Raw genomic sequence first — 142,245 nt, 5'->3', positions numbered from 1 at the left:
ATACCTTCCTCAAGACTTTTAAATTAGTGATAACTTCTCATCTTACATATATCCTTATACTTCAGTTTGTGAAATGTGTGTTGGACAAAAGCATGAACTGGAAAACACCTATCAGATTTAGTGGCAGACCTCTGCCAAAGGAGTTCCAGGATAGCAGTGAGCCAAGAAACTAGATTGCAGTGCATTGAGGAGGGAATGAGCAGCTACGAAGAGGAGGGTGTCTGTCTCTTTAAACCCTTGGCCTGTGAAAGGCTGACAGTACAGAACACTGGCTGGAGTGAGGCTGACATTGACAGGAAGCTGCCGAAAGAGAGAGGGATGCTGGAGAAATAAAACTCAACTTATGGCACTCACATCAAGGAAGTGGGAAGGGATGGATCCAGAGGGACAAGCCAATGGAGACAGGTGAGCAGGGTAAGGAGATGGTATCCTCCTCCTTGATGGAGAAGCTTTTTCCAAGAACAATGGAATAGGTGTGCGGGGCGTAGGGAGACTTGGAAGGACCCCCAAAGGGAATAGAAAAGGAGAGCCTCTTGGCCACTAGGATGGTGTTAGGGAGCCAGGGGAGGTTGGAGCCTCTCTGGAAGTGCCCTGTGGCTGCCCAAGTGAGGGGAGACAATGAGTACACATGTGAAGAAAGGATTTCCTGTGGGAAAACCAGATTCATGTCCTTCCTGCCCAGAGTTATGTTCTTCAAGGAGTTCAGTCCTGCACACACTAGTGAATAATCCTTATAAATGTCCACGTATGCCCCCCAAGTACGTCTACCAAACATAGCTCAGTCTTACATAAAACAGTGTACACATGTTACTAATCAGATGCTCTCATAAGGAATCATGCCACTTTGAGAGGGCCCGAAGCTCTAACAACTTGAGACCTCCTATCTGGGCCGTAGCTTTCTCATTATAAAGTTGGAAGTGGTAGGATTAGCCTGGATGGGTTCTCATTACTTCCCAACTCTGGTATTCTGTGGTTCTAATGGTAGTTGGTAGCCCTTGGCATCACTCAAGAATAATCCTTGATGGCCAGTGTGCAGCACTGCCTCCCTGTGGGCACCCCTCAGTCTAACAGCCACACAGCAAGTCCCCAGCCTCCCCAGCTCTGCCCCATTGTATCCAGGTAAGCAAGGTGAGCCCTTGCTGTAAGCATCACCCTGGTTGCCTTCCCATGACCCAGCTTCTGAGAATCTCCTTGCTGTGTGCATAGCCCTTTTCACCCATCTCTCCAGCTCTTCGTGTTGGGCTCAGCCCTTCTTCTGGTAGTCTTCTGATTCCATGTGGCCACTCTCTGCCCAACCAGTCATGTAGATGTGGCTTGTGCACAGTCTAGAGACTATATAAGCAGGCCATGATGGTTGGTTGTGATCATTTTTAGGTATCATGCTCTTGATAATGAACATATCCCTCGATTTGATACTGTTTTGATGGGAAAATCAGTTTTATCCCCTCACCATCCCTTTGTGAGCATACACCTAGCCTTAAGTGCTTAGAAGTGGCTGTTCTGGCCAGGCGCAGTGGCTCATGCCTGTAATCCCAACACTTTGGGAGGCCGAGGCAGGAGGATCACTTGAGCCCAGGAGTTCAAGACCAGCCGGGGCAACATAGGGAGACCTTGTCTCTACAAAAAAAAAAATTAAAATAAATTATAAGAAGTAAGGCCAGGCACGGTGGCTCATGCCTATGATCCCAACACTGGGAGGCTGAGGTGGGAGGATTACTTGAGCTCAAGAATTTGAGACCAGACTGGGCAACATGGTGAGACCCCATCTCTACAAAAAAATTTAAAAAATTAGCCAGGTGTGGTTTTGCACACCTATATTCCCAACTACTTGGGAGGCCGAGATGGGAGGATTTCCTGAGCCCCTGCAGTGAGCTATGATTGCACCACTGCACTCCAGCCTGGGTGACAGTGAGACCTGGTCTCAAAAAAAAAAAAAAAAAAAAACAATTCTGTGGCACCCTCCTGGAGACGGGTCTGTTTTTAGCTTCCACACCATTAATAGTTTAATCTCTTAAGTCACAAGTAAGGAAAGGGAGTCACATACGACAGCAAAAGCCCGCAGTTCCCAGCAAAAGCCAGAGGCAAATGAGAACCCACAAAGAACCCAGAGTTCACACCACAACCTGTGCGCTGGTCGGGGTGACCCATGCTGGACCTCCACAGAACATGGGGCCATTCAGCTAACTCAGTAAACACTTGCTGAGCATCTGACCTGAGCCAGGTCCTGTGCTGACATCTAGGACTTTCTACCCTTAAGGAGCTGTGGCTTTTTCTCTAGTTGGTGAGACAGATGGAAACCCCTTCAGTTCCACTACAGATATTTATGAAATACCTGTTATATGCCAGGCACTTTCTGAACTCAAGGTACAGCAGTGAACCAGACAGGTGTTATCTATGCCCTCCTGGGGCTTCTAAGCCTTCAGAGAAGATAGACACTGTACAGGTGAGTTAAGTGCTCCAAAGAGTATGGCTCCTGGTGTGTAAGGGCTCATATATCTGTTGATAGAAAGGATAAAGGCCATGTCATCTTTATTCTTTCTCACAGGGCCCAGCATGGGGCCTAACACAGTTAGACTTAAGTAAATGGATTCAACTCACTGGTCCCCAGCACTGTCCTCTGCATGATGTTACCGAAATGGAGACAACCAAAACTAACTGGACAACTTAGTCAACTGGACTGGGAGACTGCACTTCCAAATGGAAAGGTTTGCAGTGGCTCCTTTGGAAATGTGGCTTCAAGGGTGGAGAGGAGGGAAGTGAATGTGGGGCTCGCATTATAGGCTTTGGGGGTTACAGAGCTTGCTGGTGTTGCTTGCCCTTATGCTCTGTCAAATCTCAGGCAGATGAAACAAGATGTAAGCTTTCTAAATTATCAATAGAGGGCCTGTCATTCAAATGGAAGATAAGACCAGAGAAAATAAAAGTCCACCAAAATAATGCCAGAGAAAAACAACCCTGGTCTTTCAAAAAACCATAGATACACTTTCTTAGAGAAGTTTAGGCCAGGTACAGTGGCTCACACCTGTTATCCCAGCACTTTGGGAGGCCAAGGCAGGTGGATCACTTGAGCCCAGGAGTTTGAGACCAGCCTGGCCAACATGTCTCTACCAAAAAAAAAAAAAAAATTAGCCTGTTGTAGTGGCACACACCTGTAGTCTCAGCCACTCAGGAGGCTAAAGCAGGAGGATCGTTTGAGCTCGGGAGGCAGAGGTTGCAGTGAGCCAGGATCACGCCACTGGCTGCAGCCTGGGCACCAGAGTGAAAACCTGTCTCAAAAAAAAAATAAAATAAAAAAGGTTTAGTCCAGGAGGCCTATTTGTGTTTTGAATCAAAATTCACTGCTTTAGAAAGAAACTGCATGGATTTCAGTGTTCTCATCTGTCATAATCTCTCAGACTTGTTTCCTACCCTCAGAGAGCTTCCATTTTAAGATAGGAAAGAGAAGCCCTGAAACAGACCAGTGTAACTTAAGTTACAAAGAGGCATTCATGTGGGTCTATGTGTGTGGAGAGAGGTCACTTCTAGTGTCACTGGTGGTGGAGACCCAGGAAAACTTCACAGAGGAGATGGCATTGGAATTAGCTCTTGAAGCATAAAGAAGACTAATAATTAGGATAAGAGGAAATGCATCTCAGGAGGAAGACAAATATAGGCAACAGCCTGGATGTAGGATAACCTAGGACACACTTAAGTAAGAAGGTCTAGTATAATTTCCCTTGACTCTAGTTCACATGAGGGTAATAGAGGGAGGTAAATGAACCAGATCACTGAAGTCTCTGAATTTCAAGCTAAAGAGTGTGGTTTCATTTTCCTCATCTATAAAATGAAGATAATATCTCTGTCTCTTGCAAGAATTAAAGTGAGGCCAGGCACAGTGCATAGCCCTCTTCACCCATCTCTCCAGCTCTTCGTGTTGGGCTCAGCCCTTCTTCTGGTAGTCTTCTGGTTCCAGATAATGGCTATGATTCCGGCACTTTGGGATGCTAAGGTGGGAGAATCACCTGAGCCAGGAGTTTGAGACGAGTCTGGGCAACATGGCAAGACCCCAATCTCTAGCTGGGAGTGGTGGTGTGCACCTGTGGTCCTAGCTGCTTAGGAGGCTGAGGTGGGAGGATCGCTTGAGCCCAGGAGAACAAGGCTGTGGTGAGCTGTGATTACACCACTGTGCTCCAGCCTGGGCAACAGAAGGAGACCATCTCAAAAAAAAAAAAAGTTCTGCATTAGATGTATATGTATTAGATATGTATATATTAGTCATTAACTACTTGCATAATGCTTTGTAAAAAGCAGCTGACACAGGCTGGGCGCAGTGGCTCACACCTGTAATCCCAGCACTTTGGGAGGCTGAGGTGGGTGGATCACGAGGTCAGGAGATCAAGACTGTCCTGGCTACCACGGTGAAACCCCATCTCTACTGAAAATACAAAAAAATTAGCCACACGTGGTGGTGGACGCCTGTAGTCCCAGCTACTCGGGAGGCCGAGGCAGGAGAATGGTGTGAACCTGGGAGGCAGAGCTTGCAGTGAGCCGAGGTCGCACCACTGCACTCCAGTCTGGGCGACAGAGCGAGACTCCATCTCAAAAAATAAAAAAAAGGCAGCTGACACAATGGCAGTGGTGGCAGTGGAGAACCATCGAAGATTTTGACTAGGGGGATGAGTCACTTGTGTGGAGATGTGTTTTAGATTAACACAGCGCTGCACAAATTAGCAATTAGCACTTTTGTAATGTTAGTACTCATAAATTGCTTTTCTTTCCAAGGAATTAAAAGACATGAACAGACATGGTAGGCGGTTACATCAGTCAGGGTTCTCTCGAGAAACAGAACCAATAGTAGAGATTTATTCAAGCTTGCACAGTTGTGTAGGCTAGCCAGTCTAAGATCTGTAGGGCAGGCAGCTGAGGCAGGATTTCTGTCTTAAGGCAGAATTCCTTCTTTGGGAAACTTCAGCTTTTGCTCCTAAGGCCTTCATCTGATTGAATGAGGCCCACCCACATTATCAATGTCAGTCTCCTTTATTTCAAGTCAGCTGATAAATCACATCTACGAAATACCTTCCCAGCATCATCTAGACTAGCATTTGACCAACCAACTGGGCATCATAGCCTAGCCAAGTTGACATATAGAATTAGGCATCACAGTGGTCTTTATCTCGAATATGGAAACTGAGACACAGACTGGCAAACTGACACAGAAGCTTGGCCAAATTAGAATTCCTAGAACCCGGTACCAGGCCTACCAGGTAACTCTTGTGCCTTATAGTTTTATATTATTTATTCCTGCTTTTTACATAAAATTTACCATAGACATAACCAGACTGAATATCTATGGGTAGATTGTGCCGAATGCTGATGCAAAGCACTCTATTTTGGGGAGGAAAGAGAGGACTGACGTCAGGTCAGGCCCGCAGGTAGAGACACAGACTTTGGCTTGGTGCGAAGAAACACTTCCAGACTGGAGTTTCCACCAGTGGGACAGGCTGCCTGGGACACACACAGCTCTTGGTCCCCGGAGGCAAGCAACAAAAAGCTGAGCCACTTAACATGGTGCTGTGAAGGAGATCCAAACATCCAGCCAACATGGACCAGGGGCTGAGAAGAGCCTCCCTCCGAGCCTGTATGAATTCCGATAACCCCAGATACTAGAAATGTCCCTTACAATTAACTGCATCCTTCAGAAAAGTCCTTGCTCCTCTCCCCACCCCTTCTCCACCACCAGGGAGCCTGCGGAGATTGGAGCAGAATGGGGAACCTCCCTGAGATGGAAGCCATCTGCAGGCCCCACTCACTTTTCCTCCACCGGCGCCCTCTTGCCTGCCAGCCTACCCTGGTTAACCTTCCTGGGAGGAGACTTGTCAAAGTCGCCTCCGCCTCAGCCTCCTTTCGCAACCCTGCCTCATCTTCCACACCAAGTCTCAGGGGGCCTGCAGGACCCACCATCATCCTGGAGAAGTCATGGGTCGCCAGCCACCTGTCTCCTGTGCCTGCACCCAACTAACCATCGCTTCCTGCTAATTTGCATTGACAACCTTCCTGCACTTGGCTGCTCAGGGGAGTTTTCTGGTTTTATCTCCTCAATTAACTTTGGCCTCCTGGGTCACTCTGGATTTCCCACTGCAGACCTGACTGTGGAAGACTGTCTATATGCTCCAGAGGATTCTTGTCTTTTCACGAGCCCTCCCTTCCCATCTGCAAGCCAGGCTGTGCACACAGCAACATCTTGCAAGGGAGTCTCGGCCATGGCAGGATTTTTGAAGTTCTGGTGGGTGTCAGAGCTGCAAAGGGCCAAAGGACTGTCTAGTCCACTCTAGCCCACCCGACTTTGCCTCCTCTCCTCACTTCACAGATGGGAAATTGAGGGAAGAACTGAGAAAAGGCTTGCGGTGGTCATACATCAAGTCAGAATAATGGCCAGACCCAGGCCTTGGTGCCCCCTCAACCCCCTCACACTCTCTCTGCCACATTTTGTCAACAGAAAACAATTTGCAAACTTCATCAAGTTAGGAGGGAGTGAAAAATGTGTTTAAATATTGAGCTTCAACAGCCTTGTTACTTCTAGGCACCTTCAGCTATTTGCAAGAATCTCTGGGCATGGCATGATCCAGGCTGTGGCATGGGAGTGAGGGGCTGGACGGAGAAGAGGCCTCCCTCCTGGGCCAGGAAGCCGACTCCCATCCCCTCCTTTAGCACCGTGGACTGAGCACCTCTAAAATAACACCTCCCATGGAGTTACGATGCGTCAGGGAGCAAATGAACTCTGAGATGCAGGAACTAGACCTGAGGACAGGAGGAAACTGGGAAGGGAGTGGGGAGCAGCAGCAGAGCAAACAGAAAAGATGCCCGAAGGAAGCGAGTTCCTAGGCCACCAAGGGCCAAGCCCCCAGCACGTGCTATAGATTATCTTGGGGTTCCCAGGAGAAAGAAACTCTCAAGATCAGAAAGTCACTGTTGTCTTGGAGGACTTTCAGAGATAATGAAGTCTAGAATGCTCTTGGTACCTATGGGGAAACTGAGGCCCAGAGAGAGCCTCACATCCCATACTGAGTTGGGGGCAGAGCCAGGACTACTGCCCAGGCCCGACCCCAGTGTGAGACTCTTTCCACAAGGTGGGGAACCAGGGCATGGGAGCAGGGTTTGCAGGAGACCTGAAGGAGGGGACATCTATGGTTGGGTGTTGAACTTTTTGGAGCCCTAGAGGCCAGTGAGGCAGAAACACCACAGAGGAAAGCTGGGGTTTCTCTGTGACAACAGACTCTTGTGGTGCTATGAAGAAACTGGTGTGGTTGTGATGAGGAAAGAAAGGCTGTGAAAGTGAAATTTCCAATGTGTGAGAGGAGGAAACTGCAAATGTGTTCTCCATCCCATGCAAATTATCTGTGGCCTTTTGTCCTGCACCTGCAGTGGCTCACAACATACACAACACCAGGGCTCAGACAGGGCTCAGGGTCCCGCAGAGTCTGAACTGGGTCTTCCAGCTCCAAACACAGCAGGAGCACAGGGGCAGAGAAAGTCTCCCTCCAGCTGTGGGGGTGTCCTGAGATGCCTGAGCTGCACCTGTAGGGTGTCTGCCCTCCCAAGGGCCTGCCAGGATGAGAACGGGCAAACCTGGCCAAGGTGACCCCATTAGGGACTACCCTCCTAGGGACAGCACTCAGGGCCGTTCCCAATCACCCCGGATTTCCTGTCCTGCTCATCTCCTGCCACGCCTCCTTTTGATCTACCCCCAAGGCACCCCTACCTTTTTATTCTGTGAAAATTTACTCATGCTGTGGGCCCTGCTGGAAATGCCCTCCTACTGTTTCCCCAAACCCTGTCAGAAATTCCACGGGGAAACTCCCTTCCCTTCTGCTGCAGGCACCGTCACTGTGTCTCTCAGCTCTGCCCCCCAGCCTCTGAGTACCACCTTATCCTAGCCCTTAGCTACTGGCTTGTCATTGTCTCTTTACGTTCTCAGCCTCCCACAGAAGCCTGGGAGCTCCTCGAGGGCAGGTATCTGATTCATCTCTGTATCCCAAAAGCCCAGCGTTTTGCTTGGCACCCATTAGAGGCCAGGAAGGGCAAACCTCCTGTCAAATCCCGGGGGAGATGTTGCTAATCAGTCCTGAACACCGTTCCCTTGGAGACTCAGGCTTCTCAACGTGGTGGGTAGGCCCTGCCTGTCAGCCAGGACCTGCTCTCCCAAAAGGGCGCTCCAGAAATGTGTGACTCAGTTCAGCTGGAAGCTCCTGGCCCCTCAGAGGTTTGACGCCAGCCCTCTGGTGTGTGATTTCTGAGATACCAAGGCTTACTTCCTCATGACGCCCGCATGCTGCCTCAGCTTCACTCCTGAGACAGTCCAGGCAGGAAGCACAGAACTCCTCTCAGTTCTGTACTCACACTCGATATTCACACTCATACACACGCAAGTATGTACACATGCACATATGCACACTTGCACCACCCATGCTGCCACATACACAATAACACATGCACACGCTTGCTCACACTTGCACACACACACAAACACACCCCCATCAAATCTTTTACGGGATTCAGGAGTTTCAGTGAAGATTTGGGGGCTACGAGGACAGGTTACATGACACTGGGCATAGCTTCCCACTGTCCTTGCAGCTCCCCCTACCCACTCTCTCTGTCCTCTCCCCCTCAATTCCCTCCATTGTTCCAGCACTGCCCCACCTCGGTCCCAAATTCTCATCCCTCTGTTTTATAGAGCCATTCTACTGTCTGCTCTGGAGTTGGGAACTGTCCATACCTGTGCCTGCAGATCCCAAACAAGGGAGTGTTTCCCAAAGAGGCATTTGAATCACATGTTTCTCCGTCTTGCTTAGTATCATTATGAACAAATGAATGGCTGTAACAGAAGAATGTCTTGTCACAGCTCTCCATTTCCCATTCTAAACTAACACAATTCTGGCCAGACATAATGGCTCATGACTATAATCCCAGCACTTTGGAAGGCTGAGGTGGGAGGATTGTTTGAACCCCGGAGTTCAAGACCAGCCTGAGCAACATAGTGAAACCCCCGTCTCAGTTTTTTTAAATAAAAGAAAAAAAGGAATAAACACAATTCAGTGACAAATCTCGTGTTTTGGGCCCTACTCAGTGCCTGGCACTGTGCCAGACACTGCAAATACAGAGACAGTAGCTCCCCCAAGAAAGCACCACAGTGCCTAATAGCAAACACACACACATAAGCAAACACTAGGCTGGGCACAGTGGTTCACGTCTGTAATCCCAGCACTTTGACAGGCCAAGGTGGGAGGATCACTTGAGCCCAGGAGTTGGAGATCAGCCAGGGCAACATAGACCCCATCTATTAAAAAACAAACAAATAAAAAAGCACGCATGGTGGCCCATACCTGTAGTCCCAGCTACTCAAGAGGCTGAGGTAGGAGGACATCTTGAGCCTGGAAGGTCAGGGCTGCAGTGAGCCATACTCATGCCACTGCACTCTAGCCTGGGTGACAGAGCAAGACCTTGTCCCAAAAAACAAAACGAATAGTGACAAGTGAAGGATGTGACTGAGGCCATCCTAGAGGTAGAGAAACAGCCTTTCTGCTGTGATATGAAGGACAGTCAACTTTCCAGGTGATCAAGATTGGGAAGGTCATCTCAAGCAGGAGGAGCAGCACGTGCAAGGACACAGGAGTGCCTCACCTATTCTTGAGCTTCATATAAATGGAATCATCCAGTGGGTACTCTTGTCTCTGACTTCCTTAGCTCAGTGAGTCTGTAAGATTCACCCATGGGGAGAATACTCTAAAGCTTTGTTTCAAACATTGAGAATTGGGGTGCTAACTTGGAGGAGCCCAAACTCAACACAACAGTTTCCTAATCACCCCACCACAGAAGCAGGGCTCTCATGAAAATTAGCTTTTATCCTCTTCTTGTAAAAGCTTCCACAGAACCTAAGCCTCAAGGAGCACAATGTATAGCAAGCTCCCCCGCCGCCCGCACTGAGCAGCAAGAGTCTCACTCTAGTCCACAACTTAAGATGTTCTATTAAACCCAGGGTGGATTTTCTATGCCCAGTGGTTTTCCATTTTGTCTTTTAATTTTTACTTTAAGGACTTAATTTTAACAAAAGAGCCAAATTACCACCAAGCTTTGAAATGAACTTTAGAGGAGTTAAAAACAGGCTTTGGAATATGAAGCTTTAATGAATATTGGAAGACAGTAATTAAACAGCCACTGTGCCCTGTCTCATGCTTTACAAAAGGCAAGGAACAGAGAGATCAAAGACTGGAGGTGTTCGCTTCGGAACCACTGGAACCACCTGAGGAGATTTTTTTTTTTTTTTGAGACGGAGTCTCTCTGTCGCCCAGGTTGGAGTGCAGTGGCACGATCTCAGCTCACTGCAAGCTCTGCCTCCTGGGTTCATGCCATTCTCCTGCCTCAGCCTCACAAGTAGCTGGGACTACAGGTGCCTGCCACCACTCCTGGCTAGTTTTTTGTATTTTTAGTGGAGACAGGGTTTCGCCACGTTAGCCAGGATGGTCTGGATCTCCTGACCTCGTGATCCACCCACCTCGGCTTCCCAAAGTGCTGGGATTACAGGCGTGAGCTACCGCGCCCAGCCCACCTGAGATTTAAAGTCTTCTGTGCCCAGCCTGCACCCCCAGACCAATGGCATCGGAATCTGTTGGATGGGGACACAGGCACCACAATTATCTCTTAAGCACTCACGTGATTCCAATGTGCTTCCAAGGTTAAGAGTTTCTGGATTGATTGACAGTGAAGTGATGAGAAACTGATAAAGGAAAACGGGTGAAGCTGAAAGAGAGAGGTCTTCACACCAAAATACAGCTCAGCTTTGGAAGGAACCTAGAGGGCTACACCCAAGCCTGGTGACACCAAGGGACATTTCCAACCTCTGAGGAAGGAGTTCTGTTATGGGCTAAATTATGTTCCCCCAAAATTCATATGTTGAAGTACTAAATCCCAGTACCTCAGAATGTGACTGTATTTGAGGCTGGCCCTTTAGAGGGGTGATTAAGTTAACCTGAGGTCACTATGGAGAGCCTCAGTCCAATCTGACAGGTGTTCTTAATACATAAGAAGAGGAGACCGGAACACACAAAGAGACCCAGGGGTGCACAGGGACCACATGAAGAGGCAGCCAGAGGGCAGCCACCTGCAAGCCAAGGAGGAGACCTCAGCGGAAAGCAACCCTGCCGATGCTTTGGTCTTAGACATCTGTGGATGACGTCACTCAGTGTTATTTTGGTGTAGCAGCCCTCGCAAACCAATGCAAGCTTCATTTCAGCACTTTGGTCTTATGTCTAAAGAGTCTTCTCACAAGGTTACTTCTTCAGCCACTTCTCGGACTCTTCCCTAACAACTAATGAGGATCCCCTTAAATACTGATCCACTAAGATGTTCACAGAATATTCCTGATAATTATGGATAGTGGAAATGTTTGACAATGAGAGAATGGAGAAGTAAATGATAGCAGTCAGTTCAATAGAGCATGAAGAAGCCATTAAGTTATCAAGATTTTTTTAGCCTCTTCCCTTGTCTTCTAACAAGGTTTCTTTTTTGTTTTTTTGTTTTTTTTTTTTTGAGACAGTCTCACTCCCATCATCCAGGCTGGAGTGCAGTGGCACAATCTTGGCTCACTGCAACCTCTATCTTCCTGTTCAAGTCATTCTCATGCCTCAGCTGGGATTACAGGCATGTGCCACCATGCCCAGCTAATTTTTTTTTTTTTTTTAGTATAGACGGGGTTTCACCATTTGGCTAGGCTTTCACCATTTGGCCAGGCTGGTGTTGAACCCCTGACCTAAGGTGATCCACCCACCTCGGCCTCAAAAGTGCTGGGATTATAGGCATGAGCCGCCTTGCCCGGCCGACTTAAAAAAATCTCAATAGAAGGCCTGGCGCAGTGGCTCATGCCTGTAATCCCAGCACTTTGGGAGACTGAGGTGGGCAGATCACCTGAGGTCAGGAGTTCGAGACCAGCCTGATCAACATGGTGAAACCCCGTCTCTATTAAAAACACAAAAATTAGCCGGGCGTGGTGGTGGGCGCCTGTAATCCCAGCTACTCAGGAGGCTGAGGTGGGAGAATCACTTGAACCCAGGAGGTGGAGGTTGCAGTGAGCCAAGATCACACCACTGCACTCCAGCCTGGGCAATAGAATGAGAGTTTGTCTCAAAAAAAAAAAAAAAAAAAAGATTTTTAAAGTTGCACTTTCAGCACAATCTCTCACCTACGCAAAACCGCATTGAAAATGCCCTTCAGTAAGCGGATGGGTAGGTAAGTTCTGAGGTATTCACAAAACAGAATCCCACACCACCTGCAACAACATGGAGGAATCTTACAAACATTGAGCTGCAGGGAAAAGAAGTCAGACACAAAAGATTCCATTTCCCTAAAATTCAAAACGGCCAAAACTAAATCTGTGCTGTTAGTCAGGATAGCAGTTCCCTTGGGGAGACCAGAACGGGGTACAAGGGAACCTTCTGGGGTGCGGAAAACGTTCTGTGTCTTCATCTAGGAGATCAAGACCCTCGTCCTGAGACCTCCTAACCCCATACCAGGACACTGAGTATGTGTCTACTTTCTTTGCCCCCAATGTCTAGGTTACCTATAGGTAGTCCTGTCTCTCCAACACATATGGGGACACCCACAGAGAGTCTTTAGCTTCACAGTTGGTGCCTTGACCTACCCATCTGCATCCTAAACCCATACAAGGATGTATAAATATAGAAAAATGTATTGAGTTGTAATTGTACTTTATGTAGGTTATTGTCAGGTTTTTTTAAGTGTTTTAAAAGGCAGTGTAAAAGAGCTGGAAGTTAGTATGTACACAGATGGCCATGGCATTCAGCTGGGGCTGGTACAGGGTCTGTGGGACTGGTTAGGGGTGGGGCAGGCGGCTCAGTTCTGACTTGGGTTGGAAGAGTGGAATCTGCGCAGGCTTCCCCTAAGGAAGTGGCTCTTAGATGAAAGCAGAATGAATGGGGAGAAAAGCATCTCAGACAGGCTTGTTCAAAGGCTCATAGGCAGGCCAGTGGAGGAGTCGTCCAGGCTGAGAGCACTGGTCAGGGTCGGAACATGGTTGTGGTGGGAGAGGAGACGGATAGGACAGAGACAGGGACACCCAACTGCAGATGAAGTTGTCTGATTCCAGGAATGATCCCAGCATGGCTGACCAAGGGTGGTCTGTGCTGTCGATGATCTCAAAGCGGGGTCGGGTAGCCATGCCAGCTTGGGGCACAAGGGAGAAGATATGATGTACCACAGTCTAGATGATGTGGTTGAGGTCCCAAGTCACTGTACGTGAGAATATTGATGGGTAAACCAAGGCACAAGCTGGAGAGCTCAAGACTTTGTGTGTGTGTGTGTGTGTGTGTGTGTGTGTGTGTGTGTGTGTGTGTGTAGGAGAGAAGGTAAAATACATAGGTAGGTAGACACAGTGTCCTGGGATAGAGTGAGGGGATATCAGGACAAGGTCATGAGTCGAGGCTTGGAACCTAGGGCAGCTTAGGGGTTCTTAGCTGATCTGGTTTCCCCTTGGGTTTTGTTTCATTTTGTTTTGTGAGTGCGTGTGTTTAGAAATGGAGCCTTGAGGCCGGGTGCGGTGGCTCACACGTGTAATCCCAGCACTTTGGGAGGCTGAGGTGGGCAGATCACCTGAGGTCAGGAGTTCGAGACCAGCATACCCAACATGGCAAAACCCCGTCCCTACTAAAAATACAAAAAATTAACCGGGCATGGTGGCAGGTGCCTGTAATCCCAGCTGCTCGGGAGCCCAAGACAGAAGAATTGCTTGAACCCAGGAGGCGGAGGTTGCAGTGAGCTGAGATCACACCACTGCACTCCTGCCTGGGCGATAAGAGTGAAACTCTGTCAAAAAAAAAAAAAAAGAAAAGAAAAGAAAAGAAAGAAAAAGGAAGGAAAGGAAGAAATGGGGTCTTGCTACGTTGCCCAGGCTGGCCTTGAGCTCCTGGGCTCAAGCAATCCTCCCCCTGCAGCCTCCCGAGTAGCTGGGACTAGAGTGTGTTTTTTGCTTTTAAATAAGATCAGATTGGAAAGGATTCTTGGTGATTCTTTTCCTTACTTTATGATTTGTTTTGTAATGGCCTTTTCTTGCCCCCCACCCTCACCTCATTTTACAAAGGGCAACACTGAGACCCAGAGAAGGGAAGAGAGTCATAAGGGAAGGGAATGTGGCTAAATCTCCATGGACCAAGCATGCAAGGGTTTGAGGGTGTCTGCAGCTTAGTCTGTGCCGAAGGCTGGGCTGTCAGGACCAGGACCTCATAAGACATCTGCCCCCTGCCACCGGCCACCCGGGAGGCCCTTGAACCAGTTATTTTGGGACTGCCATCTGAATAAGATACAGAAATGTGCCATTGTGTTTACGAAGATCAGCAGTAGTTCCTTCTGAATCTTTTCGGGGTATTTTGGCTGGGTTTTTCTTAATTATCCAGATTAGCATTAGGTAAATTCCCACATGTAAAGACGTCTCATCTTCTGAAAACAGTTGTCAATGTGGAAGTGGACTTGTGGCTGGCTTGCCCCCTAGACAATGAATAGGCAGAGGACACTGAGACCCGGCCAGCCCCATCCAGCCCCACCCTTCAGCCTATGAAGTCATTTCTCATGGCATAAACAACCCGAGGCCTTCACTCTGCCCTGTCTTCCCCCGGTACCCCTTTCTCCCGTCTCTGCCCAGCCAAATCCTGTCATGGTCAGCGGCCGGCTGCAGCGCCACCTCAGTGAAGCCTTGGGGGAGACCATGCCGTCCCAGCGAGGGGTACAGTAAGGATGCCACAGTCACCCCACCCTCAGGGCCACCTCATCCCGGCACTGGCACCGGCACTGTCCTCTGTGGCTCCCAGCACTTCACACATTTGTATGCTTTGCTTGAGAACAACAAACACTAAAGTTGCAGAACTTTATTTAAAAATGAAAATAAAACTGCGTGATTTATATAGACACGTATATAGATGTTTGGGAATGTATGTGTGTATACATATGTAGAGAGAGAGCATATAAATAAATTTATATATATATATATATATTTTTTTTTTTTTTTTTTTTTTTTTTTTGAGACAGAGTCTTTCTCTGTCACCCAGGCTGGAGTACAGTGGCATGCTCTCGGCTCACTGCAACCTCTGTCTCCTTGGTTCAAGCGATTCTCATGCCTCAGCCTCTTGAGTAGCTAGGATTACAGGTGTTGGCCACCACGCCTGGCTAATTTTTTGTATTTTTAGTAGAGGCGGGGTTTCACCATGTTGCCCAGGCTGGTCTCGAACTCCTGACCTCAAGCGATCCGCTTGCCTCAGCCTCCCAAAGTGCTGGGATTACAGGCGTGAGCCACCACACCTGTCCTATATTTATATATTCTATATTACCTAATATAAATATATAAATGTTGATATATTCTATATTACATAATATAAATTTATAAATGTTTATATAAAGAAATATGTCTTTGCATATTCATAGAAAGAAATCTGGAAGAATACACACCAAACTGCTCCTCTTGCTTATCTCTGGCAAGTTGATTTTGCTTTCATACGAAGCAGTGTTTGAATTTGTTACAGGAATGTATTAAGTTTTTAAGCTCTTAGCCAATATTTCTGAAGACGAAAAGTGTCCTGGATATGCATCTGTCTTCTCTCTTGCTGGACAGTGGGAACCTGCCTCTGTCCTCTAGGCTGGGTCACAGAGCAAAGTGGGCAGATGTTTGTGAGATGAATTACAGAGAGTGCAAGGATAAGCCCCAGCTGCCTCCAGTGAGGCCCGGGAGTGATGGCTTCTCACTGCTGCCCTGCAGTGCCTGGACCGGCACTTAGGGAGTGCTCCCTAAAGGTTTACTGAATGAAGAAGGAAGGAAGGAGGGAGGCAGAGAAGGAGGGCAGGGAGAGAAGGAAGGGAGGAAGGAAGGGAGGGAGGAAAGGAGGGAGAGAAGGAAAGGATAAAGAGAGGCAGGGAAGGGGGGAGGGAGGGAGAAAGAGAAGAAGGGAGGGAAGAAGGGGTATGAGTGATCATAAACCCTGAATTTGTGTATCTGAATTAATGACTGTTTAATGTATAAATGTGGGAATCTAATGAAACACTGAAATACAGGGTACCAACTGGATGGATGGTGGAAATATTTTATTACTAGGCGTACAATTGTTTTCATTATAAAGTAACAGAACTGTATCCCAAAAGTATGAAAAATAGGCTGGGCAAGGTGGCTCATGGCCATAATCCCAGCACTTTGGGAGGCCGAGGCAGGTGGATGACCTAAGGTCAAGAATTCAAGACCAGCCTGGCCAACATGGTGAAACCCCATTTCTCCTAAAAATATGAAAAAAATTAGCCGGGCGTGGTGGCGGGCGCCTGTAGTCTCAGCCACTCAGGTGGCTGAGGCAGGAGAATCGCTTGAACCTGGGAGGCAGAGGTTGCAGTGAGCTGAGATGGCGCCATTGCACCCCAGCCTGGGCGACAGAGTGAGACACTGTCTCAAATTTAAAAAAAAGAAAAGAAAAACTTAATCGTTACGTCACCCTAACAAATCCCCTATTTGTATTTTTGTGCATTTCCTTCCGAGTAGGTGAGTGTGAGCACATATATCTTCTCTACGTGTTCGTGGGGGCTGCTCACACCATTTTATATCATACTTCTGTTGTAACTTCCTGTCATATCCTAAGCCTTTCTTCGTCCCGTTATAAAGTCCTCAACCTCTTATTTTGTAAGTGCTGTCAACTACATTAAGAGGACATATATAACTTATTTAACCAGTTATCTCTTTTTATATTGAGGTAACCTCTCATTTTTTATTATCGTAGCGTTTATGATTTTTTAAACTACTAGCTTTTGCCTAATGCCTTCATAATTTTCCCTGGGTACCACTCAGAGATGCCTGGACACCTCAGGTTAGTGTCCCCAGAAGCAGCCTGAAAGTAGCTGGGCCACAAACTTTGTTACCATGAGTTAAGCAGCTTTTGCCCCAGAGAGTAAATCAGTGCCCTGCTTCCTTTATTGAGAAAGTCTTGCTGTGGAAAAAGTCAGCGGGACTAAATAGCCCGCTGAGTGACAGTAACGTACATTCCAGTGCGAGCTTCTTATTCCCCTTCTTGGACATCTAACCAAGCATTTGCAGAGCAGCACAGGTCTGCAGGTGACATTTTGAGCAGCACTTGTCTACAGAGCTTCAGTAGGCACAATTGGCTTACTGTAGAAGGTTTACACCTGGGTGGATTCATGGTTGGAGTTTGGAAGAGAATAAAGTCCCTGCCATGAGCCTGGCACCGTGCCATGGCCTTCCCATGTAACAGTGCTCAAAGGGTGCCCCTCCCACCACTGGGGCCTGCTGTTCTCAAGTTCTTGAGCATTTGCCTCATGTCCTTCCCAGGTGCTCCGGCTCCTGTCCGGGCTGCAGATCTCCCGTGCATTGCCGTGTGTGAGCATGCACGGCCAGGGCTGCCCCTAGAAACAAGGAGAACCAGAGCCACTCAATTACAGGGGCCACCATGATAACTGTACTGTTGGCATCTTTCATAGGCTCCTTAGGGTATTGCTAAAAAGAGTAATTTTACAATTGAATTTCAATTATTCTCAGAAAACAGGAATAAGACCCCCACATGAAGGAAGGATTGTAAGGATTTTTAAGCTGAAAGGTAATATGCTCAGGTCTGCATTTTAGAAGGAGCAAACTAACTACTCTATGGAGAATAGATCAGAGAGTTTGAGACCAGAGGTGAGGACTCCAGTGGGGACGTCAGGACTGGAGGTCCCAGGAAGGTCAGTGGTGGCAGTAGTAGGTGTGAATTTTAGTCCCAATTCTTCCACCTCCCTGCATCCACACTCTGGCTATATGAGACTTTGGGCTTGGTCTTGTGACTTACTTTGATCAATGGAATGGGGCAGATGAGTCTTGATACCAGGTCTGAGAGCTGATGGTAAGAGACCTTACATATTTCTACTTTTCCTCTCATGCATCTGCCATCACTCTGAGAAGAACCTGTCCAGCTTGGCCGTGGACCCTAGGAGGATGAGGGACACGTACAGCAGAGATGCCCACCAGCTTGCCAACCCCTGAGTGAGCCCAGCCAAGGTCAGTAGAGCTGCAGGCCCTGAGAAGGAATGCCTGTTGTTGCAGACCACTGAGATTCTGGGGCTGTTTGTTACGCAGTATTGCTGCAGCAATGGGCAACTGATACAGTGGGCGTGGAAAGAAATTAACAAAGTCAAGAAATACTTAAGTAAACAAATGGAGTTAGTGGCCAGTCAAGTGAGTGGGCAAGACGGAGAGAGCCTCAGAGAACTTGGTTTGGCTCAGGTACCTGGATGGTTGAAGGGCACAGTGCCTGTGGTAAAGGACACAGAGGAGGAGACATGGCCGCTCACAGTAGACCTACATTAAGAGCACTCTCTCCTTCCCCCTACACTTTTTTCTTGTTTCTGGAGGAGGCCAGGGCCTGTGTCTGAAGAGATAAGCTCCACAGGGACAGAACCACAGTGTGGGATTATAGGCACCCCTGCCACAGTCAGCCACCCCCACAGCCTCCGGCTCTGTCAGAGCTTCTCCTCCAGTACGGACTCATTAGAACAACCGCTGATGTGGACAAGGGGGTGAGCCAGACTTCCCGGCCATAGGGGCCAACTCAAGAAAGGCCCCCAGATTTCCCAGGGCCTCCTGCAGAAAACACAGCCTGCATCTCGTTACTTTCATTTGCTTAAAATACCTGCCTTTGCAGCAGTGAAACCACCCAAAATACTCACTTCTTTATTTCCAGCTAGATAAGTTGAACTCAATTTGCATTGGATAATTATTTTCAATTAAGTGATAACAATCCTGTTTGGTGCAAAAGTAATCTTGTCCAAAGGCCAAACAGTTTATCCCATCCAAGAAACAGGAGGCAGTGATAGGAGGAGGCCTATTAGCATGCTTGCCATGAGGATGGAGGGGTCAATCCCCACCCCTGGAGGGATGCCTCAGCCAAGTCGTTCGTGGGGGACCCTGACGCTGTGGGCCGGGTGGGACCATTGACCTGGTTTGCCCTTTGACAGCCCCCGGGCCAAGCAGCCACTCTTTCTTCTTTCTGGGCAAAGAAGGAGGCACCTCCTGCCAGCTGCAAGGAAGTGGAAAAGGCAGCTGGTCAGAGAAGGGCCCAAGACAGAGGCCAGGACCCAAGTTCTGGGCCAGCCGTGTGTCCCTGGACAAGTCATCCCCCACTGGGCCTCAGTGTCCCCTCTGTGTGGGGAGCAGTGGGGTTAGATGGGGACAGTTCCAGCTCAGATGTGATTCTGTCCTGGTTATCCAGAGCTACCTAGGTCTGAAGCCAGGTTTTCTGTAGGGAAAAGCCCCACTTCCTGTGTGATGTGTGTGTTGTCGGGGCAGGGATGCTCCTCCACCAGGAAAGAGGGAGCAGGCGCTGAGTTCTGGAGCCTCACAGGGGCCCCGCCACTCTCCTGGTCTTACGGCAGTGTCACATTCTCTGCAGGCAGCTGGAGTTCCTTACTTTCCTCCACAGCCTTCCCTACTGTTGCACATCTGGGCAAACCCCCTCCCCACCGATCGAGCCGCCGTGAACATCTTGGTCAAGGCTGCTGGTGTATTCAAGAGCAGACCCTGTCTCAAAAACCCAAAAAAGAAAAATGAAAAACAACCTGCCTGCCAATCTTTCTATTGTTATTTACATTGAAAAACATGAGGATCGAGGTGGTCCAAACAAATAACTCTTGTGAATTTTTGCAGCCAATACTTCAAATATTTGATACTTGAGTACCCCATGCTGTGTGCTCTCTGTGTATTCACTGACATGCAGTCCTCCCACAGCAGGAGAACTAAAACTCTTGTCACTTATAGACAAGAAAACCGAGGCTCAGAGAGGCTAAGTAATTTGCTGAAGTCACACAGTGGAATTCTGACTTTTTGTTGGTTTCAATTGACTTCCACACTGCATTTTTTCCTTCTTTCCTTCTTTCCTTCCTTCCTTCCTTCCTTCCTTCCTTCCTTCCTTCCTTCCTTCTTTCCCTCCTTCCTTCCTTCCTCCTTCCCTCCCTTCCTTCCTTCCTTTTTTTTTGAGACAGGGTCCCACTACATTGTCCAGGCTGGTCGACCTCCTGGACTCAAGCGATCCTCACCTGGGCCTCCCATGGTGCTGGGATAACAGGTGTGAGCCACCATGCCCTGCTGTTCCGCATTCTTTTCTCTACTTAATGGTGGCAGCGGCCCTTATGCTTCTCTGGCACACAGTGTACCCTCAGCCAAGCCGAACTGAGAAGCTGGACAGGAGGAGGGAAAGAAGAAACCATCTGAGCTGCCGTATCTCTTAAGTACAGTTTTCTGTATTCAAATTAGGCGACACAATCTCCATGAATAACATTACAGTTCCCAAAGGATCACACCCAATTTAAATGTATAAGAGGCCATTAACGGGTGGGGCTAGCTATTAGAATTTAGCTCCAGTGTCATTGTGGTGTGGTTCTGCTATTAGGCAGGCGCAATGGGGATAATAGAAGCGCAAGGCACACTCGCCCCTGGTCTCCAAGGCTCTGGGTCCTCAGACTGGCTGAGTACTGGGGACCAGGGTCACCCAAGAAGCCCTGAGTGGCCCTCTTGAGGGTTAGCAGAGCTTCTCTCTGTCCAAGCCAGGTCAGGCTCTCTCCCCTGACCCCAGCTCCACCGTCACTCAGAGGAGTGGCCTAAACAAACGCTGCAGGTGAGGCTCCCGAGCCCCTGACATGGATGTTTATGGAAGAGGACTCTTGGCATCAGCACCTGGGCAAGGTGGGTAGAGGCAGGAGTGGGCAAATGGGAAAGTCTAGCTGCCATGCAGGCTGAGCAACAATGGGGCCAACCTCAGGGGACACCTGGAAGCCCGAATGTCCTTTCAAAAGTTCTGAATGTGGGCTGGGTGTGGTGGCTGATGCCTGTAGTAATCCCAATACTTTGGGAGGCCAAGGCAGGCGGATCACTTGAGGTCAGGAGTTCGAGACCAGCCTGGCCAACATGGTGAAACTCCGCCTCTACCAAAAAATACAAAAATTAGCCTGGCATGGTGGTGTGCACCTGTAATCCCAGCTACTCGGGAGGCTGAGATGGAAGAATCACTTGAACCCGGGAGGCAGAGGTTGTAGTGAGCCAAGATTGCACCACTGCACTCCAGCCTAGGCGACAGGGCAAGGCCTTGTCTCAAAAAAAAAAAAAAAGTTCTGAATGTGGAGTTTCATGCAGAGACGGCCAGGCCTTTGTACCCCCATGCAGATCAGTGGCTGGATGTGGGCTGCCCTGGGAAGGGTGTGACCTCAGGCTGGGTGATCTCGGCAGCTGAGGCTGTCCTACAGGGCTGGTCACTTAAGGCCGTATGCTGACCGCCTGCCCAGCTGCTGGGCAGCACGTCCTTCTTGGAAGGGGATCTGGGCAGGTGGCAATGACTGATGCCCACCAGGGCTGTGGCCTTGTTAGTCTGTGGGATAACACAGACCCTGCCTCAGTGGCTCCAGGGGAAAAAGAGACCATCTACGTGAATTGTTTAGCTCAGGGCACAGCACACAAATAAGAGCTCAAAAAATGTCAGCCACTCTTGTTATCCCCATCCTGACCCAAATCACAGGATGACCCTCCGCTCTTCTCCCTCATCCTCGCATCCCTCCCCAGCGTCCAGCAAGTGTCCAAGCCTCACTTCCACACCTCCACTAATGGACAGGTCACTACTTCCCAAGGCAGCCCAAGTCACTGTTGAACAGCTTTTTTTTTTTTCTGTGGTAAAATATACATAACCTACATTTTACCACTTTAATCATTTTTAAGTACAGTTCAGTGGCGTTAGGCACATTCACGTTGTTGTACAACTATCAGCACCATCCATTTCCAGAACTTTTTTCCCAAACTGGTACTCTTTACCCATTAAACAATATTCCCTCATTCCTCCTCTCCCCTGAACCGCTGGCAACCACCACTCCCATTTCTGTCTCTATGAATTGGACTGGACTGCTGTAAGCATCTCATATGAGTGGAATCACACAGTATTTTTTTTCCCTTGTGTCTGGCTTATTTCACTTAACATAATGTCCTCAAGGTTCATCCCTGTGACAGCATATGTCCGGATTCCCATTTTTCTTTAAGGCTGAATAATAGTCCATTGCTTGTACACACCACATTTTGCTTATCCATTTATCTGGCCATGGATGGATAGTTGGGTGGCTTCCACCTTGTGGCTATTGTGAGTGATGCTGCTGTGAACACTGGTGTACAAGCGCCTATGTAAGACCCACTTTAGCAGGGCATGTGGCTCACGCCTGTAATCCCATCACTCTGGGAGGCTGAGGCGGGCGGATCACTTGAGGTCAGGAGTTTGAGACCAGCCTGGCCAACATGGTGAAACCCCATCTCTACTAAAAATACAAAAATTAGCTGGGCATGGTGGCGGGCGCCTGTAATCCCAGCTACTCAGAAGGCTGAGGCAGGAAAATTGCTTGAATCCAGGAGGCGGAGGCTGCAGTGAGCCAAGATCATGCCACTGCATGCCAGCCTGGGCAACAGAGTGAGACTCTGTATTAGAAAAAAAAAAAACCTGCTTTTGTTTTTTTGTTTTTGTTTTTGTTTTTTGGGGGTTTTTTTGATAGGGTCTCGCTCTGTCACCCAGGTTGGAGAAGGTGCGATCATAGCTCACTGCACCCTCAATCTCCCGGGCTCAAGCAATCTTCCCACCTCAGCTTCCTGAATAGCTGGGACTACAGGTGGGCACCACCACACCCAGCTAATCTTTTTATTTCTTGTAGAGACAGGGTCTTGCTATGTTGCCCAGGCTTGTCTCGAACTCCTGGCTTTAAGTGATCCCCCCACCTCAGCCTCCCAAAAATGCTGGGATTACAGTGATGAGCCACGCCGGCCACTGCTTTCAATTATTTTGGGTATGCAGAGGCAGAGCTACTGGACCATATGGCAGTTCTACATTTAATTTTTTGAGGAACTGCCATCTGGTTTCCCACAGTGGCTGCACCATGTTTCTCGAGCAGCTCTGAGAGAAAACGTTCGCTTTCATCACGCTGCATTCCCATGACGTCCTCACTGGCCCTTGGCTTTGCCCTGGGGACAGCCCTGCTGAGTCTTTTTTTTTCTTTTTTTGAGACAAGGTCTAGTTCTGTTGCCCAGGCTAGAGTGCAGTGGTGCGATCACAGCTCACAGCAGCCTCGAACGCCTGGGCTCAAGCAGTCCTCCCACCTCAGCCTCCTGAGTAGCTGAGACCACAGTTGAGTGCCACCACACCCAGCTATGGTTTTTTTCATAGAGACGGGGTCTCACTATGTTGTCCATGCTGATCTTGAATTCCTGCACTCAGGCAATCTGCCCACCTTGGCCTCCCAAAATGCTGGGATTACAGGTGTGAGCCCCCGTGCCCGGCCTCTGTTGAGTCTTGATGCCAACTCAGGAGCCCCGCTGAGCCCTCTGCTCTGGGCACGTCACCCATTCCAGTGCTCAGGGCCCCGACTGCCCACTTCACAGAAGTGCAGTGGCATTTTCTCTTGAGGAACCCCACCAGGGGGAGAGGGAATGGGGTCTCAGAGTCAGGAGCAAGCTCACCTGGCACTTCGAAGGAAACGCAGGCCCTCCTGCCCACACTCCTCTCCAGCGGGGCCCTCAACTTCCCCCAGCCTTCCTGCCCCTCTCCTCTCCTCAGGGCATCACCCTACCAACAGGCGAAAGTAATCTGTGACCAGGAGTACTCTCCTAGGAAACTCTGAAGGCACTTGACACGCTTGAAGAGGTGACACAGATTTAAAGTTGTCGCTTTGCTCAGTCAGTTTACCGGATCAGACCAAAAGTTGCTTTGATATTCAAAAATCTTTAAAAGTATCTAACTTCAATTCTTTTTTTTGTTTGTTTGTTTTTGAGACACAGTCTCACTCTGCTGCCCAGGAGTGCAGTGGCAGGATCTCAGCTAACTGCAGCCTCCACCTTTCTCCTGCCTCAGCCTCCAGAGTAGCTGGGATTACAGGTGCACACCACCACACCCAGCTAATTTTTGTATTTTTAGTAGAGACAGGGTTTCACTGTGTTGGCCAGGCTGGTCTCGAACTCCTGACCTCAATGATCCTCCTGCCTCAGCTTCCCAAAGTGCTGGGATTGCAGGTGTGAGTCACCGCGCCCCGCCCTCACCTCAGTTCTTGAAGGGATTAACACTGCATCTCTTCACCATTTCTGAAGGTTCCTGATTTTACTGTCCTGAGACATTTCTACCTTTATTAAATCCTCCCCATGGGATGGTGGTGGTGGGAGAAGGGACATCACCACCAACAACAAAGAAAATAAGAAGCCAGATGCAGTGGCTCACGCCTGTAATCCCAGCACTTTGGGAGGCCGAGGCGGGTGGATCATGAGGTCAGGAGTTCGAGACCAGCCTGGCCAACATGGTGAAACTCCATCTCTACTAAAAATACAAAAATTAGCCAGGCATGGTGACACATGCCTGTAGTCCCAGCTGCTTGGGAGGCTGAGGCAGGAGAATCGCTTGAACCCTGGAGGCAGAGGTTGCAGTGAGCCGAGATCAGGCCATTGCACTCCAGCCTGGGGGACAGAGTGAAACTGCGACGCAAAAAAAAGAAAGAAAATAAGACAAAATCACACTTTAGTGGAAAACAAGTGGTGACCACTCTGCACAGCTCTTCGACTCCTCAACGCCTCCTAAGGCAGCTGTGCCAGGTGCTGAGTCCACATATTTTCACCCTGTGCTTCTCACACTGGGACAGTGTACTTCCAGCAGCACCGGCAGCCACACAAAACCCACTCACAGGCTCTGCCCACAGCAGGCTGGGAGGCACCAGCTCTCCTGGCTGAGTGCAGGCTGGGCCCTGGGAGCAAGTGCCTCCTGAAACTTCTCACCCTGATGGCAGCATGCCTCACCCTAGTCCCAGCCCAGAGCCTCAACCTTGCTGGAAAGGCTTAGCATCCGCTAGGAGGAATATTAGACCCAACTCAGGAGAAGTAAGTTCTAGTTCTGGCTTTGCCACCAAATGTGGACTCTCATCCTCACTCTCCGCATTCAGAAACTCACAGGTTAGAAGTGATTATTTCCAAGGGCGGGTGCGGAGGCTCACACTTGTAATCCCAGCACTTTGGGAGGCTGAGGTGGGCGAATCACTTGAGGTCAGGAGTTCGAGACCATCCTGGCCAACACGGCAAAACCCCATCTCTACTAAAAATACAAAAAGTAGCCAGGCATGATAGCAGGCACCTGCAGTCCCAGCTACTCAGGAGGCTGAGACTAGAGAATCACTTAAGCCCAGGAAATCGAAGCTGTGATGAGCCATGATCACGCTGCTGCACTCCAACCTGGGCGACAGAGTGAGACCCTGTCTCAAAAAAAAACAAAAAACAAAAAACAAAAAAAAAACCTCAAACCAAAAAACAGACAAAAAAAAAAAAAAAAGAATATCACAGGAAATTTGGAGAAGAGAAAAAGGAAAAACATAATTACCCCATTCATCCCTTAATACCATCCCTGAGCTATTCGGTGTGTTTCCCTCCAGAATTTTCCCTGGTATGAGGGGCACGGGCTACTGCTGCGCATCTCCTCTCCGTGGCGCATGGTGGAGGTCATGCTGCTCATGGACACGTCTGCCCTGCTGTCTCCACGTGCTTCCCTCTCCAGGCTCAATAGTACCTCCATATCCAGCAGCTATTGCTACATAACGATCTAACACTCAACATTCAACGGGTTAAAATAACAAGATTTGGCTAGGTGCGGTGGTTCACGCCTGTAATCCCAGCACTTTGGGAGGCCGAGGCATGCAGATCACTTGAGGTCAGGAGTTCGAGTCCAGCCTGGACAACATGGTGAAACCCTGTCTCTATTAAAAATACAAAAAAATTAGCCGGGCATGGTGGCACATGCCTGTAATCCCAGCTACTCAGGAGGCTGAGGCAGGAGAGTCGCTTGAACCTGGGAGACAGAGGTTGCAGTGAGCTGAGATTGAGCCACTGCACTCCAGCCTGGGCAACAGAGCAGTCTCCATCTTAAAAAATTAATTAATTAATTAAAAATTTAAAAAATACAAGATTTATTATTGCCCAAGAGTCTATGGTCAAGGGAACAGTTCTACGGGTCTGGGCCTGGCTCAGCTAGTCTTGTTTATGCATCTGTGATCAGTTGCTGGGTCCCCTGGTTGGTGTAAGCTGGCACTGTTCACATGTCTTGGCTGACTGGTCATGGCCTGGGCAACTGGGGTGACCAGGCCACACAGTGTCTCACCCTCCATCACATTCTGCTGGTCAAAGCAAGTCGCAAGACCGGCCCAGAGTCAGAGTGGGAGGGACTACAAATTTCAGGGTCAAGGGCATGCATACATGGAAGCCAGTAATCGTAGTGTCAATCACTGCTCTTAATCTACCGTAATCCCTAATTTTCATACCTGCCATTTTTGGTAGCAATACAGTTTTTCATAGATGTACATTTCATAGATTACCATTAAATAGGATGTACCACATTTTAATTTGTTTAAAATTTTTCTCTTATAACACTTGTGTGAACAACTTTGGTGGAACCTTCGCCTTTGAGATCAGGAAAAGCAGCGTTTCCCACTCTCAATCAGAAACCCAAGGTTAAGTGAGAAAATTGAGCCCAAGTGTCCCGAAGGCCCTTTAGAAGCAGCGCCACCTGCAGACCTTCCCGAGTTCCTCACCTGACCGAATTCAAAGGTGTCAGACCAGGAGTCTCAGACCAACTCTGAGTCCAGCTGTTGAAATCACTTTCAGTATCACTTTCCGTCTCTGGGCTTCAGTTTCTCCATCTATAAAACTGCAGGGTTGGACTAGAACAGTCTTTCTCAAATGATGTCACTCTGGTCTAAAAGCCAAAAAGATGCCAGTGACCGCCTTCTTGAAAGTATTTTTATTGATTGGTTGACTGATTGATTGAGACAGAGTCTTGCTCTGTCGCCCAGGATGGAGTGCAGTGGTGAGATCTCAGCTCACTGCAACCTCTGCCTCTCAGGTTCAAGTGATTCTCATGCCTCAGCCTCCCAAGTAACTGGGATTACAGGCATGTGCCACCACACCTGGCTAATTTTTTGTATTTTTAGTGGAGATGGGGTTGCACTGTGTTAACCAGGCTGGTCTTGAATTCCTGACCTCAAATGATTCTCCCACCTTGGCCTCCCAAAGTGCTGGGATTACAGGTGAGAGCCCTCGTGCCTGGCCTATTTATTTTGAGACAGGGTCTCACTGTGTCACCCAGGCTGGAGTGCAGTGGTGCAATCATGGCTCACTGCAGCCTTGACCTCCCTGGGCTCAAGCAATCCTTCCACCTCAGCCTTCCAAGTAGCTGGGGCTATAGGCAAGCACTACTATACCTGGCTAATTTTTTTTTATTCTTTCTGTATTTGTAGAGATGGGGTTTCACCATGTTGCCCAGTCTTGAACTACTTGGCCCAAGCGATCCTTCTGCCTTGGCCTCCCAAACTGTTAGGATTATAGGCGTGAGCAACCACGCCTGGCCTGAAAGTATTTTTAAATGCATAAGAAAAAGACAAAGCAGTTCCATATCATTCTAACTGCTCGGCGGTGATCCACCTTTTAGAAATGGTGTCGTGCTAGGAGCAGGGGGCACGGCGTGAGAGGCTGGCACCTACGAGGGCGATGTCAGACTCGGGAATCCAGGCACGGGCAGCACATGAGGCAGCTATCATAACAAGGCTGAGGATGATGGCTGGTCTCTGTTTGGTGTCTTGTCTTGTAATCCCAACATGTATTTGTGACCTCGCTCAATGTTCATTGTCTGTTAAATGCACTACACAAATTTAATTCCCATGGTCTGTGGCTGAGCAAAGGAGGTTTCAAAAGAAAGTTGTGTGCATTCTAGTTCATGAGCTCTTGCTGTTATTTTTAAAGAGCTCCATGGAACAAATGGGTGGACTCCAAGCACCCTTTGAGCTCTAACAGCCTAGAGAAGAGGTGGGAAGGGGGTGCCTCTTTTCTCTTCCCCAGCTGAGTTCAGAGGTCAACAGTCCTCACAGCTGGACATGGGCAGGGTTGCCCAGTAGCTTAGGGGTCACTGGTCATAATGGCATCCTGCATGGCAGAGACCCTGGGAGTAGCATTTTTGGCAATGTTTGGGTTACAGACCTCCTTCCGAGTCGCCTGGAGAGGTCTTTCCCGCTCTTTGTAGTGGATGTATGATTTTGTTTGCAAGTGTCCTTGGGAGAACCCTCCTCCCACAGCATGAGGCTGTTAATCCTGGTGGCTTCTTCCTCCAACCCAGGCCCTCTGAGGAGCACTCTGCCCCACCCCTCAGCACGTGATTGGTTCAGAGGCAGGCATGTGACTCAAGAAGCCAATAAGAATTCTTTTCTGGGATTGTTACTTTAGTCCCTGGGTGAAAGGAGGACTCCCCTGGATAGAGCTGTCTTGCTGGGACGTTCTCTATCTGTCTGCCCACCACCATCTTTCCTAACTCATAGAAGAAAGCGAAGCAGAGAGGCAAGAGATGGGAGGGTGGGGAGAGGCGGGGGGAGAGAGAGAGAGAGAGAACTGACAAGGCTGCTTGAGCCCCTGCATCCAGCTATGCCTGCTTCCCCTCAGACTTCCACACTTCAGGAGCCAATGAATTCCTTGGTTGCCTAAGCTACAATGAGTTAGGTATCTCTCACTTGCAACCAAGAGTCCTTTAAGGCCCACTCAACAGGGCTGCCATATACAGTGACACCCCTTCGCTTACACAGTACTCAGTCTTTTCAGATGAATGAAGTAAATTGTTCAGTCATCACCTCCTCTCAGAAGCCTTCCTTGATTTCCCTATACAGAACCAGTTACTCCCTAATCTATGCTTCCAGGAATCTTGTAAAAATATACACTGTGGCCCAAGTTCCTCTGTGTATTTATGATAATATAAATTGAATATAAGAATATAAATTGAATATTCAATTTATATTCTTACACACATGCTTATCTCCCCATCAGAGTGGGAGATCCTTGGGGTAGAGACTAAATCTGATTTATCACTGTTTCCCCAGTACCCAACCAAGAAAGTGCTTAGGTGTTTATTGAGTGAATTATAATCAAATCTCACTACAACAAACAATTGGGATGTCTCATCTAATTTGTTATTAAGAAAATTCTCACCTGAGTGGGTGGCTCACACCTGTAATCCCAACACTTTGGGAGGCCAGTGTGGGAGGATCACCTGAGCTCAGGAATTTGAGACCATACTGGCAACATAGGGAGACCCTGTCTCTACTAAAAATAAAAAAAAATAATAAAAAAATTAGTTGGTCATGGTGGCACACACCTGCGGCCCCAGCTACTCGAGAGGCTGAGGTGAGAAGATGCCTTGAGCCCAGGAGGTGGAGGTTGCAGTGAGCCGTGATCACACCACTGCACTCCAGCCTGGGCAACAGACAGAGACCCTGTCTCAAAAATAAAAAGAAAGAAAAGAAAAGAAAATTCTCAGCTGAGCACTGTGGCTTATGCCTGTAATCTCAATATTTTGGCAGGCCAGGGGACTGAAGCTGCTTAAGTCTGCTGACTGGCCCCAGGTCACACACAGTGAGTCTGGGTCCCACAGGGACCGGACGTGCTGACCTCTGTGGAGCTTTGCGCCCAATCACCCAGAGGCAGCAGGAGGAGTTTCTTTTTTGTTTTATTTTGTTTGAGACAGGGTCTTGCTCTGTTGCTGAGTTCAGAGTGCAGTGGCACAATCATAGGTCGCTGCAGCCTCAGTCTCCTGAGCTCAGGAGATCCTCCCACCTCAGCCTTCCAAGTGGCTGGTACTACAGTTGTGTGCCACTATGCCTGACTAATTTTTTTTAATTAGAGATGGGGGTCTCACTATATTATTGCCCAGGCTGGTCTTGAACTCCTGGGCTCAAGAGATCCTCCCACTTTGGCCTCCCAAAGTGCTGGGGTTACACATGTAAGCCACCATGCCCACCTCAATCAAGATTTGTTTCTTTTCTTTTTTTATTGAGATAGGATCTCACTCTGTTGCCCAAGCTGGAGTGCAGTGTACAGTGGCATGATCTTGGCTCACTGCAGCCTCTATCTCCTGGGCTCAAGGGATCCTCCTACCTCAGCCTCCTGAGTAACTTGGACTACAGGTGTGCACCATCAGGCCTGGCTAAATTTTGTTTCTTTTGTTTTGTTTTGCAGAGACAGGGTCTCACTATGTTGCCCAGCTTGGTCTCAAACTTCTGGCCTCAAATGATCTTCCCACCTTGGCCCCCAAATCTGTGGGCTACAGATGTGGGCCACTGCACCCAGCCTCGAGGTTTGTCTCTTAAACTATCACCCTCCAGGGGCTGCTCCGTATCCATGCACCTTCATGCATTTGGCTCTGGGCTCTACCCACCTCCCCTCACCCCAGATTCTGCCAAGCTGGTGCTTAGGACAGTGGCCCTCCCACTTACCCTGAGGCCGAGATCTCTGACATGTTTGTGGGCCTCACTTCCCAGGTGCCTCCCAGCCCCACATGAGCTGTCTCGTAGGGCCAAGATAGCACTTTTGTATGGGGGTCTGTTTCAGAGGCACAGATGGCTCCAAACACGTCTTCTGCATCTGTAAAAGATAACAGGTGTGCATTTAAAGAAAGGAATTCATACATATTTAATGATTTAGCTTAAGCAACTGGGCAAATATTCATTTTCTTAAGATGGTAATACATAATTAACTGATAATAAAATTAATTGGGTAAAACAGTCTAAAAATAATGCAGTACTTATTACATGAGGGAATATAACTGCATTGAAAGAGGTTTAATTGTTCCAGAGACTGATGAGTCCCCAAAAGCAGCAAAGGGAAGAGGTTTTTCCACCTTTGGAATAAGGGCTCTGAGCGGGCGCTTCCTGTTCACCCTGTGGGAATAGGGTGGGAATGGAGGGTGGAGAGGAAGATGGTTTCTTGCAATTTAACAGCTTAACAACGGGTTTAGAGAGCATCCCAATGTCTACTCCCAACCCTAACCACACATCTTCACCCCTGCCAGGTCAAAAAATACAGAAAAGAAAGAATCTACCACAGATATCCTTTTATTAGATCAGAAGAGAGAAAGCTTGTAGACGCCTCGTGAACTCACCCCTTCCACTGAGAAGTGCCAGACCCTGGGCTGGACACTGTGGGAGAGGCCAGCTGGGCAAGTCTGTCCTTCGGGGAGGTCTGGGGTGTTTGGGGAAGGGAGATAGGGACACACAATCCTCACAACAACTGCAAAAAGAAGTGTGAGCACGTGGGGGCAGAGGGAGCGTCAGTCAGACGGGAGGTGATCGGGACTGGAGAGAGATGTCCCAGAGGAGGTGGCTTGGGCAGGTGGGCTTTGACTGGCGTCTATGGGAGAGGAGCCCATAGGAAGAGGAGAGAGCAGGACAGCTGGGATTGAGTTGGGCTGAAGCCGGACCGGGGAGGGTGTGGCAAGAGATGAGGCTGAACCGGTGGGCTGGAGGAGGGGGTCCCAGGAAAAGCAGCTCTGGTCCCACCGTCAGCCCTGCCTTTTATTATTAATCTCTCTTGTGAATTCAGGTGGGAAAAGGCCTGCTGAGAGTAGTGCCAGAATTCACAGGAGAAAGATTCTGTAATTTCTTTGAGCTCTGTGACTCTGGACAAAGTATTCAGTATTAATGCAGTTGACCATGACGTCTTCTGTGTGCGCGACTGACAGACCAAATTACCTTTCCTTATCTCCTGGCGAGAAAAAAGGACCATTTTCTTGACATATTTCATAATCATTTCACCTGCTTGCCCCCTATGGAGAGCGCCGGTGACCCGGCCCCCTCCCCTCCCACACAATGCAGGAAGTATGTCATCTAATAAGCCCAGTTTCTAAAGAATGTTTTTAATCTTGGAATAGTGAGTGTGATTTTTGATTGTATTTTTAATTCTCTATCTACTTTTTTAAAAGCACACGCTTTTGTGCTAATTCTCATCTTAGCTCATCAGGGCCAGGAGGAAGCGTGGACATCTTCCATTCCATGGATCTGTTTAGCATTTGACAGGTGAGGCCCAAAGAGAAGGCATGGGCCAGGACCCCTCAGGGCAGCTGGGGGCACACCAGGAATTCTGGAGTCAGGGCTCTATGCTCTCCATGCCCAGTGGGCACCGTTCTCTAGGTGGTGCCCCAGCCCGGTAACTACAAAACCTCAGAGCATTTTTTTCTAATTGTGGTAAAATACACATAACAAAAAATCTACATCTTAACCTTCGTTTTTTTGTTTGTTTGTTTTTTTTTTTTTGAGATGAAATTTTGCTCTTGTTGCCCAGGCTGGAGTGCAATGACACGATCTCGGTTCACTGCAACCTCCGCCTCCTGGGTTCAAGAGATTCTCCTGCCTCAGCCTCCCAAGTAGCTGGGATTACAGGCACTCGCCACCGCTCACTGCTAATTTTTTGTATTTTTAGTAGAGACGGGATTTCACCATGTTGGCCAGGCTGGTCGCAAATTCCCGACCTCAGGTAATCCACCTGCCTTGGTCTCCCAAAGTGCTGGGATTACAGGCGTGAGCCACTGCGCCTGGCCACATGGGAAATATTTGTGATATTAAGTATAAAAAGCCGATTGTGGCTGGGCACGGTGGCTCACGCCTGTAACCCAGCACTTTGGGAGGCCAAGGCGGGTGGATCACGAGGTCAGGAGTTCAAGACCAGCCTGGCCAACGTGGTGAAACCCTGTCTCTACTAAAGATACAAAAAAATTAGCTGGGCATCGGGGTGCATGCCTGTAATCCCAGCTACTTGGGAGGCTGAGGCAGGAGAATCGCTTGAACCCGGGAGGTGGAAGTTGCAGTAAGCCAAAATCGTGCCACCGCACTCCAGCCTGGGTGACAGAGCGAGACTCTGTCTCCAAAAAAAAAAGCAGATTGCATAGCCAGGTATGGTAGCACACACCTGTAATGCCAACACTTTGAGAGGCCAAGGTGGGAGGATCACTTGAGGCCAGGAGTTCAAGACCAGCCTGGGCAACATAGCAAGACTTGATATCTACAAAATATTTAAAAATTAGCCAGGTATAATGGCACATGTCTATAGTCCCAGCTACTCTGGAGACTGAGGCAGGAGGATCACTTAGCCCAGAAGTCTTATGCTGCAGTGAGCCGTGATCGCACTACTGCACTCCAGCCTGGGTGACAGAATAAGACCTTGTCTCTAAAAAATAATAATAATAATTAATTAAATTTTGTAAAAAGCAGGTTGCAAATTGGTATATATAGAGAATGGCTCCCACTTACATGAGTAAATATATAAATGTCAGTGGGTATTTGCAAGGATATTTACCACAATTTGACCAATGGTTATTCCTGAGTAGTAGAATTATGGATGGCTTTCTTTTTCTATTTTCTTTTTTTAATGAAAAACGAATAAAATAAAAGTTGTCCTGCTAGGGCTACCATAACAAAATACCACAGACTGGACTGGGTGGCTTAAACAATAGAAATTTATTTTCTCACAGTTCTGGAGGCTGGAAGTCCAAGTTCAAGGTGCTGGCAGGCTTAGTTCTCCTGAGGCCTCTCTCCTTGGCCTGCCGACAGCCACCTTCTTGCTATGTCTTCCCACGGCCTTTGCCCTGTGCACATGTGTCCCTGGTGTCTTTCTTCTTTTAAGGACATCAGTCATATTGCATGAGGGTCCCACCCTTGTGACCTCATTTTACCTTAATTACCTCCTTAAAGACCTTGTTTCCATATACAGTCACATTGGGGTTTAGGGCTTCAACCTATGAATTTTGGGGAAACACAATTTAGTCTATAACAAAAGTTAGTTTGAAAAGAAAAAGAAAGTAGGCCAGGCATGGTGGCTCATGCCTGTAATCCCAGGAATTTGGGAGGCCAAGGCAGGCTGATCACTTGAGGTCAGGAGTTCAAGACCATCCTGGCCAACATAGTGAAACCCCATCTCTACTAAATAAATAAATAAATAAATAAATAAATAAATAAATAAATAAATTAGCCAGGCATGGTGGTGAGTACCTGTAGTCCCAGCTACTCAAGAGGCTGAGGCATGAGAATTGCTTGAACCAAGGGGGTGGAGGTTGCTGTGAGCTGAGATGGTACCACTGCACTCCAGCTTGGGCGACAGAGCAAGACTCTGTCTTAAAAAAGTAAAGCTTGTTAAAGCAGTGCTCTTACAAAAGGACACACACAGTTCTTAGGACGAATTTTGTCAGTTTCACCCAACAGTTAATTTCTGTGCTATGCAACCTTTCCCAGAGCTTAGAAAAAAGTTAAAAATTTTCCAATTAATTTTACACACTTTGCATAACTCCAATACTAAGACGATTTTTAAAAGAGCACAAGATAAAGTGTATCTATCTAAAATCAAGAATCAACATCATACTAATGATAAAACACTAAACCCCGTCTAGAGGAGTTTGGATTAGAGTCAGAATGAAGACAAGGGTGTCAGTTAGGTATCAGCAATGCTAGCTGCTGTGAGGAACATAACTCCAAACCTCAATGGCTGAACACAATGGAAGTAAATTACTTATTTACACAAAGAGCAGTGAGAATCCCTGGTTAGCCAGCTGCCTCCCATGTGGCCATTCAGGGACCTCCACTGCTTGTGCGTGCCATCCCCCAGAGCCACTGCCAGCTCCTCTGACGGCAAACAGGAAGAAAGACAGTAGAGGATCTCGTGGGAGGTTTTATGGGCCAACCGGGCAAGGCACCTGTATCACCTCCACCCACAGTCCAGTGGCTAGAACCTGGTCACGCGGCCACTCCTAACTGCAAGGGAGGCTGAGAAATGTTACCTCCTTCCGTGCCCAGCAGGAAAAAGAAACAGGTGACGTTGCAGCATTTCTTGCAGAATACCCCACTGTCGTCTCTGGGACCTTTGTTGACAAATCACTGATGTTTTCTGCACATCCTGATTTGCAGCAGGCAGTGACTACTACCTGAGCACCATCCCAGTTTCAGAGATTAAAAATGTGAAAAACTTGGAGTTGATGAAACACTCGATAGGAATAGTAGGTGAAGCTGTAGGAGATGCTGCGCTTGTAAAAGGCCCACGGATGAGCCAGGGCTTTCCGGGGATAACCCCAAGGCCAAAAACATAAATGATAGACGAACTATATAAAAACAAAAAAATCCCTTATATCAAAAAAGAACACTGAAAGGAGAAGGGCCCACTGTGGGGGAAATATTTGCAATGTGTGATAGAGAATGAGCAGGCTTGCTATTTAAAGAGCCCTTACAAATCAAGAGTGAAAAAGGTGAACAAAATGGACAAATAACAGTAACAGGAAATTAATAAAAGAAGAACTAAAAATGGTTAAATATGTTAACTATGTAAAACTATTTAGTAGTCAAAGAAGCACAAATTAAAACTACCATGTAATACCATGTTTTACCATCAGATTGGCAGAGATGTGAAAATTGATAATGGTGTTTGCAAAGACTGGCAAGTAAAGGCTATTAACCCTCTGGAAAGGGAAAGATGGGTGCCCTGTTTACCACTGTGGGTGATACGGTCTTGAAAACACTTATGCCTGTTGACCCAGCAGTCCCACCTCTGGAATTTATCCTAAGGAAACAAATGAAGAGATGTGAAAGACATATGTTCAAGGCTGCTAATCTCAGGGGAGCTTTTAAATTTAACTTTAATTTGTATCAAGTTATACATGCACATGATTTCAAAGGTCAAAAAATTCTACAAGATTTGTTACAAAAATCAGCAATTCCCTGAAGCCACTCCCCCAGTCATGGCCCTGCTCTGCTTTTTCAGTCCCAGAGATACTTTTTTTTTTTTTTCTTTTATGAGACAGGGTCTCACTCTGTCTCCCAGGCTGGAGTGCAGTGGCATGATCTCGGCTCACTGTAGCTTCGACCTCCAGGGTACAAGTGATTTTCCCTTCTCAGCCTCCTGAGTAGTGGGAACCACAGGCATGTGCCACCATGCCCAGCTAACTTTTATCATTTATCCTAGACAGGGGTCTCCCTGTGTTGCCCAAGCTGGTCTTGAACTCCTAGGCTCAAGCAGTCCTCCTGCCTTGGCCTCCCAAACTGTTGGGATTACAAGCATGAGCCACCATACACAGCCTCAGAGATACTATTTCAATCCTTTAAGTATTTAGTGTATTTTCTCTAAATACCATGCTTATATTGCTACTTCTTGATTTTTCAGGTTTATACATTATATAGTGATTTTTCATTATGGAAGGGGAGAATTTGGCTCTCATCAATCACTCACTCACAATACCCCCCACCCTGGAACAAAACACATATTAATACATGTATTCCCACCCCCCACAGCCTCCCAATATAGTTATTTGTCATTCTGATCAGATCAATATTCGTTATTTGCTTTATTCTGACTGCAAATCTGTTTTCAAGATTTTTAGAGTTAATAATTGTCTTGCTTTTTTTTTTTTTTTTTTTTTTTTTTGAGACAGAATCTCTCTCTGTCCCCCAGACGGGAGTTTAATGGCACAGTCTTGGCTCACTGAAGCCTCCACCTCCCAAGTTCAAGTGATTCTCCTATCTCAGCCTCCTGAGTAGCTGGGACTACAGGCACGCGCCAAGCCCAGCTAATTTTTGTACTTTCAGTAGAGATGGGGTTTTGCCATGTTGGCCACACTGGTCTCAAACTCCTGACCTCAGATGATCCACAGCCTCAGCCTCCCAGAGTGCTGGAATTACAGGTGCGAGCCACTCTGCCCGGCCCAATTGTCTTGTTTTTACCATTGGCTTGGTTTACTAATTTTCATCACTAATTTAACTACAAACTCTTTCTTTCAGAATTTTGAACATATTCCTCCATCATGTTCCGGTTCCCACTGACGCTGTTAAAGAATCCAGTGCCATTCGGATCCATGATCCTTTGTATGAAATCCACTTTTTCTCTGCAAACTTGTAGGATATTTTCTTCATGCCAGATACTTGTGTTCTTCAATTCTGGGTTTTTGAAAACAAAATATTTTTAAAATTACTTTCTTCTTTCTTTTTTTTTTAGGACAGAGTCTCACTCCGTCGCCCAGGCTAGAGTGCAGTGGTGTGATCCTAGCTCATTGCAGCCTCAAACCCCTAGGCTCAAGTGATTCTCCCACCTCAGCCCCCCAGGTAGCTAGGACTACAGGTGTGTGCCATCAGTCCTGGCTAATTTTTTAATTTTTTTTGACAACACTTATGCCTATTGACCCAGCAGGTGTGTGCCACTATGCTTGGTTCATTTTTTATTTTATTTTATTTTATTTTATTTATTTTTGCAGAAGCCATTGATACCATCTAGCTAAGCTAGGTTGAAGATACTTTGGACTCGACAATTCTATATTAGGATACATGCCCTAGAACATCTCTCCCGTGCGTGCACAAAAAGATATTGATGCCTGTAATCCCAGTGCTTTGGGAGGCCGAGGCAGAACGATCACTTGAGGTAAGAAGTTTGAGACCAGCCTGGGCAACATAACAAGACACTGTTTTTACAAAAAAAATTAAAAATGAGCCGGGCATAGAGGCATGCACCTGTAGTCTTGGCACTCAGGAGGCTGAGGTGGGAGGATCACATGAGCCCAAGAGTTTGAAGTTACAGTAACTATGATCGTGCTGCTGTATTCCAGCCTGGGTGACAGAACAAGACACTGACTTAAAAAAAAAAAAAAAAGACATTTACAAGAATGCTATGGCAACGTTGTTTATAAGGACAAATACAAGAGAAAGATATAATAAATACTTATTGACAGGGGAATGAATAAAGATGGCACAGTTATACAAAACATATACAATATTGAGTAAATACACAAGACATACAAGGATGCCATGACATACACAAGACATACACAGCCAGCCATGGTGGCTCACACCTATAATCCCAGCACTTTGGAAGGCTGAGGCAAGAGGATCACTTGAGCTCAGGAGTTCAAGACCAGCCTGAGCAACATCACGAGACCTTGTCTCTACTTAAAAAAAAAAAAAAATTGGCCGGGCGCGGTGGCTTACGCCTGTAATCCCAGCACTTTGGGAGGCCAAGGCGGGAGGATCACAAGGTCAGGAGATCGAGACCATCCTGGATAAAACGGTGAAACCCCATCTCTACCAAAAAAAAAAAACCCAAAAAAATTAGCTGGGCGTGGTGGCGGGCACCTATAGTCCCAGCTACTCGGGAGGCTGAGGCAGGAGAATGGCATGAACCCGGGAGTCGGAGCTTGCAGTGAGTGGAGATTACACCACTGCACCCCAGCCTGGGCAACAGGGCGAGACTCCGTCTCAAAAAAAAAAAAAATTAACTAGGCTTGGTGGTGTGCACCTGTAGTCCTGGCCACTCAGGAGGCTGAGATGGGAGGGTTGCTTGAGCCTGAGGAATTTGAGGCTGCAGCAAGCTATGATTGCACCACTGCACTCTAGCCTGCGGGACAGAGCAAGACCCCATCTCAAAAGAGAAAAAAGGGGAAAAAATTGCAATCCTACTTAAAATTGCAATATTCCACCACCCCTGCCTCTCCAGCTTCCCTTATTTTTTCCCTCTGTACTTCTCACGTTGTAACATATTAATAATGTATCTCAGTTTCATACCTTTTGTTTATGGTTTGGCTCACCCCACCAGAATGTGTGTCCCATGAGAGCAGTAATCCTCTCTGTTGTTTACGGATGTTCCCAGGGCTTAGGATGGTGCCTCACATACAGTAGGTTCTCAATACGTATATGTTTGTGAGTTTATGAATGAATAAAAGACAGAAACCGCTACTGAAAGTTTAAAACCATGCAAAGCAATACCACTTATCATTTATGGATAAACACGCAGTTCAGGTTTGGGTTACCCCTGGTGACAGAGGTGGGGAACAGGATCAGGAAGGGGCACCCAAGAGTCTTCCAGTGTCCCCGTAAGATTTATTTCCTAAGCAGGGCAATAGAGATGGAAATGTTTGTTATATTATTATCAACAAGTTTTGCATGGCAGAGAAATTCTACAGCTTGAAAAAAAAAAAAAAAAAGGAACAGCCAGCACCTGCAGCAGGTGTTAGAGTTTCCCAGGGTTTTTCCACATGACCTCATGGGACAGGGGTGCACAGGGGGCTTCCTGTAAGCCCAGCTCAGAGCCAGGTGGGGCCTGAGACTGGGGGTTCTTCCAGAGCTCCCTAACAGGGGGGAAATCCCAGTCAGATCAAGAGAGGAAGGGGCAGCCTAGGAGGCCACCTCTTCTGGGTGAGATGGGGAGAGTGGGCCAGAATGAAGCTTGATCTTACACTGTTTTAGTAATAGCCCAACAAGTTCTAGCCCGTTGCCCAGGTAGAGCCGATTTATCAAGACAGGGGAATTGCAATAGAAAGAGTTTAATACATGTAGAGCCGGCTAAACAGGAGACTGGAATGTATTATTACTTAAATCAGCCCCTCGAAAATTCAAAAATGGGTCTTTTAAGGATAATTCAGCAGGTCTGGGACCAGGGATTGGGGAGTGCATATTGGTCAGACTGAAGATGAAATCATACGGGGGTTGAAGTCAATTTTTTTTTTTTTTTTTTTTTTTTGGAGATAGAGTCTCCCTCTGTCACCCAGGCTAGAGTGTGGTGGCGCATTCTCGGCACACTGCAGCCTCTGCCTCCCGGGTTCAAGCAATTCTCCTGCCTCAGCCTCCCAAGTAGCTGGGATTACAGACATGCGCTACCATGCCTGGCTAATTTTTGTATTTTTAGTAAAGATGAGGTTTCACCGTGTTGGCCAGGCTGGTGTCGAACTCCTAACCTCAAATGATCCGCCCACCTCGGCCTCCCAAAGTGTTGGGATTACAGGCGTGAACCACCGCACCTGGCCTGAAGTGGATTCTTGCTGTCTTCTGTTCCTGGGTAGGATCGCAGAACTGGTTGAGCCAGATTACAGGCCTGGGTGGCACCTGTTTGTGCATCAGAGTGCATCAGCAGTGCAGGGTCTGAGAAATACCTCAAGTGCCAATCTTAGGTTTTACAATCGCGATGTTATCCCTAGGAGGAACTGGGAAGGTTCAGAATCTTGTAGCCAGCTGTGTGACTCCTAAACCATAATTTCAAATCTTATGGCTAGCCTGTTAGTCTTACAAAGACAGTCTGGTCCTCAGGCAGGAAGGGGTTTGTTTAGGGAAAGGGCTGTTAGCATCTTTGTTTCAAAGTTAAACTATAAACTAAGTTCAGCCTATGCCCAGGAATGAACAGGGCAGCTTGGAGGTTAAAGGCAAGATGGAGTTGGTTAGGTCAGATCTCTTTCTCTGTCATAATTTTTTTTTTTTTTTTTTTGAGTTGGAGCTTCGCTCTTGTTGCCCAGGCTGGAGTGCAGTGGTGCGATCTTGGCTCACTGCAACCTCCGCCTCCCAGGTTCAAGCAATTCTCCTGCCTCAGCTTCCCAAGTAGCTGGGATTACAGACACCTGCCCAGCTAATTTGTTCATATTTTTAGTAGAGACGGGGTTTCACCATATTGGCCAGGCTGGTCTCAAAGTCCTGACCTCAGGTGATCCGCCTGCCTTGGCCTCCCAAAGTACTGGGATTACAAGTATGAGCCACCGCGCCCGGCCTCTGTCATAATTTTCGCAAAGGTGGTTTCATCTTTATCCAAGAGTGGGGACTTGCCGCTGGATCCCCCTGTGAGACACACGCTGCTGTGAGTCAGCTCTGGATTCCACTTTAGGACACCTGGGAGCTGTCCCAGTTCAGAATCTGATTCCCTGTTGGAAGCTCTGCCCAGAATTTCTCGAAACTCAGTCTGCCTCCTGGCCCCCACCTCCATGAATAATGGGGAGAATAAATGTGAACCCGGTTTTGTCTACATCATAGGGCTGCTGTGAGAATCAAAAAGGGTGAAAAAAACCTCCCTGCCGGTAGAGAACAGTCTAACTGCAATTGTGCATTTTTTCTTAACCATCCCCCTATTGTTTGATTGTGTTTGCCATTTTCTCTGCTATAAACAGCACTGCAATGAACATCTTTACATGCCTGCATATGGGTGAAGGGAAAACTTCCCCTTTTCCCTCTGAAGGTTCACTGAAAATCACCTGACCAAAGGCAGATTAGTAGGAGAAAAAGCATACACATTTATTAACATTCATGGGAGAGAATTACAGTGTGATTACCCCAATCCCCCAATGGGGTACAGAAGCTTATGTACTCTTTTTCCCAGGGGAGCAAGGAGATGGGAAACATAGAGCATTGTTTTGAGGAGCAGTAAATGATTATTAAGGAGAATGAATGGATCAGGGAGACAGAAATTAACTTGTGAATGGAATGAGTCTGAGAGGCAGACATCTTGTGGAAAAGTCCATCCAGCTGTGGTTGGACTTCTGACTTCTTTTCTTCCGGCTTCTTTTCTGCAGTGGATAATGGGGTAACAGACGGACAGAAGGCAAATGTGTTTCTTTTGGCAAGACACTTTCTAGGTCAGATAAGGAAATTCCAGAGAGTCCCTCCAAGGACTTGAGGGGTGAGAGGGAGAGAACGAGACAAGGTTAGAGAGGCCTTGATGCTGAGGCTTATTTGTAAGGCCTTTCAGTTTTCAAAAGCACTCAGCATGCCCAAGTGCCACATTTTGGGGAATCATTTTCTGTACCCCAACACTTATATTTTTGGTTTGCTTTAAAAAAATTATTTCCTCTGGGATAAATCCCAGAGGAAATAATTGGTTAAAGCATATAAATTGTTTCTATGGCTTTTCAACCTGATAATCAAAAGGATCAGATTACTGTTCTAAAGAGTTCATGCGGCTGGGCGCAGTGGCTCATGCCTGTAATCCCAACACTTTGGGAAGCCGCGGCGGGGTGGGGTGGTGGATCACCTGAGGTCAGGAGTTCGAGACGAGCCCAGCCAACATGGTGAACCTCTGTTTCTACTAAAAATACAAAAATTAACCAGGCCTGGTGGCACAATGCCTGTAATCCCAGCTATTCAAGAGGCTGAGGCAGGAGAATTGGTTGAACCTGGGAGGTGGAGTTTGCAGTGAGCTGAGATTGCACAACTACATTCCAGCCTGGGCAACAGAGCAAGACTCCATCTCAAAAAAAAAAAAAAAAAGAGTTAATGCAAGTGCAAAGTTTAAGGATGACTGTCCGGGAGACACAGACTCCAGAGGAATGGAATCAATGCTCTGAAATGGAGAAGTTAAGGTTTTACTTGCATAGGTAGAAACAAAGAAGTTTAGCAGGATTACTAAAGTTTAGCAGCCTTTTCCATACGAGGCTGATCTATGAATTACAGCAATCTGATTGGTTGCAGCTTGTTCTTTGTCAGGAAAGGTATAGTCAACACCTATCTTGAGTAAATTGATTGTCACAGAGCCTATTGTGCTATCTGGTTGGAGTCAGGTACAAGAGAAGAAAGAAGGAAGTTAACCTACAAGGAGAGTCAGTAATGAGGAAAAGGGGGTCTTTCCTCCAGTGCCCTTTAGTCTTTTACAACATTTTACAAAAGAATGTAGGTATGGAAAAAGTTGATCTATAATCAGAGAAACAGAGGTTGTGGCTGCCTGTTATGTGACTCAGGTCCCACAGTCACATTTCCTTTAAGGCTCCAAATAAAATTCCAACAGGTTTGTAAGCAGACAGGGAGGGTCTCTAGGGACTATAGGCATTTAGTCAACTGGCACAATAAGCCTGTTTGACAGCCTCCTGCTTTGCAGCTTGTTTTTTCCCAAACCCTGTGTTGAATGTGGTCACCTACTTGCTGGCACCGGCTCCTGACAGACCCAGGCAACTTCTAGATCAAGCTTGTCCAACCGGCGGCCCAGGACGGCTTTGAATGTGACCCAACACAAATTCATAAACCTTCTTTGGACATGATGAGATTTTTTTTTGCGATTTTTTTAGCTCATTAGATACAGTTAGTATTAGTGTATTTTATGTGTGGCTCAAGACAATTCTTCTTCTAGTGTGGCCCAGGGAAGCCAAAAGATTGGACACCCCTGTTCTAGATGAACCTGAGTACACATTCCTCATGACCATGCTGACCATGAGCTCCACCTCAGGAGGAGCTACACCTTCATCACCATCACAGGCAACCTGTGGGCTGGCACGATGGGGCCCTGCGTCTGCAGCAGCGGGGCCCCTCGTCCCCTCCATCACTGCATAAAACCCTCCTGTCACTTTCCCTCAGGGAGACACTGCTTTGGAGAATCCTCCCAGGGCTCTTCTTACCTGTGGCGAGTCATAAAATTCCTACTGATCCAAACCTGCGTTCTCGTGGAGAGCCGTTTGAGATTCACCAGGTGAATGAACCCCGGTTTTTTTCTGGGTAACAGGTCGAATGTGAATTACTTATTTTCACAAGCTCTTGACATGTTCTGTCAAATTGCTGTTCCCCAAAGAGTGGACTCTGGTGACATATAAGTGTGTGGGACCATTGCATCTTACCCCAGAGATCCACTCCTGATCTGGCATTATTCAAAATCTGCTGAATTCAAAACGATCCTGTACTTCCTGCTCACCAGGTCTGAAAAGAAAAAAGAAGAAGGAAAAACTACACCTGACAAAAGACAGGGGGAGACATTTATATTAGTTTGCCAGTTTGAGGAAATGCCTTACTTGGCAATATTATAAATCCAGTTTATAGCTCACTTAACTGGACAGCTTCGAAATGACTTATTTTTTGGTATACATTTTAAAAGTCAGGAGAGCTGAGACAAAAATGAGAATTTATTAGTATTTAACATTTGATAAAATACCTTGAATATTTAAAATGCTCATAAAATGCTATTATACTGTGCTTTATTTTATTTATTTTATATTTTGAGACAGGATCTCTTCTGTTGCTTAGGCTGGAGTGCAGTGTTATGATCACAGCCTACTGCAGCCTCAACTTCCTGGGTCAAGCAATCCTCCCACCTCAGCCTCCCGAGTAACTGGGACTACAGGCATGCGCCACCACACCCGGCTAATTTTTGTATTTTTAGTAGAGGTGGAGTTTCGCCATGTTGCCCAGGCTGGTCTCAAACTCCTGACCTCAGGTGATCCACCCACCTTGGCCTCCCAAAGTGCTGGGATTACAGGCGTGAGCCACCATGCCCGGCTGACACTGTACTATTTCTGCACGGCATTCTCCAGCATTGGGCACTATTATTTTGTTTTGTTTTTCATCCTAAACAAATAGGATGTCTAACAACCAAGTTTGTAGCTCCAGGCCTTGAGATCCATTTGTAAGAGTGGGGAAGAAGGAGGCAAAGTAATATATGTGCTAGCTAATAATTACATGTTCTGCTTATTAAGAATTTACTTTCTTTTGGGCCGGGCGCGGTGGCTCACCGCGGATTACAGTGCCTGTAATCCCAGCACTTTGGGAGGCTGAAGCAGGTGGATCACCTGAGTTCGAGACCAGCCTGGTCTAACATGGTGAAACCCCGTCTCTACTAAAAATACAAAAATTAGCCGGGCACGCACCTGTAATCCCAGCTACTCAAGACGCTGAGGCAGGAGAATTGCTTGAACCTGGGAGGCGGAGGTTGTAGTAAGCTGAGATCACGCCACTGCACTCCAGCCTGGGCGACAGAGCGAAAAAAAAAAAAAGGAATTTACTTTCTTTCTTCCAGGCCCTATGCCAAGCACTTGTGTTATCTCATTTATCCTTGGATCCTTTTAATATGGGGGTTCAGTTACCCCCATATTACAGACAAGGAAACTGAGGTGCAGATCCCAGAGAGGGGGAGAGAGAGAGCACAATTCTGGTATGTAGCAGGGGGAGTCAGAGAACAAAAATTGGACTGACTGATAAGGGGCAAAGGCACTGGTGCAGGCTCTGTCCCCAGCTTCCAGCTCTTTCAACCTTCTGGGCCTCGACTCTGCCCTAAGGAGAGGCTGAGGACCAGGTGATGGGCACCAATGTGTGGCTTCTTCACATCCCACAGGCTGGACCCCCTGGGCCTCACCTTCCAGTGAGGGAAGAGAGAGGTGACTGCCTTTTCTTTCTCTGCACAGAGCAGCAGGGGAGTCGTGACCCCCAGGGGCTCAGTAGAGCATGAGCCTGGCCATTGCCAAGCGGCCCGCCCATGCGTGCTGTGGTTACACGGTCTTCATGCTGGCTGGGGAGCCCGGAGAACTCGGGTTTGGTTCGTCCTCCAAACACGTGAACACGTGTTGAGCACTGACTGTGAATGCGGCAGCTGTGATGGGGGCTGAACTCAGGGCCAAGGAGCCAGGCTCTACTCCACTGTGACACCAGGTGTGGGGCTCGGGTAAGTCACCTCTGTGGCCTCTGACCGCAGTTTCCTTATCTGTAAGATGGGGATGGTGATGACTACCTCGGAAGGTTGTTGTAAGGCTTAAATGAGAAGATGGGCGTGTCTGAGGCCAGCATGGGGCCCTGTAAAGTGTGAGCAGAAAGGGGCTCTCCAGGTGCACTCCGGGTATGACTCAGACGCCCGCTAGGATGCTCACTGGCCCGGCACTGACATCCAGAATGGACCACAAGGGAGAAAGTGGCAGGCTAGCAGGAGGGAGGCACTTTCACTAGGGGCTGGGAAGGGTCCTGGGAGGGCTTCCTGGAGGAGATAGTGTTTGCACCAAATGAAAACCGGTTCTATTCAGTGATGAGACTTGCTGCCTGCAGCTAGCACCCTGCTAGCTTCCATTTAAAAACTGGACAGAAGACTTCCCCCAGGAGGTAACTTTAGACTGACTCCTGCACCTAGAGAGGGCATCCTTAGAGCATCTTAGGGGAAATCTGCCCACCCCTATGTATTTTATTTTCTTTTTTTCTTTTCGTTTTTTTTTTTTTTTTTTTTTTTTTTTTTGAGACTATATCTCTCTCTGTTGCCTAGGCTGGAGTGCAGCAGTGTGATCATGGCTCACTGTGGCCTCTACCTCCTGGGACCAAGCAATCCTCCTGTATCAGCCTCTGGAGTAGCTGGGATTACAGGCATGCACCACCACACCTGGCTAATTATTTAGTTTTGGTAGAGATGGGGTCTCACTATGTTGCCCAGACTTCCCTCTGTCAATGACAGACATAATTCAATCATTCATTCATTCAATAAATATTTATTGAGCACCTACTAGGAGGTGCCAGGCATTGTTCTTGGTACTGGAATTATGGCAGCGAATGAAACAAAGCCCCTGCTCTCAGAGCTTACATCCTGGTGGGCATGGAGGGAAACTAGACAATAAACAGAGAAATAAAGATGTATCAGATTGGTGGAGTGTCCAGGGCTAGATGAGGCAGAGTGAGGGAGGGAGAGAAGGACCAGTGGGCAGGAAGTGGTGCCATCAGGGAAGCCAGTGAAGGGCCACCCTTTGAGTGAGATCTGTAGGACATGAGGCTCAGACCCTGTGGACCTAGGGGGAGTGGAGAATGTTCCAGGCAGGGGAACAGCTGGTGCAGGAGGTCTGAGTGCTGGGCAGAGGGGATCCCAGGCGGGATCCCAGGAAAGCTGGAGACAGAGGGAGGGAGGTCAGAGGCGGTGGTGTTGGCCTCTGTGGGCCGTGATTAGGACCCTGGCCTTACCCGGAGGGAGACAGGAGCCTTTGGAGAGATCCCTTACTGGAGCAGAGGCTTGGCTCTGGCTGTCCGCGAGAAGGGACTGGAGCAGGCCCAGGGCAGAAACAGTGGGGCAACCAGGAGGCTGGGGCAGAGGGGCCTCAGCTTGGACCAGGTGCAGGCGACGGAGCTGGGCTGGGGGACGAGATAGGCTTCTGGGTGTGTTTAAAGTTGGAGCCATGAGGATTGGGTGATGAGTTAGACTCCCTACCCCTGAATGCCCTCACAGGACCACAAGGTTCCTGGTGCTCTCACCAAATACCATCTGGAAGCCTCCTCATTCCACAGGTGATTGTGAAAATAAGACCTTAATTGTTTCATTTTGTTTTTTTCCCCCAAAACAAAACCAAATGTAATGACTAAGAAAAGCTCCACTTCCAGCTCCAGGGTGCCGCTCCCTCTGGTGGAGGGTTGGCTCCTGATTTAGATGCTTTCTATATATGAATTACAGGGAAAGGGAGGCCTGGGAGCAGGTCTGGGGCAGCTCCTTCTGGCCAGCTGGGCGGCTCTCAGGGGCTGCCAGGATGCCTGGCTTCTGCCTGAAGTGAGCAGCTCTCAGTCCCTATGGGCCACGCCTCTGCATCATCAGGAGAGGGCTTGGGAGCACACAGGGACTTTGGTCTTTCTCCTGAGAGCAGTGAGGAGCCACGGAATGTGGCAGGCAGGGGAAAGACAAGACCGGATTTGCTTTTTAGAGGAGACCCTTGAGCAACCCTAGGAGATCAGGTTGGAGGAGGCAAGGCCGGAGGCCAAGCGGTCTGGGCGGGGCCTTCAGGGAGGGGAGGAGGGAAGGGAAGTGGGGCCCACTGAAGGCTGGGGAGTAGCTCCCTGGGCTGCCCCTTGTTGGTCATGGCTCTGCCCTGGGGCCCAGGCCCGATGTCCACCTCGGGCCTGAGCTCCTGCAGGTGCAGCTAGATGGGGTCTGAGCTGGCGCAGCTATGTGGGGCCTGTTCTGGGCTAGTGACTCACTTCTGAACGGCTTTGGCAGAATGAGGCAGTTCTCCCTTTCACAAAATTCATCACAGTTCAAGCTTTTGGCCCCAAACAGCGGCAGATGACAGAGGGATTTCCTGAGGTGGTTTATGGGACTTTTGCTGAAATGGTAGCATGAACTTCACCTGGGCCTGCAGGGAGCCATCCCCTGCCTCCATCCCCTTGCTCCTCCTTGGCCTGTCCTAAATCAGGGATGGGACCTTGGTCCTTACCCAGGGCAACCTTGGCCTTCAAGCAGCATGCCTGAGCTCCTCCCTCAGGTTCTGCTCAAACCCTTTTTCCTCAGAACCTGCACACCCCTTGCTGGGTCGTCACACAGCAAGGCCCATGCCTCCTCCTCCAGGAAGCTGCAATCTGCCCAGATCTCCTTGGATGATGCTAACTCATGGGGTGTGGGGAGTGTGGAAGCCCAGCTTCCTTGCCTGGGGTTTCAATAACCCTGAGATGTAACTTGCATTCCAGAGCGGCCCTCGGGATCACAATGAAGCACCTGCCTGCTGGACTTGGCCAGACATGGCACTGTTGGTCTTCCTTCCCTCCCCTCTCCTGCTTCCCACTCCTTTCCTGGTTTATTCTGGGGGCACTTCCTTAATCAATCACTTGCTCACAAATCCTCAGCAGAGAGCCTGCTTCTGGGGACCCGACCCAAGACACAGCTTCCAGGGGTCACTCCTGCTGTTTCTCAGCTTGGACGGATCCTCCTTGACTGCACCCCTATAAAACAGAATGCAACGCAGAGCTTGTCTCCTGGGGAGAAGCTTCCCAGTGGGACCAGTCCTGCCCTGAGGTCCCATGACACCTTGGCAGGCCCTGTTCCTGGTGCCCGAAGACTGGCCTCGGTCCTGGGAGGTAGCCCCTCCCCTTGGCTCCACCCACAGTTGAGTCTTTGCACACAAAGTTGTTCTGCCCACCTTGGCTCTTGACTCCACCCCACCTCACAGCCTCTCTGGGCCTCCGTGGCTCCATCTATACAATGAGGGCACAGGCTCTGCCCCTGTGAGCGGTGGTGTGACGCTGGTTCTGGATTCCTGCTCCCAACCTCACCCTGCGGTAGCTGAGCCAGGACCTCTAGAAAAGAGGAGCCCAGCTTGTTCAAGAATGAACAGCTGGGTCCTGGCTCAGAGAATCAACCATTCTGGCTGTTACAACTCATTACTAAATCCCAGCTATGCCCTGAGGAGGATTAAGGAAACTGCTCCGGTAAAAAATCCCCAACAGAAAGAATGCACTCCCTCCCAGGGAGCCCTAGAAATCTGACCACGGTCATCTTCTCCCGGCGGTCTCTAACCAATGCACATTCCGGGTGTTTGCGTGCCAGAGGGGCCAGCTGGGCATCTGCGCGATCGGCCAATGCCTGGCAGAAAAGCAGCCCAGGGTGCTAGCTTTCTGATTCACGGGCAGGACTTCAGGTAATGCCAGCTGCTGAGGGAGCTTCGTTAGGCTGCATCGCCCCAGGGAGGAAACCTGAGGCTGGATGGCAAGAAGCCTGGACAGGGCGCTGCTCTGCCTCGAACTTGCTGGTGACCCAGGCAGGGCACTGTCCCCTGTTAACTCTCAGCTTTCCTACTTAAAAACTGGGAATGGTATCCCCATTTACAGGGATGTACTCACTTACACAGAATATGTCTATAGAGTGTTCACCCTGTGGGGACCCATGTTGGGCACTGGAACCATGAAAAGGCTTGGACCCTACCCTGTCCTTGCCCTGTGTCGCTCCCAGGCTTGAAGCTGGGAAGGTAAAAGGAGAGGGTCCGAGGGAGAAGTGGGGTATGTATGTGGGGGCCACATTAGCACAAAGCCAGAGGCCTGCAACCATGATGCCTTGAGGCTATGGATGAATAAGCAGATGTAGCTGAAGGAGCCACTGGGGTTGGCTGGCAGGTCAGCACAGGGCAGCCATGAGGGTTGTGGTCACATGCCTCAGTGTTACTGTCTTAATCTATTTTCCGCTGCTATCACAGAATACCGCAGACTGGGTAACTTATACAGAAAATAACTTTATTTGGCTCATGGTTCTGGAGGATGGGAAGTCTAGAAAAATAGTGCCAGCATCTGGAGAGAGTCATCCTGTGGCAGAAGGCATCACATGGCCAGTATGCACACAAGACAGAGAGAGAAATGGGGCCAAACTTATCCTTTTATCAGAAGCTCACTCCTGCCATAAGTAATCCACTCCTACAATAACTGCATTAATCTCTTCATGAGGGCAGAGCACCTCATGACCCAATCACCCCTAAAGGACCCATTTCTCAACACTGTCACAATAGCAATTAAATTTTATTTTATTTTATTTTTATTTTTTGAGATGGAGTTTCATTCTTATCACCCAGCCTGGAGTGCAGTGGCACCATTTCGGCTCACCACAACCTCTGCCTCCTGGGTTCAAGCGATTCTTCTGCCTCGGCCTCCTGAGTAGCTGAGATTACAGGCATGTGCCACCATGCCCAGCCACAATTAAATTTCAACAGGCATTTTGGAGAGGACATTCAAACCACAGCAGTTACCTTCACCTGGATTTGAGTCCAGCTCAAGCGTGGTGACCTTGGGCAGGTCCTTCAGGCAGAAGGACTTGAGGCTCTCTGAGCCACAGTTATCTTGACTTGAAAGTGAGAATCCTAACAGTGCCCACTTGAAGGCTTGTTGTGGGGTGAACATCACATAGTTTGAAGCCCGATCCTGTCTGAGTAGCGGTGGCTCTCTTGCCCCTCTGAATCTTCCAGGCTGGGGCCCTCTGCTCCCCAGAAGAGCAGACTGAGGGGCTGAGAAAGGGGCAAGTGGCTTCCTGTGTGGGGTGCAAGGCTGCAGCAGGCTGAGTCTGGGGGCAACCCAGGTCTGCCGATGAGCTGTTACCCTGCCCCCCAGGGCCACACCTCACTGGGAGCTGAAGCCTGAGCACATTTCCCAGGGGTCTGGGCTGGCCAAGGGGTCCCGACTGGGCTCTCTGCTACCCTCTGTGGCCAGCTGCTCATGTCTCTTGTACGAGAGCATCAGCTTCCAGCAGTCAGACAAAAGCCCAGGCAGGGCCAGGGTGAAAGCCACACTGCGCCTTGCCTGCTGCGCGTCATCGGAAAATGTTCGCCCCATCTGGGCTTCAGTTTCCATATCTGTATAATGGGCTTCCAGCATGTGCCCTGCCCCACCCCTCACCAAGCACAGACCAGAGGCAGGGCCCCCTCAGAGAGGAGACAGTCAGTCAGATGATCTCTATTCAAACCCAGTTCTGCTCCTTACCAGCTGTGTGACCGTGGGCAAGTCCCTCCACTGACCTGAGCCTCAGTTTCTTCGTCTGTAACTTGGGGTTCCTAAAATCAACTTCACTGGCCTTTGTGGGGATTAAACAAACTCTTGTGTGTGGAGTGCCTGGCACGAATCACTCACTCTCAGCGCAAGTTCCCTTCCGTTGGGGCCGCTCTCCACCTCCTTACACCCTGATCTGACCTCACCTTCCACTGCCCATCTCAGCTGCTGCTGCTTCTCCTCCCTTTGGCGATGCCGACTCGCTCCAGCCTCCAGGCCTTTGCTCACCGTTTGTTCTGCCAGAAATGCCTTTTCTCCCTCTCGCATTCCTACCATTCCAAAGCATATTGTCTTCATTGCTCAGCTCAAATGCTGCCTTCTCCAGGAAGGCTCTCCGAGGAGCTCTGTGCAAGCAGACAAAAACACGGATACAGGGGCACCAGAAGGGGCATCTCTCTGCCCACATCTCTCTACTTTCGGCCTGGATCAGGCTCAAACATGGACATTTTTCTCCCCCACCTCGCAGTACACAAAAGTGCCCACTAGGTGGTGATAGAATGACGAAGTCCCCGTGGGGATGGGCGATAAGGGAGGCCAACCAGGCACCGCCTGCATCACTCATTCGTTTATTTAACGAATATTGACTGAGCACCTGCATGGTGCCAGACTGTGGGGCAACCCAGCAACAAGGCCCGACTCTCAAGGAGCTTGTGTTCTAGCTGGGGGCGGCTGGACTGGCGGGAGACACAAAAAACAAGGAAATAAATAAAGCAGAAAAAACATGGGACAGAGATGAAGGTTACACAGAAAATGCTGGCCCAGGATCACTTGAGGCCAGGAGTTCGAGACCAGCCTGGCCAACATGGTGAAACCCGGTCTCTACAAAAAATACAGAAATTAGCCAGGTGTGGTTGCGTGTGCTGGTAATCCCAGCTATTTGGGAGGCTGAGGTGGGAGGATCCCTTGAGACTGAGCGGCAGAGGTTGCAGTGAGCTGAGATTTCACCACGGCACTCCAGCCTGGGTGACAGAGTGAGACCCCTGTCAAAAAAAAAAAAAGAAAAGAAAAAAAGAAAGAAAGGAAAGAAAAGGAAAGGAAAGGAAAGGAAAAAAAAATTCCAGGCCCTTGAGTGTGTCCAGGCTTCTGACTGAGCATTCTTTCAGTGCAGAGCCACACTTTGAACCTGAGAGACTGGCTGAGCTGGATGATTCTCAAAGTGCGCTCTGCGGACCAGCAGCAGCACCACCAGTAGCAGCATCACCCGGGAACTCAAAGGAAATGCAGGTTCTCTGGCCTCTGCCGAATGCACTGAATCAGAATCTGCATTTTAACAAGATCCCCAGGTAATTCCTTTTCAAGTTAAAGTGAGAAGCTCTGCCCAAGTCCAGAGGCTTAGGGACCAATGACACACAAGCCAAATCTGGCCACCTATTTTCATATGAATCCCATGCTAAGAATGGGTCCTGCTCAGAAAAAAAAAATCTAGAGAATATTTTGTGATAAATAAAAGACATGCGAATTCAAATTTTAATGGCCATGCATAAAGTTTTATTGGAAGCCGGCTGCACCCTTTGTTTATGTATTGGCTGTGGCTGCTCTTGTACCAGAATGGTGACGTTAAGGAGCGGCAACAAAGACAGTATGGGCCACAGTGTTAAAATATTGACTCCCTGGCCCTTTGAAGAAAAAGTTGGCTAGTCCCTGCTCTAGTACATCTTCCTCACACTTTATGAATGAAGAATCAGGGCCCCGGGGGAGAGGGGCAGTATCTTGTTCAAGGCATCATGGGAGCCCTGCTTTCTCTACACGCTCAGGGTCCTGTTTCCACAGGCTCAGGCCTGAAGAGACTGAAAGCCCCCACTTTTTCTGTCTCTTGGGTTGGCCCAGGGTTGAAACCCAGGTTCCAGGCTGTGAGGAAGTCCAGGACACACTGAGAGGTCATGTGTAGGTGTTCAGGCCAACAGCACAGCCAGGGGCTCAGCTGACAGCCAGCATCAATGACCAGATGTATGGGTGAGGAGGTCTTCGGATGACTCCAGGCCAACTCCTATCTGACTACAGCTACAACCGCACAAAAGAGCCTGAACGAGAAACACTGGCTGAGCCCAGTCAACCCTGGAACCAGAAGAGATGCTAATGCCATCCAGCCCTGAGATTTGTTTGGAGGGTGACGCGGCCAAGGATGACACCCACTGCCCCAGAGGCTGGGGGAGTGGCAGGTATATCTTAGGGTTTGGGGGTGGGAGTGAAGGTCATCCTGAGGAGAGTCCTTTTTGAGTGTGTTAAGGTGTCTGTGTCCATGTGGACGGGCTGTCAGAATGGGCTGGGGGATGCGGTCAGGGACCACTCCCATTCCCAGGGCCTGGGTGTCCTGACCATCCATGCTAGGTCTGTTCCACGTTGGCCACACTGTTCCAGGCAAGCGCCTTTGGTCACACGGACTGGTCTCTGAGACTGGTCTGATGTGTGTACTCTCAGGAGCCTGGACAGGGGCAGTCTCAATCCAGAAATGACCTCTTCAATACTTGGTGTAGTTCCCTGTTTGAAACGCCCAATATTATGAGCCACCCAGGCCTGGGTCACCTGCTGACTGGCTGGAGGAAGTGCATGGGACCATGTGAGGTCACGGCAGCCCCAGGGTTTGCAGGTCGTCTGCATCCTGGCTCCCCCGCTTACAAGCTGTTTGACCTTGGTGAGGTTAGATCATCTTCCTAAGCTTCAGTTTCTTCAGCCACACAATAGGTACAACACTTACCCTTGAGGGTTACTGCGATTGTCACACAAGGCAGCATTTGCATGGGCCCTGGGCCATGCTAGACATTCATCAGGCACTGAAGCTATGGGGGAGAGAAGTGAGGGGCCCAGGCTCTGGAGCCAGTGGGTTTAAACTCCACTCTACCACTAACAAGACATTATTAAAAACTTCTGTGCGCCTCCATTTCCTCATCTGTAACATGGGGATAATAATAGCACCTGCCTCCTGGCTTGTTGAGAGGATATATGTAGTGCTTACAACAGCACAACACACATATATGGGTACTTCACAAATACAAATCCATTCAAGGAAACCAACCCTGGTGCCCTGGCATGGCCGTTGGTCAGAGACACAGAAGCCGAAGCCAGCTTAGGACAAGCGGAGGGGCCCAGGCCTGCCCCTCGGTTCCGGGGGCCTCACTTCTGTTCCAGGGCTGTTCAGTTACCTGCTCCTAGGCCTGGGAGGCCCAGTGGACAACAGAGTGACCTCTTCTCCACTGGTTTGATCTGAATACATTCTGCCCCATGAGGGCCCAAATGAGGGAACTGGTATGATATTCACAGAGAGGTGACATCACCCGCTGAAGATCACACAGCAAGTCCCTGGGCCACCTGGATCCCGGCCACAGCTCCACCCTGCTACCTCCCTCTCTTAAGTAACACATTAATAAGTGTCTTACCCTCAGGCCATTATCTGTGTTCCCAGGCCAGGGAACATTTCTGAAACACATCAAACATTGACAAAAAGAGGTGTTTTTCTGTCCCCAGGCCAGGCCCTTCGGCCTCTGTTAACCAGTGAGTGTTCTCTGTTAATCCTGAGCCCAGCTCCTCTTACACACAAGTACAAACAAGGGCATTGGGCATGGGAGAAACCTGTCCACCAGGGCCAGGAGGGGACACGGAAGGTTAATGGGTCCCCTCCCCCAAAACAATGCACACAGCTGGGGCTCAATAAGTGCTACTGGGTGGTAGGAACAGAGCCAGCTGAGGGCACAGGAAGAGGGATCTGCTAAGCAGAGGAGGCCTGACCTGGGCTTCATTGGGTAAAACCAGTCATCATAATAAGTAGCTGGCATTTCAGGAGCTCTTAGTTCCAGACACTGCCCTGAGCACTGGACATGGTCACTCACTAACGTTTCCATGTTTCAGTATCTGTGGGGTGCATATGTTGCTCTCTCCAGTCTACAGACAGGAAGCTGAAGGCAAGAAAGATGAAGTCATTTGCTTAAGTCACACCATTACCAAGAGGCCGAGCTTGGATTCACACCCAGCACCCTGGCTCCAGACCCAAGCTCTCAACCACAATACAAGCCTGTGGAGTGGGAAGGGTGAAATACATGAGTGAGGGGTGACTTCTAGGTATTGGCTTGGGGTGGCTGTCCCCTTGATGGATATGTGGGAGGAGCGCAGGTGTCAGGTGAGGTACTGGGGAGAAGGTGGATGAATTGGGTTTGGCAGGTGTTGAGTTCCAGATACCTGAGGATGCTCAGGTGGAGGAGGCAGGAGAGAGGCGGCTTATGGCTCTGAAGCTGGGTGATGGGGGCTGGAGCTGCTCACTCCAGAGTCAGCGTAGAAGCGCAGCCTGGGAGACACCTGAGCGATGAAGGGGCAAGGCCACAGCTAAGGCAGGGGAATTGATATTTAGTGTGCAAGGACTCAAAATGACAGCAAGAAAAGAAGTGTTTTGGAGACTATTATTATTATTATTATTATTGAGACAGTCTTACTCTGTTGCCCAGGCTGGAGTGCAGTGGTGCAATCATAGCTTACTGTAACCTTGAACTCCTGGGCTGAAGTGATCCTCCGGCCTCAGCCTTCTGGGACTCAGCCACCACAACCAGCTAATTTTTAAATTTTTCTGTAAAGACAGGGTGGGGGAGCCTCCCTATATTGCCCATGCTGGTCTTGAACTCCTGACCTCAAGCAGTCCTCCTGCTTTAGCCTCCCAAAGTGCTGGGATTACAGGAATCAGCCACCAAACCTGGCCAAATGCTATTTTTATTTATTTTATTTTATTTATTTATTTTTGAGACGGAGTTTTTTTGTTTGTTTGTCTTTTGTTTTCTTTTGAGACAGAGTCTCGCTCTGTCGCCCAGGCTGGAGTAAAGTGGCGTGATCTTGGCTCACTGCAACCACCTCCACCCCCTGGGTTCAAGCAATTATCCTGCCTCAGCCTCCTGAGTAGTTTGGATTATGGGCACCTGCCACCAAGCCTGGCTAATTTTTTTGTATTTTTAGTAGAGACGGGACTTTACCATGTTGGCCAGGCTGGTCTCGAACTCCTAAGCTCAGGTGATCCACCCGCCTCAGCCTCCCAAAGTGCTAGGATTACAGGCGTGAGCCACCGCGCCTGGCCAAGTGCTATTTTTAAATGAATGTTTGCTTTATTTTGAGGGTAGATAATAAATGCACAAGATGCAAATTCCCAAAGGGTGAAAATTGTGTCTCTCTTACTCTGTCCCAGTTCACCAGGTCTTCTCCCCAGAGGCAGCCACTGTCCCCAGTTTCTTCTTTTTTCTTTTTCTTTTTTTTTTTTTTTTTTGTTAGAGACAGGGTCTCACTCACTCTGTTGCCCAGGCTGGAGTGCAGTGGCACAATCACAGTTCACTGCAGCCCCAGCCTCCCAGGCTCAAGCAATCTTCCTACTTCAGTTTCCCAAGTAACTGGGACTACAGGTGTACACCACTACGCCTGGGTAATTAAAAAAAAATTTTTTTTTGTAGAGACAGGGTCTCGCTATGTTGCCCAGGCTTGTCTCAAACTCCTGGGCTCAAGCAATGCTCCTGACTCAGCCTCCCAAAGTGCTGGAATTACAAACCATGAGCCACTGCACCTGGCCTGTTCCCAAAGAAACAAGAAAGATGTTTCTTGTACATCTTTCCAGGGATATTTAACACACAGAAATAGGTGGCCAGGTGTCGTGGCTCACGCCTGTAATCCCAGAACTTTGGAAGTGGATCGCTTTGAGCCCAGGAGTTCGAGACAAGCCCGGTCAACATAATGAAACCCTGTCTCTACAAAAAATACAAAACATTAGCTGGGTGTGGTGGCACATGCCTGTGGTCCCAGCTGCTCAGGAGGCTGAGGCGGGAGGATCATTGGAGCACAGGAGGTAGAGGTTGCAGTAAGCCAAGATTGCACCATTGCCCTCCAGCCTAGATAACAGACTGAGATCCTGTCTCAAAAAAAAAAAAAAAAAAAAAGAATAGGCATATACTTTCTCCTATAAATGGTAACATATGCACTTTGCATCACCCTGTTTTCTCACTGGACAGTACATCCTGGAGATCATTCCACACTGGTACGCACAGGGCTGCCTCACTCTTTTGATTGATGCAGAGTATTTCACTGTGGGAATGAGGCATACGTAATGAACAGTCCCCTATGAGTGGACCTTTAGGTTGTTTCCCATATTTTACTATTCCAACAATGCCACAATGAAGAGCCTTTGGTAGATGGCATTTTGCACATGTGTGAATACGTCTGTAAGGTAAATTCCTAAAAGCAAAATTTCTGGGTCAAAAAAGATGTGCAGTCTAAATTTTGATAGCTACTGCCAAACTTTTTTATTGAAGTTGCTGATTTACACTCCTACCAGCAACGTATGAAAGCAGCTGTTTCCCCAATGTATTATTTTTTACATTGGTATCTTGCTGTAATTTTAATATGCAGTTCTTTAGTGAGTCAAGTTGAGCACTTTTCATCTTTTGTTTTTTTTGGTTTGTTTTTTTTTTGTTTTTTTTTAATTTAATTTAATTTTATTTTTTATTGATCATTCTTGGGTGTTTCTCGCCGAGGGGGATTTGGCAGGGTCACAGGACAATAGTGGAGGGAAGGTCAGCAGATAAACAAGTGAACAAAGTTCTCTGGTTTTCCGAGGCAGAGGACCCTGCGGCCTTCCGCAGTGTTTGTGTCCCTGGGTACTTGAGATTAGGGAGTGGTGATGACTCTTAACGAACATGCTGCCTTCAAGCATCTGTTTAACAAAGCACATCTTGCACCGCCCTTAATCCATTCAACCCTGAGTGGATACAGCACATGTTTCAGAGAGCACAGGGTTGGGGGTAAGGTCACAGATCAACAGGATCCCAAGGCAGAAGAATTTTTCTTAGTACAGAACAAAATGAAAAGTCTCCCATGTCTACCTTTTTCTACACAGACACGGCAACCATCCGATTTCTCAATCTTTTCCCCACCTTTCCTCCCTTTCTATTCCACAAAACCGCCATTGTCTTCATGGCCCATTCTCAATGAGCTGTTGAGTACACCTCCCAGATGGGGTGGTGGCCGGGCAGAGGAGCTCCTCACTTCCCAGTAGGGGCGGCCGGGCAGAAGCGCCCCTCACCTCCCGGACGGGGCGGCTGGCCGGGCGGGGGGTTGACCCCCCACCTCTCTCCCGGACAGGGTGGCTGGCCGGGCAGAGGGGCTCCTCACTTCCCAGTAGGGGCGGCCGGGCAGAGGCGCCCCTCACTTCCCCGACGGGGCGGCTGGCCCGGTGGGGGGCTGACCCCCCCACCTCCCTCCCGGACGGGGCGGCTGGCCGGGCAGAGGGGCTCCTCACTTCCCGGTAGGGGCGGCCGGGCAGAGGCGCCCCTCACCTCCCGGACAGGGCGGCTGGCCGGGCGGGGGGCTGATACCCCCACCTCCCTCCTGGACGGGGCGGCTGGCCAGGCGGGGGGCTGACCCCCCCCACCTCCCTCCCGGACGGGGCGGCTGGCCGGGCGGGGGGCTGACCCCCTCACCTCCCTCCCGGACGGGGCGGCTGGCCGGGCAGGGGGCTGACCCCCCCACCTCCCTCCCGGACGGGGCGGCTGGCTGGGCAGAGGGGCTCCTCACTTCCCAGTAGGGGCGGCCGGGCAGAGGCGCCCCTCACCTCCCGGACGGGGCGGCTGGCCAGGTGGGGGGCTAACCCCCCCACCTCCCTCCCGGACGGGGCGGCTGGCCGGGCGGGGGGCTGACCCCCCCACCTCCCTCCCAGACAGAGTGGCTGGCCGGGCAGAGGGGCTCCTCACTTCCCAGTAGGGGCGGCTGGGCAGAGGCGCCCCCCACCTCCCGGACAGGGCGGCTGGCTGGGCGGGGGGCTGATCCCCCCACCTCCCTCCCGGACGGGGTGGCTGGCCAGGTGGGGGGCTGATCCCCCCACCTCCCTCCCGGACGGGGCGGCTGGCCGGGCGGGGGGCTGACCCCCCCACCTCCCTCCCGGATGGGGCGGCTGGCCGGGCGGGGGGCTGACCCCCCCACCTCCCTCCCGGACGGGGCGGCTGGCCGGGCAGAGGGGCTCCTCACTTCCCAGTAGGGGCGGCCGGGCAGAGGCACCCCTCATCTCCCGGACGGGGCGGCTGGCCAGGCGGGGGGCTGACCCCCCCACCTCCCTCCCAGACGGGGCGGCTGGCCGGGCAGAGGGGCTCCTCACTTCCCGGTAGGGGCGGCCGGGCAGAGGTGCCCTTCACCTCCCGGACGGGGCGGCTGGCCGGGCGGGGGGGCCGACCCCCCCACCTCCCTCCCGGACGGAGCAGCCGGCCAGGCAGAGGGGCTCCTCACTTCCCAGCAGGGGCGGCTGGGCAGAGGCGCCCCTCACCTCCCGGACAGGGCGGCTGGCCGGGCGGGGGGCTGACCCCCCCACCTCCCTCCCAGACGAGGAGGGAGGACGCTCCTCACTTCTCAGATGGGGTGGCTGCCGGGCGGAGGGGCTCCTCACTTCTCAGACGGGGCGGTTGCCAGGCAGAGGGTCTCCCCACTTCTCAGACGGGGCGGCCGGGCAGAGACGCTCCTCACATCCCGGACGGGGCGGCAGGGCAGAGGTGCTCCCCACATCTCAGACGATGGGCGGCCGGGCAGAGACGCTCCTCCCTTCCCAGATGTGATGGCGGCCGGGAAGAGGCGCTCCTCACTTCCTAGATGGGATGGCGGCCGGGCAGAGATGCTCCTCACTTTCCAGACTGGGCAGCCAGGCAGAGGGGCTCCTCACATCCCAGACGATGGGCGGTCAGGCGGAGACGCTCCTCACTTCCCAGACGGGGTGGCTGCCAGGTAGAAGGCTGCAATCTCGGCACTAAGGGAGGCCAAGGCAGGCGGCTGGGAGGTGGTTGTAGCGAGCCGAGTTCACGCCACTGCACTCCAGCCTGGGCGCCATTGAGCACTGAGTTAACGAGACTCCGTCTGCAATCCCGGCACCTCGGGAGGCCGATGCTGGCAGATCACTCGCGGTTAGGAGCTGGAGACCAGCCCGGCCGACACATCGAAACCCCGTCTCCACCAAAAAAATACGAAAACCAGTCAGGCGTGGCGGCGCGCGCCTGCAATCGCAGGCACTCGGCAGGCTGAGGCAGGAGAATCAGGCAGGGAGGTTGCAGTGAGCTGAGATGGCAGCAGTACCATCCAGCTTCGGCTCGGCATCAGAGGGAGACCGTGGAAAGAGGGGAGAGGAGAGAGGGGAGAGGGGAGAGGGGAGAGGGGAGAGGGGAGAGGGGAGAGGGGAGAGGGGTTTGTTTTTTTTGTTTGTTTGTTTTAGATGGAGTCTCACTCTGTCACCCAGGCTGGAGTGTAGTGATGGGATCTCGGCTCACTGCAACCTCCATCTCCTGGACTCACGAGCAATTCTCCTGCCTCAGCCTCCTGAGTAGCTGGAATTACAGGCATGTGCCACCATGCCCACCTAATGTTTGTATATTCAGTACAGACAGAGTTTCACCATGTTGGCCAGGCTGGTCTCAAACTTCTGACCTCAAGTGATCCGCCTGCCTCAGCCTCGGAAAGTGCTGGGATTACAGGCATGAGCCACCGCGCCCAGCCATACATTTAAAGGCCATTTCCTTTTCTATAAACTGTCCATTGATATCCTTTGCTTATTCAGATAAGCTGGGCATCTTTGTCTTAGGAACTATTTGTGCAATAAGTAAATTAACCCCTTGTCTATAAAATGAGTTGCAAATATATGGTATTTTTCCCGGTTTGTTGTCTTATGATTTTGTTAATTTTTTTTTTTTTTTAAGATAAACATAAGCCTGGTATTTCCAGGCACCTGGTATTTCCAGGCAGTCTCCCATACAAGCCCTAACCAGGCTTAGTTTCCAAGATCAGATGCATTCAGGATGGTACGGTTAATTTTTCAATGGAGAATTAGTTGTACTCTTACGGCTTCTGGCTTTCGCACACATAGCGTATCACTTATTTATTGCTGCATAAAGAATTACTCCAAAATTGAACGGCTTAGAGCAACAGCAGTCAGTGCATTATCATCTCTTATGGTTCCGGGGTTGACTGGGCTCAGCCAGTGATTCTCCTAAAGGCTCTTTCTTGCGGTTTTAGCTGTAGTCAGGTGGGAGTTGGCCTGGAGTCACCCAAAGGCTTCCTCACTCATACCTCTGGTCATTGACGGTGGCTGTCAGCTGGGCCCCTGGCTGTGCTGTTGGCCTGAACACCTACACATGACCTCTCTGTGTGTCCTGGACTTCCTCACAGCCTGGAACCTGGGTTTCTACCCTGGGCCAACCCAAGAGACAGAAAAAGTGGGGGCTTTCAGTCTCTTAAGGCCTGAGCCTGTGGAAACAGGACCCTGAGCGTGTAGAGAAAGCAGGGCTCCCATGAGGCCTTGGACGGGATACTGCCCCCTCTCCCCCGGGGCCCTGATTCCCCAGTGGCACGAGGCGCACCCCCACACACACACACACAAGGACACTGTGTAGGGTCACTGTCACTCCCCGAGCACGCACAGTCACCGCCCAGCCGCAACCCCGCGCTCCCTCTCGCGAAGCCACACCCCCTGCGCACGCCGCGCGCGACGTCTCTCCCGCCCACTCCAGCCTGGCCCCGCCCCGGCCCAGCTACATTCCCGGGCCAGCTTCTGTACTGCCAGGTCCGGGTCGGCGGCTGCACTGCGGATGAGACCGGTGCGACTCATGAAGGTGTTCGTCACCCGCAGGATACCCGCCGAGGGTAGGGTCGCGCTCGCCCGGGCGGCAGAGTAAGAGCCTCGCGCGCCGTGGAGGAGGGAGCAGGGCGGTCCCAGGGACCGGAGAGCCGGGCGGGGCGTTTGGGCCTTGTGGCCGGCTGGGGCAGGCTTGGAGTTTTGGGGAGGCTCGGAGAAAGTTCTCTGGGGCCCAGTTCTCCTCTTAAGACGACGCTGGGACCTGCAGTTCCGGCTTTGGAGAGGGGAGATTGCCCCTGAGGCAAGGTCCTGGCTAATTCTCCACGCTCCCACAGGACATGTGGGGTCAGGGACATGGCGGTCACTGACCAGGCCCCTTGGACGTTTGGCAGGGGGCTTTGATGACTCTTCTTCTTTATATTTACTTATCTTTTTTTTTTTTTTTTTTTTTTTGAGACAGTCTCACTCTGCTGCACAGGCTGGAGTGCAGTGGCTCGATTGATCGTGGCTTACTGCAGCCTCGACTTCTTGGGCCCAATCAGTTCTCCCACCTGAGCCTCCCGAGTAGCTGGGACTACAGGCGCAAACAATCACCACCGGCTAATTTTCTGATTTTTTTTTTTGTAGAGATGGGGGTCTCACTCTGTTGCTCAGGCTGGTCTCAAATTCCTGGGCTCAAGCAATCCTCTTGCCTCAGCCTCCCAAAGTGTTGGGATTACAGGTGTTAGTCACCATGACTGGCCTGAGGACCCTTTAATTTTTAAGACAGGGTCTCACTCTCATCCAGGCTGGAGTGCAGTGGCACCATTATACCTCACTGCAGCCTCAACCTCCTGGACTCAAGAGATACTTCCACCTCAGCCTCCCAAGTAGCTGGGACTACTACAGGCATGCACCACCATGCCTGGCTAATTTTTTATTTTTTTCAGAGACGAGGGTCTCACTGTGTTGCCCAGGCTGGTCTTGAACTCCTGTACGAAGGGATCCTCCCACCTCAGCCTCCCAAAGTGCTGGGATTACAGGCATGAACCACTGCACCTGGCCCACCCTTGCTAAATGGAACCCTTTTTGTGGGCCAACCTTGCCAGGTGCTTCATATACATAAACTTTTAATCCTGGTAGCACTGTGAAGTCAGTATTATAATTCCCATTGCACAGATTAAAAACTGGAGGCTGGACTTAGGGTTAAGTTTCTTCCCAAAGCCACGCAGCTCCCAGGTGGAGGAGCTGGGGCTTGTACTCAGAAGTGTCTGACTGCTGTCTGATCACTGCATTTGATCAGGTTTGTGTTTCCAGTGTTAGATAGGAAGAGGATGCAATCCAGCCTCAGCAGCCAGTTCTAGGGGCATATGAGATTTTCAAATTTTGTTCACTGCAACAAAACCTTTGCCAAGGACCCACTTTGTACTGAGCAGGAGAAGGTGGAAGGCAGCAACCGCGCCCATGGTAACAGTAGCTCACGCTGTACCCTGCTCATGGGGAGGTGGATGAAAGGTGGTCAGTGCCCTGGGCTCAGTCAGGAGGTGCAAGTAGCTATCCTGTGTCCTGCCACATAGAGGCTCCACACGTGCTGACTGTACTGAATTCCACGGCAAGGGCCAGGAGGCACCGTGCATCACTGGGACAAATATCTGGTTGCTGTGAGCTGCCGTGGAAGCGTTGGGTGGCCTTGACCTTATCTTTCCTGGCCCAGTCCAACTATGAGAGTTTTCTATTTCATGGACTCCATGGACAGGAAGAGATGCAACAGGCCATTGAATCCAGGCCCCCCACCTGAGGCACACCCTGCCCCCCACGGGCCTTCCCTGCAGTTGGCCGCCTGCTTGGCCGCCCAGCCCCTGTGAATGTGGGAAAGCTCTTCCCTGTGCTGACCTGAGAGCTGTCCCCATGCCTTCCCCCTTGCAGCTTAGGCTCTGCTGGGGGGCCCCTCAGCCCTTCACCTGTCACCTGCTGTCTCGGGACAGTTCTGAGACCACCCCTGCCTGACCCTGCCTCCCCTCAGCCAGCCCCGGGCAGCCTGAGGCCAGGGCCATCAGAGGCCAGGATTCCCAGCTGGGAGGGGCGGGGACAGGTGTGCGGCTCCTGCTTCTCCTGAGGGCCTCCCTTTCCCCGCAGCTGTGAGGTGGAGCAGTGGGACTCGGATGAGCCCATCCCCGCCCAGGAGCTAGAGCGAGGTGTGGCGGGGGCCCATGGCCTGCTCTGCCTCCTCTCCGACCACGTGGACAAGAGGATCCTGGATGCTGCAGGTGCACACTGGGTGGGCAGGGGACTTGAGGGTGGCTTGGCCCTGTGGGCCCCTCAGCCTGTGCTGCTGGCTCCTGGGCTGCTCTGCAGTGCTGTCTGGGTTCTGAGGGCGTTTCCTGCGATACCAGGCCCGAGCGGGCAGATAGCTTGCTCTGGCACAGGCACTGCCCCTCCCTCCTGCTGTGAACCCCTTGGCGGGGGACCCTGGGAGGGCAAAGACCGCGGTGTGGAGACTGTGGGTGTGGGGAAGTGCATCCAAGGCCCTGGGTTCTCCAGCCCTGCCACAACCTTGCTTTGTGACCTCCAGCAAGACCCTGCCCCTTCTGGGCGTGTGCGTAGTATGAGGGAGGACCTAGCTCAGTGCCAAGCCCCAGCAGGATGTCTTTCCGCAACCGCAGCCACGGGTCTCAGCCCATGGAAGGATAAACCTCCCCCTGTGAGGCTGTTGTGACAGTTTTGAGAAAAGGTTCAGACTCAGAGGCTGCCAGATGGGAAGGGACCCTTGTGAGTCAGTGCTGAGCCGCCCCATGCCCTGGCCTTGGCCTGGAAGCTTTCTGGTGTCCTGCTTGCAGGAGAGGGTAGAGAGGGTCACGTCCCAGCCACCTTCTTGGCACTCTCAGAGGTGTCCATGGGGGAGGCCCCAGCATGGCTGAAGAAGACCGGAGGCCTCGCTGGGTGGACAGTCCAGTGGGTAAGAGCGGGGCCTTGGTGGCAGAGGCCCTGAGGTGAACCCAGCTCTGCCTGTGAGTGAGCCAGGCCACTTAACCTCCCTGAACTGCAGTGTCTGAGGCTGTCAAAGGGGATTATTCAGAGTTTTAACTGAAGAACAGAGATGTCAGCCTCTTATTCTAAGAAAACAATAATAAGTGGTGTCCCCATGATAGTCCCCAGTGCTGTGGCTTTGAGTTCCTCGAGGAAAGATACTAACAGTGCACTTTCTGCACAACAGGGGCCAATCTCAAAGTCATCAGCACCATGTCTGTGGGCGTCGACCACTTGGCTTTGGATGAAATCAAGAAGCGGTAACTGCAGCTTGGGATCTGGAGGGGGCCTAGAGAGAGGGGTGGCTATGAGAGAAAGAAGAGCTGTTGATTTGTTTTTACTGCATATCCCTCGGCCATTCAGGGAGAATGTGAGGTGGCTGATGATAGAATCTGTCCACATGTGACAGGTCAGTTACAATAAACCCCAGCAGTCAGAAACAGTGGGTAACTTCTGTGTAGGTGGCACCCTTTCACATTCATTATCTTTTTTGATCCCCACAACAATACCTTGAAGTAGCAAAGGCAGGTATTATTCTTTCTGTTTCAGATGAGGAAATTCAGAAAGGTTAAGTTACTTGTTCAGTCCCTGAACCCTGATCTTCCATCTTCATATCCTTCCAAAGTGGGAGATAATCTAAATAGGAATGAGGACTGCCCGTTTTTGAGTGCTCATTTATAGTTCTGAGCTTCCTGGCAGGCAGATCAAAGAGGGAGCAAAGTAACTCCATGGAAATGTCCCAGCAGTAGACATTGGTAAATGTGGTTGAGGCTGATGTTACCACCAGATGTTTGATTCGTAGTGGGATCCGAGTTGGCTACACCCCAGATGTCCTGACAGATACCACCGCCGAACTCGCAGTCTCCCTGCTACTTACCACCTGCCGCCGGTTGCCGGAGGCCATCGAGGAAGTGAAGAAGTAAGTGAACGCAGACCAGGTGCGGTGGCTCACGGCTGTAATCCCAGCACTTTGGGAGGCCAAAGTGAGCGGATCATGAGGTTAGGAGTTCGAGACCAGTCTGGCCAACATAGTGAAACCCCGTCTCTAGTAAAAATACAAAAAAAATTAGCCGGGTGTGGTGGTGGGTCCCTGTAATCCCAGCTACTTGGGAGGCTGAGGCAGGAGAATCATGTGAACCCAGGAGACAGAGGTTGCAGTGAGCTGAGATCACACCATTGCACTCCAGCCAGGTGATGGTGTGAGACTCCGTCTCAAAAAAAAAAAAGAAAAAGAAGTGAATGCCTGGCAGGAACGTTGGCTCTGCTCAGCACTGGATCCTGATCACTGTGCCAGTCCAGCCCACGCATAGTCCCTGACCCCAGGTGTGCCCCATTGAGTGAGGACTCAGCTAAAATAAAGCACAAAGCAGAGCTGCAATAAGGGCAGAAAGGGAAGTGGTGAGAGAAGAGGATGAGGGAGGACAAACAAGTTCTGCTGGTGGGTGAGGGCTGGCAGGGAGAGTGTGGATCAGGGAGGGCTTCACAGAATAAGTAGCAGGTGGGCGTCCGCTTGAGTCCTGAAAGCTGCAGGTCCACCATCCCTTAGATCCCAAAATCTAAAAAGCTCGGACAGCTGAAAGTTCTTTCATACTAACAGGAGACTATTTAAGGCTTTTATTTCTCCCATTTAATGTGACTTTCCTAAGTTTTGCTGCAGATGTAACACTTTTAAAACAGGCTGCTGCCCAGACACTGCAGAGGGTGATGTGTGGAATCTACCACGTGCGCCATGCTGCCTTTCTAAAGGCCAAACAGTTTTAAAATCTAGCCTGAAGGTTTCAGATCAGGGATTTCGGCCTGTATATCAAGAGTTAAGAGTTGGCCGGGCACGGTGGCTCACACCTGTAATCCCAGCACTTTGGGAGGCCGAGGCGGGCAGATTGTTTGAGCCTCAGGAGTTGGAGAACAGCTTGGGCAACGTGGCAAAAGTCTGTCTCTACAAAAAATACAAAAATTAGGCAGGCGTGGTGTTACACGCCTGTAGTCCCAACTACTCGGGAGGCTGAGGTGGGAGGATTGCTTGAACCCAGGAGGCAGAGGCTGCAGTGAACCGAGATCATGTCACTGTACTCCAATCTGGGCGACAGAGCAAGACCCTGTCTCAAAAAAAAAAAAAAAAAAAAAAAAGTTGGGGGAAGCATTCCATGTGCAGATGGAAGGACTGGCCTGAGTCAAGGTGGGAGGCGTGCAAACGCAGGCTCTCACAGTGCGTGGCCAGCAGCGTGGGCCCCAGCACGGGGCATGGAGCAGAGTAGACAGTGCTGAGTCCTGCTCACTGTCCTGTCTGGGGAGTCATCACATCTACTGGAGGTGGCTCAGGGCAGGCTCCGTCTCTTGCCCAGGGCAGCAGGGTGGGCCCTGTGGCTGTACTCTTTGTTGCTGCCCTAAAGTGCCAAGAGAACTTGTTTTGGAATCATAAATCCTGAGTTTGCAGCCTGTTGCTCTCAACTCTTCCCTGGTTGTGTGACCTCAGGCAAGTCACCCTTTCTGGTTTGTTTTCCCATCTGCAAAACAGGATGAGAGCCAGTAAGGCCCCTTCCTGCCCTCAAGTTCTATGTCTCTGGTGGCTTTAAAGGTGGAGTCGTTTCTGCTGCTCATCTGCAGTGCCGAGTGGCAGTGCCTCATCCCACTCTCAGTCCCTGACCTGGAGGGTGGGTTTATACCTTGGACCACAGTCAGAGGTGCCGGGTTCTCAGCGGCCCCCATCTTGGTCCAAGGCTGGGCCTCTCACCTGCCCCTCTCTCTCCCCTCAGTGGTGGCTGGACCTCGTGGAAGCCCCTCTGGCTGTGTGGCTATGGACTCACGCAGAGCACTGTCGGCATCATCGGGCTGGGGCGCATAGGTGAGGCTCCCACCGGCCCGCTTGCCCGCCCCGGCTCTCACAGCGTGGTTTGCATCCCTGGCACCACGTGTCTGAAGGCTGAGAAGACCCGCATGCTGTCAGGGCACTTTGCTTACAGTAGAGGTATTTCTAGTGAGGGATACCGCTTTGTAAAACACAGGCAAATACATAAATAAACCAAAGCAGGATTCCTTAAGAACTCACCAGGTGATAAAAGCAAGTTGCCTAAGGGTCAGGGGGCTTCATGATTCCGGCTCCATAAAGAACAGATGAAGACTACAAATGTGTCGGGGCCGTTAGGAGTGGTTACCGTGAGAGAGCCCATTCCCCCGACACCTACTGCGGCTTGCGTTCTGGAAGGTATGTGACTCACAAAGCCCTAACTCGGGCCAGAGGGCTCAGTGGGCAGAGTTGATCTGCAGTTCTGCAGCTGAGGCAGAGACACTTTTCTTCCAGTGGCCCTTATTTGGAGAAGCCTGGCAGAAGGGCTTGGGCCTAGCCAAGCAGCTATCTATTGGTGGTTCTCTGTCATCCTGCCTGGTGCAGGAGTGCGGGTGAGGGTGGAGAGTGTGGAGAACCTGTCTAGCCAACGAACAGCCCTGCCTCTCACTAGAGAGTTGCTTGGAGGAACCCAACAGCTTTGGGGCACGTTCTGAGCCTGAAAATCCAACTGTACAAATCTGTCTCAGCAGCAGCTTACATGAAAATTGTAAGTTTGGGGTGAGCTGGCAGTTTGGCAGTGCCACCAAAAAGTCAAATGGGGTCTGAGACTGCATTCACAGAAGCAGAGGGTCCAGGACAAAGGAGGGGACTGCTTGACCAGGTGTCTCCTTTGTGAAAACCTCTCCAGTTCTCAGAGGTTAGGAAAAACCTGAGTGGCTTTCCAGATGGCTTGGACCATGTGAGGACAGCATCAGCCAGTCACAGCCTCAGGGGAGCTGAGGTGCTGTCTCCAGATCCCTGGGGCAGTGTGGGCTGGCTGGGGGCTAGTTACAGTGGGGCAGCCAGCCCCCCACCCGCTTTGGAGGAGACAGGAGCAGGCAACTCGGGCTGTGCTGATGAAAAGGGTCTGCCCTGAGGGCCGCTGTTCCGGAAATGCTGGGTGGTGTCCCTACCCTTTGTGGGACTGGGAACGAGACATGGACTCTCCTTGCTCTAGGCCAGGCCATTGCTCGGCGTCTGAAACCATTCGGTGTCCAGAGATTTCTGTACACAGGGCGCCAGCCCAGGCCTGAGGAAGCAGCGGAATTCCAGGCAGAGTTTGGTAAGTGAAGCCTTGATTTCCACAGGAGCCTATCTGTGCCCAGTTGAGAGGCTGTATTTTCTCTCAATGGTGGCATTTTCAGGCAGAGGGCAGGAGCTCCAGGCATGTCCAGGGGCTGCTGTCTGGTAGATGTTTAATCTACCTGCCCCTGGACACCGGCCCACTCAGGGGGCACAGGGACTTACCCAGGTCCTCTCCGAGCCAGCAGAGCAGTCCAGGGCTCCCGTCTTTCAGAGTCCTTTGTTACCATTCCCCATTGTGGGCGGAGCAGCGGGGATGGTGGTGGGTGTGAGGAAGGGCTGGGCACTTTCACTGTCTTTTCCTTCATAAACTGGCAAGCACTACCCTAGCCTTTGTGTGCGCCCCTTAGTCCAGGCGGATCCAGCACCTGGCGGGTCCACAGCCTGGTGAGCAGATGGCAGGCTGGATCTCAAGCATTCCCCACGCCCCTGGGCATTTTGGGCCCTGAAGGTAGTTAAAGCCAGAGTGGTCCAGATCCCACTGTGTGTGATTTGACTTTGTGCACTCATGAGAGTTGTCCAGGTAGAGACTCGGCCTTCAGGAAGCATCTTGGGAGTTTCTGTTAGGGAGTCGGGAGCAAGGGGCTGGTCTCCCGCCATCTGGTTGTCCCTAGCCTGGGACTCAGTGCCTGATGGAGTCCTGCCCTCCCTCAGTGTCTACCCCTGAGCTGGCTGCCCAATCTGATTTCATCGTCGTGGCCTGCTCCTTAACACCTGCAACCGAGGGACTCTGCAACAAGGACTTCTTCCAGAAGATGAAGGAAACAGCTGTGTTCATCAACATCAGCAGGTATCCTAGGGCCACCTTACCCAGCAAGCCTGGAGAGGAGCCATCCCCACTGCTGCCATCTGGAGATTTTCTTCCCCGTGGGTTGTTGGTGAGACCCCAGGCTGAGCTTGCTGGTTTCCATAAACCAAACAACCAACTCAGAAATTCGTGGGAATACACGAGACCTCCGTACAGGGAAGAAGAGCCATCAGAGTGGGCCTGGCCTGTCTGCTTCTCAGCAGTGGCCCCCACCTGGCGGGGCCTGGCACACAGCAGCGTGGCTTCAGGGAGTGTTCCCAGGGAGCCTCTGCAGGCCCATTATCCTCCACCACAAAGGGCTGGACTTCAGGATCTGAAGGGCCCTCTGGAGGCCGCCTCCCACACTGCTGAGCCTGGCTTTGTCTGGCTGTGGTTCAGTGATACTTTGAACCTTATGCTCCTGGGTGGACAGACCCTAAAACTCACGTGGTCGTAGCTCCTCACACTGTCCCTAGGGGTGCCTTCAGGCCACTGGGCATGTATGGAGGTCAGACCTTCCTTCTCTGCCACTCCAAGCCCTTCCTAGCTGGTGCCCCTTGAGCCTGTTTACATCAGTTTAGGGGAAGGGGGATTGGGTGAGGTCATCCTGAGGACTCGTCCACCCCAAAGGTACCTGTAATTACCAACATTTAGCTACAAAATAGGTGACCTGGGAATGGAAGAGTGAAACATGCAGGACCACAGGGCTCGCACTGCTGGCTGGCAGCAGTCACAGCTGCCGTGTACTGGGTGCCTGCGTGTACCCAGGACAGCCCAGGACCCTGTATTACTCATTAGTGCACAAGTATTACTTAGTGCACAATATACAGTCTCTAGAAGATGACTTCTTGCCTTCAGTCGCCGCTCCCTTTGATGGCTGTAGTTAGGGGTGTGCTCGTTCCTCTGCCCTGGTTTAGACAGGTACCTGATAGCACACTGTGGTGCTTCTCAGTGGGGGTCTGGGGGTCAACCAGATCAGAAACACTTGGATGGGGCCTAACACAGATGCCCTTCTGGGCCCTGTTCATGCAGTAGAGCATGTAAGAAAGCTTTAATCCTCCCAACATGCCTGGGAGTTAGGTTGTATTCTCCTTATCTCACAGAGTAGATAATTTGAGACACAGATAATTCGAGGCACAGAGAATTTGAGACACTTGCCCAAGGTCACACAGCTAGAAGGAGGCAGGGCTGGAGTTCTCTGAGTATATAAGACTTACAGACATACTGTAAGTATACCTAAGACTTACTGCTTTAAAAGTCAGTGCCAAGTGAGTGGAAAAATTCATTCTGTAGGTTGTTCTGCCTCAAAGGTGGCCTGGGCGGAGGGATCTTCGGGGTACCCATGTCACCACTGTCATTCCCAGGGGCGACGTCGTAAACCAGGACGACCTGTACCAGGCCTTGGCCAGTGGTAAGATTGCAGCTGCTGGACTGGATGTGACGAGCCCAGAACCACTGCCTACAAACCACCCTCTCCTGACCCTGAAGAACTGTGGTAAGAACTGCACTTTCTGATGTAAACTCCCTGCTGCCCTGCAGGACCAGTGTTTTTGAGGGGGTCCCAAGGGGCCGGGTGTGGAGCTAGTGTGAGCAGGTGTTGAACCCAAAGGGACACACCAGGGACCGTAAATGTTTATGTTGTCAGTGACATGGGTGTATGACAGGAGCAGTCCTCTTGCGCATGCTCTGCTGGGTCTCTGTACCTAAAGGAACAGAATGTAGGTGTGAGTGGATTTGTTTAAAAAAAAAGAGTGGGCCAGGCGTGGTGGCTCATGCCTGTAATCCCAGCACTTCGGGAGGCTGAGGTGGGTGGATTCAGGGGTTCGAGACCAACCTGGCCAATATGGTGAAACCCCATCTCTACTAAAAATACAAAAATTAGCCGGGTATGGTGGTGCATGCCTATAGTCCCAGCTGTTTGGGAGGCTGAGGCAGAAGAATCGCTTGAACCCAGGAGGCACAGGTTGCAGTAGGCCGAGATTGTGCCACTGCACTCCAGCCTGGGTGGCAGAGTGAGACTCCATCTCCAAAACAACAACAACAACGTGGGCTGACTACATGTCTCCATGTGTTACACCACAGTGACTCGTGTGTAAAACCTGTTACTATAAATTGCTATTACCAGTTTAGCTGTGAAAAATTAAAAGTGTAATGACAATGCCAATATAACTCGTGCCAGTTTTTCAAGCTGTTGTTTCACAACAAAGCCCCCTTCTCTCTTCTGCTTTGTGGGGCTGGGGCCAGGCCTCTGCACACCCCATTTCTGCTGTGCCAGCTGCACTGGCAGGCCTTGTCAGTGTGGGTGTGGAAGGGCCTGCTCCCTCCTGCCCTCCCTTCCTGTCTTTGGGGGAGTGGCAGCAGCACTTCTTCATCTAGCAGCACCAGTTCCTTCCCATAGTGGCTGGGGAATCCAGTTTGCAGTCTTTCCAACACTTGGTGAACCAGCCCCATTGAGCCCTGCTCAGAGACAAGAGCAACAGCCAGTCAGTGCCCATGCCACAGAAGTCTGAGTTGCAGCACCAGAAGTGCCTCTGGCAGTTGCTACCTCTGTGCTACCACAGTGCAGTGGTTCTCACTTTTTTTTTTTTTTTTTTTTGAGACAGAGTCTCGCTCTGTCGCCCAGGCTGGAGTGCAGTGGTGCAATCTGAACTCACTGCAACCCCTGCCTCCTGGGTTCAAGCGATTCTCCTGCCTCAGCTTCCCGAGTAGCTGGGATTACAGGCATGCACCACCAGGCCCAGCCAATTTTTGTATTTTTAGTAGAGATGGGGTTTGTCCATGTTGGCCAGGCTGGTCTCGAATTCCTGACCTCAGATGGTCCACCTGCCTCGGCCTCCCAAAGTGCTGGGATTACAGGCATGAGTGTCCGGCCAATTCTCATACTTTTGCATTCGTCAGAATCACCTGGAGGAGTGACTGATCAAACACAGGTTGCTAGCCCCATCCCGAGAGTTTCTATTTCAGCAGGTCTGGGGTGGGGTCTGACAGAGTGTGCTCCTCACGGCTCCCACATGCCACTGATGCTGCTGGTCCTGGGACCACACTTTGTGGTTTGGGTTTTTGTTACCTGCTCAGTGAGTTAACAACTTGATGCGTAGTTAATGATTCTTTATATTAAGATCTGTTCAGGTAGCTGGTGGAGTTTATGCCTCCAGACTAAGAGTGATCAGGGCCTTAGGTTGTTGGGGCCAGTCTCTGCCCTTAATTTGGATTCTGGAATGGAAACCTAAACAAAAGGTCTTCAGCTGCCTTCCCCAGTGAATGCTCCCATTATTGCAGCCCTTGGAAACTCTCCCGTCCCTCCCCCCACCCCAGCCTGCAAGGAGCACTGGGTGTGATGTCAGGGCTGTCGCCCACAGCCAGGAAAACTGCCCTCCCACCCCCACCCCAGGTCCTGGAATTCAGCTCACAGCCCGGGGACTGCTTCAAAAGGCAGGTCTTGGTCTGAGGAGAGGGCAGTCAGGGCATGAAGCTGCAGTCGCCACCGCTGCTTCTGCAAAATCTAAGCACTGGGCTGCAGCCATGTCCTACTGCCAGCAGGAAGGGAAGGATGCAATCATTTGTGATGTAAAAAGACCATGCAGCTCCAAGCAACACAGCTGATGACCCCAGTGATCCCTATGGGTGGGGAGCACGGATTGAGGCTGCCAAATGGAGACATTAACTGGAACTGCCTGTGCCTTGGGGGAAGGGCCAGCGGCCCCTGTGGGGAACAATTCAAGCTGGACTTTTCCTGCTTCCACTATAGTATGGAGAATGTCAAGGGGTCAGACTGTGTAGACCAGTTGGGGCCATGCAGGAATGCATGCAGAGATACCCAGATCTTTGTCCCCAAGAAGGTGAGGCAGAGGTAGAGGAAAAGCCCGCAGAACATGTAGAAGTAGCAGCTCCCACTGAGGCCACTGCAACCAAAGAGGAGGAGGGGTCAAGTTAATGAAGGCCATAGGACTCCAGTCCTTCCACCCCTTCAGAGTGACACGGACCTTTTGCAAAATGCCATTTAGTCACCCTCCAACAAAGTGTCTTTCCCTCTGTTGTCCTGTAAACTGTAATGTACGAAATAACATATTTTGATGATCGGGGTCTTGGCCTCTTGACATATACGCTGAAAAAAATGGGGGTTGTTTTATATGTGTCCTGTGTAAACCTGTCGGCAAATATAGCCACCACTTTTGAATTCTCCTAGATGGCCCTGAATTTTGCCACTTTGAAATAATGTGCTACTCAATCTCAGCAACCAAAAACCATTATCCAGGAATGTTTCTTGTGAGTGAGCGGATTTATTCTGATTCATTGTATGTCTGAAACATTGGGGTGGGGCTGATTAGGGTGGCTCACGCCTATAATCCCAGCACTTTAGGAGGCCAAGGCGGGAGGATCACCTAAGACCAAGAGTTCGAATCTAGCCTGGGCAACATAGTGAAACCCCATCCCTATAAAAAATAAAAAATTAGCCATGTGTAATGGTATGTACCTCTAGTCCTAGCTGCTCAGGAGGCTGAAGTGGGAGGATCACTTGAGCCTAGGAGGTTGAGGCTGTAGTAAGCTGACTGTGCCATGGCACTCCAGCCTGGGCAACAAAGCAAGACCCTGTCTCAAAAACTCTTCTCTACTAGAAGAGGCCAAATAGTCAGATGCAAATTTCTCCAAACCTATCCTGACCTTGAGTATGTAAAGGGGTACTATACTTCATTCCTGACATATTTTGGTTTCCATGTTGGCATTCAGCTCTGGGTTTTCTATTTGGATGGTGAAAATTTGGACCCTGCCATTCACAGTCCCTTCCTAAGTGTAGGGAAAGGCTGGTTTTTGCTGTTCATTGTTATTCTGAAAGCTCTGGTTTGGGGTCCATGTTCATGCTGGCTCTCAGTTTGATCAGATGCAATGTTCTTGAGAGGAGGGAACCTAATTGTTACCAGAGAGGAGAAGAAACTCTGTGAATTAAGTACTGAATTATGGCTGGGCGCAGTGGCTCACACCTGTAATCGCAGCCCTTTGGGAGGCTAAGACAGGAGAATCACGAGGCCAGGAGTTCAAGACCAGCCTGGGCAACAAAGACCCTATTACAATAATGATAAAATTTAAAGAAGAAAATGTACTCAATTAAAAGGAAACATGATTTCTACCTGGAAAAAACCCAGAAGCAGTTTTATGGGGTTTATTTGGTAAAGATGATGTCTCACTATGTGGTCCAGGCTGGCCTCGAACTCTTGGGCTCAAGCGAACCTTGCATCTCGGCATCTGGAGTAGGTGGGACTACAGGAATATGCCACTGCACCCAGCTGACGGTTCTTTGGGGGCAAGTAAGTTCACTTGCTCTGGGGTGGGATCAGAGATAACTGTGCTGTTCAGCATTTCATTTTGGAGTTATTTCTGTAGATCAGAAACCTTGTGGTCATGTGGCATCATTTTCAAGGGCACATGGTACAGGTGGCCAGTGCTAAACTCCTATGCGTTCACCATTTTTTTGTTTGAGACAGAGTCTCCCTGTCATCCAGGCTAGAGTGCAATGGTGCAATCTCAGCTTATTGCAACCTCTGCCTCCCAGGCCCAAACAATCCTCCTGCCGCAACCTCCCAAGTAGCGGGGACTATAGGTGTGGGCCACTACGCCTGGCTAAATTTTTGTATTTTTTGTAGAGACGGGGTTTTGCCATGTTGCCCAGGCTGGTCTCAAACTCCTCAGCTCAAGTTATCTGCCTGCCTTGGCCTCCCAAAGTGCTGGGATTACAGGCATGAGCCACTGCGCCCAGCCCTAGAATACAAATCTTTCATCACATTGTGACTGGGTTTTAGTAGCCTGGAGGCCCTTCACCCTGTTAGTCTGAACCTCAGCTCTGGGGGAGTGTCAAGCTTAGTGAAAGTGGGAGAGAAGGCAAAGCATGGAACCATGAGGTAGTCTCTCTTTATTCTTCTTACCGGCAAACCCAAGCCATGAAAACAGCCCAGCTGAAGGCTGCTGAACCACCCTTCTTATCTCCCTCTCTCTCTCTCTCTCCTTTCCAGTGATCCTGCCCCACATTGGCAGTGCCACCCACAGAACCCGCAACACCATGTCCTTGTTGGCAGCTAACAACTTGCTGGCTGGCCTGAGAGGGGAGCCGATGCCTAGTGAACTCAAGCTGTAGCCAAACAGTAGAGATGGAGGGCCGGGAAGCAAACCGTGCCCTGGTATTGTCAGACACACCCAGGCTTGATTTGGATCCACAGGCAGAGCCAAGGGAAGGTGTGATTCTCTTGAGGAAAGAGTGATTCTGATATATGTACTTGTCACATTGGTGTTGGACACATTTGCGCCAAAAGTATGGTAATTCTATTATTAAATAATTCTCTGAGAGACCGTCTTGGCCTGTAAATGGGGAAGCTAACAAGTGGATATGGCTGGGCGTGGTGACGCACCCCTATAGTCCCAGCAACTCAGGAGGCTGAGCGGGAAGGATCCTTTGAGGCCAGTTCAAGGCTGCAGTGTGCTATGACCACTCTTTTTAAATCGCCACTACACTTAACCTGGGCAATGTAGCAAGATACCGTTTCCTGCAGTGTGCTATGATCACTCTTTAAATCACCACTACACTTAACCTGGGCAATGTAGCAAGACACTGTTTCAAAAAAAACTTTAAAAATACAAAGAGCATGTTTCAAAGTCACAGCATCCAATGGTCTGCCTGGCTCTGCTTCCCACCCCAGCCCTCAGCCCTGGGCATTTTCCTTATTGGAACGTGTCCAAACCACCTTACCCCTCATCTTCTCTGCCCAGATTCCTTCACTTGTCCCTCACCAAGGACGGGACAAACAGAACCCAGTTGTGACCATGGCACTTGAATCTTGATACCTAGACCATCAGGAAAATTAAGGAGCACTTCCAGAAAAGGAGTTAACTGGAAGAAATGAGAACTAGGTAAGGACGTAACTCTTATTTTGGTCAGAACGATTAGAGGTAGGTGGGTTTAATTTTAAAATTAGTTTCAGCACCTACACATATTGTTCCCTTTGCCCATTCTGTCCCCCTAGCCCCCAGGTGGATTTTTTTTTTTTTTTTTTAATCACCACCTTACCCACTTCTCTCCAAGGTCAGGCCACAGCACTGCCATTGCCAATGCCTTGCTCTGTGCTCAAGGAATCAGCTTCCAGCTCTTCCCAGCAGCCAAGCCAAACTGGCAGATGGAGTTTCCAACTTGGGAGGCAGGTCCAGGGAGCAGCACAAGATTACGCAGGCCCTCAGAGAGCAACTGGGTAGACTGAAAAGCAAAATCTCATGCATGTGCGTAGCTCAAAGACAGAAAAGGACGGCGGGGGAAGGCAGAAGGGAATGATTTGAGAGGAATGACCAGTTAACTGTTAATAGAAGGTTTGGTTTAAAACAAAGTACTAGTCAAAGAAGGGCTGGCAAAGAGATATTACCCTCTTTGGTTTCAACCTTAATAACGTAAAGAAAAAGAACACATATTTAGAGGCATGAATATGACAAATTTTTTATTTCAAAAATCTCAAGTTGTAACCAGCATAGCACCACTGACATGGATGCCTTGATAGAACTTTATGATCTGTTCACCAGAAAAGATTCTACATGATCACGCCAGACTATAATTAAGGCTAACCAATCAAAATTCAGGTACCCAAAACCAGTTATAATCCAGGTAGAAACTACAGATCATAGGAACCCTGGGACTGGTTTTCCAGGGAACCCTGGAATTATTTTTTAAGTGCTACAGCATGTACAAGGACACTGGCCCACAAGCTTGCTTCTCACACGTAGAAACTGACAGACTAAGAGGTAGATGAGAGATTCCAGGTTCCATCTAGCAGTGGAGAGGCAGGGCTCCAGCATGTATCAGAGATAAGCCCCAAAAGCAAAGTCCACTTATGCTTCAGCAGAGGTAAGCGGGCAGGCTCCTGGCACCACCTCCTCCAAATGGAAGGAAAGGAGGGCTGCACCGCTCTGCCTGTGTCACTGGCTCCTCTCCCTGGGTCCAGGCAGGGCCTCTCGTTTTCTCCAGGCTAACCCACTGTGTCCCAAGGTTAATCTCACAAGACACTGGTCCCTACATCATGTAAAGGGTGGATGGGGAGCCTCCTAACACCATGTCAACATGACTGCTAACAAGGAGCCACACACACAACTGAATTTCACAGGACCTCATATCATCCAATGGGCTCTTTCCCACATCTACTCGAAAGGAATCGTGGGTTTCCCTTTGGGCTTTTCTTCCTGGGAATCAGTCCATGGGAGATGCCAAGCGCCCCTGGAACATGAAATTATCCACACATGTGTAACTGCACACTCTAGGTTAACAGGAGAGAAAACACGCTCATTTTTGTTTCCAGCTACACATACTTAGCTTTCTAAACACAAAAACTGAATAATTTATCTGATTTATGCATGATGGTTTGGTATGTCTAAGAAAGCTATATAAAACATAAAATGAACTCATGTTCATGCATGAATTAAACTGACTTCATGAGTTCTAGGGAGACGCATTAACCTGTGCTGTTCCCCTGGACGCACACTTGGCCTCATACAGGTGCCACTAACAGCCCTGATGGCAGTGTCAGAGGACAGCAAGGTGAGGCTGGGGAAGTGAGGCTGTAGGGCCCAGAGAAGCCCTAGTGCCTCCAACAGTCTCAGATGCTACTTGATTACTTCTATGCTACGGGCTGCTAACTCTTACATAGCCTAGAAAATATTTACCCATGAACACTACCATGTTTGGATTTCAAACAACTTTAAACATTTGGTATCAGATTGGGGGAGCAACAAATAATAAAATTTAGGGTCTGTACTGTTAAAAGTATAGTATATAACAGTAATAAAACCTGTGTGGGGCATTTTTGGTTAATCTCGTCGAAAACGGTAATCTAAACCTGGGAGAGTTGCTATATGGGGAGGGGAGAGAAGAAATGGAGAACAGGCTTGTCCTCGGGTAGGTTGTGTCAGCCTAGACTGGCCCTCAACATCTGGACGGAGCAACAGGTAAATGTGCCATGGAAGACCCCACAAAACATGACTCCACATCATCAGAACAAAGACAAACACAAGCTCTTTTCTGACTTCCTAACATGGAACTGTAATATCTGTAATACAAGTTGGTTAAAATACTGCTCAAACAGCACATAGGGAAACAATACCTTGTCACTCTCTACAAGTACATACTCCATTTACAATTTGGTTTTTAAACCAGAAAAAACTGTTAAAACATCTATCCAACAGTGATGTATTCAAAAGTATATACATCTAAATAGTCCAAGAGAATGCTTACTCTGGACCCAGTGTCAGCACCAAAGTGCAGTGTTTATGACTGCAAATCAGGTAAAAATAAAAATACAGTACTTTGAGGCCTAGGACTAGCTCATGATACACTTTAAGCATTTGTGGCAGACAGGTGTGTCCTCAAAGGCCTTCCTTTAAGACAGGCACCAAATCACCACTGGTTACACATAAGTGCATTTTGCATCACTATACAGGGATATAATACTCCCATCAGAAGGTATAGGAAATTTAAATGCTACACAGTTTTACAAAAATTGCTAAAAAAATTTTTTTGCACTTCAATTTTTAAATTTTTAAATGTGCCACTTTTAATATCAATTACAAACTACTTTCTGACTGCATTACTCAACCCCAAGGAAGCACCTGGTTTCAGGGATTGCATCCCTTTCCCAAGACGTGCACTTCACTCAGAAATGCAGCAGCACAAATACTACATGTTAGTTCTCCGGTTATTAGTTGCTAAACTGTTTAAGAGCCACTGGGCAGCTGGAAGCCTCGAACCCAAAGGCATTAACTGCTTACCAAAAGAAATTCAGTCTGACAACTGGCCTCAGCGTTGTCTTGTAAGGACAAACAGCTAGAGCAAAGTGCTGGGAAGATTGCTGCTCTGCCAGCGCAGGCAGGTAGTCTTTGAGTGCTTATACAGGTGGCTGGACTGACTAAACCTCTTGCCACACTTCAGGCAGGCGTAAGGCTTTTCACCTGTGTGAACACGGATGTGCTTCTTGCAATCTGTCAAAGTCAGAAAAGTTTTGCAGCAGATTTTGCAGGCATACTTGCGAGCTCCCTCTACAACCAAAACATTGTGCTCTGATAAGGCCTTCTTGCACTTTGACAGAACATCTGCAGATGCCCTGGTCAACTGTGGAGGGCCAGGCTGGGAAGGATGGCCATTTTCAAATGAGGACGTAGCTCCATTCATCATTAGCTGGGAACTGGTAGAGTTTTCTGGGATCTGTGAGCTCCTGACGGAAGTTACAACTGGCATTTTGGGAGCTATGCGGCGGTAGTAAGGAAAGTTACTGGCTCCTCCCCTTGGGGAACCTATCATTACCCTGGAGAAGGAGGAGTGGAGGCCCAAACCAGACCTGGAAAAGTCCATCCCAAACTGTTCTCCTCCTTGGTAGCCTGAAGTCTGCACACACGGCAGGCCCATCACCTCCTGCATAGGCCTGACGAAGTGGGAGTCTGCAGGTTCACTAAATGGGTTCTCTACATGGGAGCCAGGGGCAGAGGAGGGCCCACCTGCAGGCCCAGCCTCTGGACTCAACAAATAGGGGGCCTCACTCTCCAGCCTGCAGTCACTAGTGGTGTTTGGAATATTATCATCATTGTTCTGATTTGCAGTAAAGTTATTTCCTCTGCTCTTGTTAAGAAAATTCGAAATACTAAAAGTGGACTTATGCTCTAGGTTATTTGTGACTTCCAAAATATGGATATCACCTACCCTGTCTGTGCTAGACTGGGGATCTGAAAAACTCCGATCACTGCTTTCAGGGCTGAGGTCTATCTTCTCGGCACTGACCACAACTCCTTCCACTTCCACAGACTCGCTGCCTTCTGCTTGTGAGGTCACATCGCTCACTTCATCCTGAGGCTCAGGTGAGCTCAGGGGCTCAGATTTAACCACCACTCTCATGTGCTCCTTCTCACCAAGGCCAACCTCAGGGTTTTCACACTGAAAACTACTTTTCTCAGGTGCAGCTTCCTGATCAAAACTAGTCTCAACCTGAGTTGCACGAGAGGCCATGGACAACTGTGCCATGTTGCCAGCACTGTTATCAGACTGGCTGGGCACCTGTGCATCTTCTTGAGTGCCAAAAGACTGATCAAACATGATCGCACTATCTTCCTGGTTATCAGTCATTCCGTCAGCTTTAGGATTATCCACAATTTTCAGAGAATCTGGTGAAAAGAACTCCTCCCGAGAATGAACCCCTGAAGGCCCATTCTCCGGTGTAACATCTGAAATGGCAGACTCATCCATGGAGGGTCGGAGGCGCTGCCTGGCCCGCTCCTCTGCAGACTGCTTGCGCTTATGAAGGCGTCTCATGGGGAAGGGCGTGCGCTGATCCAGGTTACTGCGCATGGAAGAGCTCATGGGGGCTGGCTGCTCCTCGCCATTCTGGCTGGAATTGAGGGCTGAGCTCACGATGCTTAGTCCCAGCTGCTGTAGCATAAAGGAGCGCTGCATGCGGGCGCTCTGCTCCTGAACGCGCTCACTGGGGGGAGACATGGGCAGCGTCCTTGTCGTTAAGTAATGTTTACATGCCTTAACAACAGAGTTCAAATGCAGGTGAGAGGCTGCCAATAAGACATCCATTACATTGCTCTCCCCCAGCATGAGGGTGGAGGTATACATCATGTCAATCAGTGCAGCAAAGGCCTCTGCTGTCACCACCTCGCTATCCAGCTGGATCATGTTCATGGTCTGATCTCCTTCTGCCACTGAGAACAGGGCTCGGAAATGCGTGCTGCATGCTGCCAGCACGGAGCGGTGGGCTTTAAAGTGTCTATTCCCCACTACAATGACACAATCACAGAGCTGGCCATGAAGTCTCTGGTAGTTCAGCTGCTGGAAGATTTGTTCAAAGTGACCAGGAAAATCCATGATCCTACAGAAAAACAAAGAAAGAAAATGTTAAGACCTAGAAAAGCTTCAAAGTCAGAACACAAAGGGTATGATGAAAAGAGTGGAATGGATGGCCAAGCTTGGACCTTTGAAGCCCGTGATATCTCTGATAATGGGCACATACACTAAGAGCTTGTCATATAAGAAGCAAATGGCAATTCAGCCATCAGCCCAGGAGGCATGCACACATGTGGGCCTAGCTACCGACAGGCTCCCCTTTACTCTTCATATGAGCCATGTATAACACTAAGGGTCTAAGTTAGTAAAGACCAGTGTGTGAGTGATGGCATATCTATCCCACAGAAGTTTGTTAGAGTTCTGCATTCCCTAAGGATGAGGAATGAATACCAAGAAATTCCAAAGTCTTAGGAACCCTAAATAAGTGAAAAGGGCAAATCAATATTAGTGTGGAAGATTTCCAGTTATAGATGGTAGCAGATTGCACACACGCATTTGCCCCGTGCTCTTTCCTGAAACCCCACTAAAATGACACGAAGCCCGGCATGGAGGCTCATGCCTGTAATCCCAGCACTTTGGGAGGCTGAGACGGGCAGATCACCTGAGGTCAGGAGTTCAAGACGAGCCTGACCAACATGATGAAACCCTGTCTCTACTAAAAATACAAAAAATTAGCCAGGCATGGTGGTGCATGCTTGTAATCCCAGGTACTCGGGAGGCTGAGGAGGCAGAGGTTGCAGTGAGCTGAGATCACACCACTGCACTCCCAGCCTGGGCGACAGAGTGAGACTTCATCTCAAAGAAAAAAAAAAAAAAAAAAACACTAAAGTTTTTGTTTAAACTTTAAAGGTGTAAACCCACAAGGAAAAAGAGAATGAGAAGGCCTTCAATAGCATTTTGGAAGCTGGGGAGAGGTAAATGAGTGCTAACTGACTCAGCACACCCCAAAAGCGAAAATCCTAAACTAGGCAGCGGATAAAACAACCTAACATATATAAATCTCATTCCCAAAGGCCAAGGAACTGGTTGCCCTTGCCAGGGGAAATGGAATGAAGGTGTGGCTAAGGCAGGAGGCCTGGCTGAAAATCTATCCAATTAAAAAAAACAAAAACAAAAAAACACCAGGATGTGGTGGCGCATGCCTGTAATCCTATAGCACTTTTGGAGGCTGAGGTGGGAGGATTGCCTGAGCTTAGGAGTTTGAGACAAGCCTGGGCAACAAGGTGAAACCCTGTCTCTACCAAAAATACAAAAAATTAGCCGGGCATGCTGGTATGTGCCTTCAGCTACTCAGGAGGCTGAAGGCGGAGGATCACTTGAGCCTGGGAGGCAGAGGCTGCAGTGAGCAGAGATCGCACTGCGGCACTCCAACCTGGGTGACAGAATGAAACCTGTCTCAAAAAAAAATTAGCCGAGCATGGTGGCGTGCACCTGTGGTCCCAGCTACTTGGGAGGCTGAGGTGGGAGGATCACTTGAGCCTGGGAAGTCAAGGCTTCTGTGAACTGTCACTGGGCCACTGCACTCCAGCCTAAGCAACAGAGCAAGGCCCTGTCTCAGAAAATAAAATAAAATAAAAATAAGTGAATGAATAAGAGAAGGAATTAATCAGGTCCAATATCTTGACTACAGAAAGAGAAAAGGAAGAATACAGAGGGTGAAAATGATGTAAGAAATGGTTTTTTGTTTTGTTTTTGAGACAGAGTTTCGCTCTGTTCCCCCAGGCTGGAGTACAGTGGCGCAATGTCAGCTCACTGCAACCTCCGCCTCCCGGGTTCAAGTGATTCTCCTGCCTCAGCCTCCTGACGAGCTGGGATTATAGGTGCACGCCACCACACCCGGCTAATTTTTGTATTTTCAGTAGAGACAGGGGTTTTACCTTGTTGGTCAGGCTGGTTTTGAACTCCTGACCTCAGGTGATCCGCCCACCCTGGCATCCCAAAGTGCTGGGATTACAGGCATGAGCCACTGCGCCCGGCCAAGAAATGGTATTTTTTAAATTTTGAGAACTGAAGAAATTTGCTTATTAAGACTAAAAAGGCCCAACAAGTACTCAAAATATGAAGATACAAATCCCCACACTAGGCTGATATCAGGAATAAAATTGGCATTCGTCTTTGCCACAGCAGCACTAAAAGCTAGAAGATGACAGTTCCTTCAAAATTATCCAAGAAAATGATTTCCAACTTAGAATGCCACACTCAGCTAAACTATTAATCAATTAGGATAAACTAAGGCATTTTCAGATAAGAACCCAAAGGTTTATCCTTTCTCAGGAGGCGACTAAGATTGTAGGAAACAGGAGACCCACCAGAGAAGACAGGCAAAGGGAATCCCAAGGATGATGATGAAGCTCCAGATGACAACTAGGCAGCAGGCCTGGAGAGCAAAAGCAGTCAGACTGGAGCAGGAAGGACTCCAAGGAGTGGGTCTCCAAGGGGGGTGGGAAAAAAAGGAATGGATAGATAACCTGATGTGATTGGGAGTGCTTATAATTTACCAGTTCTATCCAAGTGTGAAGATAGGTCATTAAAAAAAAACAAGAAGTTTTTAAATGGATCAATGATTAACTCCAGGAAAAAAAAAAAAAGGTTGTTTACTTACAGGACACAATATGTAGTTCATTCGTAGACAATATTTACACAGTCATAAAATATGTACACTAAACCGAATGTGAGATATTGGGAGGATGAGAGAAAGCAACTTTGCATGGGGGAAGAGGGTAGAGGAGATGAGGTATAATAAAGTTAAATCTTCACTTTCCTTATTAATCTAGAAATACAGTCTGAAATAGGTTATCTCAAAAAATAGTAATTTGGCATGTTATTTAGAAGTACAGAAGTTAACCAACTTGGTGGTTCACGCCTGTAATCCCAGCGCTTTGGGAGACCGAGGTAGGTGGGTCCCTTGAGCCCCCAGGAGTTCAAGACCAGCCTGGGCAACATGGCGCAAAACCCCATCTCTTACTAAAAATACAAAAACAATTAGCCAGGCATGGTGGTATGTGCCTGCAGTCCCAGCTACTTGGGAGGCTGAGGGGGATCACTTGAGCCCGGAGTCAGAACTTGCAGTGAGCAGAGATCACGTCACTGCACTCTAATCTGGGAGACAGAGTGAGACCCTGTCAAAAAAAAAAAGAAAAAAGAAATATGGAAGTCAATAGTGGAAGAAACAGCTGAAATAATTGAAAGTGGTTGCCTCTGAGGAGTGGGTAATTGATGGGGAAAAGGATGGGACAGGGGACTGCTGTTTTGTTGTTGTTGTTGTTTCTTTTTACCTATAAGCCTTATGGAACTATAGGCTGGGTGTGGTAGCTCATGGCTGTAATCCTAACCCTTTGGGAGACTGAGGCGGGCGGATTGTTTGAGCTCAGGAGTTCGAGACCACCTTAGGCAACATGGCAAAACCCCATCTCAACTAAAAATACAAAAAGTAGCCGGCCATGGTGGCAAGTGCCCGCCATGTAGTCCCAGTGTACTTGGGAGGCTAAAATGGGAAGACTGCTTCAGCCCAGGGGGCAGAGGTTATAGAGAGCGAAGATCGCTGCACTGCACTGCAACCTGGGCGACAGAGCAAGTCTCTGTCTCAAATAAATAAATACATAAAAATGTATACACATATATTTATAAAATTAAATTTTAAAAAGGTAGATCTGTGATATTCTAAAGGGATATACCTGAGATCTTTGCAAATCTCCAAAATTCACAAATACCATCATGGCATTTCATAAGAAGGCAGCATGGGTGCCAAGTGGCTCCCCAGGCCCAACCACTTGCTCTGATGTCCCAGCCATACAGCCTTACAGGCCAAAGTTGGTCAGGATCCTGGGAAATAACTGAAATGGCAAACTAAGTCCACAAAATTCAAGGGTCTACTGTGGCGACTGAGACTATTATGCTATTCAGCTATACTTGGAAAGTTAACTATCGGAAAAGCAAATGCCTCAAAGCAGCAGACACATGTTGGCCACATTGTTTTGCCTATGTTTGTTGAGCTTTGATGAACTTTCAACAACAAAATAGATCACTGAAACACATACTTTCCCACTGAGGTGTCTGTTCTTTGCTATCATGTATGAGAGATCAGATCTCCAAAGATGCAGCCACTGCCACATCCCTTCTTGCTTTACCAAGCTTTCCGGCAGAAAGCAGAGAGCCAGCAGTGGCAGGCAGCAGCACACACATCCCGGGTCCCCACCCGACTCACTCAGGGCCCACAGAGCTTAAGGCTTTGGGGAGATTAAACGAAATGCAATTACTGCTCATTAAGTCTATAGCCCTGCCTTAGAAAGTACACTCATATATGAATAAGTGCCAAGTTCCAGAGGGGTAATTATTTTGTAGCAGTAACAGGGAAGAAACATTCTGGTTTGAGGAATAAAATAAACAGGGAATTGTGGTGGGAAGTTGTACAAGACTCAGAGTTGCTCTTCTAAGCGACCATGGAAGCTTGGGCTCAACAGGCAAAAACAAGGAACACTAGACACTCAGCGTTATTGCTTTCTCTCCTACAGTGGGGAATAGACCCAGTGTATTAGTCTGTTTTCAACTGCTATAAAGAAATACCCAAGACTGGGTGATTTATAAAGGAAAGAGGTTTAATTGACTCACAGTTCTGCATGGCTAAGGTGGCCTCAGGAAACTTACAATCATGGTGGAAGGCAAAGGGAAAGCAAGGACCTTCTTCACATGGTGGCAGAAGAGTGTGAGTGTGTGAAGGAGAAACTGTCACTTATAAAACCACCAGATGTTGTGAGAACTCACTATCAGGAGAACAGCATGGGGGAAACCACCCCCAGGATCCAATCACCTCCTTCCCTCCATGTGGGGATTCAATTCGAGATGAGATTTGGGTTGGGACAGAGCCAAGCCGTATCACCCAGCATTGTAGTAACAGTCTCACTGGTGACAGTAACAGAGGTAATGGTAGTGGTAATAAAATATATATTTTTTACTGTGCTTTTTTTTTGAGACAGGGTTTCACCCTGTTGCCCAGGCTAGAGTACAGTGGCATGATCATAGCTCACTGCAGCTTTGAACTCCTGGCTTCAAGCAATCCTCCTGCCAGCCTGGGATTACAGGTATAATAACAGTAATTACTGAGAGCCTGACAGTCATTATGCTAAGTACTTTTAATTTACATTATTTCTAATCTTCAAAACAACAGTGGCAGGTGGGAATTATTTTCCTGAGTTAATAGGTGAGGGGGGCCATAAAAGACTGACTTCACAAATAAACAGTATTTCAACTAGGCATACTGATTTAAAAGGACAGTAATATTCTGCTCAATGCTTCTTTTTTTTTTTTTTAGATAAGCAACAGAACTTATATGAGAAAAATAGCTTACTTAAAAATTACGGGGCTGGGCATGGTGGCTCATATCTGTAATTCCCAGTACTTTGGAAGGCCAAGATGGGAAGATTACCTGAGCCTAGGAGTTGGAGAACAGCCTAGGCAATATGGCAAGCCCTCATCTCTAAAATAAATAAATAAACAATTTTTTTAAATTGTGGTCCCAGAAACACCATTTTGAGGAAATTTTCCAAGAGCCAGGGGATCTTTGAAAAGAGGCTACTGAGGTAGCTAAACACAACCCCAACAAAGATAAAAGGTTTAAGTAATACTGGAAGACAGGCAAACAGTACCTACAATCTTTTAACTTCCCATCAGCCTAGAGATCCTCAGCTCTACACTAGATCCCCCATCATAGGCCTTGAGACCAACTCAAGTTCTCCACACTCCTCTCAAAACACTTTAGGGATGCTTGGAACTTCCTGTTATACCTTGTTGGCAGACCATCTTCAGGCAATACAGAGGCTAATGTCTGCATCATAACTATGATTCCACCTTGGGAAAGTGGGACTCACAATTTGCAGACTATCCAAATGTGAAGGGGGGAAGGGGTGCTCAGAAGATTCTGGGGAGCTGCAAATGACAGATGTCCACCATAGCATCCCTCTGACAAATAGGGCCCCTCTACATATTAATCCATGTGACTTTGGAAATGCATAGTTTTACTGAGTAAGAGGTGATCTTCCTGGAAATGAAAGAAAGAACCAAACAACAGAAGGACAGATGAGTTGGTGTTACACTGTAACATCTTCAACTAGCAATTTATTAAGTCCTGATTACTCTGCCATGGACAGCTAAGGAAGTAGAGTAGACTTTCTTAAAAAAGGAACTCTAAAGAAATTAAAACAGAAAATTTAAAACTATTTGTCAACTTATTTAAAAATAGTAATAAACGATTACAGCCGGGCACAGTGGCTCACGCCTGTAATCCCAGCACTTTGGAAGGCCAAGGCGGGCAAACACGAGGTCAAGAGAGCGAGATCATCCTGGCCAACATGGTGAAACCCCGACTCTACTAAAAATACAAAAATTAGCTGGGCATGGTGGCGTGTGCCTGTAGTCCCAGCTACTCGGGAGGCTGAGGCAGGAGAATCGCTTGAACCCAGAAGGCGGAGAGTGCAGTGAGCCAAGATCACGCCACCGTACTCCAGCCTGGTGACAGAGCGAGACTCCGTTTCAAAATAAATAAATAAATAATAAACAATTACATGTTAACATAACATTTTAATAAATAACTGGGCCGGGCACGGTGGCTCACACCTGTAAAACTAGCACCTTGGGAGGCCTAGGTGGGAGGATCAGTTGAGCCCAGGAGTTCAAGACCAGCCTGGGCAACATAGTGAGATTCTATCTCTATAACAAAAAGAAAAAAGTTATTTAAAAAATAAATAAATAGTTTCCAAAAACATAAGAGGGGTATTGTTTTATATTTTGGCATTAAGAGAAGACAACTGGATTCTCATATTTGCTTCTGCATTCAGGCTTGTGATATCACACATTGCACGGCCTACTCCATGCACTCCACTCTACATTCATGAAAGAATGAGTAAAAAAAGGCCTGGTGCGGTAGCTCATGCCTGTAATCTCAGCACTTTTGGAGGTCCAGGTGGGCAGATCACTTGAGGCCAGGAGTTTGCGACCAGCTTGGCCAACATGGTGAAACCCTGCCTCTACTAAAAATGCAAAAATTAGTCAGGTGTGGTGGCACATGCCTGTAGTCTCAGCTACTCGGGAGGCGAGGCATATGAGAATTGCTTGAACCCAGGAGGTGGAGGTTGCAGTGAGCCAAGACTGTACCACTGCACTCTAGTCTGCGCGATAGTATGAGACTCTCAAAAAAAAAAAAAAAAAAAGAACGAGTAAAAATGATACAGGAATTAAAGACAAATTAAGCAGATAGTGAGGGTAAGTAAGCCCTCGGTAAGGTTTTCCTTTTAATAAAAAGCAGCCCCAAGTGATTTTTCTTTCTAACAAAGAGCAGCCTGTAAAATCGAGCTGCAGACATAGATGCCAGCAGTGGTGCCAATCATGTTCAAAATGGTGGCTTCATCTTCCCTTCTCTTTTTCAGCAATGTGTACGGTAAGCAGCAGACAATGGGGCAGGCCAAGGGGAAAGCCCATTTGCATAATAAGATTAGGGTGGAATGGCCAGCCTTCCCCATGTGCTATATAAACGTCACACATGATCAAACCAATCTGTGGGCCCTACGTAAATCAGACACCACCTCCTCAAGCCTGCCTATAAAATCTGGCAAATTCTGCCACCGGCTGGTCGTTTCCTTTCAGAAGCTCCTCTGTCTCACTAGAGAGAGAGCTGTTTTCCTTTCTCTTTGTTTCTTTCTTTGGCCTATTAAACCTCCATTCCTAAACTCGAGTGTGTCTGTGTCCCAAATTTTCTTGGCCCGAGACAACGAACCCCAGGTATTTACCCCAGACAACAAAGCTGCTTCAAAAAAAAAGCAAGTAAGTCTTTGTATCATTATAAAAAGTTCTGACCTCACAGACCCATTGAAAAAGTCTGTGGGGCCCATATAGGTCACTGGACTATACTTTGCGAATTGCTGATCTAACAAAAATTTTAATTATATTTGGAAGATAGAAGAATGAGTAATATGCATTGAGCAAAACTGGCAGAATTACAAGGAGAAATTAACAAATTCATAAAGAACAGTATTACCTTTAACCAAGGAGATGTCAATAGATAATGCCTAAACTGAAATTAAGAATTAGCTCCTGCCAGGCGCAGTGGCTCACACTTATAATCCCAGCACTTTGGGAGATCACCTGAGGTCAAGAGTTCAAGACCAGCCTGGCCAGCATGGTGAAACCCCGTCTCTACTAAAAATACAAAAATTACCCAGGCTTGGTGGCACGTACCTGTAATCCCAGCTACTCAGGAGGCTGAGGCAGGAGAATCGCTTGAACCTGGGAGGCGGAGGTTGCAGTGAGCCGAGATCGCACCACTGCACCCCAGCCTGGGCAACAGAGCAAAACTCCATCTCAAAAAAAAAAAAAATGAATTAGCTCCAAGCATATTATTTAATATATACATGTAATTACCAAAAGAATTAGCTAAGAGTTGAAAATGGTAGTCTTGGAGAAGAGAAAATGGAAAACAGGAACCTGGGCAACATGGTGAGACCCCCGTCTCCACCAAAAATACAAAAAAATAGCCGGGTGTGGTGATGCACACCTATAGTACCAGCTACTCAAGAGATTGAGGTGGGAGGACAGCTTGAGCCTGCAGGGGTGGAGGTTGCAGTGAGCTGAGATCATACCACTGCACTCCAGCTTGGGTGACAGAGTGAGACCCTATCTCCAAAAAAAAATTTAAAAAGAAAAGAAAATGGAAAGCAGGGAAGGTAAGGCCTGGTGTTTGTCTTAAATCTTGTAGAACTACTGATTCGTTAAATGATGTTCACTGGCTAGGCACGGTGGCTCACGACTACAATCCCAGCATTTTGGGAGGCCGAGGTGGGTGGATCACTTGAGGCCAGGAGTTTGAGACCAGCCTGACCAACATGGCGAAACCCTGTCTCTACAAAAATACAAAAATTAGCTGGGTGTGGTGGCGCAGGCCTGTAATCCCAGTTATTTGGGAGGCTGAGGCACAACAATCGCTTGAACCTGGGAGATGGAGATTGCACTGAGCCAATGTAGTGCCACTGCACTCCAGCCTGGGTGACAGAGTGAGACTATCTCAAAAAAAAAAAAAAAAAAAAAAAAGACAGATGTGCACTTAGCAAATTTACATATACACTTTTGGTAAGATGATAAATGTATAAAGAAAGCCTGAATAAACTATAACCACACACATACAATTAGAAAAAACTGTCATTATCACCCCCTAAAAAGCTTTTTATCCTTAAAAGAGTTTTTAAGGATAATTTGGTGGGTAGGGGGCCAGTGAGTTAGGAGTGCTGATTGGTTGGCTTAGGGATGAAATCTAGGGAGTCGAAGTTGTCCTCTTATGCTGAGTCAGTTCCTGGGTGGGGGATACAGAACTGGTTGGCAGGTCCAGGTGGGGCCATCCAGTTGTCAGAAATGCAAAAGCCTGAAAAGACATCTCAAAAGGCCGATCTGAGGTTCACAATAGTGATGTTACCTTCAAGAGTAATTGGGGAAGTTGCAACTCTTACGACCTACCTAATGATGGCTGGTAATATTTAGAATTCCAACCCCTCTCATTCTAACTTGGTGGCTGGTGGCCTTTCATTTGTTTTACAAGAACAGTTTAGCTTTAAACTGTAAACAAAATTCCTTCCCAAGGCTAGTTTGGCCTACGCACAGGAATGAACAAGAAGAGTTTAGAGGTTAGAAGCAAGATGGGGTCGGTTAGGTCTGATATCTTTCGCTGTCATTAATTTTCTCAGTTGTGATTTTGCAAAGGCAGTTTCAATTGCACTGATTGAATTTTAAGATAAGCTATTTAAAATATCTAGTAACAGAAGCATAACTCACAGTAAAAATGGGGTCATGAGTTAAACCAAATGCAGCATGAGTTAAACCAAATACTAGCATCATTTTTGATATATGTTTTGGCCATCCCCAAAACCCAGAAGTCAATATTCCAAGAATTAGTTGGAAATAGCAGTGTATATCACTATTAATATGAAGCTCAAAAGTGATTCCAAAGACTATGAATACAAAGGAGGCTTAGATTCGTACTGTTTTAATTAGGGTTCCCCAGAGGCAAAACATAAGAGAAAGATTCAAGTGCAAGTGATTTATCAAGAAGTTCCCAGGAGAAAATGGGAGTAAGGAGCAGGAGAAGGAAGCAGCAGCCAAGTAAAGGTATAATATGGGGCAAAATCCCAGCCTTAGTGTGTTCTAGCAGGGGTGCTCTGGAGTATAAACAATGCCTCTGAGTTTGAGCCACCTCAAGGCAAAGGTGCTGGTCTTTCATAGCCCTGCAGTCACTCAGTCAATGACTAAAAGCCTCCCTAGGGCAATGTAAACTGCCAGGCACTTCTGGTTCTCTGGGCCCATGCACAAAGTGATGCCAGTCACCCAAAGATAGTCCTCAAGAGTCACAGATGCAAGCTGTTAAGCACACAATAGCTATAGGATGGGTGCACAGAACCGGTAATAGGGATCAAGGGGATCTGGTCAGAGCTACACAGTATCTGCTACACACCTGGTGATACTAAAAAATAAAGTAACATGTAACCATATGGATAAACAGATGCTACTGTCTATTAGTAAGGAATATTCTTGTATATTTACATCATATAGGTTGCACTCTCAATCCCCTACCCCTGTCCCATAACCATTAGGTGAACAAGAAATCTCTATTCCTTCATTGGATTCTAAGATGCCACATGTCTGTCTGTCTGTCTCTCTCTCTCTTTAAATAGTGACAGGGTCTTGCTCTGTCATCCAGGCTGGAGTGCTGGCACAGTTATAGCTCACTACAGCCTTGAACTCCTGAGCTTAAGCAATCCTCCCACCTCAGCCTCCCGTTAGCTGGGATTACAGGCACAGACCACCACACGCAGCTTTTTTTTTTTGTAGAGACAGGGTTCCCTATGATGGCCAGGCTGGTCTTGAACTCCTGTGCTCAAGGGATCCTTCCGCCTCAGCCTTCCAAGTGTTGGGATTACAGGTGTGAGCACCATGAAGTTTTCAGATCTGTTACACAGCACTAAGTAACTGTAACGGTGTGAAACTTTTTACCATTTCCCCACAAATCAACATTCAAATACTATCTCCACCTTTTCGGGGAGAGGGGGTCCCTCTATGTCATTGGAGAAAATCACTTCCCACCCATTCTTAGTCCATGAGTCCAGGTAGTACAGATCGAACTGCCCCAAACACCTGAGTTCACCAGGAGACGGAGGATCCAGGGAGACCCAGTCAACTTGGTACCCACTCTCCTTGATTACAGTGATTGTTTCAGACATGGGTATGTGACCCAAGTTCTGCCAATGGAGTCTGCCTGTGGGCTTTTGCTGGTATATCAAGAAAGAGACTATCTCAACCCAGATTACAAACTGTGAGGGAGTTATAAATCCAGCACTGAGAGTGACCATTTTTGCCTGTTTGAGAATGAAGCCAACACAGAAGAAAGTGATACCAAAAACAGTGTCCAGAAGGTATCAAGACTCTGGAATCCAGGCATGACTAAAGTTGGCACCACCCTAGGACTTGTTTCATGAGCCAGTGAACTCCCCTTTTACCTTAACCTGGTTTGTGTTGGATCTCTGCCACACAGTCAAACATGAAGTTCAAATTACATCTCCCAGGAAAACCTATATAATACAGCTATCTCAAAACCTTTAGAACTTTTTTGGATCTAGAGGGAATATTTTAAAAATTCAGTTCGTTTGGGGGATATAAAATTTGCTATTATCTGCTCTGATGGAAGGGAATCATGAATCAAGATCATTCTTACTCAGAACTCTCAAGTAATTCTAGCAAAGTCAGAGGGCCAGTCTAAAAGCCTTAACAGAGCTCAGGCTGAGTAAATAAGAGTTTTACCCAAAGCTGCCTGTCTGAAGCCTTCTAACCAAGGAAAAAGGCTTCAGGTCTCTTTAAAAGGCTCCAAAATGTGACAATATGAGTCAACATAGCTGGAGGAGAGTGTGGCAAGCAATCTACTGATGTATAACTGTGTCTAACCCAAAGCAAGTGTAAAGTTCAGTATTTGTTATCTGCAGGAACAAATATTTAGGAATTTCAAAACTAAATATAATTAAGAAAATACACTCTCATTACTGTCCATTACATTAACATGAATAATCAAAAGATGACTTTTCTCAATAGATTTACTTTTCTAATAATGCTTTACTTAGGCTAATAAAGTTCCTTTCTGTCTTCGGAGAACAAACCAGCACATTTTAAACTATTTAATTTATATACTGATATACCCACATGCTTCTCAATAATATACTTCATTCATAACAAAAACCGCACCCATACTCAAACATCATCTACTACCATATCAAGTAATTTGCTGCTTGCCTGCCAGGCAGGATCCACACAGTTGTCACCTGCAGAAAGCAAAGTAACATTCTAAGGAATCCTTAACATTCAGTAGCCCAATCTAGATAAAACCCTAGCAGATCCTACTTCTGTGTGGGCTCAGCAAAAACAAAAACCCTAGTGATATGGACAGGAGACAGGGAAATGCTGGGTAGAAGAAGGCAGTACCCCAGCTAAGGCCCCACCCTCAAGCCTGGAAACCTGTGGCCCTAAATGGGAACAGGCATTCCTGTTTTTGCACCCAAATGTTGCCTTTTGGCCTGCCACACCATGCTATCCTGTACACATATAAACCCCAAACCCCAGGTTCCACAGGCAGATGAGCAGACAAACAGAATGTGCAGAGGAGCATAAGAGCAGTGTGGCCAAGGAGAGAAGAGAAGGAGCATCTGAATGTCAAGAGCCATTCAGCTGGGGATGGTCAGAGAGATCGGCCACAGGACAGCCGAACTCCAGGGGAAGATCATCTTCCCACTCCATCCCCTTTCCAGCTCCCAATCCATCCCACTGAGAGCCACCTCCGTCATCCAATAAAATCCCGAATACACCATCCTTCAAGTCCATGTGTGACCCGATTCTTCCTGGATGCTGGACAAGAACCCAAATACCAAGAAGGTACTGAGCTGGTTAACACTTAACCCATCTGCATATGGCAAGCTAAAAGAGCACTGTAGCAAGCCCAATGGGGCTTCGGGAGCTGCGGGCACCCACCCCTAGATGCCACCGTGGGGCCAGAGCCTAAAAGAGCTTGCCCCAGTTCCTGCCCCTGCCTGTCTCTGTGCTCCTCCTCCTGTAAAGGGTTTTAGCAGTGGTGGCAGCCAAACAGATGAGCCACATCATTGTCACACGTCCTGTGAGGGGGGTTCAGAGAACTCTCCCATTTCATCAGCAGAAAAATAACTAGACAGAACATTTCCTCCACTTGTAGAGACGATATAGATGAAAACAAAAGTCAGAGAGCAGAACAAAGCAAGGACCCACTCAAGTAGGCTAGGATTTTTTTTTTTTAATACAGGTGGGGTCTCAATATGCCCAGGCTGCTTTTGAACTCCAGGGCTCAAGCAATCCTCCTACCACAGGCTCCGGAAGTGCAGGCTAGGATTTTTTTTTTTTTTTTCTTTTTTTGAGGCAGGATCTCACTCTCTCACTCAGGCTGGAGTACAGTGGCCTGATCACGGTTCACTGCAGCCTTGACCTCCCAGGTTCAAGGTGATCCTCCCACCTCAGCCTCCTGGGTAGCTGGGACTACAGGTGCGTGTCACCATGCCTGGCTAATTTTTGTATTTTTTGTAGATAGGGGGTTTTGCCATGTTGCCCAGGCTGGTTTCAAACTCCTGGGCTCAATCAATCCACCTGCCTCAGCCTCCCAAAGTGCTGGGATTACAGCCGTGAGCCACCCACCCACCTGGCCCAGGCTAGGAATTTTGACAGGGCTCCAAGTCAGACAGAGCGGAGTACTGGAACATCCATCCATTGTTCTAATTTGACCAGCAAGGTGGGAGTAGGGGAAGGCTGGAACTAGGTGGGCACAATGATGCCTGGGTTAACCCCAAGAAACCAGACCTGTCAGCATGACTAATGTCATAATATCTCTGGTTCTGCTCTGTCAGGGTTGGCTCAGAAACTGAACAGGTTAGTTCTATGAAACAGGAAAATTCCACTAGTGACTAAAGATGAGCATGACTGAGGAAGGCGAGCTGGAAGCCCTGACCATCTCACCTAACTCTCCAATTCTCCCCACATTGCCACCTTGTTTTCCAGGCCAAAATCCCTAGGGATGAATTGACCTAGAGCTCTATAACTCAGTTTGAATAAGAAAAGGTATTCGTGCCCTACTTAGGTTCCTAGTACAAGCTCAAATGCTTTTTCTACTAAAACAGCTTATTGAGGGCAGGAACTGTATTTTCTCTCTCTCAAAGTGCCTGACATAAAATACTCAGTAAATTATTTGCTGAATAAACTTTTGCTATATACGGATGAAGTATAATGTATTACCCAAAAATCACTTTTCTGAGAATCACAACTATCTCTAAAATCAGCCAAAAACCAGAAGAAAAAGTCTCAGAATATCCAAAATAAAGATCAAAGACTATGGATGAAAGATTTTCTCATAGGAAAGTCCCTCAAGCCCTCACACAGTCTTTTGTTCGAAACAAAATTCAAGTTTTTCTAGTTCCCTAACTAACTGAAGCAGCAACTCCAGAATGAGAGCAAGGAGTGGCTGCTTAAATGAAGTTAAGTTGATAGCTGCAGAAAGAGACAGGTGACCCACTAAGGGGGAAAAGAGGCCCAGCAGCTTGGAGCTAGGTAGTATACAGCTCAAGGGACCTCAACAGCCCATAAAGGTACTTGTGTATTTTTTGTATACAAGTTCATTCATGTAATATGTTTTTTGTTTTGTTTTGTTTTTGAGACAGAGTCTTGCTTTGCCACCCAGGCTGGAGTGTGGTGGTGCAATCACAGCTCACTGTAGCCTCCACTTCCCTAGCTCAAGTGACTCTCCTACCACAGCCTCCCAAATACTGGTACTACAGGCACGTCACCATGCCCAGCTAATTTTTTATTCTTTGTAGAGACGGGTCTCACTATGTTGCTCTGGCTGGTCTCGAACTCCTGGGCTCAGGTATTCCTCCTACCTTGGCCTCCCAAAGTGCTGAGATTACAAGTGTGAGCCACCATGCCAGCATCATCTAATGTTTTAAAGTGCTTACTTGTTCAAGGTTAAGCGCTGTGGAGCATAGATTTGTATGGGACAGTACTGTCACAGGTATTTAGTGGAAATAAGATATACATGAATAACGATATTACAAAGTGGAAGGCACTAAGTGCCACATAAGAGGTGAAAGAACCTCTCAATGGTTTGGAGAAGGCAAAGGTTATTTCTAGCTTCATGGTAGCGTTGACAACAGAGCTAGGTCTTGGTTGGATTTGGACAAACCCCTAGACAGAGGTAAAGGTGGAGAAGGGGTTGAGGTGGGTAAAGCAATGTATTCGATTTGGCTGGAAAATAGTATGGCTAGAAAGGTAGGTATTGGATAGTGACTGCTCATAACTGATGTTAATAATTACAAGTCATCAGAAAGGTTAACCATGAGGCACATACTTTTGAACTAAAGGCTATCATCACTTTTGAGATTACTTTCTTAAAAAGTATTTTAGGGTTTTTTTCTTAAGTTTAAGCAGCACATCAGCCAGAGTCATTGGTTGCAGCAACAAAAATTGATCCTAAACATAAAAGTAATTTACTGAAAGGCTATTAGTTTGATCATGGAATTGATGGGAAGGCTGGATACGTAAGATTGAACTGGGAAGAAATTAAGCTAGGCAGCAGGAACAATCAGGTCAGAATGCCAAACATCTGTGCTGAACACAGCTACTACTAACCAAATGCTCACTCCAATGGAGACCCAGCCTCCCCTTCCCTACATCTGTTATTAAGTCTCGACTCTTGAGTACCTGTTTTCAATATGTGTGATAAAATGGGAAGTACACCTGAAGTTTTCCTCCTGCATTCTGAAATACAAGTTGCCTCAAGAAAAAGTACTTGGGCAGTTTTTGAGGTGGCTCAACTAATTGCTTTTCTCATGGGACACTATTTTTACTTGAAAGAACAAATGACAAACTATGGTTATTTAGAAGTATTTGCCATTTTCTTGAAAATGAATGAAAAAATGAATGAAACAAGCCTGTTATTTTAAATAAGATAACTTAGTACTTATTGCCAATAAAAAAGTTTGAGAATTCAGGTGAAAATTAGTATTTTGGAAAACTTGTATCTGTCACTGTGAGCTTGACAGCTTCCCACATGCTCAAATTCTTCTGACAGATCATTGGTGATATTAATGAAATGTGATTTTTTTACATTGTATAATAAATGTGTCAACATTTGGAAGATCTGCATAACTCTGAAATCAGTATTTTCCAAATGACCATGTAGCCATGTAACAATAATGCTATAAAACAAGGTATGGGTAAAAATTCATTCAAGGTACAAAACATAAGCTAATGTATTTTAATGCAACAGAATATGAAAAGTTCATTGACATAATTTCAGATTCCACATTGCACTAATCACTTAAGAAAATACCACTTGTGGAGTTTTGGTACAGTATCAGAGTAAGAATATCCAAAATTATCTGAAAAATCTACTGAAATAATCCTCCCTTTCCAACTACATATTTGTGTGATGCTAGAGTTTTTTGGTGTATTTTAATCAACATAGTGTATCACGGCAAAATGAATGCAGAAGCATTTAATGGAATCCAGCTGTCTTCTATTAAACTACATATTAAAGAGATTTATAAAAAATGTAAAACAGGGCATGGGCATGCCAGCCCCTGCTTCTCAGCCTGTACTCCCAGCACTTTGGGAGGCCGAGGCAGGTGGATCACCTGAGGTCAGGAGTTTGAGACCAGCCTGACCAACATGGAGAAAAGCCGTCTCTACTAAAAATACAAAAAATTGGTGGGGCGTGGTGACACATGCCTGTAATCCCAGCTACTCGGGAGGCTGAGGCAGGAGAATCGCTTGAACCTGGGAGGCAGAGGTTGCAGTGAGCCAAGATCGCACCATTGTACTCCAGTCTGGGCAACAAGAGCAAAACTCTATCTCAAAAAAAAAAAAAAAAGTTTTCTTTTCTTTCCAATCCCAACTGATGTGTAGCATAAACAACTTTTAAACATGTCTTTTACCCCTGACAGATCAAGAAACTTTTTTTTTTTTTTCAGGCAGAGTCTCACTCTGTTACCCAGGCTGGAGTGCAGTGGCACAATCTCAGCTCACTGCAACCTCCAGTTCAAGCAATCCTCCTGCCTCAGCCTCCAGAATAGCTGGGATTACAGGCGTGCACCACCATGCCCAGCTAATTTTTTTTTTTTTTTTTGAGATGAGTCTTGCTCTGTTGCCCAGGCTGGAGTGCAGTGGTGCGATCTCGGCTCACTGCAAGCTCTGCCTCTTGGGTTCATGCCATTCTCCTGCCTTAGCCTCCCGAGTAGCTGGGACTACGGGCGCCCGCCACCACGCCTGGCTAATTTTTTGTATTTTTAGTACAGACGGGGTTTCACCTTGTTAGGCAGGATGGTCTCCATCTCCTGACCTCATGATCCATCCGTCTCGGCCTCCCAAAGTGCTGGGATTACAGGCGTGAGCCACTGCGCCAGGCCATTTTTTAAAATTTTTAGTAAAGACCGGGTTTCATCATATTAGCCAGGCTAGTCTCAAGCTACTGACCTTGTGATCTGCCTACCTCAGCCTCCCAAAATGCTGGGCCTGGCCAAGAAACTTCTTTCTTAATGAAAAAAATTAGTCCAGCTAGGCACGGTGGCTCACACCTGTAATCCCAGCACTTTGGGAGGCCGAGGCGGGTGGATCAACTGAGGTCGGAAGTTCGAAACTAGCCTGACCAACATGGAGAAACCCTGTCTCTGCCAAAAATAAAAAATTAGCCGGGCATGGTGGTGCATGCCTGTAATCCCAGCTACTCGGGGGCTGAGGCAGGAGAATCGCTTGAACCCGGGAGGTGGAGGTTGCAGTGAGCCAAGATCGCGCCATTGCGCTGGATCCAGCCTGGGCAATAAGAGTGAACACTCCCCCCGCAAAAAATTAGGCCAGATGCGGGGCTCACATCTGTAATCCCAGTACTTTGGGAGGCTGAAGCGGGAGGCTCATTTGAGACCTGCTTGGTTAACATAGCAAAACCTTTTCTCTACAAAAAAAATTTTTTTTAATTAGCTGGGTGCTGGGCATGGTGGCTCACGCCTATAATCTCAACATGTTGGGAGGCCAAGGTGGGAGAAATGCTTGAGTCCAGGAGTCTAAGACCAGCCTGGAAAACATAGGGAGACCCCCACCTCCACAAAAAATACAAAAATTAGCTGGGCGTGGTGGTGCATGCCTGTAGTCCCAGCTACTTGGGAGGCTGGGTGGGGGAGGGTTGCTTGAGCCCAGCAGTTTGGGGCTGCAGTGAGTTATGACCATCCCACTACACTCCAGCCCAGGTGACAGAGCAAGACCCTATCTCAAAAGCAAAACAGAACAAAGTAGAAAGAAAAAAAAAACTAAACTTTTATCAAGATGAAAACTATGACAAAGCTTTGGAGACACTATTATTATGGTGCCTTTCCAACAGAGAAGATGAACATGGACTTAATCCATTTCTTACACCTAGTTTACTTTCAAAGCAGTATATGCCTTCACTTCTCAATCATTTATCAAATCAATAATGCTCAGCAAGTGACCTTCACTTGACCTGCAGAGTTGCTTTTGATCATCTATTCAAAATAAGTACAATGTAAGTAACTTAAATGTGTTTAGATTTTTGTAGCATTTCTGGGCTCCTCCCACAACCGAATGCCCAAACACTGGATTTTGTTTTCCCGGTCTTCCTTCCTCAAATCCTCTTCGCAAAAAAGACTAAACCATAAGGACTATAAAGGTGAAAGCCTTGTATTTTTAGAGGAAGATGGTTGAGTGGATTTTAAATTATAATTGACTAAGATGTACTGAAAAATTAATTATACCATGTCAACAATATCATGCATAGAAAAAAAGGGGAGCAACTCACCCTAAACATTTTAAACTTAAGAAAATAGCAATCAGCCAGGTGCAGTGGCTCTCATGCCTGTAATCACGCACTTTGGGAGGCCAAGGCAGTCGGATCACCTGAGGTCAGGAGTTCAAGACCAGCCTGGCCAACATGGCGAAACCCTGTCTCTACCAAAAAGTACAAAAATTAGTCGGGCATGGTGGCACGAGCTGTAGTCCCAGCTACTCAGGAGGCTGAGACACAAGAATCATTTGAACCCAGGAGGCGGAGGTTGCAGTGACCCGAGATCAGATTATGCCATTGCACTCAAGCCTGGGTGACAGAGTGAGACCCTGTCTCAAAAAAAAAAGTAAATTAGGAATAAAGGCATTTGTAAACCTGTTACCATACAAAGTAACACATTACCAAGTATAATTTCCAAAAAGTAGACCTATCACTTAATTATCCTTTAAAATTTGTAAAATGAACATTTTATTTGTTAATTTCCATTTACATAAGGAAAAATATCACGCTCGATAGGCTTCTTTTCAGTAACAAACATTTTCCAGAGCAGGAAAACGAATTAGGAAAATTCATTGGTTACAATTACAAGGAATTAGTTGGGTACAAAAGTCTCTTTATGGGGGGTAGGCAGCCAGGATTTTACTATGTTGCCTGGGCTGGTTTGAACTCAAGTGATCCTCCTGCCTCAGACTCCCAAGTAGTTGGGACTACAGGTGTGTGCCACCTGAGCTAAAATTCTATTAATTTTACCAAATTTCATTAAATCTAAGATGTCTGTGATTATAAAATGCATTATTTCATGTAACACTAGGAAAAAAACTGCCAATTAAGCTATGGCATAATGCTTACTTATGGTATCCTGTCTTCAAGGAAGAAGGAAAACTGTCTGCCAATGACTACTATGATAGAGGCAGGAGACAGACAAATGCCTAGGCAGACAGGGGCACATCCCCAGTGAAACCCCACCTCCAAGCCGAAGACAGTTTAAAAGCTTGAAAGCCAAGCTACAAGTCAAATCCACGGGCCAGATTGAGAACCTGTGTTCCCATTTGGCATGCTTTCCTCTGATTGATCCCCACCCTTCACCTATTTTACATATATCTACCCCTTTCCTAATTGGTTTTCTACACTGTCGTGCCCACCTTTGAGTGGTGTCTTTGCTTTAACCGTTTTTGTTGTTTTTTTTTTTTTGAGACAGGGTCTCACTCTGTCTCCAAGACTCCAAGTGTGCAGTGGCACGCTCTCAGCTCAATGCAACTTCTGCCTCCCAGGCTCAAGCGATTCTTCCGCCTCAGCCTCCTGAGTAGCTGGGATTACAGGCGCACGTCACCATGCCGGGTTAATTTTTGTATTTTTAGTAGAGACAGGGTTTCACCATGTTGGCCAGATTGGTCTTGAACTCCTGAGCTCAGGCAATCTGCCCGCCTCAGCCTCCCCAATTGCAGTAATTACAGGTGTGAGCCACCACACCCGGCCTTCCCTTTAAACTTTTTGCATCAGAAACCAATCAGCACACACTCCCCATTCTGAGTCCCTAAGAAGCCCCGGAACCAGCCACACTGGGAAAGAGACCACCCCCTGCATGCCCTCTTCTCTGAGAGCTGTTCCATCACTCAATAAAATTCTTCTCTGCCCTCCTCACCCTTCGAATTGTCAGAGTAACCTAATCTGTTTGGGATGTCAAGATAAATCAAAGCTTTTAGGAAATACATGTATAACTAATAAAATGAAAGGCACCTCTAAAACTGGATCTTGAAATTAAAAGCTACTATTCAGTGGTGAAAATGATGAGAACATATGCAAAGAGCAATAGTTCACTCAGAAACAGCTGGTCTTTTAGGAGATGAGAAGTTCACTTCATACTTAGACAAAAGGCATAGTGTAGTGCTACATTCCATCCCACCTGCTACACTAACAAAACTGGCTCTACTAGACAACATCCATATTTGAGAAATATTACGTACAGTAAAAGAAAAATCACACGCTTAAAACTGACAGAGGGGGAAAGTATTTAAAATTAATTTACATTAAAAAAAAGGTTGAAAGCTAACATAGAATCAATACCTTGGGTTCTTTTTTCCATTTCCAAAACGAATGTGAGCCAGATTCAAGATTCTCTGTCAGCACTACACCAGGTTTTGTCAATTTCACTGAACACAAGATATTTTAAAGTCTCCAATTCGATATAATTCATGCTGAGTTCTTTAAGTACTATTTGATATCCCAGTGATTTTTTATTACTTCCACTTTGGGGACAGTCTTGTGAGTCTCTTTTGAGAGCGTTCGCTCCTAAGTCTGTAAGATGCCTTTCCTCCAAATCTTACCATTTTCAGAATTCTGCTAGAGACATATCAATTAACCAAAATCCAGCTTGCCAGCATCCTCAGCTAACTAAAAGTTATGTTTTGACACAACTTTTAGGGAAAAGGGGCAAATCTCTAGTAAACGAGTTGACTTCAGGACTCTTCAAAAAAAGAGTCTGTTTATTCAGCAAAACCCAAGGGCCCAGAACAGGTCCCCACCCAAGTAGTCTTACCTGTAAGGTCACCAAGCTGGCTGTGGTGGCCAGGTCAATCTTCCCAAATTTGATGAGATTTCCAGAAGGGTTAAAAGGAAGAGTGAACGGTTTCCTTTGGCTTAGGGGCTTTTCTCTAAAATTCCTTGTCTTCTTCCCATCTGGACTTTTCCCTCTGAACTATTAGCTTACTGCCAACCACCGTCCCCACAGAAATCACAAGAGTTTAGGCAAATGAAAAGCAAGTTCTGCCCAGCCTTTTACATCTAAGCACAACAGCCCATACTAGGACAACAAATTACCAATGACTTAATGACTAAGGCACAGCATTCTCTTCAACCTCTAAAGAAAAGCCCGTAATGTCCTCTACTTAATACAAGTGAAAAATATGAGAACATGTTTTGGAATATTTTTGCTTCAATTTTTGAAGGTGAAGAGTTTCTTCTATTAATTCAAGTTAACTAGAGTCAGAAGATACTACTTAGTAATCAACTGTACTGTGCTTTCACCTAAAATTTTTCCTCCAAATTATTTAGGATTTGCCTTCTGTTCAGAAAATTAGTTTCCACAATATCCTTCACTATGCCAGAACGCTGACTTAAAAAAAAAATGACCATTATGAAAGGAAAAAACTAACCTTCAACACCCCTTAATTCACTGCCTTTTATTATTTACATACAAATCTGTCCTCCAAACAGGAGAAGATGGGACGGCAATGTCTTACCACCGCATCCCCCACAGCTCCTCGCACGAAGCCTGGGAGTAGTGGGCATTCAATAAATGCCTATTAAACACTTCAGTCCTCTCATAACAAGTTGGGGCATTCCGAAACACTGGCTCCACCCCTCCAGGGTCGGCGGCTGGCTCCCGATGGCAGTCTGCCTATGGCCTTGCTCTGGTGAAATGAAACCTCGTCGCTCAAGACCCAGGATGGGGGCAAGGGAGCCGTCCGACCACATCCCGCAGGGCAGCAGATCCTCTCTTCATCCCGCCAGGCCGCTGGGCCTGAGGCCTTTCCCACCCCATTCGGGAACCTACGTCGCCAGCCGGGGACGCAGGGGTACCAGCCCCCGCCCCACCCCGCAGACAGCCTGGCGTCGGGACACCGGGGACGCCTGCGCAGAAGAACCCGCCTGGCCCCTTGGCTCCAACGGTAACAATGCTCCCTCCGAAAGACAGCCAGGGTAGTCCGGGGGCACCAGTACACGTCTGCGCGCTCCCCGACGCCTTGGCTCGCCCCTGGTGCTCAACCTTCCCCACGTGAGCGCGCCCGCCATCACGATACTCGCTGACCGGGTCTCCTCACCTGAGTCGGGCTCCGCCCCCCTCCTCCTCGCTGAAGGAGGCGGTGACCCCTCTCCGATCGGACTCGGCAGTGTCAGAGGAGGTGGGAACGTCCAGACCAGCGTCTCCGTTACGGGACTTCCTCCCCCTTCCACCCGCCCCCCTCCCACCCCGCCTCTAGTCCCCTAGCTCCTCCAGCCAGTTCGCCGCGGCACTCTGAGAACACGGCAGCGGCGCCCGAGGATAAGCGGAAGTGACGTAATGCAAGAGCGCCTACTCCGCCCCATTCCTCCTCCCCCAGTTGGGCTGCAACCAATCAGCAACGGGAAGGGCGGGGCCGGGGTAGGAGTGCAGCCAGCCGGCGCGCGGAACCTGGAGGAATTTACTTAGCCCCCGGAAAAACTGACCAATCCACGGTCCCTGAAGTCTGGTTGTGTTTACTACCGACTGAATCCGTGAGCTCTCTGACCAATCACCCTTTGCCTTACAACATGTAAAACGGTTATCAAATGCCTTTTAGGGCGGGATTTATCACTAAACTGCTCCAGGTTTGGACTATAGAAATGCAGCTGTTCGCTGCAACCAATCAAAACCCTCTGTGGTTTAGGCTAGCGAGCTTTCCGCCTAAATCCGCCAATCACAACAACGACTGCGTGATGTCTGAGGGCGCCGGAGAGGCGGGCCCTCAGGGCAGGCCGTACCGCCATTGGCTGGTTCTGAAGGATTTTTCCACCCTCGTGGTGCCCGGCCCTTTAGTGACCCAGGGCTCTTCTCCGGGGTGAATTCCCTTCGCTGAACACACACACACACACACGTAGAGGGTTGGAGATTGAGTTCCCACTTCATAGACGTTGGGAAAGATAAGATTCCAAAAAGCTCTTTAGGTTTAACTAAGCCAAAGTCCAGGGTAAAAACCGCGAATAAAAAACGCTGTCCATCGGATGGCAGTTAGGTCGGACCCCGCCCCTCGTCCAGTCCGGGTGGCTGCGCGTCTGGAAACGGTGGCGTCCCAGGAGCCCGGCGCTTGGCCCCGCACTCGGCTGCAGGTCAAATAAGCCTGTAGTCTGCATGCCCAGATTTATAATCACCTGCACTCCCCCCACAAAAAAATAGGAAGCCCTAAGCTCTCCCACTCCTGTCCCAAACGTGGAAGGGTCGCGGACTTGTATGGGACGCGGTCTGAAAAAAGCGAGCCCCGGGGCGACGCTCGGGTTTCCAGGTGCACCCTCGGAGGGAGAACCCGATCCCTGAGCATCGGACACTGGGGCCAGGGAAGAAACCCCCTTTCCTAGGGTGAGGACGGCAGAAGAAAGCTGCCTTCTCCGGCGCAGCGTGTCTGGGAGCGCTGCGTGGCTCTGGAGACAAAGGCAGGCCCGCGAACTCAGCTGGGTTCTTCTGGGGGTGGGGGTAAGGGTCTTGGAGGAGCTCCCAGAAAAATGGAACTCCCAGCCGGGCGCGATGGCTCACGCCTATAATCGCAGCAATTGGGAAGGCTGAGGCGGGCAGATCGCCCGAGATCAGGAGTTCGAGACCAGCCTGGCCAACATGGTGAAACCCTGTCTCCACTAAAAATACAAAAATTAGCCGGGCGTGGTGGCGGGCGCCCGTAATCCCAGGCAACTACTCGGGAGGCTGAGGCAGGAGAATCGCTTGAACCCGGGAGGCGGAGGTTGCAGTGAGCCGAGATCGTGCCGCTGCACTCCAGCCTAGGCAACAGAGTGAGATTTCGTCTGAGGGGAAAAAAAAGGAACTCCCCGCTTTAAGAATGGAACACACCGAATACCCCTACAGCAGATTCCATCCCTTCAGTTACTGGTCGGAAGTGCTGATTTCAAAAAGCAACCTGTTTGCGTGGATTTCTTTAAGGGCTCGGTGGAGTCTGATGTTTAATTCTTTTCCTTAAGATTTGCTGACACTATAGCCATCACACATATTTTACTGCCAGATTGATCGGTAAAATAAGGAAAATATGGAATGATGACAGTAAGCCAGGCAATAGGAGAGATTCTTTTGCGTATCTGCCTCTCAACGGTAAATGCCATGACCTAGATTGCCTCAGATTTACAGGCTGGCAAAAGTTTTAAAAATTGTATATTCAGAATTTAGGAGTGTGTGGAAGTGGACACCCGCTATATTGTGGACGGGAGTGTCACTGATGCCCTGTTTGACGATCACTTCGTAGTATCTATCAAAATTTAAAATATGCATTTGTTCCCTTCTAGATGGTAATTCCTCTCTAGAAATATATGCTACCGAAATACAAAGATGTGGAATAATAAACCCAAGGCTGTTTACCACACCTTTGTAAGTACAAGGGGCGGGGGGGGGGGGTGGGTGGGTAAGTGGACAACAAACCTAAATGTGTAACTAAAGAAGATTACAAAAATTTGATAAATATGTATCATGGCTCCTTCATGACTAAGGCTCCTATAGATACAAAACGAAAGTAATAAAACCCTGCGGCCAGGCGCGGTGGCTCACGCCTGTAATCCCAACACTTTCGGAGGCCGAGGAGAGTGGATCACGAGGTCAGGAGTTCGAGGCCAGCCTGACCAATATGGCGAAACCCCATCTATATTAAAAAAGTACAAAAATTAGCCGGGCTTGGTGGCGCATGCCTGTAATCCCAGCTTCTCAGGAGGCTGAGGCAGGAGAATCGCTTGAACCCGGGAGGCGGAGGTTGCAGTGAGCCGAGATTGCGCCACTTCACTCCAGCCTGGGTGACAGAGAGAGACTCCGTTTCAAAAAAAAAAAAAAAAGATCGGGTCTCCTTAATTTTTACTTTAACAGACAGGTGTTGTTACTTTAATAGTATTTAGGAAAACCTGGAATTTCAGGTTGCTTAGATTTTCTAATCACTGACAAAATTATTCCTAAAGTAACCTATACATTTCCCGAAAAATGTATCAATAAGATACTTCCTGAAATTAGACAAATAAGTTCTAAGATTCATAAGAGGAGATAATATTGAAAGAATAGGCAAGACAGTCATGGAAAAAATAAGTTGGATATCTACCTGTGAGGCAGGATAACAAGGTCTGGAGGCGGGGACCCTCAGGCCGACTCCTGCTGACTGGATATCAGACGCCACTCTCTTTTCACCCACGCCTTTTTCTGCGTGGCAGTTGCTCCGTGGCAGTTGCAAGCCCTCCTTTTTCTGTCTGGCAGTTGAAAAATGAAAATACCGGCCGGTCGTAGTGGCTCACGCCTGTAATCCTAGCACTTTGGGAGGCCGAGGCGGGCGGATCCCTCAGATCAGGAGTTCGAGACCAGCCTGGCCAACATGACGAAACCCCGTCTCTACTAAAAGGACAAAAATTAGCCGGGCGAGGTGGTGGGCGCCTGTAATCCCAGCTACTCAGGAGGCTGAGGCAGGAGAATAGCTTCAACCTGGGAGGCGGAGGTTGCAGTGAGCCGAGATCGCACGCCACTGCACTCCAGCCTGGGCGACAAGAGCGAGACTTGATCTCAAAAAAAAAAAAAAGAAAGAAAGGCAAGGCAGGGCAGGGGAAGGCAAGGCAGGGCAGGACAGGGCAGGGCAAGGTGCAGGGCAAGGCAGGGCAAGGCAGGGCAAGGCAGGGCAAGGCAAGGCCTCTGATAGCTCCTCTCCTGAAAAAATCAGACTGATCATGGGCCCACTCTTCATGCTGATTGGTCCCTTCCTGCAACCAATCAAACTGGTTACTGGCCTACTCTTCATTCTGACTGGTCCCCTACCGCAACCAATCAGACTGATGGTGGGCCAATGGGAAACCTCTAGAGGTATTTAAACTCCAAAAAATTCTGTATCCCACGCTTTTGAGGCTTGTTCAACCCTGCTCCCACCCTGTGGCGTGTACTTTTGTTTAAAATAAATTTCTGCGGCTGGGCGCTGTGGCTCACGCCTGTAATCCCAGCACTTTGGGAGGCCGAGGCAGGCAGATCACGAGGTAAGGAAATCGAGACCATCCTGGCTAACACGGTGAAACCCCGTCTCTACTAAAAATACAAAAAAATTAGCCAGGCATGGTGTCGGGCGCCTGTAGTCCCACCTACTTGGGAAGCTGAGGCAGGAGAATGGCGTGAACCCAGAAAGGGGAGCTTGCAGTGAGCCGAGATCGAGCCACTGCACTCCAGCCTGGGTGACAGTGCGAGACTCTGTCTCAAAACAAAACAAAACAAAAAATTAGCCAGGCATGGTGGCACACGCCTGTGATCCCAGCTACTCGGGAGGCTGAGGCAGGAGAATCGCTTGAACCCAGGAGGCGGAGGCTGCGGTGAGCCGAGATCGCGCCATGGTGCTGCAGGTTGGGCAACAAGAGCAAAACTCCGTCTCGATAAATAGATAAATAAATAAATTTCTGCTTTCACTTCCTTGCTTTGTTTGTGTGTTTTGTCCAATTCTTCAAAATGCCAGAGAACATGGACAACTACCTTCAAGTGGTAATACCTGACTTTTTACAACAAATTTAATATCAATTTAATCAAATATAATATTTTTAAACCAAACTATAATAGCAAAAGAAGAAAACCTGGAAAGAATTTTTTTTTTTTTTTTTTAAGATAGAGTCTTGCTCTGTCGCCCAGGCTAGGGCAGTGGCACGATCTCAGCTCACTGCAACCTCCACCTCCCAGGTTCAAGGAATTTTCCTGCCTCAACCTCCCAAGGAGCTGGAACTACAGGCTCACACCACTGTGTCCGGATAATTTTTGTATTTTTTCGTAGAGATGGGGTTTTGCTATTTTGACCAGGCTAGTCTTGAACTCCTGACCTCAGGTGATCTGCCCACCTTGGCCTCCCAAAGAGCTGGGATTACAGGCGTGAGCCACTGCACTTGGCCAAACAATATATTTTATAATCTTGAAGTAAAGTAGACCTTTTTAAACAAAATACAAAGCCTGAGAGGTAGAGAGTAAGTCTGATAAATGAAGCTAAATAATAATTTACATTTTTCTATTGTGCAAAAAATTCCATAATTGAAAGACAAAGAATAGAGAAAACTATTTGCAACACATAACATAGATTTTAAAAAAATTTTTTAGAGACAGAGTCTCACTCTGTCATCCAAGCTGGAGTACGGTGGCATGATCAACTCACTACAGCCTGAACCTTCTGGGCTCAAGCAATCCTCCTGCCTCAGCCTCCCTAGTAGTTGGGATTACAGGCATGTGCCATCATGCCTGGCAAGTTTTTATTTTTTGTAGAGATGGGGTCTCACTGTGTTGCCCAGGATGGTCTCAAATTCCTGACCTCAAGCAGTCTTCCTGCCTCAGCCTCCCAAAGTGCTAGGATCACCGGCATGAGCCAATGTGCCCGGCCATAACATAGATTTAAAAGGCTAGGTTCCTTAACATATAAAGAGTTCCTGTATCTCAGTAAGACCAACAACCAACTGTAAAAATAAGCAAAGGACACAAATAGAGAATTCATAGAACAAGACATAAAAATGGCTCACACCTGTAATCCCAGCACTTTAGGAGGCCGAGGCTGGCGGATCATGAGGTCAGGAGTTCGAGACCAGCCTGACACACATGGTGAAACCTCATCTTGACTAAAAATGGAAAAATTAGCCAGGCGTGGTGGCACGCGCCTGTAATCCCAGCTACTCAGGAGGCTGAGGCAGGAGAATCACTTGAACCCCAGAGGCAGAGGTTGTGGTGAGCCCAGATGGCGCCACTGCACACCAGCCTGGGTGACACAGCAAGACTCCGTCTTAAAAAAAAAAAAGAAAAAGAAAAAAGAAAATGGCTGATAAACATGAAAAGATTCTCAATCTACCTCATACAAAAGAAATACTAAATATAATACAATGAGATATCATTATTCAACTATCTGGATCAGAAAAAAATCAAACTATTTTATAACATGCCATGTTTGCAAGGGTTTAGGTATAAGCAGCCATTCTTATTCATAGCTAGTGGGAGTAGAAATTGGTACAGATTCTACAGAAGTCAATTTGGCAGTATCTACTAATGGAATCCACTCAGAACTACTGATGTGCTATGGAGATTATTTTAAGCTGAAAACATCTAACAAACAGCAGCCATAAAGAAAAAATCTTATCTAAGCTTCTTTCCTTGATTTATCCAAAGCTTCCTGAAAATACAACCATCACAAATCCCCTTTCCAGGTGGTTTACAACCAGAAAGGAGATAGCTCATTTGCACCTGGATGAGAAATTACATAAACAAAAGGTTATCAGAATTGTCTGTACCTTCCACTTCTTTGCTCTCACTTGTTTCTCACTAGTTTCTCACCATTTGCTTTCCCTTGAAGTCCGAACTCTCTTCCTTGAAGGTCCTGTCTCTCCTTATTAAGATGATACATAAATCCTTAACTCTAACTGTAGGGAGTGTCACTTTTTCTGTACACTTCCACATACATGAATAAACTTGTCTTTTCTTCTGTCAATCTGTCTTTTTTCAGTTAATCTGTAGGGCTCCAATCATTGAATCTTAAGTTGGTAAAAATTCATCTACAAATAATCTCATACTCAGTGAGATCACACTTTTAGAATTTTATCCCACACATATACACAAGTATAAAATCACATATGCACAGTTATTTATTGCAGCATTATTTGTATTAAAAAACAATCCAAAACAAACAATTCATCAGTGAGGACTAACTAAATAAATTAGAGTACATCCATACAATTGAATCTATGAAGTTGTTAAACAAAATATTGAGGGAGGCTGGGCGCAGTGGCTCATGCCTGTAATTCCAGCACCTTTGGAGGCCAAGGCAGAAGGATCACTGGAGTCCAAGTGTTTAAGACCACCCTGGGCAACATAGGGAGGCCCCATCTCTGCAAAAAATACAGAAATTAGCCAGGTTTGGTGGCGTGCACCTGTAGTCCAAGCTACTTAGGAGCCTGGGTGCAAGGATCACTTGAGCCTGGGACATCAAGGGTGCAGTGAGCCATGATCATGCCACTGCACTCCAGCCTGGGCGACAAAGTGAGATCCTGTCTCAAAAAGAAAAAAAAAAAAAAAAAATTGAGGAAAGAAAAAAAAAAAAAGAATGAGGAGACTTTCACTTTTGCTATAACAGAGTAACTAACTGCTCCCGTACTTGTCCTCCGTGAGTAAACACCTAGAAAACTAGAAAAAAAAAAAAGGTGAAATAATGTTTTTAGACATTGGACAATAGGCAGCACAAAACAGTGATTCCTGAGAGAGGGGGGAACAAAAGCAAGGGAGCCTTACAATTGCTCCAGTTTTCTTCCCGGAGACACTTTCTGGACAACGAAACAGGAGGGAGAGTTCAAACAGAGCATGGTAGTCTCCCACTGATTTGAGGAGAGAGATTGGAATTCCAAGAGAGTGAGTCAGCAGGAATTTGCAGGGTAAATTACTGGAGAAGAGGCACCTAGGCATAAAAAGCCTTCCAGAAATTCTTCCTAGGAATCTTCCACAGTGTGTTAGTGATTACCAAACTGTGTATGAGTAAGATGAAACTCTAAAAGGCCAGGCAAAGAACAATTCTGAAAAATCACACAGAGATGGGAAACATTCAAATTCTGACTAAAGCTGAATAATAAAAATAAGATTTTGTTTGTTTTTCAATTTCTTTAAAAGAAAGGCTTTTGGCCGGGCACGGTGACTCACGCCTGTAATCCCAGCCCTTTGGGAGGCTGAGGTGGGCGGATCACAAGGTCAGGAGTTCAAGACCAGCCTGGTGAATGTGGTGAAACCCCATCTCTACTAAAAATACAAAAAAATTAGCCAGGAGTGGTGGCAGGCACCTGTAGTCCCAGCTACTCAGGAGGCTGAGGCAGGAGAATCACTTGAACCTGGGAGGCAGAGGCTGTGTGAGCCGAGATTGTGCCACTGCACCCCAGTCTGGGCAACAGGGCGAGACTCCGTCTCAAAAAAAAAAAAAAAAAGAAAGGCTTTTACATTGTATGTGAAACGGTGTAATATTATCTCTATGTACACGGATATTTTAAAGATGCATTTTTTTTCTTTTTTTTTTTGAGATGGAGTTTCACTCTTGTTGCCCAGGCTGGAGTGCAATGGCTCAATCTCGGCTCACTGCAACCTCCGCCTCCCAGGTTCAAGCGATTCTCCTGCCTCAGCCTCCCTAGTAGCTGGGATTACAGGTGTGTGCCACCATGCCCAGCTAATTTTGTATTTTTAGTAGAGATGGGGTTTTACCACGTTGGTCAGGCTGGTCTCAAACTCCTGACCTCAGATGATCCACCCACCTCGGCCTCCCAAAGTGCTGGGATTGCAGGCATGAGCCACCATGCCTGGCCAAAGATGCATGTTATAAACCCTAGAGCAGGGGTCAGCAAGTATTTTCTATAAAGGGACAGACAGTAAATATTTTGGGCTTTGCAAACTGCAAGTGGTCTCTGTTGCATATTCATCACATATTTTTCTTCCTCCTTTTGTTTTTGTTTTGTTTTGTTTTTGCAACTCTTAAGAAATGTATAAACATTCTTAGCCCAAGGATTATATAAAAATAGGCCAAATTTAGCCATTGGGACATTGTTACAAACTGAATGTTTGTGTCTCCTCCACCTGGATTGATGTGTTGCAGCCCTAACCCCCAGTGTGATGGTATTAGGAGGTGGGACCTTTGGGAGGTAATTAGCTTTAAATGAGATCTTGAGGGTAGAGCACCCAGGATGGGATTGGTGGCTGTAAAAGAAGAGGAAGATGGAGTGGTGCCTCACACCTGTAATCCCAGTACTTTGGGAGGCTGAGGCAGGCAGATCAGGAGGTCAGGAGTTTAAGACCAGCCTGACCAACATGGTGAAACTCCGTCTCTGCTAAAAACCCAAAAATTAGCCAGGTGTGGTGGTGCACACCTGTAATCCCAGCTACTCAGGAGGCTGAGGCAAGAGAATCGCTTGAACCTGGCATGTGGAGGTTGCAGTGAGCCAAGATAGCGCCACTGCACTCCAGCCTGGGCAACAGAGCAAGAATCTGCCTCAAAAAAAATAAATAAATAAATAAGAGAAAGAGACACTAGAGCTTCTCTCTCCGTCATGTGAGGATACAGCAAGAAGGTGGCTGTCTACAAGGCAGAAAGGGGGCCCTCACCAGGAACCGAATCTGCTGGCACCTTGATCTTGGACATTACAGCCTCAAGAACTGTAAAAAATAAAGGTCTGTTGTTTAAGTCACTCACTCTGTGGTATTTTGTTATAGCAACCCAAGCCGACTAAGACAGTCATATTTGCCACCCCCTTCTCTAGATCAACCACTGAAAACACTAAAGAGGTATATCTAATAACCAATAGTGGAAATAAAATAAATACTAAAAAAATTCTAATAATCCAAAAGAATGCAGGAAAAAGGAATAAAAAAGGAATGGCACAAATAGAAAACAGTAACTGAATGGTAGATTTAAACCCAACAATGTTGATAATTACACTAAATGTAAATGCTCTAAAAGCTTCAATTAAAAGGCAGTGATTGTTAGACTGAATAAAAAAATAAGACCCAACTATATGCAGTGCATAGAAAACCAGTTTTAAATATAAAGACATAAATAGGTTGAGAGTAAAAAATATGGAAAAAGATATATCATATAAACGACAATCATAAGAAAACCAGAGTGACTATATTAATATTTGGTAAAGTGGATTTTAGGATAAGTTATACTGCAAGATATTAAGAAAGACAATTCTAATGATAAAAGGGTGAATTAATCAAGAAGAGATAATTCCCCTGAATAAACATGTTTCTAGTATCAAAGCTTCAAAACACATCTTAGCCCATTATCTGTTGCTATAACAGATCACCAGCACAGGCTGGGTGTATTAGCCCATTCTCACACTGGTATAAAGAAATACCTGAAACTTGGGTAATTTATAAATAAAAGAAATTTAATTGGCTCACAGTTCCACAGGCTCTACAGGAAGCATGGCTGGGGAGGCCTCAGAAAACTTACAGTCATTGTGGAAGGTGAAGGGAAAGCAGGCATATCTTACATGATGGGAGCAAGAAGAAGAAAGTGAAGGGGGAGGTGCTATACACTTTCAAACAACCAGATCTCATGAGAGCTCTATCATGAGATAGCACTAGGGGAATGGTGCTAAACCATTAGAAACCACCACCATGATCCAATCACCTCCCACCAGGCCCCACCTCCAACACTGGGGATTACAATTCAACACGAGATTTGGGTAAGGACACAGAGCCAAACCATATCACTGGGTAACTCATAAAGACAGGGAATTAGTTGGCTCATGGTTCTGGAGTCCAGGAAATCAAAGAGCATGGCATTGGAATCTGGTGATTCCAGCCTGAAAAGGCAAGCCAGTGTATGAGACAAAGGAAGCGAGAAATTGGGCTGAACTAGTCTTTTTTAAAATCGGAAAACCACTACTCTGATAACTAACCCACTCCCACGATAATGGCATTAATTAATTCATGAAGGCAGAGCCCTTATGACCTAATTACTTCGTGTGTGTGTGTGTGCACGTGCGTGTATGTGTGTGTGTGAGAGAGAGAGTCTTACTCTGTTGCCCATCCTGGAGTGCAGTAGCAAGATCTCAGCTCACTGCAGCCTCAGCCTCACCAACTCAAGCATTCCTCCCACCCCAGCTTCCCATGTAGTTGGGAGCACAGGTGAATGCCATCACACCCAGCTAATTTTGTTTGTTTGTTTGTTTGTTTGTTTGTTTATATTGAGACGGAGTCTTGCTCTTTTGCCCAGGCTGGAGTGAAGTGGCACAATTTTGGTTCACTGCAACCTCGGCCCCCAGGTTCAAGCGATTCTCCTGCCTCAGCCTCCCAAGTAGCTGGGATACAGGCACCTGCCACCATGCCCAGTTATTTTTTTTTTGTATTTTTAGTAGAGACAGGGTTTCACCATGTTGGCCAGGCTGGTCTGGAACTCCCAATCTCAGGTGATCCAACCGCCTCAGCCTCCCAAAGTGCCGAGATTACAGGCATGAGCCACTGCACCCAGCCTTGTTTATTTTTTGGTAGAGACAAGGTCTCACTATGTTGCCCAGGCTGGTCTCGAATTCCTGAGCAATTCTTTCACCTCAGCCTCCCAAAGTGCTAGAATTACAGGCGTGAACCACCATGCCCCGCCCCTAGTCACTTACTAAAGGCCCCACCTCTTAATACTACCACAATGGCAATTACATTTCAACATGACTTTTGGAGGGGGCATTCAAACCATGGCAATATGTGAAGCCAACAAAACTGACAGAACCAGGCCGGGTGCGGCGGCTCACACCTGTAATCCCAGCACTTTGGGAGGCCAAGGCAGGCAGATCACTTGAGGTCAGGAGTTCAAGACCAGCCTGGCCAACATGGTGAAACCTCATCTCTACTAAAAATACAAAAAAATTAGCCAAGCGTGGTGGCAGGTGCCTGTAATCCCAGCTACTCAGGAGGCTGAGGCAGGAGAATCGCTTGAACCCAGGAGACGGAGGTTGCAGTGAGCTGAGATCGCACCACTGCACTCCAGCCTGGGTGACAGAGTGAGACTCTGCCTCCAAAGAAACAAAAACAAAAAAACCTGATAGAACCTAAAAGGGCAATTCTAGAGACTCAGCAGTATCCACCCTATAGTATGTTTTTTCCATTTTCTGTGTCCCTCCTAGGAAGTTAGTTCCTGAAGCCAAGGATCGTAGATTTTAATTCTTATATCTTTTGAAATGTCTTGTACAATGTTAGAAGACAGCATGAGGATTTTAAAACATCTGAAAATTGTTCAGCGATAAATTTGACTGTGTATTAAGAATCCTTTTTAGGGGTGGGAAGGAGGACCAGCCGAACCCTCATGTGGGACAGAGTGCGTGTGTGGTGTGTCCCCAAGGGCAGGAATTTGGCGAAGGGAGGTGAATCAGAGTGGGTGGAGGGAGGGGAAGGGCAGGAGGAGAAAAAGGTGGGAAGAGGACCAGGTGGGAGGGTGGCGGCTCACTCAGGAACCCACGGGGGCAGCGCAATGAGGCGGGTGACCCTGTTCCTGAACGGCAGCCCCAAGAATGGAAAGGTGGTTGCTGCATATGGAACTTTATCTGATTTGCTGTCTGTGGCCAGCAGTAAACTCGGCATAAAAGCCACCAGTGTGTATAATGGGAAAGGTGGACTGAATGATGATATTGTTTTGATCAGGGATGATGATGTTTTATTTGTGTGTGAGGGAGAGCCATTTATTGATCCTCAGACAGATTCTAAGCCTCCTGAAGGATTGCTAGGATTCCACACAGACTGGCTAACATTACATGTTGGAGGGCAGTACTTTACAACTACCTGGAGCACTTTAGTGAATAAAGAACCTGACATTATGCTGGCCCACATGTTTAAGGACAAAGGTGTCTGGGGAGATAAGCAAGATCATAGAGGAGCTTTCTTAATTGACCAAAGTCCTGGGTACTTTGAACCCATTTGGAACTACTTGCGTCATGGACAGCTCATTGTAAATGATGGCATTGATTTATTGGGTGTGTTAGAAGAAGCAAGATTTTTTGGTATGGACTCATTGATTGAACACCTAAAAGTGGCAATAAAGAATTCTCAACCACCAGAGGATCATTTACCAATATCCCGAAAGGAATTTGTCCGATGTTTGCTAGCAACTCCAACCAAGTCAGAAATGCGATGCCAGGGTTTGAACTTCAGTGGTGCTGAACTTTCTCATTTGGATCTTCGATACATTAACTTCAAAATCACCAATTTAAACTGCTGCAATCTTGCACATGCAAATCTTTGCTGTGCAAATCTTGAATGAGCTGATCTCTCTGGATCAGTGCTTGACTGTGCAAATCTCCAGGGAGTCAAATGCTCTGTTCTAATGCAGAAGGAGCATCTCTGAAACGGTGTAATTTTGAGGATCCTTCTGGTCTTAAAGCCAATTTAGAAGGTGCTAATCTGAAAGGTGTGGATATGGAAGGAAGTCAGATGACAGGAATTAACCTGAGAGTGGCTACCTTAAAAAATGCAAAGTTGAAGAACTGTAGCCTCAGAGGAGCAACTCTGACAGGAACTGATTTAGAGAACTGTGATCTGTCTGGGTGTGATCTTCAAGAAGCCAACCTGAGAGGGTCCAACGTGAGGGGAGCTAGATTTGAAGAGATGCTGACACCACTACACGTGTCGCAAAGTGTCAGATGAGAATTTTAGGGGCTGAAGGAAGATGTGCAAGATGAAAATGTTTTCCTTATCGCTTTTCTTTCTCCACCCACTCAGTTGTCTAGAAGAAATAACACTGTCAGCAAATTTTAAAAAATCATTTAGAGGATTATGCTTGTTCTCAGCATGCATAAGGGAAAAAACTGACTTTTTTTTTCCATATTCTGATTTTTAACACAAAAGCACTCATTCAATAGATGTAGGGAAACTAGATATTGCTGCCTTTTGAATGGGGTAGGGGAGTTTACCTGGTTTTATGACCACGAATAGTATCTATTGTATTTGCTTTTAAATAGGCATGATGTGGAAATGCCCTCTTGGTTTGAGATGCATTTGAGGATTTTAATTTATGGAAAGCACAACATATGCAATTATATTTATTGAATACCTAGATGCAGTATGGATATTTAAATTGTTAAAACTTTATGAAAACTTGGAAAAGGTTGCTCAGGTTTATAAATAGCTTCAGTGATGCCTCCCCTCTTTAAATACCTGTCACACCATATGAATATGGTGAGATCAGACTCCCTAAAACTCTTTTCAGGTTCATTTTTATGTTTACTTTTTAGAACAAAATGTAGCCAAATTAAAGTAATATCCAGTTCTTACTGATTGAGACAGAGTGGAAAGAAAGACATCGTTGTACATCACTGTCATTCCAAAGGTACAGTGGAACTCCAGATGGAGGAAGAACTTACCTATCACTACAACACTTGTAAATGAGCATTTCTCAGAATTTCATTCTAGGGAAGTTCCACTCAACACCAGACCAAGAAATTCTATCTATTTATACTATCAGCCTAGTTTTCTTTCTTTTTTTTTGAGACGGAGTCTCGCTCTGTCACTCAGGCTGGAGTGCAGTGGCGCAATCTCAGCTCACTGCAAGCTCCGCCTCCTGGGTTCACGCCATTCTCCTGCCTCAGCCTCCCAAGTAGCTGGGACTACAGGCGCCTACCACCACGCCGGCTAATTTTTTTTGTATTTTTAGTAGAGACGGGGTTTCACCATGGTAGCCAGGATGGTCTTGATCTCCTGACCTCGTGATCTGCCCACCTCAGCCTCCCAAAGTGCTGGGATTACAGGCCTGAGCCACTGCACCTGGCCTTACCCTAGTTTTCTAATACAATCATCACAAGCATAGGAAGATACTTCAAAACCAAAAATCCAAGGTGCATCATTAGTATTCGTTTAATTCAAATACCAAATAGTTTACATAGGGCTAGCTTAGAAACAGACATTAAATCCAGATCTACTGCAATCAAAGCTTATACTATATGAATGAAGATGGTAGAGTTGCCTGTTAAAAGGCAATGTAATATAATTGCAGCTAGAATCCTACAGTGGGGAATGAGGAATTTTAAACAGACATTTGATTACAGCCACCAAAAAATATATATAAAGTAAAAATAAAGGCATTTGGCTGGTCCAAGATGTAATACCAATCAGTCAGTACCTGTGATTCTTTCACTTATATTTTTTATTTTTTTAAAAACAAATTTTAGCCCAATTTTCTTGAGTCATTATCTCTCCGCAGCAGCAGAGGAAGGGCCTGTATTCCCTACCAATGGCCTGGTGTCCTTATGTCTACCCCAAGAGCAGGGATATTAGCTGTGTCCAAATGGGTTCTAAATTCTACAGACTCATCAACATGAGGCAAGAAGTCATTGAAAACCACTTTTGTCTCCTTTGGGAGAATGACATATCTTTAGTATTTATGTAGCTTATTCTTCTATATCTACATATGCAAAGCTTTCCTTAACAGTAAAGGGTACATATGCATAGTGGGAGAAGATCAGACCTTTACGAGTGAAGGAAAGCAACTTCAGAAATGAATTATTTTCTTTGCTTTATTATTTTTACCAAGACAGTGAAGTATTGTATGGGGAGATAATCTATTTTCCTAATCAATATGTGCCTAAATTATATTTAAATCATTTCACTCTGTACTATATTTTTAGGAATTATAGAATGTGTTATTCATTCACTTAAAGGTACTTCTGTAGAAATAACCTAAAACTGCAGAAGGATCTGAAAGATCTAAACATGTTGTGCTTAGAAACTGCAGATTTTAGATCTAATGTGTAAATGATATAAAGTGTTTTAAAAAAAGAATATTTTTAAAAGAACAAGATCATGTCCTTTTCAGGGACATGGATGAAGCTGGAGGCCATTATCCTTAGCAAACTAACACAGGAACAGAAAATGAAATACTGTTCTCACTTATAAGTGGGAGCTAAATGATGAGAACACATGGACACACAGAGGGGAACAACACACACTGGGGCCTATCGAAGGGTGGAGGGTGGGAGGAGAGAGAGGGTCAGGAAAAATAACTAATGGATATTAGGCTTAATATGTGGGTGATGAAATAATCTGTACAACAAACCCCCATGAGATGAGTTTACCTATGTAACAAACCTACACATGTACCCCTGAACTTAAAACAAAAAATAATCTTTTAAAAATGTTCATGTTCAATTCAAATCCTAGAGTTTCATCCAAAATAGCAGGCACAGTGTTTGTTTGTTTGTTTGTTTTCCCTTGGGACAGGGTCTCGCTCTGTTGCCCAGACTGGAGTGCAGTGGTGCAGTCATAGCTCACTGCATCCTTGAACTCCTGGGCTCAAGCAATTATCTTGCCTAAGCCCCCCAGTAGGTGGGACCACAGGCACATGTACCACACCCCAGCTAATATTTTTATTTTTTGTGGAGGCAGAGTCTATGTTGCCCAGGCTGACCTTGAGCTCCCAGCCTCAAGCAATCCGCTCACCTTGGCCTCCCAAAGTGCTGGGTGAAATTTTTTTAAAGGGAGGTACAAAATTGAATACAGTATTATATCAATTATATAAATGTGCATATGCACAGAGAAAAAAACTAGAAAGAAATACAACCAAATTGAATAATTTTTGCCTTTTTGTGGGGAAGATATCATAGATTACTGTAATTTTATTATTAATATGTTTCTGTATTTTCAACATCAAATATGTATTTATTTGATAAGTTTTTTATCTAATACATATTCAGAAAAATTTAAATATATAAACAGGCTGAATCTAACTTGAGTAAATTTAACAGCCCTTAATACAAAGCTCTGAATTTTTGTTTTTCAAGAAAGTTACAAGGATGATATAACTTAGCAGAAGCAAAGCTAAGAACTTTTGTTTATTCTTAACCCCAGTAAGTTAACTGAGCAGTATAGATGTTTACAACAAATGCACAGGGGATGTGATGAATTCTCCTTGTTCTGTGCTACCCAGCCCAGTGCTGAAGTACTGATCTGTATGGGACCCTGAAGGATCCAGATATACTGGCATATGTCTAGCAGAGGTGACCAGGAAGAGGAGGGACCTAGAAACTTTGGTATGTGAGGGATAATTTTGGCTGGGAGAGGAGAGGAACAGATACATGGAAAGCATGATAGACGTCTCCAGGCTTTTGAAGGGCACAGGCAAGAAGAGCTGGTTGTGTTCTGCATGACCCTGGAATGAAGAACTGGAGCTATAGGGAGAAGCTACAGAAGGTAGAGTCAGCTCCATGTAAGGAAAAAACCTGTTCAAGGTGAGAAGTCCACCTTATAAGGAGTGAGTCATCCATGTGTGTAGGTATGCAAAGAGAGTCTGCATCAGGGATATGAAGGAAGGGAATGGGAATGACCAGAGGAGAGAACAGGAGAGTGAGACAAACACAGAGGGAGAAAGGAAGGGAGGAAAAAGAGAAGCAGAGGGACAAGAAAGGAAGAGAAGAGGTGAGACAGAAGAAGCTATTCTCGGCCGGGCGCGGTGGCTCACGCCTGTAATACCAACACTTTGGGAGGCTGAGGCAGGGGATCACGAGGTCAGGAGTTCAAGAGCAGCCCGACCAACATGGTGAAGCCCCGTCTCTACTAAAAATACAAAAATTAGCCGGGCATGGTGATGCACGCCTGTAATCCCAGCTACTCAGGAGGCTGAGGCAGGAGAATTGCTTGAATCCGGGAGGCAGAGGTTGCAGTTAGCCGAGATCGCGCCACTGCACTCCAGCCTGGGTGACAGAGCGAGACTCTGTCTCAAAAAAAAAAAAAAAAAAAAAAAAAAGAAGCCATTCCCCAGAGTACAGGGCGAGTCACTGCAAACAGTATGGAATCTGACTCGCCTTTTCAGGTCTTTGTTAGTGTTATCCTGAAACACCAGCAGATGGAGATATTACCCCAGGAAAGGAGGACTTTGCTTTTCTCCCTCTCCTTTCGCCCTCTGGAAAACCATTTTCCTTCTCTGAAAAATGATACTAAAAGAGAACTCCAGGTGTCTCTGAATTATTTCCAAACTAAATTTCCAAAAAAAATTATGTGGTAAATTTTGCCCGTGATTATCCACGATTTGAATATAAAAGAGGCCACCTGGCCAGGTGTGGTGGCTCACGCCTGTAATCCCAACACCTAGGGAGGCTGAGGCGGGTGGATCACTTGAGGTCAGGGGTTCGAGACCAGCCTGGCCAACATGGTGAAACCCTGTCTCTAACAAAACTACAAAAATTAGCCGGGCGTGGTGGTGGGCACCTGTAATCCCGGCTACTCAGGAGGCTGAGGCAGGAGAACTGCTTGGACCCAGGAGGCGGAGGTTGCAGTGAGCCCAGATCACACCACTGCACTCCAGCCTGGGCGACAAGAGTGAGACTCCGTCTCAAATAAATAAATAAATAATTAAATAAAATAAAAAAATAAAAGAGGCCACTATAGGTTTTTGCATTTTGGTTAATGCCTATGTAGGGCTCCCTCCATCCTGCCCCATCCCACCTCCATCCTGCCCCATCCCAGTTACACAGGCACGTATGTATATGTACATGGTGTGTATAGGTGTGTCTTTTGAATAACTGTTAAATAATTAAACAACACAGGGGTATACTATGATCCCCTTCCCAGCTGCCTGACCATCAACACTTTGCTTCCATGGATAGAATCTCCGTCATTTGGAATTCTTGCCTGTGGTAATTCTAGGAGTTTTTGCTTCAGTGGGTGTGTTGTACTCTTCACTCTTTGTCCTCGCTACAAAACAGTCAATCCAGGGGACTTGCACATAATTTGTCTGACTGGCAAATATGTGCCTTAAAGGGGAATCAGTCCGGTATAACAGTGATTCCTAAACTTCAAGTGCACATGAATCACCTGCAGATCCTGTTGCAGAAGATTTGATAGGGTTGGAGATCCTATATTTCTAACAAGTTCCCAGGTGCTGTCGAGGCTGCTGTTTCCATGGACCACACTTTGAGTAACAAAGCCATATAATGTGTTCCTATATCATGAGTAACAAGGCCATATAATGTGTTCCTATATCACAAGATACTTCTCTTAAGAACTATACTTGGCTCATTGTAGCCACTGTTATCTTGGTCACCTTTAACTTTGATTTAACTGTTCATATTTTCATTCAACCAAAAAACATTTATAGAGTCTGTTATGTGTAAACCCTATGCTAGTTGATTTCAACCAATATTACCAAACATCTTTGAGTTCCAGTCCCTGTGCTAGGCTTCCAAGATTAGTGATAATTCAGGCCCATTCTTTGCCCTGTCATTCATTAATTCATTCCATATTTATTGAGGGTCTACTATGTTCAGGAGTTGGAGATAAAGCAGTGATCAAAACAAACATAAATTTGTTTATTAACCTCCAAAGTGTTTATTGTGAACCCCAAGTAAGTTTAGTGAGAAAACAATCAATGGGTGAGACAATCACACAATTAAGCTCTTCTTTCTTCATCCTTCTTTCTTCTTTCTTCTTCTTCCCTTTTCCTTTCCTGAACAATTCAATCCAAAATCATGAGGTGGGGTCAAGCAAGGTAGCCTTCTAAGGGAGGAAAGGCTATGAGAGCTAAATGCAACACATGATTCTTGACAGGACATTTTTGCTATAAAAACATGATTGGGCCAGCTGCAATGGCTCACGCCTGTAATCCCAGAACTTTGGGAGGCCAAGGTGGGAGGATCACTTGAGCCCAGGAGTCTGAGACCAGCCCTGGCAACACAGTGAGACCTAGTCTCTACAAAAAATTTTTTTAATTAAGAAAAAACAAAACAAAACTGAGTGTGGTGGCACACACTTGTATTCCCAGGTTGTGGTGAGAGGATCACTTGAGCCTGGAAGGTCAAGGCTGCAGTGAGCCCTGGTTGCAACACTGCACTCCAGCCTGGGTGACAGAGTGAGACCCTGTCTCAAAAAACAAACTAACAACAAACGTTGGGACAATGGGTGAACTTAAATGGGATGTGAGGATTACATGGTGGTAATGTACCAGTGCTAATTCCCTGATTCTTTTCTGTTTAATTTTTTTTTTTTTTTTTTTTGTCGCCCAGGCTAGAGTGCAGTGGCACCATCACAGCTCACTGCAGCCTCTGCCTCCTAGGCTCAAGCAATCCTCCCACCTCAGCCTCCCGAGTAGCTGGGACGACACACGTGCGCCACCACACATGGCTAATATTATTTTTTGTAGAGACAGGGTCTTGTTATGTTGCCCAGCCTGGTCTCAAACTCCTGGAATCAAGGGATAGAACTGCCTCTCCCTCCCAAAGTGCTGGGATTACAGGCGTGAACCACTGCGCCCGGCAATTTGCTGATTCTGATGGCTGTGTTGTTATTTAGGGAATGTCTGTAGCAAATACTATAGTCTTCAGGGTTGAAAGGGTATCAGGTTGACAACTTACTCTAAATGGTTCAGGGCAAAAACATTTCTTGCAGTGTTTCTTTACGTTTGAGATTGGGTAATTAGAAAAGCGTGACAAGTGCTCAGGCAAAGGGGCATGCAGGCTTTAGGGTTATTCCTAGGATCCTGGGTGTTGGAGGCGGGTGTTGAGGGTGTGTGGAAGGAAAAGAGTCTTGAAAGAAGGTGATTTGGAAGACAGAGGGGAGTCAACCGGAGTTCTTGCCCTTCAATAGTACGCATCTTTGGGCAAAGGGGGCCTCGGCCAGCGTCCATGCTTAAAGGCCCTGCTTTCGCCTTCTTTCTGCTCTGAAAACTCCCCGTGCAGAAGAAGGGTTGAATCCGCAGTGAAAAAGGGACATGTCCATCAGCTCGGACTCCCTCTTCTATTCCAGTCCAGAATCTCCTGCCCAAAGGCTCCGGGGTTGGCTGGGCTTCTGTTCCATCACCTCAGGGTTGATTGGGCCACAGGTGTGCACGCCACAGCCCATGGCGGGGAGCTGTTTGTCGGACTGTGGACAAAGTTTGTACCTAGAGCTGGATGTCCACGTGGGTGGGTGGGAAGCCCTAGAGAGGGGCGGCTCTTCGCCAGCGGCCACATTTAGTTGGGGCTCAAGCAGTTCCTGTCAGATAATTCTAAATTTGAACTTGGTCCTTCAGCTCTTGGGAAGATGAGTTTGTCACGGTAGGAGAGAGAGACGACACTCTCTCTAGAAGGTGCTGAGCCGGAAGAAGGCTCATAGCAAGCTTAGGCTGAAGCCGTAGGACCCTTTGGCGCCTCGGGCTCTGGACCTACAAAACCCAGAGTGCACGCGAGCGCTGAGCCAATCAGGTGCTGCGCCTCGGCCAGTCAAGCGGGTGTGCGGCACCTTGTGGGCGGAGACCACGCCTCTCTACGCGGGGGGCGGGGACACGCGGCTCGCGCGCTGTGGGCGGTGCCCGGCGGGGCCACGCCTTTTCCGGCCCGCAGCGCGGCCTGGGCTCCCGCGTGTTTAAAAGTGCGCTTGTGGCTGCTGCTGTCTTAACTCCTGTGCTTGGCGGACAGACAGGCGAGATGGCGGCGGAGGTGTTGCCGAGTGCGAGGTGGCAGTATTGTGGGGCGCCCGACGGGAGCCAGAGAGCTGTACTGGGTAAAGACTGCGGAGCTGGAGCAGTGCTCCTCTAACCCTCTCCCCTTCCGTCTCGGTACCTCAGCTGTCCTCTCGCCCTCCGTTGGGCTTCTCCCCAGCGGGGCCGGGACCCCTCTAGTCTCCACCACTCCCCTGGGCTCTGTCAGGGCTCCCCTGTCCGTCTTTCTGTCACTACCTCCCAGCCAGATTGGGACATCCCACTCACCCGCTCCCCAGGGCTGTGTCCAGGACCCTGCTGACCCCCTCACCCACCAGGTCTGCCACCTCCCCCATTTCCCTCTCTTCACTGGGCAGGGGTTCCTTCTGTCACTTTAGGTATGTACCAGGCCTCTGCTGTCAGCCTCCTTCCGCGAGACATTCCCTCCTGTCACAGCCCCTCCCCAGGGTTCTCCCACCTCCCTACCTCCTCTTCTCAGCTGGCCCCGGATCTCCTCCAGTTCCCTTTGGGTCAGGACCCGAGCTTCCTTGCCATCCCCATTCTGACACTCCCTCCCAGTGACAGTCTAGTCCCACCGTACATTGTGTGGCCTTCTGCTCTCATCTCATTCTTGGGCTGCACTCTTACAGTCCAGTTCTCCAACGGGAAGCTACAGAGTCCAGGCAACATGCGCTTTACCTTGTATGAGAACAAAGATTCCACCAACCCCAGGAAGAGGAATCAACGGATCCTGGTAAGTGAAGCAGTTGCCAGCTGTCTCCACTCTGCAGGGCTCAGAGGCCCCTGGGAGTGGGTGGATGTGGGAGGGAGTGAGGGGAGAAAAAGGGGAGTAGTAGCAAATGGACCTTTGAAGAACTCTGATGCCCAGCAGCTTGGGATGTGGGGACAGGCTCCATCTTTCATTCATTTGTTCTTTCAACAAGCATTTATGGAACCTGCCCCTCTGCATCCCTGTGTTGCAAGCTTCTAGGAAAACAGCCAAATCAGGCCTAGCCCCACTCAGAGTTCATACTCTAGAGCACGGTTTCTCAACCTCAGGACTATTGACTTTTTGGGCCAATAATTCTTTGCTGTGGGGGTAGCATCCCTAGTCTCTACTCATTAGATGCCAGTAGCACCAGAGTGGATTTCCCTGGATTGAGAACCTCTGCTCTAGAGAGATGAGAACTGGCTGTGAGGGACACTTTTACGCAAAGCTCTGAGGCCACGTGGGGAAGAGTACAGGGCAGAGTGAGCTCAGTGGGAGGAGAGGTCTCTGCCAGAATGCCTTCCTTGGTGAGGTCATGTTGGAGCTGAGCCTTGAAGGCTGGAATGAGGGTTTGGCAGTCAACGTTTGGTGTTTCGAGTGAAAAGGATAGTGAGGACAAATGCAGAGAAGCAGGAAAGCTTGCTTATGATTGGGGAGTGAATCAGCCATGGTCCTGAGAGTATACAAAGAACAGGCCAAAGAGAGATTGCTTACAGAATCACTTTGTTGCATACCTTTAAGTGCCAGAAGCCCAGGGCCTCTCTCTCAAGTCTTGTGGCAGAATTCCCCCAAGAGCTTTTCATACCATTTAGAAGCTAGCACCATCTGAGGCTTCTCTTCCAGAAGTTGTCTTGCTTCCCCTGCAGGGACACCCCATATTCCCTTAGAGATAGTGGGGCTGGATCATCTGCCAGAGATGAACTAGTTCTAATCCATTGTGAGTCTGGATTCAAAAGCCTCAGCAAATGTAGAAAAGAGAAATGATGCTTAATACCTTTCAACATTGGTTGTAAATGGAGTTTCCCCTCTCTGCATTTTAGGCAGCTGAAACAGATAGGCTCTCCTATGTGGGAAACAATTTTGGGACAGGAGCCCTCAAATGCAACACTTTGTGCAGGTAATGGCAGGGGAAGGGACAGTGGGAAGGGTGATGGGGTTGGGAGTGGTGGCAGCACTGGCACTGCTGTTTCCTGTCTGTTTTAAGGGTAGCAGGAGCCATCTAGAGAGGTTTACTAGGTGATCCCTGTGTTCCTATTAGACCCAGAGCCCTTCCCTGCACGTGTAGACGTTGCTGGAAAGGAAAGATAACTTGAATTTCCTAAAAACCTCATTCATTTGTAATCTTGTTTATTTATAGCTGTCTTATTCCAAAAGGCAGGTCTCTCCATTAATTTGGAATGTGTGACTAGTAGGTCAAAGCTTGCGTGAAGTTTACCTGGGAACTAACGACAGGTAAAGAACTTGGTAGTGTTGAAGGCTCTGGACTGAGAAAGAGGAGCCTGGGATTCCCATCCAGCTGTGCTGCTGATTGACTGAGTGGCTGGGTAACTCTGTGCATCACTGACCCCCAGCCTCCCCCTCTGTACAGTGAAGATTGTCCAGCCTGAACTGTATCACTCTCGGGGGCTGGCATGATGCAGACAGGGCCCTGTGATGGTACCCAACAATGAACTACAAACTAGGCCCTTTCTGAGCCCCGGTGGACCATACTCCGATAGAGGTCAGATTGGTGTATAGGTGCTGAGAACTATTAACCCTGCACTCTCCCCCCTCAGAGATGCCTAGTTCCAATTGGTCTCCTCCCCGTTTACTTGATTTTGCCTCCATAAAACTGTTGTGCCATAAATTGTAGTGTAATTCTAGGTTCGTACACCCCAAAAGAGTTTTCCATTACACTACAGCAGTGAGCCCAAATGTGATCAACTATCAGAATCACCTAGTAGCTTTTTTTTTTTTTCCCAGAACCACCTCATATCCTCCCATCCCATCCTATCCTTTCCTTTTCCCTCTCTATGCAGAGAATTGCTGTGGGGTAGGGGTAGGGGAGATTATTGTTACCCATGAGTAGATGATGCATTCCTCAGGTGTGTGGGCAGAGAGAAGGTTGAGAACTTTTGAACAGGAAACAGGGCCAGGTGCAGTGGCTCACGCCTGTAATCCCAGCACTTTGGGAGGCTGATAGGGTCAGATCACCTGAGGTCAGGAGTTCGAGACCAGCCTGGACAACATGGTGAAACCCGTCTCTATTAAAAATACAAAAATTAGCCGGGGATGGTGGCGTGCGCCTGTAATCCCAGCTACTCAGCAGGCTGAGACAGGAGAATTGCTTGAACCCGGGAGGTGGAGGTTGCAGTGAGCCGAGATCATGTCACTCCACTCCAGCCTGGGTGACAGCAAGACTCTGTCTCAAAAAAAAAAAAAAAAAGAAAGCTGTACAAATAATGCTTTTGAATAATCCATTGTTATTTGTATTATTCCTTCTTTATTCAGGCACTTTGTGGGAATTTTGAACAAGACCTCTGGCCAAATGGAAGTATATGATGCTGAATTGTTCAACATGCAGCCACTATTTTCAGGTAGGTCCCAGTCATGAAAGCTGACAGAAATAATGCATAGTTTGGGTTTGCTGGATGAGTTGGCTTGAGTTTTAGATTTATAAAACACATTTTATAGTTATTTTAATTTATTTATTCTGTTTTTTCTGCTTTGTGTTGAGAAAATGGTTTTTTATATACATACTGTTTTTTGTTTTTTGTTTTTTTTGAGATGGAGTCCCACTCTGTCACCCAGGCTAGAGTGCAGTGGTGTGATATTGGCTCGCTGCAACTTCCACCTCCCGGGTTCAAGTGATTCTCCTACCTCAGCCTCCCGAGTAGCTGGGATTACAGGTGCACATCACCACACCCGGCTAATTTTTGTATTTTTAATAGAGACAGCGTTTTACCATGTTGGCCAGGCTGGTCTCAAACTCTTGACCTCAGGTGATCCACCTGCCTCGGCCTCCCAAAGTGCTAGGATTACAGGCGCTAGCCACTGCGCCCGGCCTAGAGTTTTTTATTCAGCACACACTTATTGATAACCTAATGTACCAGGCACCAAGCTGGGGCTGTGGATGTGGCAGTAAGCAAGACAGACACAGATCCTGTCCCCATAGTGTTTAGAGACTAGAGGTCAGAGGTTCATAAAAGCAATCTGAGCAATGATCAGAGCAGAATATTAGAGGACATGTCTGATATAAAATCTTTTCCATAAAAGAACTTCCTTCATTCTTTTTATTTTTATTTTTTATTTTTGTAAATTACTTTATTTCTTCCTTGATCATTTCGAGGGACTATCTTCAAACCAGTACAAATATTTCATACGTAATACCTGGCCATTTTCTAAACAATCGAGGAGTTTGTTGCACAATAAGCTACCTCACGTCTTTCAGCAAGAAATACATTAAATTTGAAGAGTAAAGACATTACATAATGAACTAGGACATAATTAAAATTTGCCTTAAATATTTCTTTGGGGGAGAGAACACCACACTTCTACTCAATGAAGAGAAACATTTTTACAGTCCAGAGGTCTTTCATTTTTTAAACACCTGTCACGCCATGAATTCATAGGGAATAGGTTCCAGCAGCTCAGGCTGCTTCCCATTGGTTCTCACCAAGTGTGCTTCTCTGGGTGGAGCAGGCTGGCACTTCAGTTGAACCCAGGTACCTTTCTCTTTTGCTTCTGTCTTCTTCTAATCATCTTTCTTCACGCGTTTCATGAAGCTTTCTCGGCTCTTAGAGTGCTTAATGTGCTCAATACGCACACTAATTCTCTTGGCAAGAATCTTGCCCTTGTTTGTTTACAACAATGCCAGCAGCATGCTAAACTGTAGACGCTTCCAGTTTAGCCATGGTAACACTTGAGGGGCATTCCTTTTTGAACAGTACCCATTCCCTTGATGTCTACGATATCACCTTTCTTATAGATTCACATATATGTGGCCAAAGGAACAACTCCATGTTTTCTAAAAGGTCTAGAGAACATATATTGGGTGCCTCTCCTCTTTCCCTTTGTGTTTGTCATTTTGATGAATTACTGCAAGATGGCAGTTCTGGCCGAAAGGGTTCTTTCTTAATTCTTAACTGTTATAGTTGGGGTAAAGAGGTTTTAGAATTTCTGGTAGACAAAGGAAATTGCTTATTAAGTTGTATAGTAACTTTCATGTTGAGGACAAGTCTCTACACTAATTTGAAGAAGATCTATTTTTTTTCCCTAATCCAGTGGAAGAATTTACATTGTTTCTCTGCTTTGTCATCTTAGAATGCTCAGGGCTAGAGTGAGATCTTCCAAAATAATAAATAAGAGGGTCACACTCAAGGGGCTTCTGTTCCTTAAATCTCAGAACTTGAATCCTTAGTGATGCCCTTAAATACTGGGAACCATGGCAGGATAGGGCGATAGACAAGAAAGAACCATTGGGAGCATTGTGAATCTGCCTGATACCTCAGAGGCATTAGTTCCAGCTTTATTCTCTCAAAGCAGTGCTTCCATCCCTTTTGAGAATCTGCTAAGGACCTGGACCTACTTCTGAGAAACATATATGATACACAAATACATATATATGGGATTTTATACATAATTTTTTTTTTTTTTGAGACCCAGTCTCGCTTTGTCACCCAGGCTGGAGTGTAGTGGTGCAATCTGGGCTCACAAAGTGCTAGTATTACAGGTGTGAGCCACCTGCCTGGCCAAATTTTACACGTAATTTTAAAGGTCTCTTGAGTCCGGACACCCATCTGTGAATTTCCTAGGTGTCCCCCTGCTTTGCAAACATATATAACTATATTTAAATCATCTTCCAACTGTTCTTGTAAAATCCAAGGAGGCAAGGAAAATTGTAATTTAACGTGTTGATTAAACATATTTTTGTTGTTATATGTAAGAAGTTTATAAATATGAGTTTATTCTAGGTAGCACACACACAGAGATAACATTTAAGTCCTTACTATATGCTAGTCACTGTTCTAAGCACTTTCCATGCATATACCAACCTTCTGGAGTAAGTACTGTTGTTCTTTTTTTACCAGTGATGAAACTGGCACAGAGGTTAGATGACCTTATCAGGGGTGATGGCTGAGATAACAGGCAAGGCCACTCCAGAGCTTGTACTGTTGTGTACTAAGTTATACTGCCCTTATTTGAGTACTTTGTAGATGATTGGAGAGCATCGGTAAGTACCACATACCTCATGTTTATGCCTGCTTTTAGGTCTTTCACCAAGAAAGCAAAATTATTTTCTGGAAAGAGCCAAGGACTTGTTTTCTAATCCTGTCTCTGCCACTACCTGGTGAACTGACCTGGGGCAAGTCATTTCATCTGTGGGCCTTCTGTTTTTTAATTTCTAAAATGAAGAGGTTGGGCTGGATGACCGCTTGATTTGGCTAATTTATTTTCCAAGTTCTTTAACTGTATACTAAAGCTACATATTAAATATTCACAGTATACACTCATGTTAGGCTCAGGGAAGTCCTATAGTAAAGAAATCTATTATTCTTAGATAGACAAATGAATATTAAACACTATTACTATTTGTAGGCCTCCCAATTGACTTTTCTTTCTCTCTGTTTTTGTGTGTTTTGATAGATGTATCAGTTGAGAGTGAACTGGCGCTAGAGAGTCAGACCAAAACTTACAGAGAAAAGGTGAGTGTGATAGAATTAAGATGTGGGACCTTAAGCAAGTTCCTTCTACACCTCGGGTTTCTCCATCAGTGAAATGAGCTTGTTGAACTCAAGGGTCTCCCTGGCTGCTCCCCGCTCATTCAGTCTGTTTCTCTGGACAATTAGTTTGTACCTGCAGAAGCCTCCTTGGTCCCACAGAGAACAGTCTGGCTCCCATCTGGGGCAGCTGAACACAGCTCTGTGCCAATGTTTGGAGTCGGTTCTCTGGGCTGATACAAGTGTAGCATAATGCTTGTTTTTAGGATTTAGTCCAAGTTTTAGAATATATTGGTTGTAGCCTGAAAACATTCACGTTAAAACAAAGTAAACTTGGGGATTTTCAATGTAGAAGGTCCCTACAAAGGTCATCTCACCCCAAGATGGCAAACTGATTGAATCTCTGGTGCTGTGTGGAGCACTGTATTGAGAAGGGTTGTGAGGCTACTTTTTGGTTCAGGGGGAAGGAGTCAGTGATCTATTAGCCCTGTCTGTTACGGGTGTAAGATGGGAGAATTACCATTCTACTATTCCTGTCTGTTACGGGCATAGGATGGGAGAATGGTAAGCCATGTGCTACAGATTTGCCAGCCCTAATCCTAGTCAAGTCTTTATATCTTACTGATGGAGATGCTGTTGATTGATCAATCTGTTAATATCATTTGGTGCTTACAGCAGTCCTGTGAGGTAAATAGGTGCGATTCAGCCTTATTCACAGGTGAGGTAGTGATCACTCTGGGATGCTGAGAGTATCCCCATAGTGACACAGCTAGGAGGGGCAGCACCTACCTGTCCTGTCCCCAGTAACCAGGTTTATCTCGTAAACAGATGGATTCTTGTATTGAAGCCTTTGGTACCACCAAACAGAAGCGAGCTCTGAACACCAGGAGAATGAACAGAGTTGGCAATGAATCTTTGAATCGTGCAGTGGCTAAAGCTGCAGAGACTATCATTGATACGAAGGGTGTGACTGGTAAGAAGTTGGAACTTGGGCTAAGAGTCTGCCCATAACGACAGCTTTCTCTTCTCTTGAGATCTTTTACCCACCCACACATGGAATGCTGGGACCTAGGGCTGGATTCCTTTCAGCCTCTTGCTGAAGGCCTTCTCACGGACAGGTTCTGGAAGTAGTAAGAAACATCCGACATGGCTTTGTCTTCTAGTGATCCACAGTCAAGTACAGGGACGGGCATGGAATGGATACATGCCTGCCGTGCTTATGGTGCTGGGGTTATGGCCTGCAGGGCACAGAGGAGGGAGAAGGCCTCAGGTCTCTCCTTGTGCGTTGCAGGGAAGCTTTGGTCAAAAAGGCTGATGTGTTGATGGAAATGAGCCTCCAGAGGTGGCATTTCACTTTGGGATCAGTGGCTCTGTTTCCGGTATTCAGCAGCTGGAGTATTTAATTGTATTATTTTAAAATGTATTTATTGTTCAAATACATTATAAGAACATAAGAGCAAGTTTGTGTAAGAGTAGCTTTTCTTTTTACCGATTTTGGAGATGAGGTCTTGCTATGTTGCCCAGGCTGATCTTGAATGCTTGGCTTCAAGCAGTCCTCCCGCCTCAGCCTCCCAGGTAGCTAGGATTATAGGCGCACACCACTGTGCCCTGGGCAGAGCAGTTTTTCTATTAAGAATGAAATTCTAGTAATTTTTGGAAAATCTTTCCATACCCTATGATTATATAGATTTCAACACTTTCACAAATTTATTGATTGATTGATTGGAGATGGGGTCTTTCTCTATCACCCAGACTAGAGTGCAGTGGTGCAGACATGGCTCACTGCAGCCATAACCTCCTGGGCTCAAGTGATCCTCCTACTTCAGCCTCCCAAGTGGCTGGGATCACAGATGTGTGCCACCATGCTCAGCTAATTTTTTTAGTTTTTTGGAGAGACAGGGTCTTGCCATGTTGCCTGGGCTGGTCTCAAACTTCTGGGCTCAAGCCATCCTCCCGCCTTGGCCTTCCAAAATGTTGAGGTTACAGGTGTGAGCCACCACACCTGGCTGCGGAGTTATTCTTGTGGGGCAGTTACAGTGTTATATTCTGAAAGTTTTGTTCCACCTACAATGTGTGGCAAATTTTTCTAGAAGTTAAGCCATTAAAGGCTATTTTGGACGTCCCTAACTTTTAGTTTCTCTCATTTTATATTGTAAATGTTTATGTATTAGCACAGCTGTCTATCCCAACTCTATTGTAAGTTACCTGAGGGGAATCTTGTCACCTCCACCTTCTCCAGTGCCTAGCTTGTGTTTGTTCATGAGTGAACATGGCAGTCCTGAAGCAGTCAGCCTGATGGGGAGGCCAGGTCACTTTGGCAGAAGCATTTAGACTTGGGGTTTCTGGACCATTGGTGGTCTGAAGTGCACAGACTGAAAAGAATGTTGGGGAACTGGAAACAAACAGGGTGATACATGGATTGTTTCTTTATTGAAAAGCTCTGGTCAGCGATGCTATCCACAATGACTTGCAAGATGACTCCCTCTACCTTCCTCCCTGCTATGATGATGCAGCCAAGCCTGAAGACGTGTATAAATTTGAAGATCGTATCCTTCTTGCAGTAGAAAAGCTGCCTTATTTCACAAGTTGAGATGTTTGCACGTGTGTGCAGTCAGGTTCTCTGAGGGTGTCTGTGTTCTGTGACATTCACAAGAGTTCCATCCAAACCTTTGCAGTTGCTCAGTGCTCTTGCCAGGAGGTTAACTTGGCTTCCTCACTAGCTGAGGGACCGGCCCCTGGGATTCAAATCCATTCCTCAGCAAAATGCCAAATGCCCACAGCTTAGACCTGTGGGGCTCACTCTCCATGGAGAGTCAAAATAAGACTTGAACCAGCCAAATGCCCAAAGTCTAGGACAGACTACTTTTGTTGAAGGAAGGGTTGGAGCTTAGAATTTCACCACCCAAGGGGTCCGGTCAGAAGGAAAATGCCTGCAGTGGCTTTGTGATGAGAAAAGGCAGAAAAGCCTGGGCAGGGAATGGGCTCTGGGCTGGGAGTCGGAGAACTGAGTCACCAAGCTCTGCCCCTATGTGATCTGCCCTGTGTGATCTTCGGCTCTCTGAGCCTGTTTCCCTGTCTGAAATGCCACTGCTATGAGATGACCTAGCTAGTTGGATGTTTCTATTTTGGTTGGATTATATTCTTGACCTGTAACTAGTTCTTTCCCCTGTGGAGTATGAAGCTCTTCAGAGCCCATCTGAAGCTTTCAGGAACGTCACGTCAGAAGAAATACTGAAGATGATTGAGGAGAACAGGTACCCTGACTTAAGCAGATGGGGATTCTGGGGAGTGCTGTTGGGACCCAACAGTAGTCAGACACTGTGCAGGTCCTCTGGGCGTCAGTCAGTGAGGAAGTGTGTCTGGAGCATTTGAACATGAATGAGCCAGTGTTTTCTTGAATGTTTGGGCTTTCAGGAGCTGTGGGTCACATTCAAGGGAGAGGGCTGGTCTCTGAGTCCGTGGGACCTGCGACAGGGCAGAGGGTGGTGAGGCCTTCTACTCTGGGGCTGGAAACTAGAGCTGGCCTGTGTCACCCAGTGTCATGCTGGTGCTGATTGTCACTGGCAGGGCCCACATGCTGGCCTGGGAATGGGTGCTGGCCAAAGTGATGGTTTCTCTGTGATGATATGGTAGGCAAACTTTTCTAACATTAAATTTATGTATTTAAAATATTGTATATTTTAAATAATTCAGAGATTATTTCCTTCTCCCTCCCCTTTCCCATTAAAACAGCTTCTTTTATGATAGTGAGGTTTTTTTGCTTTTGAGTTTTTTCTTTTAATAATTTTATTTTGATAAAGAGTTGTCAATCTGAGATTTGTTCCTCCAGTTTTTGTTTTAAAATTTTACTGGTCATTGAAATCCAGTGCCTTTCCAGTGCCTTGGAATTATTATTATTATTTCTTTCTTTTTTTTTTTTTTTTTTGCTTCAAAGATTTATTTCCAAAAAAGAGCTCATTACTAGTTCATAGTTGTCTTAATGTGATTGTGACTCAGGGGCAGGTGCAGGAACGAACTCTGAGCGGGGAGTCTGAAAACTGAGTCCCCGAGCTCTGCCCTTATCTTCCCTTCTTGAAGCCTCAGTTTTTCTATCTGTAAAATGAGGCATCTATGAGATGATCTTGAAGAGCCTTTTTATCTCTGTGAGTCCAGGGTCTTGCTAGCAGTAGCGCAGTGCCTGAAAATAATAGTTAGCATTGACTGAGCCTTAACATTTTTGCCAAGCACTGTTCTAAGAGCTTTACTGGCATCGTCTCTTAATCCAGAAAAAATGCTTAGGAGGAGAGTACCTGTACTATCATTGGCCCCAATTTATAGATGGAGAAACCAGGGCGCCAGATACCAAGAAACTTGCCCGGCTGGGCGCGGTGGCTCACACCTGTAATCCCAGCACTTTGGGAGACTGAGTCGGGCAGATCACCTGAGGTCGGGAGTTCAAGACCAGCGTGACCAACATGGAGAAACCTCATCTCTACTAAAAATACAAAATTAGCTGGGCCTGGTGGTGCATGCCTGTAATCCCAGCTACTCAGGAGACTGAGGCAGGAGAATCGCTTGAACCCAGGAAGCGGAGGTTGCGGTGAGCCAAGATTGCGCCATTGCACTCCAGCCTGGGCCACAGAGTGAGACTCAGTCACAAACCAACAAACAAACAAACAAACAAAGAAACTTGCCTAAACCATTAAATGGCAGAGAAAGGATTGAAACCCAGGCAGGCTGACTACAGAGTCTATGCTCCTGACTATAAAAACAGAGGTCAGAGGTCAGCAAACTACAGCCCACATGCCAAGTCTGGCCTGCTGCCTGTGAGTAAAGTATAAATAAAGTTTTATTGGAGCACAGCCCTGTTCATTTACGTAAGTAATGTCTGTGCCTGCTTTCGCACTACGATGGCAGTCAAGTAGTTGCAACAGAGGTTGTGTGGCTTCCAAAGCCTAAAATATTTACTCTCTAGCCGTTTATTGATCCCTGCACTGAACCATGTTCTCCTATTATAAGGAGTGTTGAGTGTACTGGCCCTTCATCAGCTGCTTTTGTTCGTTTGTTTTTTTTTGTTTCTGAGACAGGGTCTTGCTCTGTCACCTAGGCTGGAGTACAGTGGCGCAGACAGCTCACTGGAGCCTCGACCTCCTGGGCTCAAGTGATCCTCCCGCCTCAGCCTTCCGAGTAGCTGGGACCACACATGTGTGCCACCATGCCGGCTACGTTTTTGTAGAGATGGGGTCTTGCCTTGTTGCCCAGGGTTTCATCAGCTGTTGAGTGCGTCAGGGTGAGAGGCGCCTGCTGTTGTCGTTGTAAGAGGGAAGTAGTTCCTGACAGAGCCCATCTTACCCTGACACAGGCCTCCTTTTCTTTTCCTTGTTTTAGCCATTGCACCTTTGTCATAGAAGCGTTGAAGTCTTTGCCATCAGATGTGGAGAGCCGAGACCGCCAGGCCCGATGCATATGGTTTCTGGATACCCTCATTAAATTTCGAGCTCATAGGGTAGTTAAGCGGAAAAGTAAGTCTATGATAAACATTTTATTCTAATTGTTTCCAGTATATTATTTGTCTGTAATTCTTAGATGAGTTCTAATGAGAGAAGAAAAAGTGGATATGTCTGTCCAAGTCTTTATTGTCAACTGTGAGATTCATTCTGGTACTGCTGACATGTCGAGGGGACTTGCCAGGCCCCTTTTTCTCTCTGGATCTCCCATTTTCTCATCTGAAAATTGGGGCCACGTTGGATTATATGATAGTTCAGGGTCCTTCCAGAGCTAACATTTGCTACTTCTATTCTGCATGAGGCAAAGTAGAATATCCAGGTCAAATAAAAGGAAAACTTTAAGGGACTGTTAGAACAAACATCAGCCACGTGTGTGCGTGTGTGTGTGTGTATATATAGAGAGAGCTTATGAGTTACACAGATGTATCTTGAAGGCTTGTGGCAGGTTTGCGTTGTGTCAGCTTATTTCTAACAGGAGAGAGTCAATCTGATGGTAACCCAGTGTCACCTGTAGCTAGGACCCTTTACGGGTCACACCCTCATACCTACCCAGAGTTGGAAACCCAGAAGATGTCTGTGGTTTTAGGCACAAGGTGTATTTAGTTGTTGTTACTGTGATTGGGCATCCAGTAGTCTATACTCCTGTTTTTCAGTATAGTCATGTGTCGCTTAATGATGGGGATATGTTCTGAGAAATGTATCCTTAGGCAATTTTGTCATTGTACAAACATCAGAGTATATTTACATAAACCTAGATGGTATAGCCTACTACACACCTAGGCTATATGCTATAAGCTGCTGTTCCTAGGCTGCAAACCTATACAGCATGTTACTATACTGAATATTATAGGCAATTGTAACACAATGGTATTTGTATATCTAAATATATCTAAACAGAAAAGGAATAGTAAAACTATGATATTGTAATCTTACGGGACTGGCTGGGCATGGTGGGTCATGCCTATATCTCAGCACTTTGAGAGGCCAAGGTGAGAGGATCACTTCAGGGCAGGAGTTTGAGACCAGCCTGGGCAACATACCAAGACACTGTCTCTACACAAAAATAAAAACAGTAGCTGGGGTGGTGCACGCCTGTATTCCCAGCTATTTGGGAGGCTGAAGCAGGAAGAGTGTTTGAGCCTAGGAGTTCAAGGTTACAGTGAGCCATGATTGCACCACTGCCTCGGTGACAGCAAGACCCTGTGTGAAAAAAATCTTATGGGAACACTGTCACATATGTGGCCTGTCATTGACCAAAACACTGTAATGTGGGACATGACTGTATTTGCTTAGTCATGCTTTTTTTGTTGTTTTTTTGTTTTGTTTTTGTTTTGTTTTTTTTTGAGACGGTATCTCGCTCTGTCACCCAGACTGGAGTGCAGTCCCATGATCTTGGCTCACTACAACCTCCATCTCCTGGGTTCAAGCAATTCTGCCTCAGCCTCCCGAGTAGCTGGGATTACAGGCGGGCACCACCACGCCCAGCTAATTTTTGTGTTTTTAGTAGAGACGGGGTTTTTCCATGTTGGCCAGGCTGGTCTCGAACACCTGACCTCAGGTGATCCACCCTCCTTGGCCTCCCACAGTGCTGGCTGGGATTACAGGCGTGAGCTACTGCACCCAGTTTGTATTTGCTTAGTTCTTTTTTTTTTTTTCTTTTTTTGAGACAGAGTCTCGCTCTGTCGCCCAGGCTGGAGTGCAGTGGCTCGATCTCGGCTCCCTGCAACCTCCGCCTACTGGGTTCAAGGGATTCTCCTGCCTCAGCCTCCTGAGTAGCTGGGATTATAGGCGCCTGCCACCACACCCGGCTAATTTTTGTATTGTTAGTAGAGACAGGGTTTCACCATGTTGGTCAGGCTGTTCTCGAACTCCTAACCTCATGATCTGCCCGCCTTGGTCTCCTAAAGTGCTAGGGTTACAAGTGTGAGCCACTATGCCCAGCCAGTTGTTTTTTGTTTTGTTTGAGATGGAGTCTCACTCTTGCCCAGGCTAGGGTGCAGTGGCACAATCTTGGCCCACTGCAACCTCTGCCTCCCGGGTTCAAGCAATTGTCCTGCCTCAGCCTCCCAAGTAGCTGGGATTAGAGGTTTGCGCCACCATACCTGGCTAATTTTTGTGTTTTTAGTAGAGATGGGGTTTCACCATGTTGGTCAGGCTGGTCTTGAACTCCTGACCTCAGGTGTTCTGCCTGCCTCGGCCTCCCAAAGTGTTGGGATTACAGGCGTGAGCCACCGCGCCTGGCCACTTAGTTCTTATTTTCACATTCCAATTCCACCTTTCCCCCTCTCTCCCTGAGCTTTCAGCACAATTTTTCTAAGGTCATGTTAACTCTGGGTCCTTAGGCCTCAGGCTGTGTTTTCTTGTCACTTTCCCATCACCAGCATCTCTCGTGCAGGGCAAACTGCAGGCTGCAGCACACCAAGCATGTTTTCATTTTGATGTGGCTGTTCTGCTTTGTGTGGGCCCTGCTTCTCTTACCACCTGGTTCTGGTCATTGCAGTGGCCCAGCTGGTGGCCTTTTCTCTTAGCTCATGGTTGAGGTGTGGCCTGAGGGTTTTGAGAGAAAATGATCAAACTCAACTTTGTGTTGTAGGTGCTCTGGGACCTGGAGTTCCCCACATCATCAACACCAAACTGCTGAAGCACTTTACCTGCTTGACCTACAACAATGGCAGGTCAGGGGGTGGTTGCTGGGATTTTTCTTGTGCAGGAGAAAGTAGGTGGGGGTTGGGAGTGAGGAGCAGGGGCTTGGACTCAATTCCATGTCCACGGAGATGCAGTGCTGAAAAGACTGCTGCCATTTGGAAGGCTCCTGGGGCCCCAGTAAGTTTAGCAAATGCTAAATATGACATACTCTGCCCTTCTTAGAAAAGTATTACCTTTTGGGAACCTTAGAAGCTCTGGGAAGTCCTACAATAAAGACTTGTTTTACGTCACATACTTTTGAATAGCCCTTCCCGATGTCTCCCAGAGCTGGTGTTCTGCGGAAAGGCAGCATTGCAGAAAAGGGCAGCCCAACTCGGTGACTCTGGGGAAAGACCCGCAGGCCCTGCCCCTGGGCTTCCTTCCTGCCATTTGCATGGAGTGTGTTTTCTGCTCTTGAGTGTGCTTGGAAGAATCAGCACAGCTGATTTCGGGATGATTGTTTTCCCAGCAGCCCTGCTGGGCAGGCGGGACAGACTCACAGGGCCCTCACCAGCTCAAAGCGCTAGCAGTGCCCAGGTAGAGTGTAGGCCCAGCTTTCTCTATCTGCCTCAGAGGGAAACATGGACTGGCACACTGCTCCACTGTGTGTGAGGCCCAGGAACCTTGGAAGGGCAAAGTCACCCACATTCCTTTTCCTTTCCTGAAGTTGGGAAGACATTCCGTGCATATGAGAATAGGATTGGATGTTCTTATTTTGCTTTTGGAGAAATTGTCTGAGAGTTTAATTTTGTTTCTCCTTTATTGCCACTGATTTTCTAGATTACGGAACTTAATTTCGGATTCTATGAAGGCGAAGATTACTGCATATGTGATCATACTTGCCTTGCACATACATGACTTCCAAATTGACCTGACAATGTTACAGAGGGACTTGAAGCTCAGTGAGAAAAGGTGAGCACAACAGAATAAAGAGCTCCCTGCAGGGTGTCTCGATGTCTTATTTCTGGTACCACTGGAAAGCATGAGGCACCACCAAGGGAACTGAGGGTGTTTAAATGTGGGAACAACTTGGAACTAAAGGACTATTTTCAATGAATGAATCATTGACTGAATGAGCAACTAGACATTACTGAGTGCCTTCTCTGTGCTAGATAAATTATGTCATTATCTCACTGATTTCCCTAGAAAACAACTGAAGAATCAGGCTCAGAAAAGTACATGACATTCTCAAGGTTACACAACCAAGAGGGGAGTAGTTGGCCTTGAGACCTGAGCCTTTCCATAACATTCTGTTCTGAATAACCAGGCAGCCTCCATTCTCTGAATTGCTGTCACAGGGGAGAGGGATTCTGTATGGTTCTGAGGAGCGCAGCTCAGGGTGGAAGTTGTAGGACAACCCAATTTGAGCTTAGTAAGAAGAGCTTCCTCACAATCAGATGGAAGGGTTTGCCAAGGGAACTGCTGGTTCCAAGGCCAGGTGGAACTGCTGTTTGGCAGGGATTTTATGTTTGCACTTCTCTGACCCGATTGGGAGAGCTGGTGGTGGAGGTGACCTTTTAGGCTCCATCTAGCCTTGTAGAGGAGATTCAGACAGTAGGGGCAGAGCTGCCCAGGAACCTGAACTGTGAGGTCAGCTGATCTTTGTCAGTGATTTAGGGGCATCTGACATCCAGGGGCCCAGAGGGTGTCTAGGAGAGCCTGTGAACACACCTCTGTCTGGACTCTCTAGCAGTCCGTGGAGGGACTGTTCTGAGGGCTGTCCACAAACTGTGTTCCCACAGGCAGTGAGGCTGAAAAAAAGAGAACAGGTACTTGGAACCTGTCAGATTCTAGCAAGTGCTCAATCCTGGTTGCTAAAAGTTTGGTTATGGGAGGTAAAGAAAGTTGCTCACGGGGCTGTAGATACCCTGGTTTTTCATCACCCATATGGATCTTTTGAAGGGCATTAAAATGAAATTGGCTGTCTGATGGTTCCCAGCGGGTGAGGGGACCTTGCCTGCCTCTCTGCCAGGGGCTTTGTGCCTGCTGGCAACCTTTGGGATTCTGTCTTTATGGCCTGGAGCATGAATGTGCTACCTTTTGCCAAACCTCCCTGAACAGTCATGTTGAGGGGTCTCTCCAGTTCTTCTGTTTATGTCTTCCTTAGGATGATGGAGATAGCCAAAGCCATGAGGCTGAAGATCTCCAAAAGAAGGGTGTCTGTGGCCGCCGGCAGTGAAGAAGATCACAAACTGGGCACCCTGTCCCTCCCGCTGCCTCCAGCCCAGACCTCAGACCGCCTGGCAAAGCGGAGGAAGATTACCTAGACGCATGCTTTCCAGACAGGGCGTTTTGGCTGCATCACAGCCACTGGCTGGTCCTATTCATTTCCATTTTTATGTATGTTTTGAAAAGAAAAGGTCCGGGGATGGTGGCTCACACCTGAAATCCCAGCACTTTGGGAGGCCGAGGCAGAAGATCATTGAGCTCAGGAGTTTGAAACCAGTCTGGGCAACATAGGGAGACCCCATCTCTACCGGAGAGAAAAAAAAAGAGTCAGGCCTGGTGGTGTGCGCCTGTAATCCCAGCTACTCGGGAGGCTGAGGCAGGACGATTACTTGAGCTTGGGAAATCAAGGTTGCAGTGAGCTATGATTGTGTGGCCACACTCCATCCTGGGTCAGAGTGAGACCTTGTCTCAAAAAAGTAACATAAGGAAAAAAGAAGCCTTGCTTTAGCACAGGTATGAAGCCAGAAGCCAGCATCTCAACTGTGCTTGTCTTATGCAGAAATATAAAGCGATGGCCAGGTTGGACTTCATCTCTCTCCTTTGGTATTATTGCTGTGATTATAAATGGCAGATGTTTCTCATGTTGGTTCACCTGTGGGGATTTGGGAGGGTGGGTCCTCCCTCCCAAAGTTGACTCACCAGGCTGAGTCAAATCTAATGGATGAAGGTTTCCAAAGAGAAATGTGAAGTGGCGTGCTTAGGTCTGGAAGGGCCAGTGGAGTACGCAGTGAGGAAGGAGGATCTGGCCCAGCACGCCTGGGAAATGACACTTCAGGCTTTATCAGAAGCTAACTGGGTCACCAGTGTGATGGGGGCTGCCACAGGCCAGTAGGATACAGCCTGTTGTAATGGGGTGGAGCCAAGTCAGAGGAAGTGGTGACCCAATTTCTCTGTCTGGTGGAGGCCACATAGAAGGCAGGGGTC

General features: G+C 47.7%; 3 protein-coding genes, 1 long non-coding RNA gene and 2 pseudogenes across 8 annotated transcripts; 5 read left to right on the top strand and 1 right to left on the bottom strand.

Annotated features, from left to right (window-relative positions):
* The first annotated feature begins 36,170 nt into the window (after window positions 1-36,170).
* LOC129393095 (uncharacterized) lies at window positions 36,171-46,752 on the top strand. Its single transcript, XR_010109149.1, has 3 exons — window positions 36,171-43,084; window positions 44,787-45,043; window positions 45,629-46,752. It is a non-coding gene; the product is annotated as an uncharacterized LOC129393095 (long non-coding RNA).
* A 14,364-nt stretch (window positions 46,753-61,116) lies between these two features.
* Window positions 61,117-75,450, top strand: GRHPR (glyoxylate and hydroxypyruvate reductase). The gene is made up of 9 exons (XM_003805124.6): window positions 61,117-61,291; window positions 63,311-63,441; window positions 64,389-64,461; window positions 65,004-65,120; window positions 66,955-67,043; window positions 68,203-68,307; window positions 68,982-69,117; window positions 70,479-70,609; window positions 75,120-75,450. The coding sequence occupies exons 1-9, from the start codon at window positions 61,209-61,211 to the stop codon at window positions 75,239-75,241; spliced, it is 987 nt and encodes a 328-aa protein (XP_003805172.1). The 5' UTR covers window positions 61,117-61,208; the 3' UTR covers window positions 75,242-75,450.
* On the top strand, window positions 70,636-75,113 carry LOC100987369 (mitochondrial intermembrane space import and assembly protein 40-like; annotated as a pseudogene).
* A 573-nt stretch (window positions 75,451-76,023) lies between the features above and the next one.
* On the bottom strand, window positions 76,024-103,910 carry ZBTB5 (zinc finger and BTB domain containing 5). Of its 4 annotated transcripts, none has more exons than XM_055092030.2 (3): window positions 103,673-103,903; window positions 89,198-89,319; window positions 76,024-80,996 (listed from the first exon to the last, which is right to left on the bottom strand). In XM_055092030.2, exons 2-3 carry the CDS (start codon window positions 89,317-89,319, stop codon window positions 78,959-78,961), a joined length of 2,160 nt encoding a protein of 719 aa, XP_054948005.1. In that variant the 5' UTR covers window positions 103,673-103,903; the 3' UTR covers window positions 76,024-78,958. The 4 variants fall into 4 exon arrangements, with proteins under 4 accessions (XP_054948005.1, XP_054948004.1, XP_003805173.1 ...); XM_055092029.1 differs by lacking the exon at window positions 103,673-103,903 and adding an exon at window positions 102,388-103,663; XM_003805125.3 differs by lacking the exon at window positions 89,198-89,319 and having other exon boundaries at window positions 103,673-103,910.
* An 11,632-nt stretch (window positions 103,911-115,542) lies between these two features.
* Window positions 115,543-116,802, top strand: LOC100986351 (BTB/POZ domain-containing protein KCTD9-like; annotated as a pseudogene).
* Window positions 116,803-124,333: 7,531 nt separating this feature from the next.
* Window positions 124,334-141,851, top strand: POLR1E (RNA polymerase I subunit E). Of its 2 annotated transcripts, XM_003805122.5 has the most exons (12): window positions 124,334-124,536; window positions 125,104-125,207; window positions 126,263-126,339; window positions 127,713-127,798; window positions 130,848-130,906; window positions 131,750-131,894; window positions 133,360-133,467; window positions 134,079-134,175; window positions 136,289-136,422; window positions 139,001-139,082; window positions 139,873-140,004; window positions 141,200-141,851. In XM_003805122.5, the coding sequence occupies exons 1-12, from the start codon at window positions 124,461-124,463 to the stop codon at window positions 141,357-141,359; spliced, it is 1,260 nt and encodes a 419-aa protein (XP_003805170.2). In that variant the 5' UTR covers window positions 124,334-124,460; the 3' UTR covers window positions 141,360-141,851. The 2 variants fall into 2 exon arrangements, with proteins under 2 accessions (XP_003805170.2, XP_008966071.3); XM_008967823.6 differs by lacking the exon at window positions 124,334-124,536 and having other exon boundaries at window positions 124,839-125,207.
* Window positions 141,852-142,245: the final 394 nt, after the last annotated feature.

Source organism: Pan paniscus, chromosome 11 (genome assembly GCF_029289425.2).
Source record: "Pan paniscus chromosome 11, NHGRI_mPanPan1-v2.0_pri, whole genome shotgun sequence".
NCBI classification, from domain to species: Eukaryota; Metazoa; Chordata; class Mammalia; order Primates; family Hominidae; genus Pan; species Pan paniscus.
This window is presented reverse-complemented; position numbering and strand designations above follow the sequence as displayed.

Bases quoted from the DNA above. Each gene is read 5' to 3' on its own strand.
- GRHPR (XM_003805124.6), top strand. From the start codon at position 61,209: ATGAGACCGGTGCGACTCATGAAGGTGTTCGTCACCCGCAGGATACCC. The intron at 63,442-64,388 runs GTGCACACTGGG...TCTGCACAACAG, and splicing joins GAGGATCCTGGATGCTGCAG to GGGCCAATCTCAAAGTCATC. The intron at 64,462-65,003 runs GTAACTGCAGCT...TTTGATTCGTAG, and splicing joins TTGGATGAAATCAAGAAGCG to TGGGATCCGAGTTGGCTACA.
- ZBTB5 (XM_055092030.2), bottom strand. From the start codon at position 89,319: ATGGAGTTTTGCTCTGTTGCCCAGGCTGGGGTGCAGTGGTGCGATCTC. The intron at 80,997-89,197 runs GTACGTGCCACC...GTTTTTCTGTAG, and splicing joins CTGAGTAGCTGGGATTACAG to GATCATGGATTTTCCTGGTC.
- POLR1E (XM_008967823.6), top strand. From the start codon at position 124,854: ATGTACCAGGCCTCTGCTGTCAGCCTCCTTCCGCGAGACATTCCCTCC. The intron at 130,907-131,749 runs GTGAGTGTGATA...TCTCGTAAACAG, and splicing joins CCAAAACTTACAGAGAAAAG to ATGGATTCTTGTATTGAAGC. The intron at 131,895-133,359 runs GTAAGAAGTTGG...TTTATTGAAAAG, and splicing joins TGATACGAAGGGTGTGACTG to CTCTGGTCAGCGATGCTATC.